This window comes from Struthio camelus, chromosome 5, assembly GCF_040807025.1.
Source record: "Struthio camelus isolate bStrCam1 chromosome 5, bStrCam1.hap1, whole genome shotgun sequence".
In the NCBI taxonomy this organism is placed as follows: Eukaryota; Metazoa; Chordata; class Aves; order Struthioniformes; family Struthionidae; genus Struthio; species Struthio camelus.
In genome coordinates this window covers 473,066-610,173 of record NC_090946.1, presented here as the reverse complement: position 1 = coordinate 610,173, position 137,108 = coordinate 473,066, and positions in this window count along the sequence as shown.

The window sequence follows — 137,108 nt, the reverse complement described above, 5'->3', positions numbered from 1 at the left end:
GCCAGGCATGTGTGTGCTGGTGGTGATTGTGAGCTCAGTTGTTCGTAACATCATCAGAGGCCAGTACCAGGCATGTGTGTGCTGGTGGTGATTGTGAGGTCCTTGTGCCTTAGGGCGTTAGAGGCCAGTGCCAGGCTTTTTTTGCTGGTGGTTATTGTGAGGTCATTGTGTCTGAGGGCCAGAGGCCAGTGCCAGGCATGTGTGTGCTGGTGGTGATTGTGAGCTCAGTTGTTCGCGATGTTGTCACATGCCAGTGCCAGGCACTAGTCTACTGGTGCTGATTGTGAGGTCCTTGTGCCGTAGGGAGTGAAAAGCCAGTGGCAGGCATGTTTCTGCTGGTGGTGATTGTGAGCTCAGTTGTTCATGACGTCTTCAGAGGCCAGTGCTAGGCATGTGTGCGCTGGGGGTAGTGTGAGGTCCTTGAGCATGACGGTATGAGAAGCCAGGGCCAGGCATGTGTGTGCTGGTGGTGATTGTGAGGTCAGTTGTGCGTGGAGGCATGAGAGGGCAGTGCCAGACCCGTGTGTTCTGGTTGTGATTGTGAGGTGCTTGTACCTGAGGGAGTTAAAAGCCAGAGGCAGGCATGTGTGTGCTGGTGGTGATTGTGAGGTCCTGGTGCATGAGGGCGTAAGAAGCCAGTGCCAGGCATGTTTTTGGTGTTGGTGATTGTGAGCTTAGTTGCTCGTGACGTCATCAGAGGCCAGTGCCAGGCATGTGTGTGCTGGGGGTGACTGTGAGGTCCTTGTGCCTGAGGGCATGAGAAGCCAGTACCAGGCATGTGTGTGCTGGTGGTCATTGTGAGGTCGCTGTGAATGATGGCCTGAGAAGCCAGTGGCAGGCCTGTGTCTGCTGGTGGTGATTGTGAGCTCAGTTGCTCGTGACGTCATGAGAGGCCAGTGCCAGGCATGTGTGTGCTGGGGGTGACTGTGAGGTCCTTGTGCCTGAGGGCGTGAGAGGCCAGTGGCAGGCATGTGTGTGCTGGTGGTGATTGTGAGCTCAGTTGTTTGTGACGTCATCAGAGGCCAGTGCCAGGCATGTGTGTGCTGGGGGTGACTGTGAAGTCCTTGTGCGTGACGCGTTGAGAGGCCAGTGGCAGGCATGTGTGTGCTGGTGGTGATTGTGAGCTCAGTTACTCGTGACGTCATCGGAGGCCAGTGCCAGGCATGTGTGTGCTGGGGGTGACTGTGAGGTCCTTGTGCCCGAGGGCATGAGAAGCCAGTGCCAGGCATGTGTGTGCTGCTGGTGATTGTGAGCTCAGTTGTTTGTGACGTCATCAGAGGCCAGTGCCAGGCATGTGTGTACTGGTGGTGATTTTGAGGTCCTTGTCCCTGAGGGAGTGAGAGGCCAGTTGAAGGCACATGTCTGCTGGTGGTGACTGTGAGGTCATTGTGCGTGAGGGCATGAGAGGCCAGTGGCAGGCATGTGTGTGCTGGTGGTGATTGTGAGGTCCTTGTGCCTGAGGGAGTGAGAGGCCATTGGCAGGCATGTGTGTGCTGGGGGTGACTGTGAGGTACTTGTACGTGACGGGTTGAGAGGCCAGTGCCAGTCATGTGTTTGCTGGTGGTGATTGTGAGGTCCTTGTGCCATAGGGAGTTAAAAGCCAGTGCCAGGCATGTGTGTGCTGATGGTGATTGTGAGGTCAGTTGTGCGTGGAGTCATGAGAGGGCAGTGCCAGATCCGTGTGTTCTGGTTGTGATTATGAGGTGCTTGTACCTGAAGGAGTTAAAAGCCAGTGGCAGGCATGTGTGTGCTGGTGGTGATTGTTAGGTCCTGGTACGTGAGGGCGTAAGAAGCCAATGTCAGGCATGTTTTTGGTGGTGGTGATTGTGAGCTTAGTTGCTCGTGACGTCATGAGAGGCCAGTGCCAGGCATGTGTGTGCTGGGGGTGACTGTGAGGTCCTTGTGCCTGAGGGCGTGAGAGGCCAGTGGCAGGCATGTGTGTGCTGGTGGTGATTGTGAGCTCAGTTGTTCGTGACGTCATCAGAGGCCAGTGCCAGGCATGTGAGTGCTGGGGGTGACTGTGAAGTCCTTGTGCGTGACGCGTTGAGATGCCAGTTCCAGGCATGTGTGTGCTGGTGGTGATTGTGAGCTCAGTTACTCGTGACGTCATGAGAGGCCAGTGCCAGGCATGTGTGTGCTGGGGGTGACTGTGAGGTCCTTGTGCCTGAGGGCATGAGAAGCCAGTGCCAGGCATGTGTGTGCTGGTGGTGATTGTGAGGTCGCTGTGAATGATGGCCTGAGAAGCCAGTGGCAGGCCTGTGTCTGCTGGTGGTGATTGTGAGCTCAGTTGCTCGTGACGTCATGAGAGGCCAGTGCCAGGCATGTGTGTGCTGGGGGTGACTGTGAGGTCCTTGTGCCTGAGGGCGTGAGAGGCCAGTGGCAGGCATGTGTGTGCTGGTGGTGATTGTGAGCTCAGTTGTTCGTGACGTCATCAGAGGCCAGTGCCAGGCATGTGTGTGCTGGGGGTGACTGTGAAGTCCTTGTGCGTGACGCGTTGAGATGCCAGTTCCAGGCATGTGTGTGCTGGTGGTGATTGTGAGCTCAGTTACTCGTGACGTCATGAGAGGCCAGTGCCAGGCATGTGTGTGCTGGGGGTGACTGTGAGGTCCTTGTGCCTGAGGGCATGAGAAGCCAGGGCCAGGCATGTGTGTGCTGGTGGTGATTGTGAGCTCAGTTGTTCGTAACATCATCAGAGGCCAGTACCAGGCATGTGTGTGCTGGTGGTGATTGTGAGGTCCTTGTGCCTTAGGGCGTTAGAGGCCAGTGCCAGGCTTTTTTTTCTGGTGGTTATTGTGAGGTCATTGTGTCTGAGGGCGAGAGGCCAGTGGCAGACATGTGTCTGCTGGTGGTGATTGTGAGCTCAGTTGTTCGCGATGTTGTCACATGCCTGTGCCAGGCACTAGTCTACTGGTGTTGATTGTGAGGTCCTTGTGCCGTAGGGAGTGAAAAGCCAGTGGCAGGCATGTTTCTGCTGGTGGTGATTGTGAGCTCAGTTGTTCATGACGTCTTCAGAGGCCAGTGCTAGGCATGTGTGCGCTGGGGGTAGTGTGAGGTCCTTGAGCATGACGGTATGAGAAGCCAGGGCCAGGCATGTGTGTGCTGGTGGTGATTGTGAGGTCAGTTGTGCGTGGAGGCATGAGAGGCCAGTGCCAGACCCGTGTGTTCTGGTTGTGATTGTGAGGTGCTTGTACCTGAGGGAGTTAAAAGCCAGAGGCAGGCATGTGTGTGCTGGTGGTGATTGTGAGGTCCTGGTGCATGAGGGTGTAAGAAGCCAGTGCCAGGCATGTTTTTGGTGTTGGTGATTGTGAGCTTAGTTGCTCGTGACGTCATCAGAGGCCAGTGCCAGGCATGTGTGTGCTGGGGGTGACTGTGAGGTCCTTGTGCCTGAGGGCATGAGAAGCCAGTACCAGGCATGTGTGTGCTGGTGGTCATTGTGAGGTCGCTGTGAATGATGGCCTGAGAAGCCAGTGGCAGGCCTGTGTCTGCTGGTGGTGATTGTGAGCTCAGTTGCTCGTGACGTCATGAGAGGCCAGTGCCAGGCATGTGTGTGCTGGGGGTGACTGTGAGGTCCTTGTGCCTGAGGGCGTGAGAGGCTAGTGGCAGGCATGTGTGTGCTGGTGGTGATTGTGAGCTCAGTTGTTTGTGACGTCATCAGAGGCCAGTGCCAGGCATGTGTGTGCTGGGGGTGACTGTGAAGTCCTTGTGCCTGAGGGCATGAGAAGCCAGTGCCAGGCATGTGTGTGCTGGTGGTGATTGTGAGCTCAGTTGTTTGTGACGTCATCAGAGGCCAGTGCCAGGCATGTGTGTACTGGTGGTGATTTTGAGGTCCTTGTCCCTGAGGGAGTGAGAGGCCAGTTGAAGGCACATGTCTGCTGGTGGTGACTGTGAGGTCATTGTGCGTGAGGGCATGAGAGGCCAGTGGCAGGCATGTGTGTGCTGGTGGTGATTGTGAGGTCCTTGTGCCTGAGGGAGTGAGAGGCCATTGACAGGCATGTGTGTGCTGGGGGTGACTGTGAGGTACTTGTACGTGACGGGTTGAGAGGCCAGTGCCAGTCATGTGTTTGCTGGTGGTGATTGTGAGGTCCTTGTGCCATAGGGAGTTAAAAGCCAGTGCCAGGCATGTGTGTGCTGATGGTGATTGTGAGGTCAGTTGTGCGTGAAGTCATGAGAGGGCAGTGCCAGATCCGTGTGTTCTGGTTGTGATTATGAGGTGCTTGTACCTGAAGGAGTTAAAAGCCAGAGGCAGGCATGTGTGTGCTGGTGGTGATTGTTAGGTCCTGGTACGTGAGGGCGTAAGAAGCCAATGCCAGGCATGTTTTTGGTGGTGGTGATTGTGAGCTTAGTTGCTCGTGACGTCATGAGAGGCCAGTGCCAGGCATGTGTGTGCTGGGGGTGACTGTGAGGTCCTTGTGCCTGAGGGAGTGAGAGGCCAGTGGCAGGCATGTGTGTGCTGGTGGTGATTGTGAGCTCAGTTGTTCGTGACGTCATCAGAGGCCAGTGCCAGGCATGTGAGTGCTGGGGGTGACTGTGAAGTCCTTGTGCGTGACGCGTTGAGATGCCAGTTCCAGGCATGTGTGTGCTGGTGGTGATTGTGAGCTCAGTTACTCGTGACGTCATGAGAGGCCAGTGCCAGGCATGTGTGTGCTGGGGGTGACTGTGAGGTCCTTGTGCCTGAGGGCATGAGAAGCCAGTGCCAGGCATGTGTGTGCTGGTGGTGATTGTGAGGTCGCTGTGAATGATGGCCTGAGAAGGCAGTGGCAGGCCTGTGTCTGCTGGTGGTGATTGTGAGCTCAGTTGCTCGTGACGTCATGAGAGGCCAGTGCCAGGCATGTGTGTGCTGGGGGTGATTGTGAGGTCCTTGTGCCTGAGGGCGTGAGAGGCCAGTGCCAGGCATGTGTGTGCTGGTGGTGATTGTGAGCTCAGTTGTTCGTGACGTCATCAGAGGCCAGTGCCAGGCATGTGTGTGCTGGGGGTGACTGTGAAGTCCTTGTGCGTGACGCGTTGAGATGCCAGTTCCAGGCATGTGTGTGCTGGTGGTGATTGTGAGCTCAGTTGCTCGTGACATCATCAGAGGCCAGTGCCAGGCATGTGTGTGCTGGTGGTGATTGTGAGGTCCTTGTGCCTTAGGGCGTTAGAGGCCAGTGCCAGGCTTTTTTTTCTGGTGGTTATTGTGAGGTAATTGTGTCTGAGGGCGAGAGGCCAGTGGCAGGCATGTGTGTGCTGGTGGTGATTGTGAGGTCCTTGTGCCTGAGGGCGTGAGAGGCCAGTGGCAGGCATGTGTCTGCTGGTGGTAACTGTGAGGTCACTGTGCGTGAGGGCATGAGAGGCCAGTGCCAGGCATATGTGTGCTGGGGGTGACTGTGAGGTCCTTGTGCGTGAGGGCATGAGAGGCCAGTGCTTTGAATGTGTCTGCTGGTGGTGATTGTGAGTTCCTTGTGCCTGAGGGCGTGAGAGGCCAGGGCCAGGTATGTGTCTGCTTGTGGTGATTGTGAGCTCCGTTGTTCGTGATGTCATTAGAGAACAGTGCCAGGCATGTGTGTTCTGGGGGTGACAGTGAGGTCCTTGTACGTGACGGGTTGAGAGGCCAGTGCCAGGCAGGCGTGTGCTGGTAGTGATTGTGAGATCGCAGTGCGTGAGGGCCTGAGAAGCCAGTGGCAGGCCTGTGTCTGCTGGTGGTGATTGTGAGCTCAGTTGTTCGTGACGTCATCAGAGGCCAGTGGCAGGCATGTGTGTGCTGGTGGTAATTGTGAGGTCCTTGTGCCTGAGGGCGTGAGAGGCCAGTGGCAGGCATGTGTCTGCTGGTGGTGACTGTGAGGTCACTGTGCGTGAGGGCATGAGAGGCCAGTGCCAGGCATGTGTGTGTGCTGGGGGTGATTGTGAGGTCCTTGTGCCTGAGGGCGAGAGGCCAGTGGCAGGCATGTGTGTGCTGGGGGTGACTGTGAGGTACTTCTACGTGACGGGTTGAGAGGCCAGTGCCAGGCATGTGTCTGCTGGTGGTGATTGTGAGGTCCTTGTGCCGTAGGGAGTTAAAAGCCAGTGGCAGGCACGTGTCTGCTGGTGGTGATTGTGAGCTCAGTTGTTCATGACGTCTTCAGAGGCCAGTGGCAGGCATGTGTGTGCTGGGGGGGCTGTGAGGTCCTTGTGCATGACGGTATGAGGAGCCAGTGGCAGGCATGTGTGTGCTGGTGGTGATTGTGAGGTCAGTTGTGCGTGGAGGCATGAGAGGCCAGTGTCAGACTCGTGTGTTCTGGTTGTGATTGTGAGGTGCTTGTACCTGAGGGAGTTAAAAGGCAGTGGCAGGCATGTGTGTGCTGGTGGTGATTGTAAGGTCCTGGTGCGTGAAGGAGTAAGAAGCCAGTGGCAGGCATGTTTTTGGTGGTCGTGATAGTGAGCTTAGTTGCTCGTGACGTCATCAGAGGCCAGTGCCAGGCATGTGTGTGCTGGTGGTGATTGTGAGCTCAGTTGCTCGTGACGTCATGAGAGGCCAGTGCCGGGCATGTGTGTGCTGGGGGTGACTATGAGGTCCTTTTGCCTGAGGACATGAGAGGCCACTGGCAGGCATGTGTGTGCTGGTGGTGATTGTGAGGTCCTTGTGCGTGAGGGCATGAGAGGCCAGGAACAGGCAGGTGTCTGCTAGTGGTGATTGTGAGGTCCTTGTGCCTGAGAGCATAAGAGTCCAGTGCCAGGCATGTGTGTGCTGGGGGTGACTGTGAGGTCCTTGTGCGTGAGGGCATGAGAGGCCAGTGCTTTGAATGCGTCTGCTGGTGGTGATTGTGAGTTCCTTGTGCCTGAGGGCGTGAGAGGCCAGGGCCAGGTATGTGTCTGCTTGTGGTGATTGTGAGCTCCGTTGTTCGTGACGTCATTAGAGATCAGTGCCAGGCATGTGTGTTCTGGGGGTGACAGTGAGGTCCTTGTACGTGACGGGTTGAGAGGCCAGTGCCAGGCAAATGTGTGCTGGTAGTGATTGTGAGATCGCAGTGCGTGAGGGCCTGAGTAGCCAGTGGCAGGCCTGTGTCTGCTGGTGGTGATTGTGAGCTCAGTTGCTCGTGACGTCATCAGAGGCCAGTGGCAGGCATGTGTGTGCTGGTGGTAATTGTGAGGTCCTTGTGCCTGAGGGCATGAGAGGCCAGTGGCAGGCATGTGTCTGCTGGTGGTGACTGTGAGGTCACTGTGCGTGAGGGCATGAGAGGCCAGTGGCAGGCATGTGTGTGCTGGGGGTGACTGTGAGGTACTTGTACGTGACGGGTTGAGAGGCCAGTGCCAGTCATGTGTTTGCTGGTGGTGATTGTGAGGTCCTTGTGCCGTAGGGAGTTAAAAACCAGTGGCAGGCATGTTTCTGCTGGTGGTGATTGTGAGCTCAGTTGTTCATGACGTCTTCAGAGGCCAGTGCCAGGCATGTGTGTGCTGGGGGGGACTGTGAGGTCCTTGTGCATGACGGTATGAGGAGCCAGTGCCAGGCATGTGTGTGCTTGTGGTGATTGTGAGGTCCTTGTGCGTGAGGGCGTGAGAGGCCAGGAACAGGCAGGTGTCTGCTGGTGGTGATTGTGAGGTTCTTGTGTCTGAGAGCATAAGAGTCCAGTGCCAGGCATGTGTGTGCTGGGGGTGACTGTGAGGTCCTTGTGCGTGAGGGCATGAGAGGCCAGTGCTTTGAATGTGTCTGCTGGTGGTGATTGTGAGTTCCTTGTGCCTGAGGGCGTGAGAGGCCAGGGCCAGGTATGTGTCTGCTTGTGGTGATTGTGAGCTCCGTTGTTCGTGATGTCATTAGAGATCACTGCCAGGCATGTGTGTTCTGGGGGTGACAGTGAGGTCCTTGTACGTGACGGGTTGAGAGGCCAGTGCCAGGCAGGCGTGTGCTGGTAGTGATTGTGAGATCGCAGTGCGTGAGGGCCTGAGAAGCCAGTGGCAGGCCTGTGTCTGCTGGTGGTGATTGTGAGCTCAGTTGTTCGTGACGTCATCAGAGGCCAGTGGTAGGCATGTGTGTGCTGGTGGTAATTGTGAGGTCCTTGTGCCTGAGGGCGTGAGAGGCCAGTGGCAGGCATGTGTCTGCTGGTGGTGACTGTGAGGTCACTGTGCGTGAGGGCATGAGAGGCCAGTGCCAGGCATGTGTGTGTTGGGGGTGACTGTGAGCTCAGTTGTTCATGACGTCTTCAGAGGCCAGTGGCAGGCATGTGTGTGCTGGGGGTGACTGTGAGGTACTTCTACGTGACGGGTTGAGAGGCCAGTGCCAGGCATGTGTCTGCTGGTGGTGATTGTGAGTTCCTTGTGCCTGAGGGAGTTAAAAGCCAGTGGCAGGCACGTGTCTGCTGGTGGTGATTGTGAGCTCAGTTGTTCATGACGTCTTCAGAGGCCAGTGGCAGGCATGTGTGTGCTGGGGGTGACTGTGAGGTCCTTGTGCCTGAGGACATGAGAGGCCAGTGGCAGGCATGTGTGTGCTGCTGGTGATTGTGAGGTCCTTGTGCATGAGGGCGTGAGAGGCCAGGAACAGGCAGGTGTCTGCTGGTGGTAATTGTGAGGTCCTTGTGCCTGAGGGCGTGAGAGGCCAGTGGCAGGCATGTGTCTGCTGGTGGTGACTGTGAGGTCACTGTGCGTGAGGGCATGAGAGGCCAGTGCCAGGCATGTGTGTGTTGGGAGTGATTGTGAGGTCCTTGTGTCTGAGGGCGAGAGGCCAGTGCCAGGCATGTGTGTGCTGGGGGTGACTGTGAGGTCCTTGTGCGTGAGGGCATGAGAGGCCAGTGCTTTGAATGCGTCTGCCTGTGGTGATTGTGAGTTCCTTGTGCCTGAGGGCGTGAGAGGCCAGGGCCAGGTATGTGTCTGCTTGTGGTGATTGTGAGCTCCGTTGTTCGTGACGTCATTATAGATCAGTGCCAGGCATGTGTGTTCTGGGGGTGACAGTGAGGTCCTTGTACGTGACGGGTTGAGAGGCCAGTGCCAGGCAGGCGTGTGCTGGTAGTGATTGTGAGATCGCAGTGCGTGAAGGCCTGAGTAGCCAGTGGCAGGCCTGTGTCTGCTGGTGGTGATTGTGAGCTCAGTTGTTCGTGACGTCATCAGAGGCCAGTGGCAGGCATGTGTGTGCTGGTGGTAATTGTGAGGTCCTTGTGCCTGAGGGTGTGAGAGGCCAGTGGCAGGCAAGTGTCTGCTGGTGGTGACTGTGAGGTCACTGTGCGTGAGGGCATGAGAGGCCAGTGCCAGGCATGTGTGTGCTGGGGGTGATTGTGAGGTCCTTGTGTCTGAGGGGGAGAGGCCAGTGGCAGGCATGTGTGTGCTGGTGGTGATTGTAAGGTCCTGGTGCGTGAAGTAGTAAGAAGCCAGTGGCAGGCATGTTTTTGGTGGTGGTGATAGTGAGCTTAGTTGCTCGTGACGTCATGAAAGGCCAGTGCCAGGCATGTGTGTGCTGGTGGTGATTGTGAGCTCAGTTGCTCGTGACGTCATGAGAGGCCAGTGCCGGGAATGTGTGTGCTGGGGGTGACTGTGAGGTCCTTGTGCCTGAGGGCATGAGAGGCCAGTGCCAGGCATGTGTGTGCTGGTGGTGATTGTGAGGTCGCTGTGCATGATGGCCTGAGAAGCCAGTGGCAGCCCTGTGTCTGCTGGTGGTGATTGTGAGCTCAGTTGCTCGTGACGTCATGAGAGGCCAGTGGCAGGCATGTGTGTGCTGGTGGTGATTGTGAGGTCCTTGTGCCTGAGAGCGTGAGAGGCCAGTGGCAGGCATGTGTGTGCTGGTGGTGATTGTGAGCTCAGTTGTTCGTGACGTCATCAGAGGCCAGTGCCAGGTATGTGTGTGCTGGGGGTGACTGTGAAGTCCTTGTGCGTGACGGGTTGAGAGGCCAGTGCCAGGCATGTGTGTGCTGGTGGTGATTGTGAGCTCAGTTACTCGTGACGTCATCGGAGGCCAGTGCCAGGCATGTGTGTGCCAGGGGTGACTGTGAGGTCCTTGTGCATGACGGGTAGAGAGGCCAGTGCCAGGCATGTGTGTGCTGGTGGTGATTGTGAGCTCAGTTGTTTGTGACATCATGAGAGGCCAGTGCCAGGCATGTGTGTACTGGTGGTGATTTTGAGGTCCTTGTCCCTGAGGGAGTGAGAGGCCAATTGAAGGCACGTGTCTGCTGGTGGTGACTTTGAGGTCATTGTGCGTGAGGGCATGAGAGGCCAGTGGCAGGCATGTGTGTGCTGGTGGTGATTGTGAGGTCCTTGTGCCTGAGGGAGTGAGAGGCCATTGGCAGGCATGTGTGTTCTGGGGGTGACTGTGAGGTACTTGTACGTGACGGGTTGAGAGGCCAGTGCCAGTCATGTGTTTGCTGGTAGTGATTGTGAGGTCCTTGTGCCATAGGGAGTTAAAAGCCAGTGCCAGGCATGTGTGTGCTGGTGGTGATTGTGAGGTCAGTTGTGCGTGGAGGCATGAGAGGGCAGTGCCAGATCCGTGTGTTCTGGTTGTGATTATGAGGTGCTTGTACCTGAAGGAGTTAAAAGCCAGAGGCAGGCATGTGTGTGCTGGTGGTGATTGTGAGGTCCTGGTGCATGAGGGCGTAAGAAGCCAGTGCCAGGCATGTTTTTGTTGTTGGTGATTGTGAGCTTAGTTGCTCGTGACGTCATCAGAGGCCAGTGCCAGGCATGTGTGTGCTGGTGGTGATTGTGAGCTCAGTTACTCGTGACGTCATGAGAGGCCAGTGGCAGGCATGTGTGTGCTGGGGGTAACTGTGAGGTCACTGTGCGTGAGGGCATGAGAGGCCAGTGGCAGGCATGTGTTTGATGGTGGTGATTGTGAGGTCCTTGTGCCTGAGGGCGTGAGAGGCCAGTGGCAGGCATGTGTCTGCTGGTGGTGATTGTGAGCTCAGTTGCTCGTGACGTCATCAGAGGCCAGTGCCAGGCATGTGTGTGCTGGGGGTGACTGTGAAGTCCTTGTGCGTGACGCGTTGAGAGGCCAGTTCCAGGCATGTGTCTGCTGGTGGTGATTGTGAGCTCAGTTACTCGTGACGTCATCAGAGGGCAGTGCCAGGCATGTGTGTGCTGGGGGTGACTGTGAGGTCCTTGTGCCTGAGGGCATGAGAAGCCAGTGCCAGGCATGTGTGTGCTGCTGGTGATTGTGAGCTCAGTTGTTTGTGACGTCATCAGAGGCCAGTGCCAGGCATGTGTGTACTGGTGGTGATTGTGAGGTCCTTGTGCCTGAGGGAGTGAGAGGCCAGTGGCAGGCATGTGTGTGCTGGGGGTGACTGTGAGGTACTTGTACGTGACGGGTTGAGAGGCCAGTGCCAGTCATGTGTTTGCTGGTGGTGATTGTGAGGTCCTTGTGCCATAGGGAGTTAAAAGCCAGTGGCAGGCATGTGTGTGCTGGTGGTGATTGTGAGCTCAGTTGTTCATGACGTCTTCAGAGGCCAGTGCTAGGTATGTGTGTGCTTGGGGGGACTGTGAGGTCCTTGAGCATGACGGTATGAGGAGCCAGGGCCAGGCATGTGTGTGCTGGTGGTGATTGTGAGGTCAGTTGTGCGTGGAGGCATGAGAGGGCAGTTCCAGATCCGTGTGTTCTGGTTGTGATTATGAGGTGCTTGTACCTGAAGGAGTTAAAAGCCAGAGGCAGGCATGTGTGTGCTGGTGGTGATTGTGAGGTCCTGGTGCATGAGGGCGTAAGAAGCCAGTGCCAGGCACGTGTCTGCTGGTGGTGATTGTGAGCTCAGTTACTAGTGACGTCATGAGAGGCCAGTGCCGGGCATGTGTGTGCTGGGGGTGACTGTGAGGTCCTTTTGCGTGAGGGCATGAGAGGCCAGTGCCAGGCATGTGTGTGGTGGTGGTGATTGTGAGGTCGCTGTGCATGATGGCCTGAGAAGCGAGTGGCAGCCCTGTGTCTGCTGGTGGTGATTGTGAGCTCAGTTGCTCGTGACGTCATGAGAGGCCAGTGGCAGGCATGTGTGTGCTGGGGGTGATTGTGAGCTCAGTTACTCGTGACGTCATCAGAGGCCAGTGCCAGGCATGTGTGTGCTGGGGGTGACTGTGAGATCCTTGTCCCTGAGGGAGTGAGAGGCCAGTGGCAGGCATGAGTGTGCTGGGGGTGACTGTGAGGTACTTCTACGTGACGGGTTGAGAGGCCAGTGCCAGGCATGTGTGTGCTGGTGGTGATTGTGAGGTCGCTGTGCATGATGGCCTGAGAAGCCAGTGGCAGCCCTGTGTCTGCTGGTGGTGATTGTGAGCTCAGTTGCTCGTGACGTCATGAGAGGCCAGTGCCAGGCATGTGTGTGCTGGGGGTGATTGTGAGCTCAGTTACTCGTGACGTCATCAGAGGCCAGTGCCAGGCATGTGTGTGCTGGGGGTGACTGTGAGGTCCTTGTGCATGACGGGTAGAGAGGCCAGTGCCAGGCTTTTTTTGCTGGTGGTGATTGTGAGCTCAGTTACTCGTGACGTCATGAGAGGCCAGTACCAGGCATGTTTGTGCTGCGGGTTATTTTGAGGTCCTTGTCCCTGAGGGAGTGAGAGGCCAGTTGAAGGCACGTGTCTGCTGGTGGTGACTGTGAGGTCATTGTGCGTGAGGGCATGAGAGGCATGAGTTAAAAGCCAGAGGCAGGCATGTGTGTGCTGGTGGTGATTGTTAGGTCCTGGTACGTGAGGGCGTAAGAAGCCAATGCCAGGCATGTTTTTGGTGGTGGTGATTGTGAGCTTAGTTGCTCGTGACGTCATCAGAGGCCAGTGCCAGGCATGTGTGTGCTGGGGGTGACTGTGAGGTCCCTGTTTGTGATGTCATCACAGACCAGGGCCAGCCATGTGTGTGCTGGTGGTGATTGTGAGGTCCTTGTGCCGGAGGGAGTTAAAAGCCAGTGCCTGGAACGTGTGTGCTGGTGGTGATTGTGAGCTCAGTTATTCGTGACGTCATGAGAGGCCAGTGGCAGGCATGTGTGTGCTGGGGGTGATTGTGAGGTCCTTGTGCCTGAGGGAGTGAGAGGCCAGTGGCAGGTATGTGTGTGCTGGTGGTGACTGTGAGGTCACTGTGCGTGAGGGCGTGAGAGGCCAGTGCCAGGCACGTGTCTGCTGGTGGTGATTGTGAGGTCCTTGTGCCTGAGGGCGTAAGAGGCCAGTGGCAGGCCTGTGTGTGCTGGTGGTGATTGTGAGCTCAGTTGTTCATGACGTCGTTAGAGACCAGTGCCAGGCATGTGTGTTCTGGGGGTGAATGTGAGGTCCTTGTGCGTGACGGGTTGAGAGGCCAGTGGCAGGCATGAGTGTGCTGGTGGTGATTGTGAGCTAAGTTGTTCGTGACATCATCAGAGGCCAGTGCCAGGCATGTGTGTGCTGGGGGTGACTGTGAAGTCCTTGTGCGTGACGGGTATAGAGGCCAGTGCTAGGCATGTGTGTGCTGGTGGTGATTGTGAGCTCAGTTACTCGTGACGTCATGAGAGGCCAGTGCCAGGCATGTGTGTGCTGGGGGTGACTGTGAGGTTCTTGTGCCTGAGGGCGTCAGAGGCCAGTGCCAGGCATGTGTGTGCTGGTCGTGATTGTGAGCTCAGTTGTTCGTGACGTCATCAGAGGCCAATGCCAGGCATGTGTGTGCTGGGGGTGATTTTGAGGTCCTTGTCCCTTAGGGAGTGAGAGGCCATTGGCAGGCATGTGTGTGCTGGGGGTGACTGTGAGGTACTTGTACGTGACGGGTTGAGAGGCCAGTGCCAGTCATGTGTTTGCTGGTGGTGATTGTGAGGTCCTTGTGCCATAGGGAGTTAAAAGCCAGTGGCAGGCATGTGTGTGCTGGTGGTGATTGTGAGCTCAGTTGTTCATGACGTCTTCAGAGGCCAGTGCTAGGTATGTGTGTGCTTGGGGGGACTGTGAGGTCCTTGAGCATGACGGTATGAGGAGCCAGGGCCAGGCATGTGTGTGCTGGTGGTGATTGTGAGGTCAGTTGTGCGTGGAGGCATGAGAGGGCAGTTCCAGATCCGTGTGTTCTGGTTGTGATTATGAGGTGCTTGTACCTGAAGGAGTTAAAAGCCAGAGGCAGGCATGTGTGTGCTGGTGGTGATTGTGAGGTCCTGGTGCATGAGGGCGTAAGAAGCCAGTGCCAGGCACGTGTCTGCTGGTGGTGATTGTGAGCTCAGTTACTAGTGACGTCATGAGAGGCCAGTGCCGGGCATGTGTGTGCTGGGGGTGACTGTGAGGTCCTTTTGCGTGAGGGCATGAGAGGCCAGTGCCAGGCATGTGTGTGGTGGTGGTGATTGTGAGGTCGCTGTGCATGATGGCCTGAGAAGCCAGTGGCAGCCCTGTGTCTGCTGGTGGTGATTGTGAGCTCAGTTGCTCGTGACGTCATGAGAGGCCAGTGGCAGGCATGTGTGTGCTGGGGGTGATTGTGAGCTCAGTTACTCGTGACGTCATCAGAGGCCAGTGCCAGGCATGTGTGTGCTGGGGGTGACTGTGAGATCCTTGTCCCTGAGGGAGTGAGAGGCCAGTGGCAGGCATGAGTGTGCTGGGGGTGACTGTGAGGTACTTCTACGTGACGGGTTGAGAGGCCAGTGCCAGGCATGTGTGTGCTGGTGGTGATTGTGAGGTCGCTGTGCATGATGGCCTGAGAAGCCAGTGGCAGCCCTGTGTCTGCTGGTGGTGATTGTGAGCTCAGTTGCTCGTGACGTCATGAGAGGCCAGTGCCAGGCATGTGTGTGCTGGGGGTGATTGTGAGCTCAGTTACTCGTGACGTCATCAGAGGCCAGTGCCAGGCATGTGTGTGCTGGGGGTGACTGTGAGGTCCTTGTGCATGACGGGTAGAGAGGCCAGTGCCAGGCTTTTTTTGCTGGTGGTGATTGTGAGCTCAGTTACTCGTGACGTCATGAGAGGCCAGTACCAGGCATGTTTGTGCTGCGGGTTATTTTGAGGTCCTTGTCCCTGAGGGAGTGAGAGGCCAGTTGAAGGCACGTGTCTGCTGGTGGTGACTGTGAGGTCATTGTGCGTGAGGGCATGAGAGGCATGAGTTAAAAGCCAGAGGCAGGCATGTGTGTGCTGGTGGTGATTGTTAGGTCCTGGTACGTGAGGGCGTAAGAAGCCAATGCCAGGCATGTTTTTGGTGGTGGTGATTGTGAGCTTAGTTGCTCGTGACGTCATCAGAGGCCAGTGCCAGGCATGTGTGTGCTGGGGGTGACTGTGAGGTCCCTGTTTGTGATGTCATCACAGACCAGGGCCAGCCATGTGTGTGCTGGTGGTGATTGTGAGGTCCTTGTGCCGGAGGGAGTTAAAAGCCAGTGCCTGGAACGTGTGTGCTGGTGGTGATTGTGAGCTCAGTTATTCGTGACGTCATGAGAGGCCAGTGGCAGGCATGTGTGTGCTGGGGGTGATTGTGAGGTCCTTGTGCCTGAGGGAGTGAGAGGCCAGTGGCAGGTATGTGTGTGCTGGTGGTGACTGTGAGGTCACTGTGCGTGAGGGCGTGAGAGGCCAGTGCCAGGCACGTGTCTGCTGGTGGTGATTGTGAGGTCCTTGTGCCTGAGGGCGTAAGAGGCCAGTGGCAGGCCTGTGTGTGCTGGTGGTGATTGTGAGCTCAGTTGTTCATGACGTCGTTAGAGACCAGTGCCAGGCATGTGTGTTCTGGGGGTGAATGTGAGGTCCTTGTGCGTGACGGGTTGAGAGGCCAGTGGCAGGCATGAGTGTGCTGGTGGTGATTGTGAGCTAAGTTGTTCGTGACATCATCAGAGGCCAGTGCCAGGCATGTGTGTGCTGGGGGTGACTGTGAAGTCCTTGTGCGTGACGGGTATAGAGGCCAGTGCTAGGCATGTGTGTGCTGGTGGTGATTGTGAGCTCAGTTACTCGTGACGTCATGAGAGGCCAGTGCCAGGCATGTGTGTGCTGGGGGTGACTGTGAGGTTCTTGTGCCTGAGGGCGTCAGAGGCCAGTGCCAGGCATGTGTGTGCTGGTCGTGATTGTGAGCTCAGTTGTTCGTGACGTCATCAGAGGCCAATGCCAGGCATGTGTGTGCTGGGGGTGATTTTGAGGTCCTTGTCCCTTAGGGAGTGAGAGGCCATTGGCAGGCATGTGTGTGCTGGGGGTGACTGTGAGGTACTTGTACGTGACGGGTTGAGAGGCCAGTGCCAGTCATGTGTTTGCTGGTGGTGATTGTGAGGTCCTTGTGCCATAGGGAGTTAAAAGCCAGTGCCAGGCCTGTGTGTGCTGGTGGTGATTGTGAGCTCAGTTGTTCGTGACATCACGAGAGGCCAGTGCCAGGCATGTATCTGCTGGTGGTGATTGTGAGGTCATTGTGTCTGAGGTCGTGAGAGGCCAGTGGCAGGTATGTGTTGCCTGGTGGTGATTTTGAGGTCCTTGTGCCTGAGGGCATGAGAAGCCAGTACCAGGCATGTGTGTGCTGGGGGTGACTGTGAGGTCGCTGTGCATGATGGCCTGAGAAGCCAGTGGCAGCCCTCTGTCTGCTGGTGGTGATTGTGAGCTCAGTTGCTCGTGATGTCATGAGAGGCCAGTGGCAGGCATGTGTGTGCTGGGGGTGATTGTGAGCTCAGTTACTCGTGACGTCATGAGAGGCCAGTGCCAGGCATGTGTGTGCTGGGGGTGACTGTGAGGTCCTTGTGCATGACGGGTAGAGAGGCCAGTGCCAGGCATGTGTGTGCTGGTGGTGATTGTGAGCTCAGTTGTTCTTGACGTCATGAGAGGCCAGTGCCAGGCATGTGTGTGCTGGGGGTGATTTTGAGGTCCTTGTCCCTGAGGGAGTGAGAGGCCAGTTGAAGGCACGTGTCTGCTGGTGGTGACTGTGAGGTCATTGTGCGTGATGGCATGAGAGGCCAGTGGCAGGCATGTGTGCTGGTGGTGACTGTGAGGTACTTGTACGTGACGGGTTGAGAGGCCAGTGCCAGTCATGTGTTTGCTGGTGGTGATTGTGAGGTCCTTGTGCCATAGGGAGTTAAATGCCAGTGCCAGGCATGTGTGTGCTAGTGGTGATTGTGAGGTCAGTTGTGCGTGGAGGCATGAGAGGGCAGTGCCAGATCCGTGTGTTCTGGTTGTGACTATGAGGTGCTTGTACCTGAAGGAGTTAAAAGCCAGAGGCAGGCATGTGTGTGCTGGTGGTGATTGTTAGGTCCTGGTGCGTGAGGGCGTAAGAAGCCAGTGGCAGGCATGTTTTTGTTGTTGGTGATTGTGAGCTTAGTTGCTCGTGACGTCATGAGAGGCCAGTGCCAGGCATGTGTGTGCTGGTGGTGATTGTGAGCTCAGTTACTCGTGACGTCATGAGAGGCCAGTGGCAGGCATGTGTGTGCTGGGGGTAACTGTGAGGTCCTTGTGCCTGAGGGAGTGAGAGGCCAGTGCCAGGCTCTTTTTGCTGGTCGTTATTGTGAGGTCATTGTGTCTGAGGGCGAGAGGCCAGTGGCAGGCATGTGTGTGCTGGTGGTGATTGTGAGCTCAGTTGCTCGTGACGTCATCAGAGGCCAGTGCCAGGCACGTATCTGCTGGCGGTGATTGTGAGCTCTGTTGTTCGTGACGTCATTAGAGACCAGTGCCAGGCATGTGTGTTCTGGGGTTGACTGTGAGGTCCTTGTGCGTGACGGGGTGAGAGGCCAGTGCCAGGCACGCGTGTGCTGGTAGTGATTGTGAGGTCGCTGTGCGTGAGGGCCTGAGCAGCCAGTGGCAGGCCTGTGTCTGCTGGTGGTGATTTTGAGCTCAGTTTCTCGTGACGTCTTCAGAGGCCAGTGCCACGCATGTGTGTGCTGGTTGTGATTGTGAGGGGAGTTGTGTGTGACGGTGTGAGAGGCCAGGGCCAGGCAGCTGTCTGCTGGTGGTGATTGTGAGGTCCTTGTGCGTGAGGGAGTGAGATGCCAGTGGGAGGCAAGTGTCTGCTGGTTGTAACTGTGATGTCTTTGTGCCTGAGGGCATGAGAGGCCAATGCCAGGCATGTTTCTGCAGGTGATTGTGAGCTCAGTTGCTCGTGACGTCATCAGAGGCTAGAGCCAGGCATGTGTGAGTTTTTAGTGATTGTGAAGACATTGTATCTAAGTGCGTGAGAGGCCAGTGCCAGGCATGTGTGTGCTAGTGGTGATTGTGAGCTCAGTTGTTCATGACATCATGAGAGGCCACTGCCAGGCATGTGTGTGCTGGGGGTGACGGTGAGGTCCTTGTTCGTGATGTCATCGCAGGCCAGGGCCAGCCATGTGTGTGCTGGTGGTGATTGTGAGCTCAGTTGTTCGTGACGTCATCAGAGGCCAGTGCCAGGCATGTGTGTGCTGGGGGTGACTGTGAGGTATTGTGCGTGACGGGTTGAGAGGCCAGTGGCAGGCATGTGTGTGCTGGTAGTGATTGTGAGGCCCTTGTCCCTGAGGGCATGAGAGGCCAGGGCCAGGCAGGTGTGTGCTGGTGGTGATTGTGAGCTCAGTTGTTCGTCACGTCATCAGAGGACAGTGCCAGGCATGTGTCTGCTGGTGGTGATTGTGAGCTCAGTTGCTCGTTACGTCATCAGAGGCCAGTGCCAGGCATGTGTGAGTTTTTAGTGATTGTGAAGACATTGTATCTAAATGCGTGAGAGGCCAGTGCCAGGCATGTGTGTGCTAGTGGTATTTGTGAGCTCCGTTGTTCATGACATCATGAGAGGCCAGTGCCAGGCATGTGTGTTCTGGGGGTGACAGTGAGGTCCTTGTACGTGACGGGTTGAGAGGCCAGTGCCAGGCAGGCGTGTGCTGGTAGTGATTGTGAGATCGCAGTGCGTGAGGGCCTGAGAAGCCAGTGGCAGGCCTGTGTCTGCTGGTGGTGATTGTGAGCTCAGTTGTTCGTGACGTCATCAGAGGCCAGTGGTAGGCATGTGTGTGCTGGTGGTAATTGTGAGGTCCTTGTGCCTGAGGGCGTGAGAGGCCAGTGGCAGGCATGTGTCTGCTGGTGGTGACTGTGAGGTCACTGTGCGTGAGGGCATGAGAGGCCAGTGCCAGGCATGTGTGTGTGCTGGGGGTGATTGTGAGGTCCTTGTGCCTGAGGGCGAGAGGCCAGTGGCAGGCATGTGTGTGCTGGGGGTGACTGTGAGGTACTTCTACGTGACGGGTTGAGAGGCCAGTGCCAGGCATGTGTGTCCTGGTGGTGATTGTGAGCTCAGTTGCTCGTGACGTCATGAGAGGCCAGTGCCGGGCATGTGTGTGCTGGGGGTGACTATGAGGTCCTTTTGCCTGAGGACATGAGAGGCCACTGGGAGGCATGTGTGTGCTGGTGGTGATTGTGAGGTCCTTGTGCGTGAGGGCATGAGAGGCCAGGAACAGGCAGGTGTCTGCTGGTGGTGATTGTGAGGTCCTTGTGCCTGAGAGCATAAGAGTCCAGTGCCAGGCATGTGTGTGCTGGGGGTGACTGTGAGGTCCTTGTGCGTGAGGGCATGAGAGGCCAGTGCTTTGAATGCGTCTGCTGGTGGTGATTGTGAGTTCCTTGTGCCTGAGGGCGTGAGAGGCCAGGGCCAGGTATGTGTCTGCTTGTGGTGATTGTGAGCTCCGTTGTTCGTGACGTCATTAGAGATCAGTGCCAGGCATGTGTGTTCTGGGGGTGACAGTGAGGTCCTTGTACGTGACGGGTTGAGAGGCCAGTGCCAGGCAGGTGTGTGCTGGTAGTGATTGTGAGATCGCAGTGCGTGAGGGCCTGAGTAGCCAGTGGCAGGCCTGTGTCTGCTGGTGGTGATTGTGAGCTCAGTTACTCGTGACGACATCAGAGGCCAGTGGCAGGCATGTGTGTGCTGGTGGTAATTGTGAGGTCCTTGTGCCTGAGGGTGTGAGAGGCCAGTGGCAGGCATGTGTCTGCTGGTGGTGACTGTGAGGTCACTGTGCGTGAGGGCATGAGAGGCCAGTGGCAGGCATGTGTGTGCTGGGGGTGACTGTGAGGTACTTCTACGTGACGGGTTGAGAGGCCAGTGCCAGTCATGTGTCTGCTGGTGGTGATTGTGAGGTCCTTGTGCCGTAGGGAGTTAAAAGCCAGTGGCAGGCACGTGTCTGCTGGTGGTGATTGTGAGCTCAGTTGTTCATGACGTCTTCAGAGGCCAGTGGCAGGCATGTGTGTGCTGGGGGGGACTGTGAGGTCCTTGTGCATGACGGTATGAGGAGCCAGTGGCAGGCATGTGTGTGCTGGTGGTGATTGTGAGGTCAGTTGTGCGTGGAGGCATGAGAGGCCAGTGTCAGACTCGTGTGTTCTGGTTGTGATTGTGAGGTGCTTGTACCTGAAGGAGTTAAAAGGCAGTGGCAGGCATGTGTGTGCTGGTGGTGATTGTAAGGTCCTGGTGCGTGAAGGAGTAAGAAGCCAGTGGCAGGCATGTTTTTGGTGGTCGTGATAGTGAGCTTAGTTGCTCGTGACGTCATCAGAGGCCAGTGCCAGGCATGTGTGTGCTGGTGGTGATTGTGAGCTCAGTTGCTCGTGACGTCATGAGAGGCCAGTGCCGGGCATGTGTGTGCTGGGGGTGACTATGAGGTCCTTTTGCCTGAGGACATGAGAGGCCACTGGCAGGCATGTGTGTGCTGGTGGTGATTGTGAGGTCCTTGTGCGTGAGGGCATGAGAGGCCAGGAACAGGCAGGTGTCTGCTGGTGGTGATTGTGAGGTCCTTGTGCCTGAGAGCATAAGAGTCCAGTGCCAGGCATGTGTGTGCTGGGGGTGACTGTGAGGTCCTTGTGCGTGAGGGCATGAGAGGCCAGTGCTTTGAATGCGTCTGCTGGTGGTGATTGTGAGTTCCTTGTGCCTGAGGGCGTGAGAGGCCAGGGCCAGGTATGTGTCTGCTTGTGGTGATTGTGAGCTCCGTTGTTCGTGACGTCATTAGAGATCAGTGCCAGGCATGTGTGTTCTGGGGGTGACAGTGAGGTCCTTGTACGTGACGGGTTGAGAGGCCAGTGCCAGGCAGGTGTGTGCTGGTAGTGATTGTGAGATCGCAGTGCGTGAGGGCCTGAGCAGCCAGTGGCAGGCCTGTGTCTGCTGGTGGTGATTGTGAGCTCAGTTGTTCGTGACGTCATCAGAGGCCAGTGGCAGGCATGTGTGTGCTGGTGGTAATTGTGAGGTCCTTGTGCCTGAGGGCATGAGAGGCCAGTGGCAGGCATGTGTCTGCTGGTGGTGACTGTGAGGTCACTGTGCGTGAGGGCATGAGAGGCCAGTGGCAGGCATGTGTGTGCTGGGGGTGACTGTGAGGTACTTGTACGTGACGGGTTGAGAGGCCAGTGCCAGTCATGTGTTTGCTGGTGGTGATTGTGAGGTCCTTGTGCCGTAGGGAGTTAAAAACCAGTGGCAGGCATGTTTCTGCTGGTGGTGATTGTGAGCTCAGTTGTTCATGACGTCATCAGAGGTCAGTGCTAGGTATGTGTGTGCTGGGGGGGACTGTGAGGTCCTTGTGCCTGAGGACATGAGAGGCCAGTGCCAGGCATGTGTGTGCTGGTGGTGATTGTGAGTTCCTTGTGCATGAGGGCGTGAGAGGCCAGTGGCAGGCATGTGTGTGCTGGTGGTGATTGTGAGCTCAGTTGTTCGTGACGTCATCAGAGGCCAGTGCCAGGCATGTGTGTGCTGGGGGTGACTGTGAAGTCCTTGTGCGTGACGGGTTGAGAGGCCAGTGCCAGGCATGTGTGTACTGGTGGTGATTGTGAGCTCAGTTACTCGTGACGTCATCGGAGGCCAGTGCCAGGCATGTGTGTGCCAGGGGTGACTGTGAGGTCCTTGTGCATGACGGGTAGAGAGGCCAGTGCCAGGCATGTGTGTGCTGGTGGTGATTGTGAGCTCAGTTGTTTGTGACATCATGAGAGGCCAGTGCCAGGCATGTGTGTACTGGTGGTGATTTTGAGGTCCTTGTCCCTGAGGGAGTGAGAGGCCAATTGAAGGCACGTGTCTGCTGGTGGTGACTTTGAGGTCATTGTGCGTGAGGGCATGAGAGGCCAGGGCCAGGCATGTGTGTGCTGGTGGTGATTGTGAGGTCCTTGTGCCTGAGGGAGTGAGAGGCCATTGGCAGGCATGTGTGTGCTGGGGGTGACTGTGAGGTACTTGTACATGACGAGTTGAGAGGCCAGTGCCAGTCATGTGTTTGCTGGTGGTGATTGTGAGGTCCTTGTGCCATAGGGAGTTAAAAGCCAGTGGCAGGCCTGTGTGTGCTGGTGGTGATTGTGAGGTCAGTTGTGCGTGGAGGCATGAGAGGGCAGTGCCAGATCCGTGTGTTCTGGTTGTGATTATGAGGTGCTTGTACCTGAAGGAGTTAAAAGCCAGAGGCAGGCATGTGTGTGCTGGTGGTGATTGTGAGGTCCTGGTGCATGAGGGCGTAAGAAGCCAGTGCCAGGCATGTTTTTGTTGTTGGTGATTGTGAGCTTAGTTGCTCGTGACGTCATCAGAGGCCAGTGCCAGGCATGTGTGTGCTGGTGGTGATTGTGAGCTCAGTTACTCGTGACGTCATGAGAGGCCAGTGGCAGGCATGTGTGTGCTGGGGGTAACTGTGAGGTCACTGTGCGTGAGGGCATGAGAGGCCAGTGCCAGGCATGTGTGTGCTGGGGGTGATTGTGAGATCCTTGTACCTGAGGGAGTGAGAGGCCAGTGGCAGGCATGTGTGTGCTGGGGGTGACTGTGAGGTACTTCTACGTGACGGGTTGAGAGGCCAGTGGCAGGCATGTGTTTGCTGGTGGTGATTGTGAGTTCCTTGTGCCTGAGGGAGTTAAAAGCCAGTGGCAGGTATGTGTCTGCTGGTGGTGATTGTGAGCTCAGTTGCTCGTGACGTCATCAGAGGCCAGTGCCAGGCATGTGTGTGCTGGTGGTGATTGTGAGGTACTTGTACGTGACGGGTTGAGAGGCCAGTGCCAGTCATGTGTTTGCTGGTGGTGATTGTGAGGTCCTTGTGCCATAGGGAGTTAAAAGCCAGTGCCAGGCGTGTGTGTGCTGGTGGTGATTGTGAGGTCAGTTGTGCATGGAGGCATGAGAGGGCAGTGCCAGATCCGTGTGTTCTGGTTGTGATTATGAGGTGCTTGTACCTGAAGGAGTTAAAAGCCAGAGGCAGGCATGTGTGTGCTGGTGGTGATTGTTAGGTCCTGGTGCGTGAGGGCGTAAGAAGCCAGTGCCAGGCATGTTTTTGGTGGTGGTGATTGTGAGCTTAGTTGCTCGTGACGTCATGAGAGGCCAGTGCCAGGCATGTGTGTGCTGGTGGTGATGGTGAGCTCAGTTACTCGTGACGTCATGAGAGGCCAGTGGCAGGCATGTGTGTGCTGGGGGTAACTGTGAGGTCACTGTGCGTGAGGGCATGAGAGGCCAGTGCCAGGCATGTGTGTGCTGGGGGTGATTGTGAGTTCCTTGTGCCTGAGGGCGTGAGAGGCCAGGGCCAGGTATGTGTCTGCTTGTGGTGATTGTGAGCTCCGTTGTTCGTGACGTCATTAGAGATCAGTGCCAGGCATGTGTGTTCTGGGGGTGACAGTGAGGTCCTTGTACGTGACGGGTTGAGAGGCCAGTGCCAGGCAGGTGTGTGCTGGTAGTGATTGTGAGATCGCAGTGCGTGAGGGCCTGAGTAGCCAGTGGCAGGCCTGTGTCTGCTGGTGGTGATTGTGAGCTCGGTTACTCGTGACGTCATCAGAGGCCAGTGGCAGGCATGTGTGTGCTGGTGGTAATTGTGAGGTCCTTGTGCCTGAGGGCATGAGAGGCCAGTGGCAGGCACGTGTCTGCTGGTGGTGACTGTGAGGTCACTGTGCGTGAGGGCATGAGAGGCCAGTGGCAGGCATGTGTGTGCTGGGGGTGACTGTGAGGTACTTGTACGTGACGGGTTGAGTGGCCAGTGCCAGTCATGTGTTTGCTGGTGGTGATTGTGAGGTCCTTGTGCCGTAGGGAGTTAAAAACCAGTGGCAGGCATGTTTCTGCTGGTGGTGATTGTGAGCTCAGTTGTTCATGACGTCTTCAGAGGTCAGTGCTAGGTATGTGTGTGCTGGGGGGGACTGTGAGGTCCTTGTGCATGACGGTATGAGGAGCCAGTGGCAGGCATGTGTGTGCTGGTGGTGATTGTGAGGTCAGTTGTGCGTGGAGGCATGAGAGGGCAGTGCCAGATCCGTGTGTTCTGGTTGTGATTATGAGGTGCTTGTACCTGAAGGAGTTAATAGCCAGAGGCAGGCATGTGTGTGCTGGTGGTGATTGTAAGGTCACTGTGAGTGAGGGCATGAGAGGCCAGTGCCAGGCATGTGTGTGCTGGGGGTGATTGTGAGCTCAGTTGTTCATGCCATCATCAGAGGCCAGTGCTAGGTATGTGTGTGCTGGGGGGGACTGTGAGGTCCTTGAGCATGACGGTATGAGGAGCCAGGGCCAGGCATGTGTGTGCTGGTGGTGATTGTGAGGTCCTGGTGCGTGAAGGCATAAGAAGCCAGTGGCAGGAATGTTTTTGGTGGTCGTGATAGTGAGCTTAGTTGCTCGTGACGTCATCAGAGGCCAGTGCCAGGCATGTGTGTGCTTGTGGTGATTGTGAGGTCCTTGTGCGTGAGGGCGTGAGAGGCCAGGAACAGGCAGGTGTCTGCTGGTGGTGATTGTGAGGTCCTTGTGCCTGAGAGCATAAGAGTCCAGTGCCAGGCATGTGTGTTCTGGGGGTGACTGTGAGGTCCTTGTGCGTGAGGGCATGAGAGGCCAGTGCTTTGAATGTGTCTGCTGGTGGTGATTGTGAGTTCCTTGTGCCTGAGGGCGTGAGAGGCCAGGGCCAGGTATGTGTCTGCTTGTGGTGATTGTGAGCTCCGTTGTTCGTGATGTCATTAGAGGTCACTGCCAGGCATGTGTGTTCTGGGGGTGACAGTGAGGTCCTTGTACGTGACGGGTTGAGAGGCCAGTGCCAGGCAGGTGTGTGCTGGTAGTGATTGTGAGATCGTAGTGCGTGAGGGCCTGAGAAGCCAGTGGCAGGCCTGTGTCTGCTGGTGGTGATTGTGAGCTCAGTTGTTCGTGACGTCATCAGAGGCCAGTGGTAGGCATGTGTGTGCTGGTGGTAATTGTGAGGTCCTTTTGCCTGAGGGCGTGAGAGGCCAGTGGCAGGCATGTGTCTGCTGGTGGTGACTGTGAGGTCACTGTGCGTGAGGGCATGAGAGGCCAGTGCCAGGCATGTGTGTGTTGGGGGTGATTGTGAGGTCCTTGTGTCTGAGGGGGAGAGGCCAGTGGCAGGCATGTGTGTGCTGGGGGTGACTGTGAGGTACTTGTACGTGACGGGTTGAGAGGCCAGTGCCAGGCATGTGTCTGCTGGTGGTGATTGTGAGTTCCTTGTGCCTGAGGGAGTTAAAAGCCAGTGGCAGGCACGTGTCTGCTGGTGGTGATTGTGAGCTCAGTTGTTCATGACGTCTTCAGAGGCCAGTGGCAGGCATGTGTGTGCTGGGGGTGACTGTGAGGTCCTTGTGCCTGAGGACATGAGAGGCCAGTGGCAGGCATGTGTGTGCTGGTGGTGATTGTGAGGTCCTTGTGCATGAGGGCGTGAGAGGCCAGGAACAGGCAGGTGTCTGCTGGTGGTCATTGTGAGGTCCTTGTGCCTGAGAGCATAAGAGTCCAGTGCCAGGCATGTGTGTGCTGGGGGTGACTGTGAGGTCACTGTGCGTGAGGGCATGAGAGGCCAGTGCCAGGCATGTGTGTGCTGGGGGTGATTGTGAGTTCCTTGTGCCTGAGGGCGTGAGAGGCCAGGGCCAGGTATGTGTCTGCTTGTGGTGATTGTGAGCACCGTTGTTCGTGACGTCATTAGAGATCAGTGCCAGGCATGTGTGTTCTGGGGGTGACAGTGAGGTCCTTGTACGTGACGGGTTGAGAGGCCAGTGCCAGGCAGGCGTGTGCTGGTAGTGATTGTGAGATTGCAGTGCGTGAGGGCCTGAGAAGCCAGTGGCAGGCCTGTGTCTGCTGGTGGTGATTGTGAGCTCAGTTGTTCGTGACGTCATCAGAGGCCAGTGGCAGGCATGTGTGTGCTGGTGGTAATTGTGAGGTCCTTGTGCCTGAGGGCGTGAGAGGCCAGTGGCAGGCAAGTGTCTGCTGGTGGTGACTGTGAGGTCACTGTGCGTGAGGGCATGAGAGGCCAGTGCCAGGCATGTGTGTGCTGGGGGTGATTGTGAGGTCCTTGTGTCTGAGGGGGAGAGGCCAGTGGCAGGCATGTGTGTGCTGGTGGTGATTGTAAGGTCCTGGTGCGTGAAGTAGTAAGAAGCCAGTGGCAGGCATGTTTTTGGTGGTGGTGATAGTGAGCTTAGTTGCTCGTGACGTCATGAAAGGCCAGTGCCAGGCATGTGTGTGCTGGTGGTGATTGTGAGCTCAGTTGCTCGTGACGTCATGAGAGGCCAGTGCCGGGAATGTGTGTGCTGGGGGTGACTGTGAGGTCCTTGTGCCTGAGGGCATGAGAGGCCAGTGCCAGGCATGTGTGTGCTGGTGGTGATTGTGAGGTCGCTGTGCATGATGGCCTGAGAAGCCAGTGGCAGCCCTGTGTCTGCTGGTGGTGATTGTGAGCTCAGTTGCTCGTGACGTCATGAGAGGCCAGTGGCAGGCATGTGTGTGCTGGTGGTGATTGTGAGCTCAGTTGTTCGTGACGTCATCAGAGGCCAGTGGCAGGCATGTGTGTGCTGGGGGTGACTGTGAAGTCCTTGTGCGTGACGGGTTGAGAGGCCAGTGCCAGGCATGTGTGTGCTGGTGGTGATTGTGAGCTCAGTTACTCGTGACGTCATCGGAGGCCAGTGCCAGGCATGTGTGTGCCAGGGGTGACTGTGAGGTCCTTGTGCATGACGGGTAGAGAGGCCAGTGCCAGGCATGTGTGTGCTGGTGGTGATTGTGAGCTCAGTTGTTTGTGACATCATGAGAGGCCAGTGCCAGGCATGTGTGTACTGGTGGTGATTTTGAGGTCCTTGTCCCTGAGGGAGTGAGAGGCCAATTGAAGGCACGTGTCTGCTGGTGGTGACTTTGAGGTCATTGTGCGTGAGGGCATGAGAGGCCAGGGCCAGGCATGTGTGTGCTGGTGGTGATTGTGAGGTCCTTGTGCCTGAGGGAGTGAGAGGCCATTGGCAGGCATGTGTGTGCTGGGGGTGACTGTGAGGTACTTGTACATGACGAGCTGAGAGGCCAGTGCCAGTCATGTGTTTGCTGGTGGTGATTGTGAGGTCCTTGTGCCATAGGGAGTTAAAAGCCAGTGCCAGGCCTGTGTGTGCTGGTGGTGATTGTGAGGTCAGTTGTGCGTGGAGGCATGAGAGGGCAGTGCCAGATCCGTGTGTTCTGGTTGTGATTATGAGGTGCTTGTACCTGAAGGAGTTAAAAGCCAGAGGCAGGCATGTGTGTGCTGGTGGTGATTGTGAGGTCCTGGTGCATGAGGGCGTAAGAAGCCAGTGCCAGGCATGTTTTTGGTGGTGGTGATTGTGAGCTTAGTTGCTCGTGACGTCATCAGAGGCCAGTGCCAGGCATGTGTGTGCTGGTGGTGATTGTGAGCTCAGTTACTCGTGACGTCATGAGAGGCCAGTGGCAGGCATGTGTGTGCTGGGGGTAACTGTGAGGTCACTGTGCGTGAGGGCATGAGAGGCCAGTGCCAGGCATGTGTGTGCTGGGGGTGATTGTGAGATCCTTGTACCTGAGGGAGTGAGAGGCCAGTGGCAGGCATGTGTGTGCTGGGGGTGACTGTGAGGTACTTCTACGTGACGGGTTGAGAGGCCAGTGGCAGGTATGTGTTTGCTGGTGGTGATTGTGAGTTCCTTGTGCCTGAGGGAGTTAAAAGCCAGTGGCAGGCATGTGTCTGCTGGTGGTGATTGTGAGCTCAGTTGCTCGTGACGTCATCAGAGGCCAGTGCCAGGCATGTGTGTGCTGGTGGTGATTGTGAGGTCCTTGTGCCTGAGGGCGTGAGAGGCCATTGGCAGGCATGTGTGTGCTGGGGGTGACTGTGAGGTACTTGTACGTGACGGGTTGAGAGGCCAGTGCCAGTCATGTGTTTGCTGGTGGTGATTGTGAGGTCCTTGTGCCATAGGGAGTTAAAAGCCAGTGCCAGGCGTGTGTGTGCTGGTGGTGATTGTGAGGTCAGTTGTGCATGGAGGCATGAGAGGGCAGTGCCAGATCCGTGTGTTCTGGTTGTGATTATGAGGTGCTTGTACCTGAAGGAGTTAAAAGCCAGAGGCAGGCATGTGTGTGCTGGTGGTGATTGTTAGGTCCTGGTGCGTGAGGGCGTAAGAAGCCAGTGCCAGGCATGTTTTTGGTGGTGGTGATTGTGAGCTTAGTTGCTCGTGACGTCATCAGAGGCCAGTGCCAGGCATGTGTGTGCTGGTGGTGATGGTGAGCTCAGTTACTCGTGACGTCATGAGAGGCCAGTGGCAGGCATGTGTGTGCTGGGGGTAACTGTGAGGTCACTGTGCGTGAGGGCATGAGAGGCCAGTGCCAGGCATGTGTGTGCTGGGGGTGATTGTGAGGTCCTTGTGCCTGAGGGAGTGAGAGGCCAGTGGCAGGCATGTGTGTGCTGGGGGTGACTGTGAGGTACTTCTACGTGACGGGTTGAGAGGCCAGTGCCAGTCATGTGTTTGCTGGTGGTGATTGTGAGGTCCTTGTGCCTGAGGGAGTTAAAAGCCAGTGGCAGGCATGTGTCTGCTGGTGGTGATTGTGAGCTCAGTTGTTCATGACGTCTTCAGAGGCCAGTGCTAGGTATGTGTGTGCTGGGGGGGACTGTGAGGTCCTTGAGCATGACGGTATGAGGAGCCAGGGCCAGGCATGTGTGTGCTGGTGGTGATTGTGAGGTCAGTTGTGCGTGGAGGCATGAGAGGGCAGTGCCAGATCCGTGTGTTCTGGTTGTGATTATGAGGTGCTTGTACCTGAAGGAGTTAAAAGCCTGAGGCAGGCATGTGTGTGCTGGTGGTGATTGTGAGGTCCTGGTGCGCGAAGGAGTAAGAAGCCAATGCCAGGCATGTTTTTGGTGGTGGTGATAGTGAGCTTAGTTGCTCGTGACGTTATCAGAGGCCAGTGCCAGGCACGTGTCTGCTGGTGGTGATTGTGAGCTCAGTTACTCGTGACGTCATGAGAGGCCAGCGCCGGGCATGTGTGTGCTGGTGGTGATTGTGAGGTCGCTGTGCATGATGGCCTGAGAAGCCAGTGGCAGCCCTGTGTCTGCTAGTGGTGATTGTGAGCTCAGTTGCTCGTGACGTCATGAGAGGCCAGTGCTAGGCATGTGTGTGCTGGGGGTGATTGTGAGGTCCTTGTGCCTGAGGGCGTGAGAGGCCAGTGCCAGGCCTGTGTGTGCTGGTGGTGATTGTGAGCTCAGTTGTTCGTGACGTCATCAGAGGCCAGTGCCAGGCATGTGTGTGCTGGGGGTGACTGTGAAGTCCTTGTGCGTAACGCGTTGAGAGGCCAGTTCCAGGCATGTGTCTGCTGGTGGTGATTGTGAGCTCAGTTACTCGTGACGTCATCAGAGGCCAGTGCCAGGCATGTGTGTGCTGGGGGTGACTGTGAGGTCCTTGTGCCTGAGGGCATGAGAAGCCAGTGCCAGGCATGTGTGTGCTGCTGGTGATTGTGAGCTCAGTTGTTTGTGACGTCATCAGAGGCCAGTGCCAGGCATGTGTGTACTGGTGGTGATTTTGAGGTCCTTGTCCCTGAGGGAGTGAGAGGCCAGTTGAAGGCACGTGTCTGCTGGTGGTGACTGTGAGGTCATTGTGCGTGAGGGCATGAGAGGCCAGTGGCAGGCATGTGTGTGCTGGTGGTGATTGTGAGGTCCTTGTGCCTGAGGGAGTGAGAGGCCATTGGCAGGTATGTGTGTGCTGGGGGTGACTGTGAGGTACTTGTACGTGACGGGTTGAGAGGCCAGTGCCAGTCATGTGTTTGCTGGTGGTGATTGTGAGGTCCTTGTGCCATAGGGAGTTAAAAGCCAGTGCCAGGCCTGTGTGTGCTGGTGGTGATTGTGAGGTCAGTTGTGCGTGGAGTCATGAGAGGGCAGTGCCAGATCCGTGTGTTCTGGTTGTGATTATGAGGTGCTTGTACCTGAAGGAGTTAAAAGCCAGAGGCAGGCATGTGTGTGCTGGTGGTGATTGTTAGGTCCTGGTGCGTGAGGGCGTAAGAAGCCAGTTCCAGGCATGTTTTTGGTGGTGGTGATAGTGAGCTTAGTTGCTCGTGACGTCATGAGAGGCTAGTGGCAGGCATGTGTGTGCTGGGGGTAATTGTGAGGTCACTGTGCGTGAGGGCTTGAGAGGCCAGTGCCAGGCATGTGTGTGCTGGGGGTGATTGTGAGCTCAGTTACTCGTGACGTCATGAGAGGCCAGTGGCAGGCATGTGTGTGCTGGGGGTAACTGTGAGGTCACTGTGCGTGAGGGCATGAGAGGCCAGTGCCAGGCATGTGTGTGCTGGGGGTGATTGTGAGATCCTTGTGCCTGAGGGAGTGAGAGGCCAGTGGCAGGCATGTGTGTGCTGGGGGTGACTTTGAGGTACTTCTACGTGACGGGTTGAGAGGCCAGTGCCAGGCATGTGTCTGCTGGTGGTGATTGTGAGTTCCTTGTGCCAGAGGGAGTTAAAAGCCAGTGGAAGGCATGTGTCTGCTGGTGGTGATTGTGAGCTCAGTTGTTCATGACGTCATCAGAGGCCAGTGCTAGGTATGTGTGTGCTGGGGGTGACTGTGAGGTCCTTGTGCATGACGGGTAGAGAGGCCAGTGCCAGGCATGTGTGTGCTGGTGGTGATTGTGAGCTCAGTTACTCGTGACGTCATGAGAGGCCAGTGCCAGGCATGTGTGTGCTGGGGGTGACTGTGAGGTCCTTGTGCCTGAGGGCATGAGAAGCCAGTGCCAGGCATGTGTGTGCTGGTGGTGATTGTGAGCTCAGTTGTTTGTGACGTCGTCAGAGGCCAGTACCAGGCATGTGTGTGGTGGGGGTGACTGTGAGGTCCTTGTGCCTGAGGGCATGAGAGGCCAGTGGCAGGCATGTGTGTGCTGGTGGTGATTGTGAGCTCAGTTGTTCGTGACATCATCAGAGGCCAGTGCCAGCCATGTGTGTGCTGGTGGTGATTGTGAGGTCCTTGTGCCTTAGGGCGTTAGAGGCCAGTGCCAGGCTTTTTTTTCTGGTGGTTATTGTGAGGTCATTGTGTCTGAGGGCCAGAGGCCAGTGCCAGGCATGTGTGTGCTGGTGGTGATTGTGAGCTCAGTTGTTCGCGATGTTGTCACATGCCAGTGCCAGGCACTAGTCTACTGGTGGTGATTGTGAGGTCCTTGTGCCGTAGGGAATTAAAAGCCAGTGGCAGGCATGTTTCTGCTGGTGGTGATTGTGAGCTCAGTTGTTCATGACGTCTTCAGAGGCCAGTGCTAGGCATGTGTGCGCTGGGGGTAGTGTGAGGTCCTTGAGCATGACGGTATGAGAAGCCAGGGCCAGGCATGTGTGTGCTGGTGGTGATTTTGAGGTCAGTTGTGCGTGGAGGCATGAGAGGCCAGTGCCAGACCCGTGTGTTCTGGTTGTGATTGTGAGGTGCTTGTACCTGAGGGAGTTAAAAGCCAGAGGCAGGCATGTGTGTGCTGGTGGTGATTGTGAGGTCCTGGTGCATGAGGGCGTAAGAGGCCAGTGGCAGGCCTGTGTCAGCTGGTGGTGATTGTGAGCTCCGTTGTTCATGACGTCGTTAGAAACCAGTGACAGGCATGTGTGTTCTGGGCTTGACTGTGAGGTCCTTGTGCATGACGGGGTGAGAGGCAAGTGCCAGGCAGGCGTGTGCTGGTAGTGATTGTGAGGTCGCAGTGCGTGAGGGCCTGAGAAGCCATTGGCAGGCATGTGTGTGCTGGTGGCGATTGTGAGCTCAGTTGTTCGTGACGTCATCAGAGGCCAGTGCCAGGCATGTGTGCGCTGGGGGTGACTGTGAGGTATTGTGCGTGACGGGTTGAGAGGCCAGTGCCAGGCACTTGTGTACTGGTTGTGATTGTGAGGTCCTTGTGCCGGAGGGAGTTAAAAACCAGTGCCTGGCACGTGTCTACTGGTGTTGATTGTGAGCTCAGTTGCTCGTGACGTCATCAGAGGCCAGTACCAGGCACGTATGTGTCTGCTGGTGGTGATTGTGAGGTCAGTTGTGCATGGAGGCATGAGAGGGCAGTGCCAGACTCGTGTGTTCTGGCTGTGTTTGTGAGGTCCTTGTAGCTGAGGGAGTTAAAGGCACTGCCATGCATGTGTGTGCTGGGGGTGATTGTGAGGGCCCGGTGCCTGAGCACCTGAGAAGGCAGTGCCAGGCATGTTTCTGCTGGTGATGATTGGGAGCTCAGTTGCTCGTGACGTCATCAGAGGCTAGTGCCAGGCATGTGTGTGCTCGTGGTGACTGTGAGGACCTTGTGCATGACGGGGTGAGAGGCCAGTGGCAGGTATGTTTTGGCTGGTGGTGATTGTGAGCTCTGCTGTTCGTGATGTTGTCACAGGCCAGTGCCACGCACGTGCTTGTGGTGATTGCGCGGTCTTTGTGCGTGTGGGCATGAGAGGCCAGTGGCAGGCAATTGTTCTCTGGTGGTGATTGTGAGGTCCCTGTGCGTGAGGGCATGAGAGGCCAGTACCAGGCTCGTGTCTGCTGGTGGTGATTGTGAGGTCAGTTGCTCGTGACGTCATCAGAGGCCAGTGCCAGGCATGTGTGTGCTGGTGGTGATTGAAAGGTCCTTGTGCGTGAGGGCATGAGAGGCCAGTGCCAGACTCGTGTGTTCTGGCTGTGATTATGAGGTCCTTGTAGTTGAGGGAGTTAAAAGGCAGTGGCAGGCATGTGTGTGCTGGTGGTGATTGTGAGAACCTGGTGCATGAGGGCGCAAGAAGCCAGTGGCAGGCATGTGTGTGCTGGTGGTGATTGTGAGCTCAGTTGTTCGTGACGTCTTCAGAGGCCAATGCCAGGCATTTGTGTGCTGGTGGTGATTGTGAGGTCCTTGTCCCTGAGGGAGTGAGAGTCCAGGACCAGGTAAGTATCTGCTGGTTGTGACTGTGATGTCCTTGTGCCTGAGGGCATGAGAGGCCAGTGCCATGCATGTGTGTGCTGGTGGTGATTTTGAGCTCAGTTTTTCGTGACGTCATGAGAGGCAAGTGCCAGGCATGTGTTTGCTGGTGGTGATTGTGAGCTCAGTTGTTCGTGACATCACGAGAGGCCAGTGCCAGGCATGTATCTGCTGGTGCTGATTGTGAGGTCATTGTGTCTGAGGTCGTTAGAGGCCAGTGGCAGGTATGTGTTGCCTGGTGGTGATTTTGAGGTCCTTGTGCCTGAGGGAGTGAGAGGCCAGTGCCAGGCATGTGTGTGCTGGGGGTGACTGTGAGGTCCCTGTTTGTGATGTCATCACAGACAAGGGCCAGCCATGTTTGTGCTGGTGGTGATTGTGAGGTCCTTGTTCCGGAGGGGGTTAAAAACCAGTGCCTGGCACGTGTGTGCTGGTGGTGATTGTGAGCTCAGTTGCTCGTGACCTCATCAGAGGCCAGTGGAAGGCATGTGTGTGCTGGGGGTGACTGTGAAGTCCTTGTGCGTGACGGGTAGAGAGGCCAGTGCCAGGCATGTGTGTGCTGGTGGTGATTGTGAGCTCAGTTACTCGTGATGTCATCAGAGACCAGTGCCAGGCATGTGTGTGCTGGGGGTGACTGTGAGGTCCTTGTGCCTGAGGGCATGAGAAGCCAGGACCAGGCATGTGTGTGCTGGTGGTGATTGTGAGCTCAGTTGTTCGTGACGTCATCAGAGGCCAGTGCCAGGCATGTGTGTGCTGGTGGTGATTGTGAGGTCCTTGTGCCTGAGGGCATGAGAAGCCAGTGCAAGGCATGTGTGTGCTGGTGGTGATTGTGAGCACAGTTGCTCGTGATGTCTTCAGAGGCCAGTGGCAGGCCTGTGTGTACTGGTGGTGATTGTGAGGTCGTTGTCCCTAAGGGATTGAGAGGACAGGGCCAGGCACATGTCTGCTGGTGGTGACTGTGAGGTCATTGTGCGTGAGGGCATGAGAGGCCAGGGCCAGGCATGTGTGTGCTGGTGGTGATTGTGAGGTCCTTGTGCGTGAGGGAGTGAGAGGCCAGTGGGAGGCAAGTGTCTGCTGGTTGTGACTGTGATGTCCTTGTGCGTGAGGGCATGAGAGGCCACTGCCAGGCATGTTTCTGCTGGTGGTGATTGTGAGCTCCGTTGTTCGTGACGTCATCAGAGGCCAGTGCCAGGCGTGTGTGTGCTTGTGGTGATTGTGAGGTCCTTGTGCGTGAGGGCGTGAGAGTCCAGGAACAGGCAGGCCTGTGCTGGTGGTGATTGAGAGGTCCTTGCGCTTTACAGCGTGAGAGCCCAGGGTCCGCCATGTGTCTTCTGGTGGTTATTGTGAGGTAATTGTGCCTGAGGGCATGAGAGTCCAGTGCCAGGCATGTGTGTGCTGGTGGTGATTGTGAGCTCAGTTGTTCGTGACATCATCAGAGGCCAGTGCCAGGCATGTGTGTGCTGGTGGTGATTGTGAGGTCCTTGTGCCTTAGGGCGTTAGAGGCCAGTGCCAGGCTTTTTTTTCTGGTGGTTATTGTGAGGTAATTGTGTCTGAGGGCGAGAGGCCAGTGGCAGGCATGTGTGTGCTGGTGGTGATTGTGAGGTCCTTGTGCCTGAGGGCGTGAGAGGCCAGTGGCAGGCATGTGTCTGCTGGTGGTAACTGTGAGGTCACTGTGCGTGAGGGCATGAGAGGCCAGTGCCAGGCATATGTGTGCTGGGGGTGACTGTGAGGTCCTTGTGCGTGAGGGCATGAGAGGCCAGTGCTTTGAATGTGTCTGCTGGTGGTGATTGTGAGTTCCTTGTGCCTGAGGGCGTGAGAGGCCAGGGCCAGGTATGTGTCTGCTTGTGGTGATTGTGAGCTCCGTTGTTCGTGATGTCATTAGAGAACAGTGCCAGGCATGTGTGTTCTGGGGGTGACAGTGAGGTCCTTGTACGTGACGGGTTGAGAGGCCAGTGCCAGGCAAATGTGTGCTGGTAGTGATTGTGAGATCGCAGTGCGTGAGGGCCTGAGTAGCCAGTGGCAGGCCTGTGTCTGCTGGTGGTGATTGTGAGCTCAGTTGCTCGTGACGTCATCAGAGGCCAGTGGCAGGCATGTGTGTGCTGGTGGTAATTGTGAGGTCCTTGTGCCTGAGGGCATGAGAGGCCAGTGGCAGGCATGTGTCTGCTGGTGGTGACTGTGAGGTCACTGTGCGTGAGGGCATGAGAGGCCAGTGGCAGGCATGTGTGTGCTGGGGGTGACTGTGAGGTACTTGTACGTGACGGGTTGAGAGGCCAGTGCCAGTCATGTGTTTGCTGGTGGTGATTGTGAGGTCCTTGTGCCGTAGGGAGTTAAAAACCAGTGGCAGGCATGTTTCTGCTGGTGGTGATTGTGAGCTCAGTTGTTCATGACGTCTTCAGAGGCCAGTGCCAGGCATGTGTGTGCTGGGGGGGACTGTGAGGTCCTTGTGCATGACGGTATGAGGAGCCAGTGGCAGGCATGTGTGTGCTGGTGGTGATTGTGAGGTCAGTTGTGCGTGGAGGCATGAGAGGGCAGTGCCAGATCCGTGTGTTCTGGTTGTGATTATGAGGTGCTTGTACCTGAAGGAGTTAATAGCCAGAGGCAGGCATGTGTGTGCTGGTGGTGATTGTAAGGTCACTGTGAGTGAGGGCATGAGAGGCCAGTGCCAGGCATGTGTGTGCTGGGGGTGATTGTGAGCTCAGTTGTTCATGCCATCATCAGAGGCCAGTGCTAGGTATGTGTGTGCTGGGGGGGACTGTGAGGTCCTTGAGCATGACGGTATGAGGAGCCAGGGCCAGGCATGTGTGTGCTGGTGGTGATTGTGAGGTCCTGGTGCGTGAAGGCATAAGAAGCCAGTGGCAGGAATGTTTTTGGTGGTCGTGATAGTGAGCTTAGTTGCTCGTGACGTCATCAGAGGCCAGTGCCAGGCATGTGTGTGCTTGTGGTGATTGTGAGGTCCTTGTGCGTGAGGGCGTGAGAGGCCAGGAACAGGCAGGTGTCTGCTGGTGGTGATTGTGAGGTTCTTGTGTCTGAGAGCATAAGAGTCCAGTGCCAGGCATGTGTGTGCTGGGGGTGACTGTGAGGTCCTTGTGCGTGAGGGCATGAGAGGCCAGTGCTTTGAATGTGTCTGCTGGTGGTGATTGTGAGTTCCTTGTGCCTGAGGGCGTGAGAGGCCAGGGCCAGGTATGTGTCTGCTTGTGGTGATTGTGAGCTCCGTTGTTCGTGATGTCATTAGAGATCAGTGCCAGGCATGTGTGTTCTGGGGGTGACAGTGAGGTCCTTGTACGTGACGGGTTGAGAGGCCAGTGCCAGGCAGGCGTGTGCTGGTAGTGATTGTGAGATCGCAGTGCGTGAGGGCCTGAGAAGCCAGTGGCAGGCCTGTGTCTGCTGGTGGTGATTGTGAGCTCAGTTGTTCGTGACGTCATCAGAGGCCAGTGGTAGGCATGTGTGTGCTGGTGGTAATTGTGAGGTCCTTGTGCCTGAGGGCGTGAGAGGCCAGTGGCAGGCATGTGTCTGCTGGTGGTGACTGTGAGGTCACTGTGCGTGAGGGCATGAGAGGCCAGTGCCAGGCATGTGTGTGTTGGGGGTGACTGTGAGCTCAGTTGTTCATGACGTCTTCAGAGGCCAGTGGCAGGCATGTGTGTGCTGGGGGTGACTGTGAGGTACTTCTACGTGACGGGTTGAGAGGCCAGTGCCAGGCATGTGTCTGCTGGTGGTGATTGTGAGTTCCTTGTGCCTGAGGGAGTTAAAAGCCAGTGGCAGGCACGTGTCTGCTGGTGGTGATTGTGAGCTCAGTTGTTCATGACGTCTTCAGAGGCCAGTGGCAGGCATGTGTGTGCTGGGGGTGACTGTGAGGTCCTTGTGCCTGAGGACATGAGAGGCCAGTGGCAGGCATGTGTGTGCTGCTGGTGATTGTGAGGTCCTTGTGCATGAGGGCGTGAGAGGCCAGGAACAGGCAGGTGTCTGCTGGTGGTAATTGTGAGGTCCTTGTGCCTGAGGGCGTGAGAGGCCAGTGGCAGGCATGTGTCTGCTGGTGGTGACTGTGAGGTCACTGTGCGTGAGGGCATGAGAGGCCAGTGCCAGGCATGTGTGTGTTGGGAGTGATTGTGAGGTCCTTGTGTCTGAGGGCGAGAGGCCAGTGCCAGGCATGTGTGTGCTGGGGGTGACTGTGAGGTCCTTGTGCGTGAGGGCATGAGAGGCCAGTGCTTTGAATGCGTCTGCTGGTGGTGATTGTGAGTTCCTTGTGCCTGAGGGCGTGAGAGGCCAGGGCCAGGTATGTGTCTGCTTGTGGTGATTGTGAGCTCCGTTGTTCGTGACGTCATTATAGATCAGTGCCAGGCATGTGTGTTCTGGGGGTGACAGTGAGGTCCTTGTACGTGACGGGTTGAGAGGCCAGTGCCAGGCAGGCGTGTGCTGGTAGTGATTGTGAGATCGCAGTGCGTGAAGGCCTGAGTAGCCAGTGGCAGGCCTGTGTCTGCTGGTGGTGATTGTGAGCTCAGTTGTTCGTGACGTCATCAGAGGCCAGTGGCAGGCATGTGTGTGCTGGTGGTAATTGTGAGGTCCTTGTGCCTGAGGGCGTGAGAGGCCAGTGGCAGGCAAGTGTCTGCTGGTGGTGACTGTGAGGTCACTGTGCGTGAGGGCATGAGAGGCCAGTGCCAGGCATGTGTGTGCTGGGGGTGATTGTGAGGTCCTTGTGTCTGAGGGGGAGAGGCCAGTGGCAGGCATGTGTGTGCTGGTGGTGATTGTAAGGTCCTGGTGCGTGAAGTAGTAAGAAGCCAGTGGCAGGCATGTTTTTGGTGGTGGTGATAGTGAGCTTAGTTGCTCGTGACGTCATGAAAGGCCAGTGCCAGGCATGTGTGTGCTGGTGGTGATTGTGAGCTCAGTTGCTCGTGACGTCATGAGAGGCCAGTGCCAGGCATGTGTGTGCTGGGGGTGACTGTGAGGTCCTTGTGCCTGAGGGCATGAGAGGCCAGTGCCAGGCATGTGTGTGCTGGTGGTGATTGTGAGGTCGCTGTGCATGATGGCCTGAGAAGCCAGTGGCAGCCCTGTGTCTGCTGGTGGTGATTGTGAGCTCAGTTGCTCGTGACGTCATGAGAGGCCAGTGGCAGGCATGTGTGTGCTGGTGGTGATTGTGAGGTCCTTGTGCCTGAGAGCGTGAGAGGCCAGTGGCAGGCATGTGTGTGCTGGTGGTGATTGTGAGCTCAGTTGTTCGTGACGTCATCAGAGGCCAGTGCCAGGCATGTGTGTGCTGGGGGTGACTGTGAAGTCCTTGTGCGTGACGGGTTGAGAGGCCAGTGCCAGGCATGTGTGTGCTGGTGGTGATTGTGAGCTCAGTTACTCGTGACGTCATCGGAGGCCAGTGCCAGGCATGTGTGTGCCAGGGGTGACTGTGAGGTCCTTGTGCATGACGGGTAGAGAGGCCAGTGCCAGGCATGTGTGTGCTGGTGGTGATTGTGAGCTCAGTTGTTTGTGACATCATGAGAGGCCAGTGCCAGGCATGTGTGTACTGGTGGTGATTTTGAGGTCCTTGTCCCTGAGGGAGTGAGAGGCCAATTGAAGGCACGTGTCTGCTGGTGGTGACTTTGAGGTCATTGTGCGTGAGGGCATGAGAGGCCAGTGGCAGGCATGTGTGTGCTGGTGGTGATTGTGAGGTCCTTGTGCCTGAGGGAGTGAGAGGCCATTGGCAGGCATGTGTGTTCTGGGGGTGACTGTGAGGTACTTGTACGTGACGGGTTGAGAGGCCAGTGCCAGTCATGTGTTTGCTGGTAGTGATTGTGAGGTCCTTGTGCCATAGGGAGTTAAAAGCCAGTGCCAGGCATGTGTGTGCTGGTGGTGATTGTGAGGTCAGTTGTGCGTGGAGGCATGAGAGGGCAGTGCCAGATCCGTGTGTTCTGGTTGTGATTATGAGGTGCTTGTACCTGAAGGAGTTAAAAGCCAGAGGCAGGCATGTGTGTGCTGGTGGTGATTGTGAGGTCCTGGTGCATGAGGGCGTAAGAAGCCAGTGCCAGGCATGTTTTTGTTGTTGGTGATTGTGAGCTTACTTGCTCGTGACGTCATCAGAGGCCAGTGCCAGGCATGTGTGTGCTGGTGGTGATTGTGAGCTCAGTTACTCGTGACGTCATGAGAGGCCAGTGGCAGGCATGTGTGTGCTGGGGGTAACTGTGAGGTCACTGTGCGTGAGGGCATGAGAGGCCAGTGGCAGGCATGTGTTTGATGGTGGTGATTGTGAGGTCCTTGTGCCTGAGGGCGTGAGAGGCCAGTGGCAGGCATGTGTCTGCTGGTGGTGATTGTGAGCTCAGTTGCTCGTGACGTCATCAGAGGCCAGTGCCAGGCATGTGTGTGCTGGGGGTGACTGTGAAGTCCTTGTGCGTGACGCGTTGAGAGGCCAGTTCCAGGCATGTGTCTGCTGGTGGTGATTGTGAGCTCAGTTACTCGTGACGTCATCAGAGGGCAGTGCCAGGCATGTGTGTGCTGGGGGTGACTGTGAGGTCCTTGTGCCTGAGGGCATGAGAAGCCAGTGCCAGGCATGTGTGTGCTGCTGGTGATTGTGAGCTCAGTTGTTTGTGACGTCATCAGAGGCCAGTGCCAGGCATGTGTGTACTGGTGGTGATTGTGAGGTCCTTGTGCCTGAGGGAGTGAGAGGCCAGTGGCAGGCATGTGTGTGCTGGGGGTGACTGTGAGGTACTTGTACGTGACGGGTTGAGAGGCCAGTGCCAGTCATGTGTTTGCTGGTGGTGATTGTGAGGTCCTTGTGCCATAGGGAGTTAAAAGCCAGTGGCAGGCATGTGTGTGCTGGTGGTGATTGTGAGCTCAGTTGTTCATGACGTCTTCAGAGGCCAGTGCTAGGTATGTGTGTGCTTGGGGGGACTGTGAGGTCCTTGAGCATGACGGTATGAGGAGCCAGGGCCAGGCATGTGTGTGCTGGTGGTGATTGTGAGGTCAGTTGTGCGTGGAGGCATGAGAGGGCAGTTCCAGATCCGTGTGTTCTGGTTGTGATTATGAGGTGCTTGTACCTGAAGGAGTTAAAAGCCAGAGGCAGGCATGTGTGTGCTGGTGGTGATTGTGAGGTCCTGGTGCATGAGGGCGTAAGAAGCCAGTGCCAGGCACGTGTCTGCTGGTGGTGATTGTGAGCTCAGTTACTAGTGACGTCATGAGAGGCCAGTGCCGGGCATGTGTGTGCTGGGGGTGACTGTGAGGTCCTTTTGCGTGAGGGCATGAGAGGCCAGTGCCAGGCATGTGTGTGGTGGTGGTGATTGTGAGGTCGCTGTGCATGATGGCCTGAGAAGCGAGTGGCAGCCCTGTGTCTGCTGGTGGTGATTGTGAGCTCAGTTGCTCGTGACGTCATGAGAGGCCAGTGGCAGGCATGTGTGTGCTGGGGGTGATTGTGAGCTCAGTTACTCGTGACGTCATCAGAGGCCAGTGCCAGGCATGTGTGTGCTGGGGGTGACTGTGAGATCCTTGTCCCTGAGGGAGTGAGAGGCCAGTGGCAGGCATGAGTGTGCTGGGGGTGACTGTGAGGTACTTCTACGTGACGGGTTGAGAGGCCAGTGCCAGTCATGTGTGTGCTGGTGGTGATTGTGAGGTCGCTGTGCATGATGGCCTGAGAAGCCAGTGGCAGCCCTGTGTCTGCTGGTGGTGATTGTGAGCTCAGTTGCTCGTGACGTCATGAGAGGCCAGTGCCAGGCATGTGTGTGCTGGGGGTGATTGTGAGCTCAGTTACTCGTGACGTCATCAGAGGCCAGTGCCAGGCATGTGTGTGCTGGGGGTGACTGTGAGGTCCTTGTGCATGACGGGTAGAGAGGCCAGTGCCAGGCTTTTTTTGCTGGTGGTGATTGTGAGCTCAGTTACTCGTGACGTCATGAGAGGCCAGTACCAGGCATGTTTGTGCTGCGGGTTATTTTGAGGTCCTTGTCCCTGAGGGAGTGAGAGGCCAGTTGAAGGCACGTGTCTGCTGGTGGTGACTGTGAGGTCATTGTGCGTGAGGGCATGAGAGGCATGAGTTAAAAGCCAGAGGCAGGCATGTGTGTGCTGGTGGTGATTGTTAGGTCCTGGTACGTGAGGGCGTAAGAAGCCAATGCCAGGCATGTTTTTGGTGGTGGTGATTGTGAGCTTAGTTGCTCGTGACGTCATCAGAGGCCAGTGCCAGGCATGTGTGTGCTGGGGGTGACTGTGAGGTCCCTGTTTGTGATGTCATCACAGACCAGGGCCAGCCATGTGTGTGCTGGTGGTGATTGTGAGGTCCTTGTGCCGGAGGGAGTTAAAAGCCAGTGCCTGGAACGTGTGTGCTGGTGGTGATTGTGAGCTCAGTTATTCGTGACGTCATGAGAGGCCAGTGGCAGGCATGTGTGTGCTGGGGGTGATTGTGAGGTCCTTGTGCCTGAGGGAGTGAGAGGCCAGTGGCAGGTATGTGTGTGCTGGTGGTGACTGTGAGGTCACTGTGCGTGAGGGCGTGAGAGGCCAGTGCCAGGCACGTGTCTGCTGGTGGTGATTGTGAGGTCCTTGTGCCTGAGGGCGTAAGAGGCCAGTGGCAGGCCTGTGTGTGCTGGTGGTGATTGTGAGCTCAGTTGTTCATGACGTCGTTAGAGACCAGTGCCAGGCATGTGTGTTCTGGGGGTGAATGTGAGGTCCTTGTGCGTGACGGGTTGAGAGGCCAGTGGCAGGCATGAGTGTGCTGGTGGTGATTGTGAGCTAAGTTGTTCGTGACATCATCAGAGGCCAGTGCCAGGCATGTGTGTGCTGGGGGTGACTGTGAAGTCCTTGTGCGTGACGGGTATAGAGGCCAGTGCTAGGCATGTGTGTGCTGGTGGTGATTGTGAGCTCAGTTACTCGTGACGTCATGAGAGGCCAGTGCCAGGCATGTGTGTGCTGGGGGTGACTGTGAGGTTCTTGTGCCTGAGGGCGTCAGAGGCCAGTGCCAGGCATGTGTGTGCTGGTCGTGATTGTGAGCTCAGTTGTTCGTGACGTCATCAGAGGCCAATGCCAGGCATGTGTGTGCTGGGGGTGATTTTGAGGTCCTTGTCCCTTAGGGAGTGAGAGGCCATTGGCAGGCATGTGTGTGCTGGGGGTGACTGTGAGGTACTTGTACGTGACGGGTTGAGAGGCCAGTGCCAGTCATGTGTTTGCTGGTGGTGATTGTGAGGTCCTTGTGCCATAGGGAGTTAAAAGCCAGTGGCAGGCATGTGTGTGCTGGTGGTGATTGTGAGCTCAGTTGTTCATGACGTCTTCAGAGGCCAGTGCTAGGTATGTGTGTGCTTGGGGGGACTGTGAGGTCCTTGAGCATGACGGTATGAGGAGCCAGGGCCAGGCATGTGTGTGCTGGTGGTGATTGTGAGGTCAGTTGTGCGTGGAGGCATGAGAGGGCAGTTCCAGATCCGTGTGTTCTGGTTGTGATTATGAGGTGCTTGTACCTGAAGGAGTTAAAAGCCAGAGGCAGGCATGTGTGTGCTGGTGGTGATTGTGAGGTCCTGGTGCATGAGGGCGTAAGAAGCCAGTGCCAGGCACGTGTCTGCTGGTGGTGATTGTGAGCTCAGTTACTAGTGACGTCATGAGAGGCCAGTGCCGGGCATGTGTGTGCTGGGGGTGACTGTGAGGTCCTTTTGCGTGAGGGCATGAGAGGCCAGTGCCAGGCATGTGTGTGGTGGTGGTGATTGTGAGGTCGCTGTGCATGATGGCCTGAGAAGCCAGTGGCAGCCCTGTGTCTGCTGGTGGTGATTGTGAGCTCAGTTGCTCGTGACGTCATGAGAGGCCAGTGGCAGGCATGTGTGTGCTGGGGGTGATTGTGAGCTCAGTTACTCGTGACGTCATCAGAGGCCAGTGCCAGGCATGTGTGTGCTGGGGGTGACTGTGAGATCCTTGTCCCTGAGGGAGTGAGAGGCCAGTGGCAGGCATGAGTGTGCTGGGGGTGACTGTGAGGTACTTCTACGTGACGGGTTGAGAGGCCAGTGCCAGGCATGTGTGTGCTGGTGGTGATTGTGAGGTCGCTGTGCATGATGGCCTGAGAAGCCAGTGGCAGCCCTGTGTCTGCTGGTGGTGATTGTGAGCTCAGTTGCTCGTGACGTCATGAGAGGCCAGTGCCAGGCATGTGTGTGCTGGGGGTGATTGTGAGCTCAGTTACTCGTGACGTCATCAGAGGCCAGTGCCAGGCATGTGTGTGCTGGGGGTGACTGTGAGGTCCTTGTGCATGACGGGTAGAGAGGCCAGTGCCAGGCTTTTTTTGCTGGTGGTGATTGTGAGCTCAGTTACTCGTGACGTCATGAGAGGCCAGTACCAGGCATGTTTGTGCTGCGGGTTATTTTGAGGTCCTTGTCCCTGAGGGAGTGAGAGGCCAGTTGAAGGCACGTGTCTGCTGTTGGTGACTGTGAGGTCATTGTGCGTGAGGGCATGAGAGGCATGAGTTAAAAGCCAGAGGCAGGCATGTGTGTGCTGGTGGTGATTGTTAGGTCCTGGTACGTGAGGGCGTAAGAAGCCAATGCCAGGCATGTTTTTGGTGGTGGTGATTGTGAGCTTAGTTGCTCGTGACGTCATCAGAGGCCAGTGCCAGGCATGTGTGTGCTGGGGGTGACTGTGAGGTCCCTGTTTGTGATGTCATCACAGACCAGGGCCAGCCATGTGTGTGCTGGTGGTGATTGTGAGGTCCTTGTGCCGGAGGGAGTTAAAAGCCAGTGCCTGGAACGTGTGTGCTGGTGGTGATTGTGAGCTCAGTTATTCGTGACGTCATGAGAGGCCAGTGGCAGGCATGTGTGTGCTGGGGGTGATTGTGAGGTCCTTGTGCCTGAGGGAGTGAGAGGCCAGTGGCAGGTATGTGTGTGCTGGTGGTGACTGTGAGGTCACTGTGCGTGAGGGCGTGAGAGGCCAGTGCCAGGCACGTGTCTGCTGGTGGTGATTGTGAGGTCCTTGTGCCTGAGGGCGTAAGAGGCCAGTGGCAGGCCTGTGTGTGCTGGTGGTGATTGTGAGCTCAGTTGTTCATGACGTCGTTAGAGACCAGTGCCAGGCATGTGTGTTCTGGGGGTGAATGTGAGGTCCTTGTGCGTGACGGGTTGAGAGGCCAGTGGCAGGCATGAGTGTGCTGGTGGTGATTGTGAGCTAAGTTGTTCGTGACATCATCAGAGGCCAGTGCCAGGCATGTGTGTGCTGGGGGTGACTGTGAAGTCCTTGTGCGTGACGGGTATAGAGGCCAGTGCTAGGCATGTGTGTGCTGGTGGTGATTGTGAGCTCAGTTACTCGTGACGTCATGAGAGGCCAGTGCCAGGCATGTGTGTGCTGGGGGTGACTGTGAGGTTCTTGTGCCTGAGGGCGTCAGAGGCCAGTGCCAGGCATGTGTGTGCTGGTCGTGATTGTGAGCTCAGTTGTTCGTGACGTCATCAGAGGCCAATGCCAGGCATGTGTGTGCTGGGGGTGATTTTGAGGTCCTTGTCCCTTAGGGAGTGAGAGGCCATTGGCAGGCATGTGTGTGCTGGGGGTGACTGTGAGGTACTTGTACGTGACGGGTTGAGAGGCCAGTGCCAGTCATGTGTTTGCTGGTGGTGATTGTGAGGTCCTTGTGCCATAGGGAGTTAAAAGCCAGTGCCAGGCCTGTGTGTGCTGGTGGTGATTGTGAGCTCAGTTGTTCGTGACATCACGAGAGGCCAGTGCCAGGCATGTATCTGCTGGTGGTGATTGTGAGGTCATTGTGTCTGAGGTCGTGAGAGGCCAGTGGCAGGTATGTGTTGCCTGGTGGTGATTTTGAGGTCCTTGTGCCTGAGGGCATGAGAAGCCAGTACCAGGCATGTGTGTGCTGGGGGTGACTGTGAGGTCGCTGTGCATGATGGCCTGAGAAGCCAGTGGCAGCCCTCTGTCTGCTGGTGGTGATTGTGAGCTCAGTTGCTCGTGATGTCATGAGAGGCCAGTGGCAGGCATGTGTGTGCTGGGGGTGATTGTGAGCTCAGTTACTCGTGACGTCATGAGAGGCCAGTGCCAGGCATGTGTGTGCTGGGGGTGACTGTGAGGTCCTTGTGCATGACGGGTAGAGAGGCCAGTGCCAGGCATGTGTGTGCTGGTGGTGATTGTGAGCTCAGTTGTTCTTGACGTCATGAGAGGCCAGTGCCAGGCATGTGTGTGCTGGGGGTGATTTTGAGGTCCTTGTCCCTGAGGGAGTGAGAGGCCAGTTGAAGGCACGTGTCTGCTGGTGGTGACTGTGAGGTCATTGTTCGTGATGGCATGAGAGGCCAGTGGCAGGCATGTGTGCTGGTGGTGACTGTGAGGTACTTGTACGTGACGGGTTGAGAGGCCAGTGCCAGTCATGTGTTTGCTGGTGGTGATTGTGAGGTCCTTGTGCCATAGGGAGTTAAATGCCAGTGCCAGGCATGTGTGTGCTAGTGGTGATTGTGAGGTCAGTTGTGCGTGGAGGCATGAGAGGGCAGTGCCAGATCCGTGTGTTCTGGTTGTGACTATGAGGTGCTTGTACCTGAAGGAGTTAAAAGCCAGAGGCAGGCATGTGTGTGCTGGTGGTGATTGTTAGGTCCTGGTGCGTGAGGGCGTAAGAAGCCAGTGGCAGGCATGTTTTTGTTGTTGGTGATTGTGAGCTTAGTTGCTCGTGACGTCATGAGAGGCCAGTGCCAGGCATGTGTGTGCTGGTGGTGATTGTGAGCTCAGTTACTCGTGACGTCATGAGAGGCCAGTGGCAGGCATGTGTGTGCTGGGGGTAACTGTGAGGTCCTTGTGCCTGAGGGAGTGAGAGGCCAGTGCCAGGCTCTTTTTGCTGGTCGTTATTGTGAGGTCATTGTGTCTGAGGGCGAGAGGCCAGTGGCAGGCATGTGTGTGCTGGTGGTGATTGTGAGCTCAGTTGCTCGTGACGTCATCAGAGGCCAGTGCCAGGCACGTATCTGCTGGCGGTGATTGTGAGCTCTGTTGTTCGTGACGTCATTAGAGACCAGTGCCAGGCATGTGTGTTCTGGGGTTGACTGTGAGGTCCTTGTGCGTGACGGGGTGAGAGGCCAGTGCCAGGCACGCGTGTGCTGGTAGTGATTGTGAGGTCGCTGTGCGTGAGGGCCTGAGCAGCCAGTGGCAGGCCTGTGTCTGCTGGTGGTGATTTTGAGCTCAGTTTCTCGTGACGTCTTCAGAGGCCAGTGCCAGGCATGTGTGTGCTGGTTGTGATTGTGAGGGGAGTTGTGTGTGACGGTGTGAGAGGCCAGGGCCAGGCAGGTGTCTGCTGGTGGTGATTGTGAGGTCCTTGTGCGTGAGGGAGTGAGATGCCAGTGGGAGGCAAGTGTCTGCTGGTTGTAACTGTGATGTCTTTGTGCCTGAGGGCATGAGAGGCCAATGCCAGGCATGTTTCTGCAGGTGATTGTGAGCTCAGTTGCTCGTGACGTCATCAGAGGCTAGAGCCAGGCATGTGTGAGTTTTTAGTGATTGTGAAGACATTGTATCTAAGTGCGTGAGAGGCCAGTGCCAGGCATGTGTGTGCTAGTGGTGATTGTGAGCTCAGTTGTTCATGACATCATGAGAGGCCACTGCCAGGCATGTGTGTGCTGGGGGTGACGGTGAGGTCCTTGTTCGTGATGTCATCGCAGGCCAGGGCCAGCCATGTGTGTGCTGGTGGTGATTGTGAGCTCAGTTGTTCGTGACGTCATCAGAGGCCAGTGCCAGGCATGTGTGTGCTGGGGGTGACTGTGAGGTATTGTGCGTGACGGGTTGAGAGGCCAGTGGCAGGCATGTGTGTGCTGGTAGTGATTGTGAGGCCCTTGTCCCTGAGGGCATGAGAGGCCAGGGCCAGGCAGGTGTGTGCTGGTGGTGATTGTGAGCTCAGTTGTTCGTCACGTCATCAGAGGACAGTGCCAGGCATGTGTCTGCTGGTGGTGATTGTGAGCTCAGTTGCTCGTTACGTCATCAGAGGCCAGTGCCAGGCATGTGTGAGTTTTTAGTGATTGTGAAGACATTGTATCTAAATGCGTGAGAGGCCAGTGCCAGGCATGTGTGTGCTAGTGGTATTTGTGAGCTCCGTTGTTCATGACATCATGAGAGGCCAGTGCCAGGCATGTGTGTTCTGGGGGTGACAGTGAGGTCCTTGTACGTGACGGGTTGAGAGGCCAGTGCCAGGCAGGCGTGTGCTGGTAGTGATTGTGAGATCGCAGTGCGTGAGGGCCTGAGAAGCCAGTGGCAGGCCTGTGTCTGCTGGTGGTGATTGTGAGCTCAGTTGTTCGTGACGTCATCAGAGGCCAGTGGTAGGCATGTGTGTGCTGGTGGTAATTGTGAGGTCCTTGTGCCTGAGGGCGTGAGAGGCCAGTGGCAGGCATGTGTCTGCTGGTGGTGACTGTGAGGTCACTGTGCGTGAGGGCATGAGAGGCCAGTGCCAGGCATGTGTGTGTGCTGGGGGTGATTGTGAGGTCCTTGTGCCTGAGGGCGAGAGGCCAGTGGCAGGCATGTGTGTGCTGGGGGTGACTGTGAGGTACTTCTACGTGACGGGTTGAGAGGCCAGTGCCAGGCATGTGTGTCCTGGTGGTGATTGTGAGCTCAGTTGCTCGTGACGTCATGAGAGGCCAGTGCCGGGCATGTGTGTGCTGGGGGTGACTATGAGGTCCTTTTGCCTGAGGACATGAGAGGCCACTGGGAGGCATGTGTGTGCTGGTGGTGATTGTGAGGTCCTTGTGCGTGAGGGCATGAGAGGCCAGGAACAGGCAGGTGTCTGCTGGTGGTGATTGTGAGGTCCTTGTGCCTGAGAGCATAAGAGTCCAGTGCCAGGCATGTGTGTGCTGGGGGTGACTGTGAGGTCCTTGTGCGTGAGGGCATGAGAGGCCAGTGCTTTGAATGCGTCTGCTGGTGGTGATTGTGAGTTCCTTGTGCCTGAGGGCGTGAGAGGCCAGGGCCAGGTATGTGTCTGCTTGTGGTGATTGTGAGCTCCGTTGTTCGTGACGTCATTAGAGATCAGTGCCAGGCATGTGTGTTCTGGGGGTGACAGTGAGGTCCTTGTACGTGACGGGTTGAGAGGCCAGTGCCAGGCAGGTGTGTGCTGGTAGTGATTGTGAGATCGCAGTGCGTGAGGGCCTGAGTAGCCAGTGGCAGGCCTGTGTCTGCTGGTGGTGATTGTGAGCTCAGTTACTCGTGACGACATCAGAGGCCAGTGGCAGGCATGTGTGTGCTGGTGGTAATTGTGAGGTCCTTGTGCCTGAGGGTGTGAGAGGCCAGTGGCAGGCATGTGTCTGCTGGTGGTGACTGTGAGGTCACTGTGCGTGAGGGCATGAGAGGCCAGTGGCAGGCATGTGTGTGCTGGGGGTGACTGTGAGGTACTTCTACGTGACGGGTTGAGAGGCCAGTGCCAGTCATGTGTCTGCTGGTGGTGATTGTGAGGTCCTTGTGCCGTAGGGAGTTAAAAGCCAGTGGCAGGCACGTGTCTGCTGGTGGTGATTGTGAGCTCAGTTGTTCATGACGTCTTCAGAGGCCAGTGCTAGGTATGTGTGTGCTGGGGGGGACTGTGAGGTCCTTGTGCATGACGGTATGAGGAGCCAGTGGCAGGCATGTGTGTGCTGGTGGTGATTGTGAGGTCAGTTGTGCGTGGAGGCATGAGAGGCCAGTGTCAGACTCGTGTGTTCTGGTTGTGATTGTGAGGTGCTTGTACCTGAAGGAGTTAAAAGGCAGTGGCAGGCATGTGTGTGCTGGTGGTGATTGTAAGGTCCTGGTGCGTGAAGGAGTAAGAAGCCAGTGGCAGGCATGTTTTTGGTGGTCGTGATAGTGAGCTTAGTTGCTCGTGACGTCATCAGAGGCCAGTGCCAGGCATGTGTGTGCTGGTGGTGATTGTGAGCTCAGTTGCTCGTGACGTCATGAGAGGCCAGTGCCGGGCATGTGTGTGCTGGGGGTGACTATGAGGTCCTTTTGCCTGAGGACATGAGAGGCCACTGGCAGGCATGTGTGTGCTGGTGGTGATTGTGAGGTCCTTGTGCGTGAGGGCATGAGAGGCCAGGAACAGGCAGGTGTCTGCTGGTGGTGATTGTGAGGTCCTTGTGCCTGAGAGCATAAGAGTCCAGTGCCAGGCATGTGTGTGCTGGGGGTGACTGTGAGGTCCTTGTGCGTGAGGGCATGAGAGGCCAGTGCTTTGAATGCGTCTGCTGGTGGTGATTGTGAGTTCCTTGTGCCTGAGGGCGTGAGAGGCCAGGGCCAGGTATGTGTCTGCTTGTGGTGATTGTGAGCTCCGTTGTTCGTGACGTCATTAGAGATCAGTGCCAGGCATGTGTGTTCTGGGGGTGACAGTGAGGTCCTTGTACGTGACGGGTTGAGAGGCCAGTGCCAGGCAGGTGTGTGCTGGTAGTGATTGTGAGATCGCAGTGCGTGAGGGCCTGAGCAGCCAGTGGCAGGCCTGTGTCTGCTGGTGGTGATTGTGAGCTCAGTTGTTCGTGACGTCATCAGAGGCCAGTGGCAGGCATGTGTGTGCTGGTGGTAATTGTGAGGTCCTTGTGCCTGAGGGCATGAGAGGCCAGTGGCAGGCATGTGTGTGCTGGGGGTGACTGTGAGGTACTTGTACGTGACGGGTTGAGAGGCCAGTGCCAGTCATGTGTTTGCTGGTGGTGATTGTGAGGTCCTTGTGCCGTAGGGAGTTAAAAACCAGTGGCAGGCATGTTTCTGCTGGTGGTGATTGTGAGCTCAGTTGTTCATGACGTCATCAGAGGTCAGTGCTAGGTATGTGTGTGCTGGGGGGGACTGTGAGGTCCTTGTGCCTGAGGACATGAGAGGCCAGTGCCAGGCATGTGTGTGCTGGTGGTGATTGTGAGTTCCTTGTGCATGAGGGCGTGAGAGGCCAGTGGCAGGCATGTGTGTGCTGGTGGTGATTGTGAGCTCAGTTGTTCGTGACGTCATCAGAGGCCAGTGCCAGGCATGTGTGTGCTGGGGGTGACTGTGAAGTCCTTGTGCGTGACGGGTTGAGAGGCCAGTGCCAGGCATGTGTGTACTGGTGGTGATTGTGAGCTCAGTTACTCGTGACGTCATCGGAGGCCAGTGCCAGGCATGTGTGTGCCAGGGGTGACTGTGAGGTCCTTGTGCATGACGGGTAGAGAGGCCAGTGCCAGGCATGTGTGTGCTGGTGGTGATTGTGAGCTCAGTTGTTTGTGACATCATGAGAGGCCAGTGCCAGGCATGTGTGTACTGGTGGTGATTTTGAGGTCCTTGTCCCTGAGGGAGTGAGAGGCCAATTGAAGGCACGTGTCTGCTGGTGGTGACTTTGAGGTCATTGTGCGTGAGGGCATGAGAGGCCAGGGCCAGGCATGTGTGTGCTGGTGGTGATTGTGAGGTCCTTGTGCCTGAGGGAGTGAGAGGCCATTGGCAGGCATGTGTGTGCTGGGGGTGACTGTGAGGTACTTGTACATGACGAGTTGAGAGGCCAGTGCCAGTCATGTGTTTGCTGGTGGTGATTGTGAGGTCCTTGTGCCATAGGGAGTTAAAAGCCAGTGGCAGGCCTGTGTGTGCTGGTGGTGATTGTGAGGTCAGTTGTGCGTGGAGGCATGAGAGGGCAGTGCCAGATCCGTGTGTTCTGGTTGTGATTATGAGGTGCTTGTACCTGAAGGAGTTAAAAGCCAGAGGCAGGCATGTGTGTGCTGGTGGTGATTGTGAGGTCCTGGTGCATGAGGGCGTAAGAAGCCAGTGCCAGGCATGTTTTTGTTGTTGGTGATTGTGAGCTTAGTTGCTCGTGACGTCATCAGAGGCCAGTGCCAGGCATGTGTGTGCTGGTGGTGATTGTGAGCTCAGTTACTCGTGACGTCATGAGAGGCCAGTGGCAGGCATGTGTGTGCTGGGGGTAACTGTGAGGTCACTGTGCGTGAGGGCATGAGAGGCCAGTGCCAGGCATGTGTGTGCTGGGGGTGATTGTGAGATCCTTGTACCTGAGGGAGTGAGAGGCCAGTGGCAGGCATGTGTGTGCTGGGGGTGACTGTGAGGTACTTCTACGTGACGGGTTGAGAGGCCAGTGGCAGGCATGTGTTTGCTGGTGGTGATTGTGAGTTCCTTGTGCCTGAGGGAGTTAAAAGCCAGTGGCAGGTATGTGTCTGCTGGTGGTGATTGTGAGCTCAGTTGCTCGTGACGTCATCAGAGGCCAGTGCCAGGCATGTGTGTGCTGGTGGTGATTGTGAGGTACTTGTACGTGACGGGTTGAGAGGCCAGTGCCAGTCATGTGTTTGCTGGTGGTGATTGTGAGGTCCTTGTGCCATAGGGAGTTAAAAGCCAGTGCCAGGCGTGTGTGTGCTGGTGGTGATTGTGAGGTCAGTTGTGCATGGAGGCATGAGAGGGCAGTGCCAGATCCGTGTGTTCTGGTTGTGATTATGAGGTGCTTGTACCTGAAGGAGTTAAAAGCCAGAGGCAGGCATGTGTGTGCTGGTGGTGATTGTTAGGTCCTGGTGCGTGAGGGCGTAAGAAGCCAGTGCCAGGCATGTTTTTGTTGTTGGTGATTGTGAGCTTAGTTGCTCGTGACGTCATGAGAGGCCAGTGCCAGGCATGTGTGTGCTGGTGGTGATGGTGAGCTCAGTTACTCGTGACGTCATGAGAGGCCAGTGGCAGGCATGTGTGTGCTGGGGGTAACTGTGAGGTCACTGTGCGTGAGGGCATGAGAGGCCAGTGCCAGGCATGTGTGTGCTGGGGGTGATTGTGAGTTCCTTGTGCCTGAGGGCGTGAGAGGCCAGGGCCAGGTATGTGTCTGCTTGTGGTGATTGTGAGCTCCGTTGTTCGTGACGTCATTAGAGATCAGTGCCAGGCATGTGTGTTCTGGGGGTGACAGTGAGGTCCTTGTACGTGACGGGTTGAGAGGCCAGTGCCAGGCAGGTGTGTGCTGGTAGTGATTGTGAGATCGCAGTGCGTGAGGGCCTGAGTAGCCAGTGGCAGGCCTGTGTCTGCTGGTGGTGATTGTGAGCTCAGTTACTCGTGACGTCATCAGAGGCCAGTGGCAGGCATGTGTGTGCTGGTGGTAATTGTGAGGTCCTTGTGCCTGAGGGCATGAGAGGCCAGTGGCAGGCACGTGTCTGCTGGTGGTGACTGTGAGGTCACTGTGCGTGAGGGCATGAGAGGCCAGTGGCAGGCATGTGTGTGCTGGGGGTGACTGTGAGGTACTTGTACGTGACGGGTTGAGTGGCCAGTGCCAGTCATGTGTTTGCTGGTGGTGATTGTGAGGTCCTTGTGCCGTAGGGAGTTAAAAACCAGTGGCAGGCATGTTTCTGCTGGTGGTGATTGTGAGCTCAGTTGTTCATGACGTCATCAGAGGTCAGTGCTAGGTATGTGTGTGCTGGGGGGGACTGTGAGGTCCTTGTGCATGACGGTATGAGGAGCCAGTGGCAGGCATGTGTGTGCTGGTGGTGATTGTGAGGTCAGTTGTGCGTGGAGGCATGAGAGGGCAGTGCCAGATCCGTGTGTTCTGGTTGTGATTATGAGGTGCTTGTACCTGAAGGAGTTAATAGCCAGAGGCAGGCATGTGTGTGCTGGTGGTGATTGTAAGGTCACTGTGAGTGAGGGCATGAGAGGCCAGTGCCAGGCATGTGTGTGCTGGGGGTGATTGTGAGCTCAGTTGTTCATGCCATCATCAGAGGCCAGTGCTAGGTATGTGTGTGCTGGGGGGGACTGTGAGGTCCTTGAGCATGACGGTATGAGGAGCCAGGGCCAGGCATGTGTGTGCTGGTGGTGATTGTGAGGTCCTGGTGCGTGAAGGCATAAGAAGCCAGTGGCAGGAATGTTTTTGGTGGTCGTGATAGTGAGCTTAGTTGCTCGTGACGTCATCAGAGGCCAGTGCCAGGCATGTGTGTGCTTGTGGTGATTGTGAGGTCCTTGTGCGTGAGGGCGTGAGAGGCCAGGAACAGGCAGGTGTCTGCTGGTGGTGATTGTGAGGTCCTTGTGCCTGAGAGCATAAGAGTCCAGTGCCAGGCATGTGTGTTCTGGGGGTGACTGTGAGGTCCTTGTGCGTGAGGGCATGAGAGGCCAGTGCTTTGAATGTGTCTGCTGGTGGTGATTGTGAGTTCCTTGTGCCTGAGGGCGTGAGAGGCCAGGGCCAGGTATGTGTCTGCTTGTGGTGATTGTGAGCTCCGTTGTTCGTGATGTCATTAGAGGTCACTGCCAGGCATGTGTGTTCTGGGGGTGACAGTGAGGTCCTTGTACGTGACGGGTTGAGAGGCCAGTGCCAGGCAGGTGTGTGCTGGTAGTGATTGTGAGATCGTAGTGCGTGAGGGCCTGAGAAGCCAGTGGCAGGCCTGTGTCTGCTGGTGGTGATTGTGAGCTCAGTTGTTCGTGACGTCATCAGAGGCCAGTGGTAGGCATGTGTGTGCTGGTGGTAATTGTGAGGTCCTTTTGCCTGAGGGCGTGAGAGGCCAGTGGCAGGCATGTGTCTGCTGGTGGTGACTGTGAGGTCACTGTGCGTGAGGGCATGAGAGGCCAGTGCCAGGAATGTGTGTGTTGGGGGTGATTGTGAGGTCCTTGTGTCTGAGGGGGAGAGGCCAGTGGCAGGCATGTGTGTGCTGGGGGTGACTGTGAGGTACTTCTACGTGACGGGTTGAGAGGCCAGTGCCAGGCATGTGTCTGCTGGTGGTGATTGTGAGTTCCTTGTGCCTGAGGGAGTTAAAAGCCAGTGGCAGGCACGTGTCTGCTGGTGGTGATTGTGAGCTCAGTTGTTCATGACGTCTTCAGAGGCCAGTGGCAGGCATGTGTGTGCTGGGGGTGACTGTGAGGTCCTTGTGCCTGAGGACATGAGAGGCCAGTGGCAGGCATGTGTGTGCTGGTGGTGATTGTGAGGTCCTTGTGCATGAGGGCGTGAGAGGCCAGGAACAGGCAGGTGTCTGCTGGTGGTCATTGTGAGGTCCTTGTGCCTGAGAGCATAAGAGTCCAGTGCCAGGCATGTGTGTGCTGGGGGTGACTGTGAGGTCACTGTGCGTGAGGGCATGAGAGGCCAGTGCCAGGCATGTGTGTGCTGGGGGTGATTGTGAGTTCCTTGTGCCTGAGGGCGTGAGAGGCCAGGGCCAGGTATGTGTCTGCTTGTGGTGATTGTGAGCACCGTTGTTCGTGACGTCATTAGAGATCAGTGCCAGGCATGTGTGTTCTGGGGGTGACAGTGAGGTCCTTGTACGTGACGGGTTGAGAGGCCAGTGCCAGGCAGGCGTGTGCTGGTAGTGATTGTGAGATTGCAGTGCGTGAGGGCCTGAGAAGCCAGTGGCAGGCCTGTGTCTGCTGGTGGTGATTGTGAGCTCAGTTGTTCGTGACGTCATCAGAGGCCAGTGGCAGGCATGTGTGTGCTGGTGGTAATTGTGAGGTCCTTGTGCCTGAGGGCGTGAGAGGCCAGTGGCAGGCAAGTGTCTGCTGGTGGTGACTGTGAGGTCACTGTGCGTGAGGGCATGAGAGGCCAGTGCCAGGCATGTGTGTGCTGGGGGTGATTGTGAGGTCCTTGTGTCTGAGGGGGAGAGGCCAGTGGCAGGCATGTGTGTGCTGGTGGTGATTGTAAGGTCCTGGTGCGTGAAGTAGTAAGAAGCCAGTGGCAGGCATTTTTTTGGTGGTGGTGATAGTGAGCTTAGTTGCTCGTGACGTCATGAAAGGCCAGTGCCAGGCATGTGTGTGCTGGTGGTGATTGTGAGCTCAGTTGCTCGTGACGTCATGAGAGGCCAGTGCCGGGAATGTGTGTACTGGGGGTGACTGTGAGGTCCTTGTGCCTGAGGGCATGAGAGGCCAGTGCCAGGCATGTGTGTGCTGGTGGTGATTGTGAGGTCGCTGTGCATGATGGCCTGAGAAGCCAGTGGCAGCCCTGTGTCTGCTGGTGGTGATTGTGAGCTCAGTTGCTCGTGACGTCATGAGAGGCCAGTGGCAGGCATGTGTGTGCTGGTGGTGATTGTGAGCTCAGTTGTTCGTGACGTCATCAGAGGCCAGTGGCAGGCATGTGTGTGCTGGGGGTGACTGTGAAGTCCTTGTGCGTGACGGGTTGAGAGGCCAGTGCCAGGCATGTGTGTGCTGGTGGTGATTGTGAGCTCAGTTACTCGTGACGTCATCGGAGGCCAGTGCCAGGCATGTGTGTGCCAGGGGTGACTGTGAGGTCCTTGTGCATGACGGGTAGAGAGGCCAGTGCCAGGCATGTGTGTGCTGGTGGTGATTGTGAGCTCAGTTGTTTGTGACATCATGAGAGGCCAGTGCCAGGCATGTGTGTACTGGTGCTGATTTTGAGGTCCTTGTCCCTGAGGGAGTGAGAGCCCAATTGAAGGCACGTGTCTGCTGGTGGTGACTTTGAGGTCATTGTGCGTGAGGGCATGAGAGGCCAGGGCCAGGCATGTGTGTGCTGGTGGTGATTGTGAGGTCCTTGTGCCTGAGGGAGTGAGAGGCCATTGGCAGGCATGTGTGTGCTGGGGGTGACTGTGAGGTACTTGTACATGACGAGCTGAGAGGCCAGTGCCAGTCATGTGTTTGCTGGTGGTGATTGTGAGGTCCTTGTGCCATAGGGAGTTAAAAGCCAGTGCCAGGCCTGTGTGTGCTGGTGGTGATTGTGAGGTCAGTTGTGCGTGGAGGCATGAGAGGGCAGTGCCAGATCCGTGTGTTCTGGTTGTGATTATGAGGTGCTTGTACCTGAAGGAGTTAAAAGCCAGAGGCAGGCATGTGTGTGCTGGTGGTGATTGTGAGGTCCTGGTGCATGAGGGCGTAAGAAGCCAGTGCCAGGCATGTTTTTGGTGGTGGTGATTGTGAGCTTAGTTGCTCGTGACGTCATCAGAGGCCAGTGCCAGGCATGTGTGTGCTGGTGGTGATTGTGAGCTCAGTTACTCGTGACGTCATGAGAGGCCAGTGGCAGGCATGTGTGTGCTGGGGGTAACTGTGAGGTCACTGTGCGTGAGGGCATGAGAGGCCAGTGCCAGGCATGTGTGTGCTGGGGGTGATTGTGAGATCCTTGTACCTGAGGGAGTGAGAGGCCAGTGGCAGGCATGTGTGTGCTGGGGGTGACTGTGAGGTACTTCTACGTGACGGGTTGAGAGGCCAGTGGCAGGCATGTGTTTGCTGGTGGTGATTGTGAGTTCCTTGTGCCTGAGGGAGTTAAAAGCCAGTGGCAGGCATGTGTCTGCTGGTGGTGATTGTGAGCTCAGTTGCTCGTGACGTCATCAGAGGCCAGTGCCAGGCATGTGTGTGCTGGTGGTGATTGTGAGGTCCTTGTGCCTGAGGGCGTGAGAGGCCATTGGCAGGCATGTGTGTGCTGGGGGTGACTGTGAGGTACTTGTACGTGACGGGTTGAGAGGCCAGTGCCAGTCATGTGTTTGCTGGTGGTGATTGTGAGGTCCTTGTGCCATAGGGAGTTAAAAGCCAGTGCCAGGCGTGTGTGTGCTGGTGGTGATTGTGAGGTCAGTTGTGCGTGGAGGCATGAGAGGGCAGTGCCAGATCCGTGTGTTCTGGTTGTGATTATGAGGTGCTTGTACCTGAAGGAGTTAAAAGCCAGAGGCAGGCATGTGTGTGCTGGTGGTGATTGTTAGGTCCTGGTGCGTGAGGGCGTAAGAAGCCAGTGCCAGGCATGTTTTTGGTGGTGGTGATTGTGAGCTTAGTTGCTCGTGACGTCATCAGAGGCCAGTGCCAGGCATGTGTGTGCTGGTGGTGATGGTGAGCTCAGTTACTCGTGACGTCATGAGAGGCCAGTGGCAGGCATGTGTGTGCTGGGGGTAACTGTGAGGTCACTGTGCGTGAGGGCATGAGAGGCCAGTGCCAGGCATGTGTGTGCTGGGGGTGATTGTGAGGTCCTTGTGCCTGAGGGAGTGAGAGGCCAGTGGCAGGCATGTGTGTGCTGGGGGTGACTGTGAGGTACTTCTACGTGACGGGTTGAGAGGCCAGTGCCAGTCATGTGTTTGCTGGTGGTGATTGTGAGGTCCTTGTGCCTGAGGGAGTTAAAAGCCAGTGGCAGGCATGTGTCTGCTGGTGGTGATTGTGAGCTCAGTTGTTCATGACGTCTTCAGAGGCCAGTGCTAGGTATGTGTGTGCTGGGGGGGACTGTGAGGTCCTTGAGCATGACGGTATGAGGAGCCAGGGCCAGGCATGTGTGTGCTGGTGGTGATTGTGAGGTCAGTTGTGCGTGGAGGCATGAGAGGGCAGTGCCAGATCCGTGTGTTCTGGTTGTGATTATGAGGTGCTTGTACCTGAAGGAGTTAAAAGCCTGAGGCAGGCATGTGTGTGCTGGTGGTGATTGTGAGGTCCTGGTGCGCGAAGGAGTAAGAAGCCAATGCCAGGCATGTTTTTGGTGGTGGTGATAGTGAGCTTAGTTGCTCGTGACGTTATCAGAGGCCAGTGCCAGGCACGTGTCTGCTGGTGGTGATTGTGAGCTCAGTTACTCGTGACGTCATGAGAGGCCAGCGCCGGGCATGTGTGTGCTGGTGGTGATTGTGAGGTCGCTGTGCATGATGGCCTGAGAAGCCAGTGGCAGCCCTGTGTCTGCTGGTGGTGATTGTGAGCTCAGTTGCTCGTGACGTCATGAGAGGCCAGTGCTAGGCATGTGTGTGCTGGGGGTGATTGTGAGGTCCTTGTGCCTGAGGGCGTGAGAGGCCAGTGCCAGGCCTGTGTGTGCTGGTGGTGATTGTGAGCTCAGTTGTTCGTGACGTCATCAGAGGCCAGTGCCAGGCATGTGTGTGCTGGGGGTGACTGTGAAGTCCTTGTGCGTAACGCGTTGAGAGGCCAGTTCCAGGCATGTGTCTGCTGGTGGTGATTGTGAGCTCAGTTACTCGTGACGTCATCAGAGGCCAGTGCCAGGCATGTGTGTGCTGGGGGTGACTGTGAGGTCCTTGTGCCTGAGGGCATGAGAAGCCAGTGCCAGGCATGTGTGTGCTGCTGGTGATTGTGAGCTCAGTTGTTTGTGACGTCATCAGAGGCCAGTGCCAGGCATGTGTGTACTGGTGGTGATTTTGAGGTCCTTGTCCCTGAGGGAGTGAGAGGCCAGTTGAAGGCACGTGTCTGCTGGTGGTGACTGTGAGGTCATTGTGCGTGAGGGCATGAGAGGCCAGTGGCAGGCATGTGTGTGCTGGTGGTGATTGTGAGGTCCTTGTGCCTGAGGGAGTGAGAGGCCATTGGCAGGTATGTGTGTGCTGGGGGTGACTGTGAGGTACTTGTACGTGACGGGTTGAGAGGCCAGTGCCAGTCATGTGTTTGCTGGTGGTGATTGTGAGGTCCTTGTGCCATAGGGAGTTAAAAGCCAGTGCCAGGCCTGTGTGTGCTGGTGGTGATTGTGAGGTCAGTTGTGCGTGGAGTCATGAGAGGGCAGTGCCAGATCCGTGTGTTCTGGTTGTGATTATGAGGTGCTTGTACCTGAAGGAGTTAAAAGCCAGAGGCAGGCATGTGTGTGCTGGTGGTGATTGTTAGGTCCTGGTGCGTGAGGGCGTAAGAAGCCAGTTCCAGGCATGTTTTTGGTGGTGGTGATAGTGAGCTTAGTTGCTCGTGACGTCATGAGAGGCTAGTGGCAGGCATGTGTGTGCTGGGGGTAATTGTGAGGTCACTGTGCGTGAGGGCTTGAGAGGCCAGTGCCAGGCATGTGTGTGCTGGGGGTGATTGTGAGCTCAGTTACTCGTGACGTCATGAGAGGCCAGTGGCAGGCATGTGTGTGCTGGGGGTAACTGTGAGGTCACTGTGCGTGAGGGCATGAGAGGCCAGTGCCAGGCATGTGTGTGCTGGGGGTGATTGTGAGATCCTTGTGCCTGAGGGAGTGAGAGGCCAGTGGCAGGCATGTGTGTGCTGGGGGTGACTTTGAGGTACTTCTACGTGACGGGTTGAGAGGCCAGTGCCAGGCATGTGTCTGCTGGTGGTGATTGTGAGTTCCTTGTGCCAGAGGGAGTTAAAAGCCAGTGGAAGGCATGTGTGTGCTGGTGGTGATTGTGAGCTCAGTTGTTCATGACGTCATCAGAGGCCAGTGCTAGGTATGTGTGTGCTGGGGGTGACTGTGAGGTCCTTGTGCATGACGGGTAGAGAGGCCAGTGCCAGGCATGTGTGTGCTGGTGGTGATTGTGAGCTCAGTTACTCGTGACGTCATGAGAGGCCAGTGCCAGGCATGTGTGTGCTGGGGGTGACTGTGAGGTCCTTGTGCCTGAGGGCATGAGAAGCCAGTGCCAGGCATGTGTGTGCTGGTGGTGATTGTGAGCTCAGTTGTTTGTGACGTCGTCAGAGGCCAGTACCAGGCATGTGTGTGGTGGGGGTGACTGTGAGGTCCTTGTGCCTGAGGGCATGAGAGGCCAGTGGCAGGCATGTGTGTGCTGGTGGTGATTGTGAGCTCAGTTGTTCGTGACATCATCAGAGGCCAGTGCCAGCCATGTGTGTGCTGGTGGTGATTGTGAGGTCCTTGTGCCTTAGGGCGTTAGAGGCCAGTGCCAGGCTTTTTTTTCTGGTGGTTATTGTGAGGTCATTGTGTCTGAGGGCCAGAGGCCAGTGCCAGGCATGTGTGTGCTGGTGGTGATTGTGAGCTCAGTTGTTCGCGATGTTGTCACATGCCAGTGCCAGGCACTAGTCTACTGGTGGTGATTGTGAGGTCCTTGTGCCGTAGGGAATTAAAAGCCAGTGGCAGGCATGTTTCTGCTGGTGGTGATTGTGAGCTCAGTTGTTCATGACGTCTTCAGAGGCCAGTGCTAGGCATGTGTGCGCTGGGGGTAGTGTGAGGTCCTTGAGCATGACGGTATGAGAAGCCAGGGCCAGGCATGTGTGTGCTGGTGGTGATTTTGTGGTCAGTTGTGCGTGGAGGCATGAGAGGCCAGTGCCAGACCCGTGTGTTCTGGTTGTGATTGTGAGGTGCTTGTACCTGAGGGAGTTAAAAGCCAGAGGCAGGCATGTGTGTGCTGGTGGTGATTGTGAGGTCCTGGTGCATGAGGGCGTAAGAGGCCAGTGGCAGGCCTGTGTCAGCTGGTGGTGATTGTGAGCTCCGTTGTTCATGACGTCGTTAGAAACCAGTGACAGGTATGTGTGTTCTGGGCTTGACTGTGAGGTCCTTGTGCATGACGGGGTGAGAGGCAAGTGCCAGGCAGGCGTGTGCTGGTAGTGATTGTGAGGTCGCAGTGCGTGAGGGCCTGAGAAGCCATTGGCAGGCATGTGTGTGCTGGTGGCGATTGTGAGCTCAGTTGTTCGTGACGTCATCAGAGGCCAGTGCCAGGCATGTGTGCGCTGGGGGTGACTGTGAGGTATTGTGCGTGACGGGTTGAGAGGCCAGTGCCAGGCACTTGTGTACTGGTTGTGATTGTGAGGTCCTTGTGCCGGAGGGAGTTAAAAACCAGTGCCTGGCACGTGTCTACTGGTGTTGATTGTGAGCTCAGTTGCTCGTGACGTCATCAGAGGCCAGTACCAGGCACGTATGTGTCTGCTGGTGGTGATTGTGAGGTCAGTTGTGCATGGAGGCATGAGAGGGCAGTGCCAGACTCGTGTGTTCTGGCTGTGTTTGTGAGGTCCTTGTAGCTGAGGGAGTTAAAGGCACTGCCATGCATGTGTGTGCTGGGGGTGATTGTGAGGGCCCGGTGCCTGAGCACCTGAGAAGGCAGTGCCAGGCATGTTTCTGCTGGTGATGATTGGGAGCTCAGTTGCTCGTGACGTCATCAGAGGCTAGTGCCAGGCATGTGTGTGCTCGTGGTGACTGTGAGGACCTTGTGCATGACGGGGTGAGAGGCCAGTGGCAGGTATGTTTTGGCTGGTGGTGATTGTGAGCTCTGCTGTTCGTGATGTTGTCACAGGCCAGTGCCACGCACGTGCTTGTGGTGATTGCGCGGTCTTTGTGCGTGTGGGCATGAGAGGCCAGTGGCAGGCAATTGTTCTCTGGTGGTGATTGTGAGGTCCCTGTGCGTGAGGGCATGAGAGGCCAGTACCAGGCTCGTGTCTGCTGGTGGTGATTGTGAGGTCAGTTGCTCGTGACGTCATCAGAGGCCAGTGCCAGGCATGTGTGTGCTGGTGGTGATTGAAAGGTCCTTGTGCGTGAGGGCATGAGAGGCCAGTGCCAGACTCGTGTGTTCTGGCTGTGATTATGAGGTCCTTGTAGTTGAGGGAGTTAAAAGGCAGTGGCAGGCATGTGTGTGCTGGTGGTGATTGTGAGAACCTGGTGCATGAGGGCGCAAGAAGCCAGTGGCAGGCATGTGTGTGCTGGTGGTGATTGTGAGCTCAGTTGTTCGTGACGTCTTCAGAGGCCAATGCCAGGCATTTGTGTGCTGGTGGTGATTGTGAGGTCCTTGTCCCTGAGGGAGTGAGAGTCCAGGACCAGGTAAGTATCTGCTGGTTGTGACTGTGATGTCCTTGTGCCTGAGGGCATGAGAGGCCAGTGCCATGCATGTGTGTGCTGGTGGTGATTTTGAGCTCAGTTTTTCGTGACGTCATGAGAGGCAAGTGCCAGGCATGTGTTTGCTGGTGGTGATTGTGAGCTCAGTTGTTCGTGACATCACGAGAGGCCAGTGCCAGGCATGTATCTGCTGGTGCTGATTGTGAGGTCATTGTGTCTGAGGTCGTTAGAGGCCAGTGGCAGGTATGTGTTGCCTGGTGGTGATTTTGAGGTCCTTGTGCCTGAGGGAGTGAGAGGCCAGTGCCAGGCATGTGTGTGCTGGGGGTGACTGTGAGGTCCCTGTTTGTGATGTCATCACAGACAAGGGCCAGCCATGTTTGTGCTGGTGGTGATTGTGAGGTCCTTGTTCCGGAGGGGGTTAAAAACCAGTGCCTGGCACGTGTGTGCTGGTGGTGATTGTGAGCTCAGTTGCTCGTGACCTCATCAGAGGCCAGTGGAAGGCATGTGTGTGCTGGGGGTGACTGTGAAGTCCTTGTGCGTGACGGGTAGAGAGGCCAGTGCCAGGCATGTGTGTGCTGGTGGTGATTGTGAGCTCAGTTACTCGTGATGTCATCAGAGACCAGTGCCAGGCATGTGTGTGCTGGGGGTGACTGTGAGGTCCTTGTGCCTGAGGGCATGAGAAGCCAGGACCAGGCATGTGTGTGCTGGTGGTGATTGTGAGCTCAGTTGTTCGTGACGTCATCAGAGGCCAGTGCCAGGCATGTGTGTGCTGGTGGTGATTGTGAGGTCCTTGTGCCTGAGGGCATGAGAAGCCAGTGCAAGGCATGTGTGTGCTGGTGGTGATTGTGAGCACAGTTGCTCGTGATGTCTTCAGAGGCCAGTGGCAGGCCTGTGTGTACTGGTGGTGATTGTGAGGTCGTTGTCCCTAAGGGATTGAGAGGACAGGGCCAGGCACATGTCTGCTGGTGGTGACTGTGAGGTCATTGTGCGTGAGGGCATGAGAGGCCAGGGCCAGGCATGTGTGTGCTGGTGGTGATTGTGAGGTCCTTGTGCGTGAGGGAGTGAGAGGCCAGTGGGAGGCAAGTGTCTGCTGGTTGTGACTGTGATGTCCTTGTGCGTGAGGGCATGAGAGGCCACTGCCAGGCATGTTTCTGCTGGTGGTGATTGTGAGCTCCGTTGTTCGTGACGTCATCAGAGGCCAGTGCCAGGCGTGTGTGTGCTTGTGGTGATTGTGAGGTCCTTGTGCGTGAGGGCGTGAGAGTCCAGGAACAGGCAGGCCTGTGCTGGTGGTGATTGAGAGGTCCTTGCGCTTTACAGCGTGAGAGCCCAGGGTCCGCCATGTGTCTTCTGGTGGTTATTGTGAGGTAATTGTGCCTGAGGGCATGAGAGTCCAGTGCCAGGCATGTGTGTGCTGGGGGTGACTGTGAGGTCCCTGTTTGTGATGTCATCAGAGGCCAGTGCCAGGCATGTGTGTGCTGGTGGTGATTGTGAGGTCCTTGTGCCGGGGGGAGTTAAAAGCCAGTGCCTGGAACGTGTGTGCTGGTGGTGATTGTGAGCTCAGTTATTCGTGACGTCATGAGAGGCCAGTGGCAGGCATGTGTGTGCTGGGGGTGATTGTGAGGTCCTTGTGCCTGAGGTAGTGAGAGGCCAGTGGCAGGTATGTGTGTGCTGGTGGTGACTGTGAGGTCACTGTGCGTGAGGGCGTGAGAGGCCAGTGCCAGGCACGTGTCTGCTGGTGGTGATTGTGAGGTCCTTGTGCCTGAGGGCGTAAGAGGCCAGTGGCAGGCCTGTGTGTGCTGGTGGTGATTGTGAGCTCAGTTGTTCATGACGTCGTTAGAGACCAGTGCCAGGCATGTGTGTTCTGGGGGTGAATGTGAGGTCCTTGTGCGTGACGGGTTGAGAGGCCAGTGGCAGGCATGTGTGTGCTGGTGGTGATTGTGAGCTCAGTTACTCGTGACGTCATGAGAGGCCAGTGCCAGGCATGTGTGTGCTGGGGGTGACTGTGAGGTTCTTGTGCCTGAGGGCGTCAGAGGCCAGTGCCAGGCATGTGTGTGCTGGTGGTGATTGTGAGCTCAGTTGTTCGTGACGTCATCAGAGGCCAATGCCAGGCATGTGTGTGCTGGGGGTGATTTTGAGGTCCTTGTCCCTGAGGGAGTGAGAGGCCAGTTGAAGGCACGTGTCTGCTGGTGGTGACTGTGAGGTCATTGTGCGTGAGGGTATGAGAGGCCAGTGGCAGGCATGTGTGCTGGTGGTGACTGTGAGGTACTTGTACGTGACGGGTTGAGAGGCCAGTGCCAGTCATGTGTTTGCTGGTGGTGATTGTGAGGTCCTTGTGCCATAGGGAGTTAAAAGCCAGTGCCAGGCCTGTGTGTGCTGGTGGTGATTGTGATCTCAGTTGTTCGTGACATCACGAGAGGCCAGTGCCAGGCATGTATCTGCTGGTGGTGATTGTGAGGTCATTGTGTCTGAGGTCGTGAGAGACCAGTGGCAGGTATGTGTTGCCTGGTGGTGATTTTGAGGTCCTTGTGCCTGAGGGCATGAGAAGCCAGTACCAGGCATGTGTGTGCTGGGGGTGACTGTGAGGTCGCTGTGCATGATGGCCTGAGAAGCCAGTGGCAGCCCTCTGTCTGCTGGTGGTGATTGTGAGCTCAGTTGCTCGTGACGTCATGAGAGGCCAGTGCCAGGCATGTGTGTGCTGGGGGTGATTGTGAGCTCAGTTACTCGTGACGTCATGAGAGGCCAGTGCCAGGCATGTGTGTGCTGGGGGTGACTGTGAGGTCCTTGTGCATGACGGGTAGAGAGGCCAGTGCCAGGCATGTGTGTGCTGGTGGTGATTGTGAGCTCAGTTGTTCTTGACGTCATGAGAGGCCAGTGCCAGGCATGTGTGTGCTGGGGGTGATTTTGAGGTCCTTGTCCCTGAGGGAGTGAGAGGCCAGTTGAAGGCACGTGTCTGCTGGTGGTGACTGTGAGGTCATTGTGCGTGAGGGCATGAGAGGCCAGTGGCAGGCATGTGTGCTGGTGGTGACTGTGAGGTACTTGTACGTGACGGGTTGAGAGGCCAGTGCCAGTCATGTGTTTGCTGGTGGTGATTGTGAGGTCCTTGTGCCATAGGGAGTTAAAAGCCAGTGCCAGGCATGTGTGTGCTGGTGGTGATTGTGAGGTCAGTTGTGCGTGGAGGCATGAGAGGGCAGTGCCAGATCCGTGTGTTCTGGTTGTGACTATGAGGTGCTTGTACCTGAAGGAGTTAAAAGCCAGAGGCAGGCATGTGTGTGCTGGTGGTGATTGTTAGGTCCTGGTGCGTGAGGGCGTAAGAAGCCAGTGGCAGGCATGTTTTTGGTGGTGGTGATTGTGAGCTTAGTTGCTCGTGACGTCATCAGAGGCCAGTGCCAGGCATGTGTGTGCTGGTGGTGATTGTGAGCTCAGTTACTCGTGACGTCATGAGAGGCCAGTGGCAGGCATGTGTGTGCTGGGGGTAACTGTGAGGTCCTTGTGCCTGAGGGAGTGAGAGGCCAGTGCCAGGCTCTTTTTGCTGGTCGTTATTGTGAGGTCATTGTGTCTGAGGGCGAGAGGCCAGTGGCAGGCATGTGTGTGCTGGTGGTGATTGTGAGCTCAGTTGCTCGTGACGTCATCAGAGGCCAGTGCCAGGCACGTATCTGCTGGCGGTGATTGTGAGCTCTGTTGTTCGTGACGTCATTAGAGACCAGTGCCAGGCATGTGTGTTCTGGGGTTGACTGTGAGGTCCTTGTGCGTGACGGGGTGAGAGGCCAGTGCCAGGCACGCGTGTGCTGGTAGTGATTATGAGGTCGCTGTGCGTGAGGGCCTGAGCAGCCAGTGGCAGGCCTGTGTCTGCTGGTGGTGATTTTGAGCTCAGTTTCTCGTGACGTCTTCAGAGGCCAGTGCCACGCATGTGTGTGCTGGTTGTGATTGTGAGGGGAGTTGTGTGTGACGGTGTGAGAGGCCAGGGCCAGGCAGCTGTCTGCTGGTGGTGATTGTGAGGTCCTTGTGCGTGAGGGAGTGAGATGCCAGTGGGAGGCAAGTGTCTGCTGGTTGTAACTGTGATGTCTTTGTGCCTGAGGGCATGAGAGGCCAATGCCAGGCATGTTTCTGCAGGTGATTGTGAGCTCAGTTGCTCGTGACGTCATCAGAGGCTAGAGCCAGGCATGTGTGAGTTTTTAGTGATTGTGAAGACATTGTATCTAAGTGCGTGAGAGGCCAGTGCCAGGCATGTGTGTGCTAGTGGTGATTGTGAGCTCAGTTGTTCATGACATCATGAGAGGCCACTGCCAGGCATGTGTGTGCTGGTGGTGATTGTGAGCTCAATTGTTCCTGATGTCATCAGAGGCCGGTGCCAGGCATGTGTGTGCTGGTGGTGATTGTGAGCTCAGTTGTTCTTGACGTCATGAGAGGCCATTGCCAGGCATGTGTGTGCTGGGGGTGACTGTGAGGTATTGTGCGTGACGGGTTGAGAGGCCAGTGCCAGGCATGTGTGTGCTGGTTGTGATTGTGAGGTCCTTGTGCCGTAGGGAGTTAAAAGCCAGTGCCGGGTACGTGTCTGCTGGTGGTGATTGTGAGCTCAGTTGCTCGTGACGTCATCAGAGGCCAGTGCCAGGCACGTATGTGCTGGGGGTTACGGTGAGGTCCTTGTTCGTGATGTCATCGCAGGCCAGGGCCAGCCATGTGTGTGCTGGTGGTGATTGTGAGCTCAGTTGTTCGTGACGTCATCAGAGGCCAGTGCCAGGCATGTGTGTGCTGGGGGTGATTGTGAGGTCATTGTGTCAGAGGGTATGAGAGGCCAGTGGCAGGCAGGTGTGTGCTGGTGGTGATTATGAGCTCAGTTGTTCATGACGTCATCAGAGGCCAGTGCCAGGCATGTGTGAGTTTTTAGTGATTGTGAAGACATTGTATCTAAATGCGTGAGAGACCAGTGCCAGGCATGTGTGTGCTAGTGGTATTTGTGAGCTCCGTTGTTCATGACATCATGAGAGGCCAGTGCCAGGCATGTGTGTGCTGGGGGTGACGGTGAGGTCCTTGTTCGTGATGTCATCGCAGGCCAGGGCCAGCCATGTGTGTGCTGGTGGTGATTGTGAGCTCAGTTGTTCGTGACGTCATCAGAGGCCAGTGCCAGGCATGTGTGTGCTGGGGGTGACTGTGAGGTATTGTGCGTGATGGGTTGAGAGGCTAGTGCCAGGCACGTGTGTGCTGGTTGTGATTGTGAGGTCCTTGTGCCGTAGGGAGTTAAAAGCCAGTGCCTGGTACATGTCTGCTGGTGGTGATTGTGATCTCAGTTGTTCATGACTTCATCAGAGGCCAGTGCCAGGCATGTGTGTGCTGGGGGGGACTGTGAGGTCATTGTGCGTGAGGGCATGAGAGGCCAGTGCCAGGCATGTGTGTGCTGGTGGTGATTGTGAGCTCCGTTGTTCGTCACGTCATTAGAGACCAGTGCCAGGCATGTGTGTTCTGGGTTTGACTGTGAGGTCCTTGTGCGTGACGGGGTGAGAGGCCAGTGCCAGGCAAGCGTGTGCTGGTACTGATTGTTAGGCCCTTGTCCCTGAGGGCATGAGAGGCCAGGGCCAGGCAGGTGAGTGCTGGTGGTGATTGTGAGCTCAGTTGTTTGTGACCTCATCAGAGGCCAGTGCCAGGCATGTGTCTGCTGGTGGTGATTGTGAGCTCCGTTGTTCATGACGTCATCAGAGGCCAGTGCCAGGCACGTGTGTGCTTGTGGTGATTGTGAGATGTTTGTGAGTGACGGGGTGAGAGGCCAGTGGCAGGCATGTGTGTGCTGGTGGTGATTGTGAGCTCAGTTGCTCGTGACATCTTCAGAGGTCAGTGCCAGGCACTTGTCTACTGGTGGTGTTTTTGAGGTCCTTCTGCGTTAGGGCATGAGATGCCAGTTCCAGGCATGTGTGTGCTGGTGGTGATTGTGAGCTCAGTTGTTCGTGACGTCATCAGAGGCCAGTGCCAGGCATGTGTGTGTGTAGGGGGTGACTGTGAGGTACTTGTGCATGACGGGTTGAGAGGCCAGTGCCAGTCATGTGTGTGCTGGTGGTGATTGTGAGGTCCTTTTGCCGTAGGGAGTGAAAATCCACTGCCTGGCACGTGTCTGCTGGTGGTGATTCTGAGCTTAGTTGTTCATGACGTCTTCAGAGGCCAGTGCCAGGCATGTGTGTGCTGGTGGTGATTGTGAGGTCAGTTGTGCGTGGAGGAATGAGAGGCCAGTGCCAGGCACGTATGTGCTGGTGGTGATTGTGAGTTCCTTGTACCTGAGGGAGTTAAAAGCCAGTGCCAGGCATGTATCTGCTGGTGGTGATTGTGAGGTCATTGTGTCTGAGGTCGTGAGAGGCCAGTGGCAGGTATGTGTCGGCTGGTGGTGATTTTCAGGTCCTTTTGCCTGAGGGCATGAGAGGCCAGTGCCAGGCATGTGTGTGCTGGTGGTGATTGTAAGCTCAGTTGCTCATGACGTCATCAGAGGCCAGTGCCAGGAACGTGTGTGATGGTGGTGATTGTGAGGTCATTGTGTCAGAGGTTGTGAGAGGCCATTGGCAAGTATGTTTTGGCTGGTGGTGATTCTGAGCTCTGTTGTTCGTGATGTTGTCACAGGCCAGTGGCAGGCCCTTGTCTACTGGTGGTGATTTTGAGGTCCTGGTACGTGAGGGCGTAAGAAGCCAGTGCCAGGCATGTGTGTGCTGGTGGTGATTGTGAGCTCAGTTGCTCGTTACGTCATCAGAGGCCAGTGCCAGGCACGTATGTGCTGGTGGTGATTGTGAGGTCCTTGTACCTGAGGGAGTTAAAAGCCAGTGGCAGGCATGTGTGTGCTGGTGGTGATTGTGAGGTCCTGGTACGTGAGGGCGTAAGAAGCCAGTGCCAGACATGTATCTGCTGGTGGTGATTGTGAGGTCCTTGTGCCAGAGGGAGTTAAAAGCGAGTTCCTGACACGTGTCTGCTGGTGGTAATTGTGAGCTCAGTTGCTCGTGACATCATCAGAGGCCCGTGCCAGGCATGTGTGAGTTTTTAGTGATTGCGAAGACATTGTGTCTAAGTGCGTGAGAGGTCAGTGCCAGGCATGTGTCTGCTGGTGGTGATTGTGAGCTCAGTTGCTCGTGACATCATCAGAGGCCAGTGCCAGGCATGTGTGTGCTGGGGGTGACTGTGAAGTCCTTGTGCGTGACGTCTTCAGAGGCCAGTGCCAGGCATGTGTGTGCTGGTGGTGATTGTGAGGTCAGTTGTGCGTGGCGGAATGAGAGGCCAGTGCCAGACTCGTGTGTTCTGGTTGTGATTGTGAGGTGCTTGCACCTGAGGGAGTTAAAAGCCAGTGGCAGGCATGTGTGTGCTGGTGGTGATTGTGAAGTCCTGGTACGTGAGAGCGTAAGAAGCCAGTGCCACTCATGTTTGTGCTGGTGGTGATTGTGAGCTCAGTTGCTCGTGACGTCATCAGAGGCCAGTGCCAGGCACGTATTTGCTGGTGGTGATTGTGAGGTCCTTGTACCTGAGGGAGTTAAAAGCCAGTGCCAGGCATGTATCTGCTGGTGGTGATTGTGAGGTCATTGTTTCAGAGGGTGTGAGGGGCCAGTGGCAGGTATGTGTTGGCTGGTGGTGATTATGAGCTCTGTTGTTCGTGATGTTGTCACAGGCCAGTGGCAGGCACTTGTCTACTGGTGGTGATTTTGAGGTCCTTCTCCCTGAGGGCATTGGAGGCTGGGGCTAGGTAGGTGTGTGCTGGTGGTGATTGTGAGCTCAGTTGTTCGTGACGTCATCAGAGGCCAGTGCCAGGTATGTGTGTGCTGCGGGTGACTGTGAGGTCCTTCTGCCTGAGGACATGAGAGGCCAGTGCCAGGCATGTTTCTGCTGGTGGTGATTGTGAGCTCAGTTGCTCGTGATGTTATCAGAGGCCAGTGCCAGGCACGTGTGTACTGGTGGTGATTTTGAGGTCCTTGTCCCTGAGGGAGTGAGAGGCCAGTGGCAGGCACGTGTGTGCTGGTGGTGATTGTGAGCTCAGTTGCTCGTGACATCTTCAGAGGTCAGTGCCAGGCACGTGTGTGATGGTGGTGATTGTGAGGTCATTGTGTCAGAGGTTGTGAGAAGCCATTGGCAAGTATGTTTTGGCTGGTGGTGATTGTGAGCTCTGTTGTTCGTGATGTTGTCACAGGCCAGTGGCAGGCGCTTGTCTACTGGTGGTGCTTTTGAGGTCCTGGTACGTGAGGGCGTAAGAAGCCAGTGCCATGCATGTGTGTGCTGGTGGTGATTGTGAGCTCAGTTGCTCGTTACGTCATCAGAGGCCAGTGCCAGGCACGTATGTGCTGGTGGTGATTGTGTGGTCCTTGTACCTGAGGGAGTTAAAAGCCAGTGGCAGGCATGTGTGTGCTGGTGGTGATTGTGAGGTCCTGGTACGTGAGGGCGTAAGAAGCCAGTGCCAGGCATGTATCTGCTGGTGGTGATTGTGAGGTCATTGTGTCTGAGGTCGTCGGAGGCCAGTGGCAGGTATGTGTTGGCTGGTGGTGATTGTAAGCTCAGTTGCTCATGACGTCATAAGAGGCCCGTACCAGGCATGTGTGTGCTATGGGTGACTGTGAGGTACTTGTGCGTGACGGGGTGAGAGGCCAGTGCCAGACATGTGTGTGCTGGTGGTGATTGTGAGGTCCTTGTGCCAGAGGGAGTTAAAAGCTTGTGCCTGACACGTGTCTGCTGGTGGTGATTGTGAGCTCAGTTGCTCGTGTCGTCATCAGAGGCCAGTGCCAGGCACGTATGTGCTGGTGGTGATTGTGAGGTCCTGGTACATGACGGTATGAGGAGCCAGTGGCAGGCATGTTTCTGCTGGTGGTGATTGTGAGCTTAGTTGCTCGGGACGTCATCAGAGGCCAGTGCCAGGCATGTGTGTGCTGGTGGTGATTGTGAGGGTAGTTGTGTGTGAGGGCGTGAGAGGCCAGGGCCAGGCATGTGTGTGCTGGTGGTGATTGTGAGGGGAGTTGTGTGTGAGGGCGTGAGAGGCCAGGGCCAGGCATGTTTGTGCTGGTGGTGATTGTGAGGTCCTTGTGCGGGAGGGAGTTAGAGGCCAGTGCCAAGCAAGTGTCTGCTGGTTGTGACTGTGATGTCCTTGTGCCTGAGGGCATGACAGGCCAGTGGCAGGCATGTTTCTGCAGGTGGTGATTGTGAGCTCCGTTGTTTGTGACATCATCAGAGGCCCCTGCCAGGCATGTGTGAGTTTTTAGTGATTGCGAAGACATTGTGTCTAAGAGCGTGAGAGGCCAGTGCCAGGCATGTGTGTGCTGGGGGTGACGGTGAGGTCCTTGTTCGTGATGTCATCACAGGCCAGGGCCAGCCATATGTGTGCTGGTCGTGATTGTGAGCTCAGTTGTTCGTGACGTCTTCAGAGGCCAGTGCCAGGCACGTGTGTGCTAGTGGTGATTGTGAGGTCATTGTGTCAGAGGGTATGAGAGGCCAGTGCCAGGCATGTGTGTGCTGGGGGTGACTGTGAGGTATTGTGCGTGACGGGTTGAGAGGCCAGTGCCAGGCACGTGTGTGCTGGTTGTGATTTTGAGGTCCTTGTGCCGTAGGGAGTTAAAAGCCAGTGCCTGGTACGTGTCTGCTGGTGGTGATTGTGAACTCAGTTGCTCGTTACGTCATAAGAGGCCAGTGCCAGGCATGTGTGTGCTGGGGGGGACTGTGAGGTCATTGTGCGTGAGGGCGTGAGAGACCAGTGCCAGGCAGGTGTCTGCTCTTGGTGATTTTGAGCTCCGTTGTTCGTCACGTCATTAGAGACCAGTGCCAGGCATGTGTGTTCTGGGGTTGACTGTGAGGTCCTTGTGCGTGATGGGGTGAGAGACCAGTGCCAGGCACGCATGTACTGGTAGTGATTGTGAGGCCCTAGTCCCTGAGGGCATGAGAGGCCAGGGCCAGGCACGTATGTGCTGGTGGTGATTGTGAGGTCCTGGTACGTGAGGGCGTAAGAAGCCAGTGCCAGGCATGTACCAGCTGGTGGTGATTATGAGGTCATTGTGTCTGAGGTCGTGAGAGGCCAGTGGCAGGTATGTGTTGGCTGGTGATGATTTTGAGGTCCTTGTGCCTGAGGGCATGAGAGGCCAGTGGCAGGCATGTGTGTGCTGGTGGTGATTGTAAGCTCAGTTGCTCATGACGTCATCAGAGGCCAGTGCCAGGCAGCCCGTGCAGACTGCTCAGGCCCGAGTTTGCCACGTTCTCCCCGAGTGGCACTGCTCGTAAGTAGAGCAGGGAAGTATGTGATTCATGGTAGCTCTAGGCAGAAAAGCTCCACAGGGCTTTGCCTCCCCTCTACAACGATTCATACTGAGCCGTCCAAGCCTGTTCCTTCACCCCACTTCTCCAGTTCTTGCCTGTTTGCACTGCTGTGGCTTGGTTGCCCGTAGGCCATTAGTGCACAGTCTGTGGCGCCTTGGAGCACCGAATACTGCATCGTGGAGGCGGATGAGGAGCCCCAGTCGGAGAGGCAACCCTCCCCGCAAACCGTTGCCTCTTGCTGACCAGAACGGACCAGGAATGCCCGTTTTTCTGAAATCTCTGTTGGACTAAAACTTGGACCTGAGCCTTCCAAATGCTCGGCGGCCCTTTCTCAAGAACACTTTGGCCACAGAGCGGGACCCTGTTCAGCCCTGGAACTCTCGGCAGCCAGGAAAGAGGGCGCAGAGGAGTGACATGGTGTCAGCCAGCAACTTCTCTCCCGCCCAGCTTCTCTCTGGGCCTTGCTGGCCAGAGAACCCCAGCAACCTCTGGGAAATGCGCCTTTCCCTCTGTTCCTGCGTGACAATGTTGCCTTGCCAATCCTTTACCTTGAAGGACTGGAGACTGCTGCTTGAGGCCAGCCACTCCCTGTGAGAAGGAACTGTTGCGAGTTGTGTTTCCTGGTTCCTCTTGTTCCCCCAGGGGAGACGTGTGCTTTGCTGTGGCGGGAAGCTTCCTGCAGCAATGCCACTCGTGTATCTCCGTGTCAGAAGCTGTGCCTCTGTTTCTGCAGCTGTGTCTTGAAGAGGGGTCAGACACGTGGCCACTTTCTTTGCCCCCCCACTGGCACCACTGCTGCTCCCAGCACAGTGGCCTCACAGTCCTCAGCCCCATCCACTTCATGGAGGGAGCTGGAGACCATTTGCGAAGGCCAATGCTGTCCACACTCCAGTGCTCAATAGCACTGCAGCGCGCCGTGCAGCCCTTTCTATTCGGAAAGGCAAATGGATGTTCACCTCTGAAATAGCACTCTCCACCATACACACGTTCCTCCAAAGCTGTCTTGCTAGAGCCATGCTCTCTCTAATAAACTCTGAAAACGTAAAAACCTTAGGATTCTCTTAGGACACTGTCGGGCAAGTACTGTGATTCCTCAGATGCTGACGCCGGCCACTTGGACCGTGTGGCAGTTAAACGGCCTGCCCGAGCTTCCCAGGCCAGCAGAAGTGTACCAAAGGCTCCGGTCCCTACACGCCGAGAGCAGCGCTGTGTCGCGAAGGGAAGTTGTCACTGCAGGCTTGGGAAGGGGTTGTCAGGCGGGAGAGGGGAAAGGCAGCGTGAGCCCTGGGAGAGGCTGCCGCCCACCACGTGGCACCACGGTCCTTGGGTGGGAAGGGCAGGCTGATGTCATCTGGCTTGTCTGGAAGGAGCCTTGGAGCAGGAAGGCTCTTGCCTTGCCAGGAAGCCCAGAGCCCCCCTCCCCCGCTAACAGTGTGTGCAGAAGAGGAGAGGAAGGTGACGTCCCCTCAGCCCAAGACACCACGGGCTCACAGCCACAGGGGCGGCTGTTACTTTGGCGCCTCTGCCTCAGCCAACCCTTCAGCGGTCCCAGAAAGACCCTCTGTCTGCGTAGCGGCGAGCTGCTGCCCCTGTGCTCCTCAGCATCGTGGTGAGAACGAGACAGCAAGGGCATGTGAAGCTGCAGAGGGGATTCGTGGCCCCCAGTCTCTCGGTCGCCACTGCTCCCAGCAGAAAGAGGGAAGAGCCCAAGAGCTGGTGACGCAGAAGCTCTACGGGCTGGAAAAGCTGGTGCTTGCCCTGCACGACCTGACTGATGCAGAAGGCCGAGCAGAAGCAGCCGCAGCCCTGGCTGTCTCTGAGGTTGTCGAGAGGCGCCGCCATGAAGCTCAGCACGCTTCTTGGGCGCCCAGAGTCACAGCCAGAGCAGCCTCCGCCTCCAATTGCAGCTGGGCCACAGAGGCACTTTCGCTCGGAGGAACAACACTTTGTTCAGGCTGGCCAAGAGCTGGGGGCAGCGCTTCCTTCTTCTCTGGCATGGCCTTCATGGAAGCAGGTGGCGTGCGAGGGCGAGGTGCTTCCGCACAGTCGGCCTCGGCAGTCCCTGTGCCTGAATGGGCAACAGCGTTTGGAGGGGCTGGAGGCGCTGGCCCCATGGAGCTGAGGCTGCCGCAGCCCCAGCTCCCAGCTCCCAGCTCCCAGCTCCCAGCTCCCAGCTCCAGGCAGCAGCCAGGCTGAGCAGCTAGAGGCACGCACGCACAAAATGCGCCCACACCTATACGCGGCCCGTCTCCACGGGGCTGGCCCCACAGATAAACACACACTTGGCTCAGGTGCCCTGGTCCGCCCAGGAGCTAACTCGCACACCCTCACTCTCTCCAGTCTCCGGCCCACACGGCCACCTCGAGGCCATCATCAAAGCTTCTTAGCCTACTCGCTGGCCGGGCTGCCTTGAAATTTGCTAGCAATCACCCCCTGGCAAGCTGCCCCTCACGCGCTCCAGGGGCTGCGCCAGAGACGCACGGGCACCCTGGCCCCCGGTGTGACTCCCGTGGCTGGCACGTGCCCCTCCGTCCACACGCAGGCACACACAACAGAGAGTCTCCTCACCCAGGAAACTAGTTAGAAAGAGCGTTTAATGGGAAGACGGGAGCGGGGCCTCTCACAGCTTCCAGGCCGCCAGAGTCTCCTACTTCTTGGGCTCTTTCCACCAATTGCTCCGCTTCCTTTTCTTCCGTCCACACGCCTTCACAGCTGCAGGTTTCCAGGAGTTCTTGTTCTGGTGCCACAGGCTCTTCTTCAGCTAGGCTGCTGTGTGTTTCGCGTTGCTTCGGGCTTCTGTCAGGCAGCACAGTGCTCCCAGGCTCCGTGCTAGCCAGGCCTGCTGATGCCAAGGCAGACAGGTCTGCTCCTTCAAGCTGTGGTGGGGGCGGCAGGCACAGGGCCTGGGCAGTGCCCACTGAGGACGGCCTCTTCCATTTGGCTCCCCTCACTATTGCCCCTGCGGGAGGCTGTTTCGGTGTGCAGGACGGCACCTTGCATTTTGCCGCCTGCGCTCTCCTCCCTCTGCGGAAGCACTGCTGCTGTTGTTCTTTCTAGGCTGTTGGGCTCCAAGATGGGCCCTGCGCCTTTTGCAGTCATCTGCGCACAAGCCCCCTCGCTCACACTCTGCCCAGCCGCTGCAGCTGCTTCTGAGCCGGTTGTTTCTGGCGGGAGGGCAGAGGCTTGGCTCTCCTTCTGCACGGGCAGCTCAGCAGTAGGCACTTCTGGGCTTAGCAATGAAGGGCGCCCAGGCTCGCCGGCCTCTCCCGGGGCAGGCGCCTCACTAGGCACTCCCGGAGCCCACGCTTGCTCGGAGGAGTGCAAGGCAGGAGTTTGCTCTTCTGCCTCAGGTGTGCCAGGGACCGCACCGACAACTGCTCCTGCGCCCTCTGCTCCCTCGGGGAGGGGGTCACTCTCGCCTTCCAGCTGCACAGGCATCTCAGACGCTGCCGTGCCCGCAGGCCCCAAGGCAGAGGCGCCGCCTTCGTCCACGTTTTGCGCCTGGGGAGAACGGGAGCACAAAGTGTGAAGAAGGCACACGCAGCTTGAGAAACGAAGGGCAGCCAAAAAGAAGGGGCAGGCGGCAGCACCCACGCCAAAGACCAAGCCAGGAAGAGATGCTGCTGGCAAGGCAGGCAAGAGGCTAGGAGCACATCAGCGCCGCCCCCCCACCAGCCCCCCCGGCCCCCCATGGCTCCTGCACATTTGAAGCGCAGGGAGTGGAGCCATTTTCTGACCTCCCTTTGCAGAGGTGCCTCAGCCACCACTTCCTCTCTGCCTGCGACTGAAGGTACCATCAGGTATGTGCCCCACAGTAGCGCATCATCTCTCCCGTCGCACTGCTCTGGGCAGGAGCCTGAACGGCAACTGCTGCTGCACCTCCGCAGTCAAAAACACCACCTCCTCCCTCCTTTCCTGCAGGAAGTGTAGCCACCTCACTGTGCACGCGCGCGCCTCAGCGGCAGCTGCTGCCACACATTCGTTGGCATCGGCACAGTCACCCTGGTAGGCCAGCCAGACTTCCTTAGAGTCTTGCCTTTCCGGCCTGGAAAGCATTCCAATGCTTTGCAAGGGCCTTTCGGGCCGGCCTGCGTGCCTCTTCAGGACTCCTACCTTCTCCTCTGGGGCTTGCTTCTCCCCCTCCTCCAGGTGCTGTGGCTCAGCACAGCCTGCACAAGGCAGGTCCCCATCCGCAGCCTCAAGGGGCTGCAGCTTGGCCAGCGCTTCCTCTTCTTCCCGCATGATGGCCACACAAGCTTTCTCCAGCACTTCCTCAATCAAGTCTTCCACCATGGGCTGGAGCTCAGCATCCAAGTGGCACTGGCACAGCTGGGCGGGCGTCAGTGCAACAGGGAGAAAGCACCGGAGAGCACTGTCATTCTTAGCCTCTTAGCAAGGAGAAAGGAGGAGGAGCAAAGCACTTGTGCTGAAGGCAGTGCTGGCCACTGCAGGGGGCGGCCCCCTAGGGCAGCTGTCGCAGGAAGCACAAGCACAGCCGCGGGCTACAGGACGAGTGGGCCGGCGGGAGATGGAGCCTGTCGCATGGGCGCGGCAACTCAACAGACCTCCTCACAGGTCTCCTCCTCCTTGGCAGCCGCCAGGAAGAGGCAGAGCGCTCCCCGGCACCTCCTGCCTGCTCCTCTAGGTCTTGCCAGCCCCGCTCAGCCTGCATGCTAGCGCTAAGGGTCCCAGAGAGCCTGCCCCAGCGCTGTAATCTGGAGCTGAAAGCAGCACGGCCACCGCCATCTGCAGAAGCACCTTGCGCGGTGCTGCCGCTCACCTCGCAGCAGACAGAGGAAACCACGGGCTTTTGCTTTCTCTGAGGAGAAGGTGCCCGACGGTGCTGCTCAGTTTTGCATGAGCAAGTGAGCTGTGCCCACTGTGCAGGGGACAGTGCTTGGGGAGAGGGCTTGCGGCCCGGAGTAGGGCCCGGCCTACCTCTCCTTGTCCTCCTTGTGTGGCCACATCTCTTCCTCGTGCTGTTTTGGCAGAGCGGGGCGAGCGGGGTGGGGCCGCAAGTGCAGCTTCCTGACTGGCCCCGTGCACCACTGCTGCGCACTGCCGAGGCTCTTCTGCGTGCAGCTCTGGGAAGCAAAAGCAGGAGGACTGCTGCAGCCTGGATGCTGTTCAGCTTTCCACCGGAAGGCATGCTTTTTACAGCTACGATTCAGCAGGGCAAACTGTCTCCACGCGGTGGGCAGCAAAAGGACTGCTGCGCAGGAAAGCAACCAGCCCCAACTCCAGAGGCCCACCAGCTTTGGCTGGGGCTCAGCCCTTGCAGCCCCCGCTCTCCACAGTGTCTGGAAGGGAAGTCTACCTCTCGGGCTCGTCCCGCAGAGACAATTGACCGCGCTCAGGAAAGGAGGGCCAGGGCATCCCCCGGCTTATCAGCATTTGTCAGTGGGAAGGGGAAGAGACCAAAACTTCCACAGCAGGCAACCTCCTTGCTGGCCCGCCCTACGGGACTCCCTGGCAAAAAGCCGCTGTGCGCATTGTTGGAAGCAGTGCAGGTGGCTCAGCGGGGCTGCAGCAGAGGGAACGCTCCGAAAGCCAGGACCACATCTGTCTAGCCTGTGCTGCAGCCGTCTGCCCGGTTTGCAAGACAGCCCAGCCGGAAATGATTTCCAGGGCCAAAACCTTCGGCCCTGTGCCCATGGTGAGGCCACTGCCCGCTTTCACACTCTTCCTGCAAAGACATGCTCTCTGCTTTCCTATTCACCAGCAGGTGGGGTTTTTCGGATGCCTCTCTGAAGAGCAGCCTGGGAGAGCCACCTGCTCGCACGCTCCTGCTAAAGCAAGGAGTCCAAGAACGTGTCTTGACACTACCTGGAGGGGGAGAGCCAGGAAAGCCTCCGCCATCCTGAACTCTGGCTGATGCTACCGAGCTCAACATTGACTACGCTGTGCAGGTGCCTCTGGGCGAGCCAGTTTTTGGTTTGGGGATGAAAGTCAAGGCCGTGCAGCCGCCTACCTGTCTGCCCTTTGGCGTGCTTTCTGGCTGCCGCAGGCGCGGGCGTTGGGGGCCGCATCCGCCTCTGCACTCGCACTCCGGCCAGTCGTCGTCCCACTGCTTCTCGCTGGCTCGCAATCTCCCGCCAGCCAGGCTGGGCAGCAGGGAGGGCAAGCATGTCACAAGAGACTTGCTATGCAACTGCCACGGCTTTCTCTCCGGGGCTAAGGAAGACTTGCTGCTTGCCTCCTGCAAACCTGCTCTTTCCTTTGGCTCGTCAGCGCCCTGAGCCTGACGAGGCGGCTCTCGGCTCTGTAGCCCACAGGGCTGGTGCTGTAGGCAGCGCCCCAGGCGCTGCCCGCCAGGCACCCAGCCCAGGGCCCTTTCAGGCTGCTGGGGCAGCCACAAAAGGCACAGCCCCACACAAGGCACCCAAACGTGGCGGAGAGGGGACAGGCCGCCCTCCCGCGCTCTCCTGCGCCACTGGCCAGTTCCTCCCAAACGCCGGCGGGGAGCAAGCGGCCGCTGTCTCGATGGCTTTGGCCCCTGCCAAAAGTGCCCGGGAGCCCTGGGCACAGCCTGGCTGCTGCCAGCCATGCCCGGCCCTTCCTGCCCGCGGCTGCCCACAGTCGCCTGCCAAGGGCTCTGCCCGCTCCCGGGCAATGGCAGGCAGTGGGCAGCCCCGGGCTGCTGCCCCGCTGCTGCCAGCCGGCCCGCTCCTCCACGCTGCACCCCACCGGGCCCGGCGCACCTCCCGGGGAGCCGCCCGCCCTCTGCTGCAGCACCTCCCACCAACACTCAGCAAGGGCCCCGCCCAGAGGGAGCCACCGCTTACCTCCACCAAAACCAACGTCTCCACGCTCTTGGCTGTCAGCGCCACCGACTAGGCAAGAGAACAAAGAGCCAACGTGAGCAACTTGTGGCAGGGGCTGTTTCCGAAGGCCCACTTGCTCTCTGGGTGCAGCGGAAACCCCGGGCACACTTACCAGATTGTAGAAGCCGACCACCTCGACGAGACGCCGAATGGAGGCCAGTCGGGTGACCCTGGGCTCCTGGGCTCCTCGGCTTTGCCTGGCCACAGGGCAGAGGCAAGGCAAGAGCTCTGTCACAGCCAGACCTCTCTCCCTCTCTCCCCTGCAAGCAGCCCACGCTTCCACAGCACCCTGACACAGGAGACCTTCCCGCGCTTCTCGCTGGCAGCACCGCTCTCTAACACCCCCGCGGCCTGCTGACTACGCGCCTCTTCCGCGTGGAAACGGGAAGCGGCAGCTCACAGCTCTCCATCCATGCAAGCCAGGAGCTGTGCTGACAGCGCCGTGGCAGTGGGGTTACTTTGCAAGCGCAAGGCTCAGCAACTCGCACCGTCCGGCCCAGTGCAGGGGGCGCCCCTTTCCCCCAGCGACAGTGCGGGCAGAGCTGCCCCTGGAGATCTCCACCCACCTTCAGCCTTCAGCCTTGTCTCGGCAGGTGGAATTCCCTGGCAAGGCTTACCTGAGGAGCCGGTCGAGCCAGAGCTCCTTCACCTCCTGCGCCCTGCAGAGAGAAGGAGAAAGAGCCTCACACCTCGCTGCTCCTCATCCTGCGGAGTGACGCGGGCCCCACACACATGCCCCCGCGCGCCCTGGCCCTGGGGAGAGTGCCCGGGCCAGGCTCAAGCCTCGTGGGGCAGCACAGGCACTCGCCACAAGTTCTGCCTTCCTCAGGCCTTGCAGAGGAGCTACTACTTGTCTTTCTGGCCCCTTCTCTTCTCGCCTTCCCTCACTTGAGGAGAGCAAAAGCCCTTGGAGCCCTTTGGCAGGGGAAAGAGGAGACAGGTGCCAGGGGCGAGTGCCCTGGCAGGGCGATGCGGCAAGGGGGCTGCAGCGTGAGGTGTTTGCAAGGGACAATCTCTGTGGCGCACAGCGGAGCCGGGGGGCCCGCGAGAGCCTCTGCCTTGCCTACGGACTTGTGGCAAGAGCCTGCCCCTCTGTGGCAGCTCCGGCCCTCCTGCAAAGGAGCTTGCTCCCCTGCCTTCCCAGGAAGGCTCACGGCTCTGCCTCCGCCCGCGGGCAAGCAGCAGCCCCGGCGCGCCTCTCCCCGCCTGCCCAAACTCAGGGGGTCCTGCTCGGAAAGCAAAGCGCGGCCTCTACTCTCACCCGCCCAGCCTGGCCGGAGCCCCAGCAAGCCCGCCGAGGCCTGAAGGCGAGCCCGGTGGCCGGCACCCGCCACCGCCAAACTCCCTGGGCCCAAGACTCACCCAAAAGTCACCATGCACACGTTGGTGGGCCAGGCGAGGAGGAGGGTGTTGCTGCACTTGATGCCCAGCTCCTCCTCCACTTGCTTAGGCCCACCTGCCGCCTCGTCCTCGCCGCACACCACCCACAGCTCGCTGAGAGGCACCCGGTGCTTCAGCCAGAAGGTGGAGCCCCATCTGCAGGGCAGGAGAGCAGCGAGTGAGTTGCAGCTGGCCCTTGTGGTGGGGGCAGCCCCAGCAGTCGTGCAGGCAGAGCCACTTCCCAGGGGCGGAGCCTTGGGGCGGCCCCCCCGAGCCTCCCAGAGAGGCAGACAGGAGCCTCAGTGCCCGGCCTCCCAGAGAGGGCGCTGCCGACAAGGCGCTGCTGCGTCAGGGGCCGCTGCTCAGGAGGCGCCAACCACACGGCTGTCCTTTTCCTCTGACACCTCCCCGAATTAACGGCACACTGGCTCTGCCCCTGCAGCTTAGGGACAGCCCTGCAGGGCACTGCAGGTGGTTTGGACCACGAGTGCTCGTGGGGAGCAAAGGGCATGGCCAGAGCGGACGCTCAGGGAGGGCAGGAGGAGGACGGCCGCCTTGTGGACGACGTGCCTGGGGCTTTTGGATGCTGGAAGCTTTGCCAAGCCGCGTTTGGCAGTGCTGATACTTGCTGCAGGCAGCAGCTGTTCTGGGAGGAGCAAAGGCCAAGAGCTTGGCTCAGAGCCCTTCTGCTGCCCAGCTGTGGCCACCTCCGTTGGCATGCGGGCTGACAAGAAAGCACGCGCCGCCTTGCTGTTGCGGCCCTGCCAGAGTTAAAAGGAAGCAGGCCGTGGCCGCTGCGGGCCGGCGGCTGTGCAGGCAGCCCCTAGGAGGCACTTTCCGCTGCAGCGGGAGCTGCTCAGGGCAGGAGCGGCGCCCTGCGGCTGCTGGCAGAGGCCGCGGCGCGCAGGAAGGGCGGCTCTGCTTGCCGTTCTTACTTGCAGCTGGCAACAGCCATGGCGTCTGGGAAGAGCAGCAGGTGCCTCTGCTTCGTGCGGTGGCGGCGCGTCACGGCCACGCGTTCGCTGAGGAGCAGCTGGGGGCTCCTGCTGGACACGAAGAGGCTCGGCGGCTGCTGGGGCTGGGAGGCTTCGCTCCGCGAGGCGGGCGCGAGGCGGGCGCGAGGAGCCCCCCGGCGAAGGCCCCTGGGCCATGCCTGCGTGCTGGCAGCGCGGCTGGCAGCACCCGTCCTGCTGCAGCAGTTGGCCTGGCCCATGGTGCCGCGAGGGGCCCCTGAAGCAGCGTCCCTGTGCCTGGCAGTGCCGCTGGGCTGGGAGCCTCTGTCTCCCCACGCTGCCCCGCGCTGGCACAGAGCCGCACTGGGGGACGGAGGCTGCTGGCCGTGGCCGAGGTCACTGTGGGTGCCACGGCGGCACGTTGTGATGCGGCGCCTGGGCCACGGGGTACCTCCGGGCGGGGGGGGGGGGCGGGGGCAGGGGGCACGGGCAGGGCTCTTCCCAGCCACCCGCTGCCTCCGACGCCCCACCATTTCCTTTGCTCACAGGCAGCGGTTGAACTGCTTCCAATGGTCCCGCCTTTTCCTTCTTGCCTGTCAAGCTCAGTCCAACCCACTGAAAAGCCTCTGTCAAAGCCACAGCCGAAGAGCGTGGCGCACATGCTTCGTCCAAGGCTTCTGCATCTGCTTACGTACCTGCAGAGCCTCTTCTCCAGCAGCTTCACCATCCTTGCTGCTGCACTCAGAGGGACTTGGCTCCCTCATTAGGGCCCCTTCCTGCAAGCTTGCCCTCCACTGCTCTCTTTCTCCCACTGAACTCGGAACCCTTCCGAGCAGTCCTCTCTCATCCTTCTGCCTCTCCAGAACAACAGGGAGGCTGCTGATCGCACCCGAGATGATGTGCTGGTGGAGCTTTCGTATGCTCCTCAGGGTGCCTGAAACACCCATCATGTCTGTCTTTGCCTTTGCTCTACGGCTGTAGACATCTGTGCTTGCCCCGCAGTTACCTGACACAGGACATTGGGCATCTTGGTCTTCCTAAGCTCTGTTGCAGGCGAGAGGTCTCTAAACCTCCTTTAAAGCCCCAGAGTGCACTGGCTATTGCTTTCCTCCCCCCCCACCCCCACCCCCCCGCTTAGGCAGGCAAGAGTATCTCTAGGAAGGGTTCTGAACCTCTCCCCAAAATCTTTATCAAGTGGTCGCTCTAGGAAAAAAACAAAAACCAAAAACCAAAAACACATCCATCTTTAGGAGAGACTTTGATCATCTGGATTCCCAGGAATCTAACCTTAGGGTTAGGGTTAGGGTTAGGGTTAGGGTTAGGGTTAGGGATAGGGTTGGGTTAGGGTTAGGGTTAGGGTTAGGGTTAGGGTTAGGTTAGGGTTAGGGTTTAGGGTTTAGGGTTAGGGATTAGGGTTAGGGTTAGGGATAGGGTTGGGTTAGGGTTAGGGTTAGGGTTAGGGTTAAGGGTTGGGTTAGGGTTAGGGTTAGGGTTTAGGGTTTAGGGTTAGGGTTGGTTTAGGGTTTAGGGTTAGGGTTAGGGTTTAGGGTTAGGGACAGGGTTGGGTTAGGGTTAGGGTTAAAGGTTAGGGTTAGGGTTAGGGTTAGGGTTAGGGTTAGGGTTAGGGTTAGGGTTAGGGTTAGGGTTAGGGTTAGGGTTAGGGTTAGTGCAGGCAGCCCGTGCAGACTGCTCAGGCCCGAGTTTGCCACGTTCTCCCCGAGTGGCACTGCTCGTAAGTAGAGCAGGGAAGTATGTGATTCATGGTAGCTCTAGGCAGAAAAGCTCCACAGGGCTTTGCCTCCCCTCTACAACGATTCATACTGAGCCGTCCAAGCCTGTTCCTTCACCCCACTTCTCCAGTTCTCGCCTGTTTGCACTGCTGTGGCTTGGTTGCCCGTAGGCCATTAGTGCACAGTCTGTGGCGCCTTGGAGCACCGAATACTGCATCGTGGAGGCAGATGAGGAGCCCCAGTCGGAGAGGCAACCCTCACCGCAAACCATTGCCTCTTGCTGACCAGAACGGACCAGGAATGCCCGTTTTTCTGAAATCTCTGTTGGACTAAAACTTGGACCTGAGCCTTCCAAATGCTCGGCGGCCCTTTCTCAAGAACACTTTGGCCACAGAGCGGGACCCTGTTCAGCCCTGGAACTCTCGGCAGCCAGGAAAGAGGGCGCAGAGGAGTGACATGGTGTCAGCCAGCAACTTCTCTCCCGCCCAGCTTCTCTCTGGGCCTTGCTGGCCAGAGAACCCCAGCAACCTCTGGGAAATGCGCCTTTCCCTCTGTTCCTGCGTGACAATGTTGCCTTGCCAATCCTTTACCTTGAAGGACTGGAGAGTGCTGCTTGAGGCCAGCCACTCCCTGTGAGAAGGAACTGTTGCGAGTTGTGTTTCCTGGTTCCTCTTGTTCCCCCAGGGGAGACGTGTGCTTTGCTGTGGCCGGAAGCTTCCTGCAGCAATGCCACTCGTGTATCTCCGTGTCAGAAGCTGTGCCTCTGTTTCTGCAGCTGTGTCTTGAAGAGGGGTCAGACACATGGCCACTTTCTTTGCCTCCCCACTGGCACCACTGCTGCTCCCAGCACAGTGGCCTCACAGTCCTCAGCCCCATCCACTTCATGGAGGGAGCTGGAGACCATTTGCGAAGGCCAATGCTGTCCACACTCCAGTGCTCAATAGCACTGCAGCGCGCCGTGCAGCCCTTTCTATTCGGAAAGGCAAATGGATGTTCACCTCTGAAATAGCACTCTCCACCATACACACGTTCCTCCAAAGCTGTCTTGCTAGAGCCATGCTCTCTCTAATAAACTCTGAAAACGTAAAAACCTTAGGATTCTCTTAGGACACTGTCGGGCAAGTACTGTGATTCCTCAGATGCTGACGCCGGCCACTTGGACCGTGTGGCAGTTAAACGGCCTGCCCGAGCTTCCCAGGCCAGCAGAAGTGTACCAAAGGCTCCGGTCCCTACACGCCGAGAGCAGCGCTGTGTCGCGAAGGGAAGTTGTCACTGCAGGCTTGGGAAGGGGTTGTCAGGCGGGAGAGGGGAAAGGCAGCGTGAGCCCTGGGAGAGGCTGCCGCCCACCACGTGGCACCACGGTCCTTGGGTGGGAAGGGCAGGCTGATGTCATCTGGCCTTGTCTGGAAGGAGCCTTGGAGCAGGAAGGCTCTTGCCTTGCCAGGAAGCCCAGAGCCCCCCTCCCCCTCCCGCCCGCCCCCCCAGCCCCCCTCCCCCGCTAACAGTGTGTGCAGAAGAGGAGAGGAAGGTGACGTCCCCTCAGCCCAAGACACCACGGGCTCACAGCCACAGGGGCGGCTGTTACTTTGGCGCCTCTGCCTCAGCCAACCCTTCAGCGGTCCCAGAAAGACCCTCTGTCTGCGTAGCGGCGAGCTGCTGCCCCTGTGCTCCTCAGCATCGTGGTGAGAACGAGACAGCAAGGGCATGTGAAGCTGCAGAGGGGATTCGTGGCCCCCCAGTCTCTCGGTCGCCACTGCTCCCAGCAGAAAGAGGGAAGAGCCCAAGAGCTGGTGACGCAGAAGCTCTACGGGCTGGAAAAGCTGGTGCTTGCCCTGCACGACCTGACTGATGCAGAAGGCCGAGCAGAAGCAGCCGCAGCCCTGGCTGTCTCTGAGGTTGTCGAGAGGCGCCGCCATGAAGCTCAGCACGCTTCTTGGGCGCCCAGAGTCACAGCCAGAGCAGCCTCCGCCTCCAATTGCAGCTGGGCCACAGAGGCACTTTCGCTCGGAGGAACAACACTTTGTTCAGGCTGGCCAAGAGCTGGGGGCAGCGCTTCCTTCTTCTCTGGCATGGCCTTCATGGAAGCAGGTGGCGTGCGAGGGCGACGTGCTTCCGCACAGTCGGCCTCGGCAGTCCCTGTGCCTGAATGGGCAACAGCGTTTGGAGGGGCTGGAGGCGCTGGCCCCATGGAGCTGAGGCTGCCGCAGCCCCAGCTCCCAGCTCCCAGCTCCCAGCTCCCAGCTCCAGGCAGCAGCCAGGCTGAGCAGCTAGAGGCACGCACGCACAAAATGCGCCCACACCTATACGCGGCCCGTCTCCACGGGGCTGGCCCCACAGATAAACACACACTTGGCTCAGGTGCCCTGGTCCGCCCAGGAGCTAACTCGCACACCCTCACTCTCTCCAGTCTCCGGCCCACACGGCCACCTCGAGGCCATCATCAAAGCTTCTTAGCCTACTCGCTGGCCGGGCTGCCTTTGAATTTGCTAGCAATCACCCCCTGGCAAGCTGCCCCTCACGCGCTCCAGGGGCTGCGCCAGAGACGCACGGGGACCCTGGCCCCCGGTGTGACTCCCGTGGCTGGCACGTGCCCCTCCGTCCACACGCAGGCACACACAACAGAGAGTCTCCTCACCCAGGAAACTAGTTAGAAAGAGCGTTTAATGGGAAGACGGGAGCGGGGCCTCTCACAGCTTCCAGGCCGCCAGAGTCTCCTACTTCTTGGGCTCTTTCCACCAATTGCTCCGCTTCCTTTTCTTCCGTCCACACGCCTTCACAGCTGCAGGTTTCCAGGAGTTCTTGTTCTGGTGCCACAGGCTCTTCTTCAGCTAGGCTGCTGTGTGTTTCACGTTGCTTCGGGCTTCTGTCAGGCAGCACAGTGCTCCCAGGCTCCGTGCTAGCCAGGCCTGCTGATGCCAAGGCAGACAGGTCTTCTCCTTCAAGCTGTGGTGGGGGCGGCAGGCACAGGGCCTGGGCAGTGCCCACTGAGGACGGCCTCTTCCATTTGGCTCCCCTCACTATTGCCCCTGCGGGAGGCTGTTTCGGTGTGCAGGACGGCACCTTGCATTTTGCCGCCTGCGCTCTCCTCCCTCTGCGGAAGCACTGCTGCTGTTGTTCTTTCTAGGCTGTTGGGCTCCAAGATGGGCCCTGCGCCTTTTGCAGTCATCTGCGCACAAGCCCCCTCGCTCACACTCTGCCCAGCCGCTGCAGCTGCTTCTGAGCCGGTTGTTTCTGGCGGGAGGGCAGAGGCTTGGCTCTCCTTCTGCACGGGCAGCTCAGCAGCAGGCACTTCTGGGCTTAGCAATGAAGGGCGCCCAGGCTCGCCGGCCTCTCCCGGGGCAGGTGCCTCACTAGGCACTCCCGGAGCCCACGCTTGCTCGGAGGAGTGCAAGGCAGGAGTTTGCTCTTCTGCCTCAGGTGTGCCAGGGACCGCACCGACAACTGCTCCTGCGCCCTCTGCTCCCTCGGGGAGGGGGTCACTCTCGCCTTCCAGCTGCACAGGCATCTCAGACGCTGCCGTGCCCGCAGGCCCCAAGGCAGAGGCGCCGCCTTCGTCCACGTTTTGCGCCTGGGGAGAACGGGAGCACAAAGTGTGAAGAAGGCACACGCAGCTGGAGAAACGAAGGGCAGCCAAAAAGAAGGGGCAGGCGGCAGCACCCACGCCAAAGACCAAGCCAGGAAGAGATGCTGCTGGCAAGGCAGGCAAGAGGCTAGGAGCACATCAGCGCCGCCCCCCCACCAGCCCCCCGGCCCCCCATGGCTCCTGCACATTTGAAGCGCAGGGAGTGGAGCCATTTTCTGACCTCCCTTTGCAGAGGTGCCTCAGCCACCACTGCCTCTCTGCCTGCAACGGAAGGTACCATCAGGTATGTGCCCCACAGTAGCGCATCATCTCTCCCGTCGCACTGCTCTGGGCAGGAGCCTGAACGGCAACTGCTGCTGCACCTCCGCAGTCAAAAACACCACCTCCTCCCTCCTTTCCTGCAGGAAGTGTAGCCACCTCACTGTGCACGCGCGCGCCTCAGCGGCAGCTGCTGCCACACATTCGTTGGCATCGGCACAGTCACCCTGGTAGGCCAGCCAGACTTCCTTAGAGTCTTGCCTTTCCGGCCTGGAAAGCATTCCAATGCTTTGCAAGGGCCTTTCGGGCCGGCCTGCGTGCCTCTTCAGGATTCCTACCTTCTCCTCTGGGGCTTGCTTCTCCCCCTCCTCCAGGTGCTGTGGCTCAGCACAGCCTGCACAAGGCAGGTCCCCATCCGCAGCCTCAAGGGGCTGCAGCTTGGCCAGCGCTTCCTCTTCTTCCCGCATGATGGCCACACAAGCTTTCTCCAGCACTTCCTCAATCAAGTCTTCCACCATGGGCTGGAGCTCAGCATCCAAGTCGCACTGGCACAGCTGGGCGGGCGTCAGTGCAACAGGGAGAAAGCACCGGAGAGCACTGTCATTCTTAGCCTCTTAGCAAGGAGAAAGGAGGAGGAGCAAAGCACTTGTGCTGAAGGCAGTGCTGGCCACTGCAGGGGGCGGCCCCCTAGGGCAGCTGTCGCAGGAAGCACAAGCACAGCCGCGGGCTACAGGACGAGTGGGCCGGCGGGAGATGGAGCCTGTCGCATGGGCGCGGCAACTCAACAGACCTCCTCACAGGTCTCCTCCTCCTTGGCAGCCGCCAGGAAGAGGCAGAGCGCTCCCCGGCACCTCCTGCCTGCTCCTCTAGGTCTTGCCAGCCCCGCTCAGCCTGCATGCTAGCGCTAAGGGTCCCAGAGAGCCTGCCCCAGCGCTGTAATCTGGAGCTGAAAGCAGCACGGCCACCGCCATCTGCAGAAGCACCTTGCGCGGTGCTGCCGCTCACCTCGCAGCAGACGGAGGAAACCACGGGCTTTTGCTTTCTCTGAGGAGAAGGTGCCCGACGGTGCTGCTCAGTTTTGCATGAGCAAGTGAGCTGTGCCCACTGTGCAGGGGACAGTGCTTGGGGAGAGGGCTTGCGGCCCGGAGTAGGGCCCGGCCTACCTCTCCTTGTCCTCCTTGTGTGGCCACATCTCTTCCTCGTGCTGTTTTGGCAGAGCGGGGCGAGCGGGGTGGGGCCGCAAGTGCAGCTTCCTGACTGGCCCCGTGCACCACTGCTGCGCACTGCCGAGGCTCTTCTGCGTGCAGCTCTGGGAAGCAAAAGCAGGAGGACTGCTGCAGCCTGGATGCTGTTCAGCTTTCCACCGGAAGGCATGCTTTTTACAGCTACGATTCAGCAGGGCAAACTGTCTCCACGCGGTGGGCAGCAAAAGGACTGCTGCGCAGGAAAGCAACCAGCCCCAACTCCAGAGGCCCACCAGCTTTGGCTGGGGCTCAGCCCTTGCAGCCCCCGCTCTCCACAGTGTCTGGAAGGGAAGTCTACCTCTCGGGCTCGTCCCGCAGAGACAATTGACCGCGCTCAGGAAAGGAGGGCCAGGGCATCCCCCGGCTTATCAGCATTTGTCAGTGGGAAGGGGAAGAGACCAAAACTTCCACAGCAGGCAACCTCCTTGCTTGCCCGCCCTACGGGACTCCCTGGCAAAAAGCCGCTGTGCGCGTTGTTGGAAGCAGTGCAGGTGGCTCAGCGGGGCTGCAGCAGAGGGAACGCTCCGAAAGCCACGACCACATCTGTCTAGCCTGTGCTGCAGCCGTCTGCCCGGTTTGCAAGACAGCCCAGCCGGAAATGATTTCCAGGGCCAAAACCTTCGGCCCTGTGCCCATGGTGAGGCCACTGCCCGCTTTCACACTCTTCCTGCAAAGACATGCTCTCTGCTTTCCTATTCACCAGCAGGTGGGGTTTTTCGGATGCCTCTCTGAAGAGCAGCCTGGGAGAGCCACCTGCTCGCACGCTCCTGCTAAAGCAAGGAGTCCAAGAACGTGTCTTGACACTACCTGGAGGGGGAGAGCCAGGAAAGCCTCCGCCAGCCATCCTGAACTCTGGCTGATGCTACCGAGCTCAACATTGACTACGCTGCGCAGGTGCCTCTGGGCGAGCCAGTTTTTGGTTTGGGGATGAAAGTCAAGGCCGTGCAGCCGCCTACCTGTCTGCCCTTTGGCGTGCTTTCTGGCTGCCGCAGGCGCGGGCGTTGGGGGCCGCATCCGCCTCTGCACTCGCACTCCGGCCAGTCGTCGTCCCACTGCTTCTCGCTGGCTCGCAATCTCCCGCCAGCCAGGCTGGGCAGCAGGGAGGGCAAGCATGTCACAAGAGACTTGCTATGCAACTGCCACGGCTTTCTCTCCGGGGCTAAGGAAGACTTGCTGCTTGCCTCCTGCAAACCTGCTCTTTCCTTTGGCTCGTCAGCGCCCTGACCCTGACGAGGGGGCTCTCGGCTCTGTAGCCCACAGGGCTGGTGCTGTAGGCAGCGCCCCAGGCGCTGCCCGCCAGGCACCCAGCCCAGGGCCCTTTCAGGCTGCTGGGGCAGCCACAAAAGGCACAGCCCCACACAAGGCACCCAAACGTGGCGGAGAGGGGACAGGCCGCCCTCCCGCGCTCTCCTGCGCCACTGGCCAGTTCCTCCCAAACGCCGGCGGGGAGCAAGCGGCCGCTGTCTCGATGGCTTTGGCCCCTGCCAAAAGTGCCCGGGAGCCCTGGGCACAGCCTGGCTGCTGCCAGCCATGCCCGGCCCTTCCTGCCCGCGGCTGCCCACAGTCGCCTGCCAAGGGCTCTGCCCGCTCCCGGGCAATGGCAGGCAGTGGGCAGCCCCGGGCTGCTGCCCCGCTGCTGCCAGCCGGCCCGCTCCTCCACGCTGCACCCCACCGGGCCCGGCGCACCTCCCGGGGAGCCGCCCGCCCTCTGCTGCAACACCTCCCACCAACACTCAGCAAGGGCCCCGCCCAGAGGGAGCCACCGCTTACCTCCACCAAAACCAACGTCTCCACGCTCTTGGCTGTCAGCGCCACCGACTAGGCAAGAGAACAAAGAGCCAACGTGAGCAACTTGTGGCAGGGGCTGTTTCCGAAGGCCCACTTGCTCTCTGGGTGCAGCGGAAACCCCGGGCACACTTACCAGATTGTAGAAGCCGACCACCTCAACGAGACGCCGAATGGAGGCCAGTCGGGTGACCCTGGGCTCCTGGGCTCCTCGGCTTTGCCTGGCCACAGGGCGGAGGCAAGGCAAGAGCTCTGTCACAGCCAGACCTCTCTCCCTCTCTCCCCTGCAAGCAGCCCACGCTTCCACAGCACCCTGACACAGGAGACCTTCCCGCGCTTCTCGCTGGCAGCACCGCTCTCTGACACCCCCGCGGCCTGCTGACTACGCGCCTCTTCCGCGTGGAAACGGGAAGCGGCAGCTCACAGCTCTCCATCCATGCAAGCCAGGAGCTGTGCTGACAGCGCCGTGGCAGTGGGGTTACTTTGCAAGCGCAAGGCTCAGCAACTCGCACCGTCCGGCCCAGTGCAGGGGGCGCCCCTTTCCCCCAGCGACAGTGCGGGCAGAGCTGCCCCTGGAGATCTCCACCCACCTTCAGCCTTCAGCCTTGTCTCAGCAGGTGGAATTCCCTGGCAAGGCTTACCTGAGGAGCCGGTCGAGCCAGAGCTCCTTCACCTCCTGCGCCCTGCAGAGAGAAGGAGAAAGAGCCTCACACCTCGCTGCTCCTCATCCTGCGGAGTGACGCGGGCCCCACACACATGCCCCCGCGCGCCCTGGCCCTGGGGAGAGTGCCCGGGCCAGGCTCGAGCCTCGTGGGGCAGCACAGGCACTCGCCACAAGTTCTGCCTTCCTCAGGCCTTGCAGAGGAGCTACTACTTGTCTTGCTGTCCCCTTCTCTTCTCGCCTTCCCTCACTTGAGGAGAGCAAAAGCCCTTGGAGCCCTTTGGCAGGGGAAAGAGGAGACAGGTGCCAGGGGCGAGTGCCCTGGCAGGGCGATGCGGCAAGGGGGCTGCAGCGTGAGGTGTTTGCAAGGGACAATCTCTGTAGTGCACAGTGGAGCCGGGGGGCCCGCGAGAGCCTCTGCCTTGCCTACGGACTTGTGGCAAGAGCCTGCCCCTCTGTGGCAGCTCCGGCCCTCCTGCAAAGGAGCTTGCTCCCCTGCCTTCCCAGGAAGGCTCACGGCTCTGCCTCCGCCCGCGGGCAAGCAGCAGCCCCGGCGCGCCTCTTCCCGCCTGCCCAAACTCAGGGGGTCCTGCTCGGAAAGCAAAGCGCGGCCTCTACTCTCCCCCGCCCAGCCTGGCCGGAGCCCCAGCAAGCCCGCCGAGGCCTGAAGGCGAGCCCGGTGGCCGGCACCCGCCACCGCCAAACTCCCTGGGCCCACGACTCACCCAAAAGTCACCATGCACACATTGGTGGGCCAGGCGAGGAGGAGGGTGTTGCTGCACTTGATGCCCAGCTCCTCCTCCACTTGCTTAGGCCCACCTGCCGCCTTGTCCTCGCCGCACACCACCCACAGCTCGCTGAGAGGCACCCGGTGCTTCAGCCAGAAGGTGGAGCCCCATCTGCAGGGCAGGAGAGCAGGGAGTGAGTTGCAGCTGGCCCTTGTGGTGGGGGCAGCCCCAGCAGTCGTGCAGGCAGAGCCACTTCCCAGGGGCAGAGCCTTGGGGCGGCCCCCCAAGCCTCCCAGAGAGGCAGAAAGGAGCCTCAGTGCCCGGCCTCCCAGAGAGGACGCTGCCGACAAGGCGCTGCTGCCTCAGGGGCCGCTGCTCAGGAGGCGCCAACCACAAGGCTGTCCTTTTCCTCTGACACCTCCCCGAATTAAAGGCACACTGGCTCTGCCCCTGCAGCTTAGGGACAGTGCCCTGCAGGGCACTGCAGGTGGTTTGGACCACGAGTGCTCGTGGGGAGCAAAGGGCATGGCCAGAGCGGACGCTCAGGGAGGACAGGAGGAGGACGGCCGCCTTGTGGACGACGTGCCTGGGGCTTTTGGATGCTGGAAGCTTTGCCAAGCCGCGTTTGGCAGTGCTGATACTTGCTGCAGGCAGCAGCTGTTCCGGGAGGAGCAAAGGCCAAGAGCTTGGCTCAGAGCCCTTCTGCTGCCCAGCTGTGGCCACCTCCGTTGGCATGCGGGCTGACAAGAAAGCACGCGCCGCCTTGCTGTTGCGGCCCTGCCAGAGTTAAAATGAAGCAGGCCGTGGCCGCTGCGGGCCGGCGGCTGTGCAGGCAGCCCCTAGGAGGCACTTTCCGCTGCAGCGGGAGCTGCTCAGGGCAGGAGCGGCGCCCTGCGGCTGCTGGCAGAGGCCGCGGCGCGCAGGAAGGGCGGCTCTGGTTGCCGTTCTTACTTGCAGCTGGCAACAGCCACGGCGTCTGGGAAGAGCAGCAGGTGCCTCTGCTTCGTGCGGTGGCGGCGCGTCACGGCCACGCGTTCGCTGAGGAGCAGCTGGGGGCTCCTGCTGGACACGAAGAGGCTCGGCGGCTGCTGGGGCTGGGAGGCTTCGCTCCGCGAGGCGGGCGCGAGGAGCCCCCCGGCGAAGGCCCCTGGGCCATGCCTGCGTGCTGGCAGCGCGGCTGGCAGCACCCGTCCTGCTGCAGCAGTTGGCCTGGCCCATGGTGCCACGAGGGGCCCCTGAAGCAGCGTCCCTGTGCCTGGCAGTGCCGCTGGGCTGGGAGCCTCTGTCTCCCCACGCTGCCCCGCGCTGGCACAGAGCTGCACTGGGGGACGGAGGCTGCTGGCCGTGGCCGAGGTCACTGTGGGTGCCACGGCGGCACGTTGTGATGCGGCGCCTGGGCCACGGGGTACCTCCGGGCGGGGGGGGGGCGGGGGCAGGGGGCACGGGCAGGGCTCTTCCCAGCCACCCGCTGCCTCCGACGCCCCACCATTTCCTTTGCTCACAGGCAGCGGTTGAACTGCTTCCAATGGTCCCGCCTTTTCCTTCTTGCCTGTCAAGCTCAGTCCAACCCACTGAAAAGCCTCTGTCAAAGCCACAGCCGAAGAGCGTGGCGCGCATGCTTCGTCCAAGGCTTCTGCATCTGCTTACGTACCTGCAGAGCCTCTTCTCCAGCAGCTTCACCATCCTTGCTGCTGCAGCCAGAGGGACTTGGCTCCCTCATTAGGGCCCCTTCCTGCAAGCTTGCCCTCCACTGCTCTCTTTCTCCCACTGAACTCGGAACCCTTCCGAGCAGTCCTCTCTCATCCTTCTGCCTCTCCAGAACAACAGGGAGGCTGCTGATCGCACCCGAGATGATGTGCTGGTGGAGCTTTCGGATGCTCCTGAGGGTGCCTGAAACACCCATCATGTCTGTCTTTGCCTTTGCTCTACGGCTGTAGACATCTGTGCTTGCCCCGCAGTTACCTGACACAGGACATTGGGCATCTTGGTCTTCCTAAGCTCTGTTGCAGGCGAGAGGTCTCTAAACCTCCTTTAAAGCCCCAGAGTGCACTGGCTATTGCTTTCCTCCCCCCCCACCCCCACCCCCCGCTTAGGCAGGCAAGAGTATCTCTAGGAAGGGTTCTGAACCTCTCCCCAAAATCTTTATCAAGTGGTCGCTCTAGGAAAAAAACAAAAACCAAAAACCAAAAACACATCCATCTTTAGGAGAGACTTTGATCATCTGGATTCCCAGGAATCTAACCTTAAGGTTAGGGTTAGGGTTAGGGTTAGGGTTAGGGTTAGGGTTAGGGTTAGGGTTGGGTTAGGGTTAGGGTTAGGGGTTAGGGTTAGGTTAGGGTTAGTGCAGGCAGCCCGTGCAGACTGCTCAGGCCCGAGTTTGCCACGTTCTCCCCGAGTGGCACTGCTCGTAAGTAGAGCAGGGAAGTATGTGATTCATGGTAGCTCTAGGCAGAAAAGCTCCACAGGGCTTTGCCTCCCCTCTACAACGATTCATACTGAGCCGTCCAAGCCTGTTCCTTCACCCCACTTCTCCAGTTCTCGCCTGTTTGCACTGGCGTGGCTTGGTTGCCCGTAGACCATTAGTGCACAGTCTGTGGCGCCTTGGAGCACCGAATACTGCATCGTGGAGGCAGATGAGGAGCCCCAGTCGGAGAGGCAACCCTCCCCGCAAACCGTTGCCTCTTGCTGACCAGAACGGACCAGGAATGCCCGTTTTTCTGAAATCTCTGTTGGACTAAAACTTGGACCTGAGCCTTCCAAATGCTCGGCGGCCCTTTCTCAAGAACACTTTGGCCACAGAGCGGGACCCTGTTCAGCCCTGGAACTCTCGGCAGCCAGGAAAGAGGGCGCAGAGGAGTGACATGGTGTCAGCCAGCAACTTCTCTCCCGCCCAGCTTCTCTCTGGGCCTTGCTGGCCAGAGAACCCCAGCAACCTCTGGGAAATGCGCCTTTCCCTCTGTTCCTGCGTGACAATGTTGCCTTGCCAGTCCTTTACCTTGAAGGACTGGAGAGTGCTGCTTGAGGCCAGCCACTCCCTGTGAGAAGGAACTGTTGCGAGTTGTGTTTCCTGGTTCCTCTTGTTCCCCCAGGGGAGACATGTGCTTTGCTGTGGCCGGAAGCTTCCTGCAGCAATGCCACTCGTGTATCTCCGTGTCAGAAGCTGTGCCTCTGTTTCTGCAGCTGTGTCTTGAAGAGGGGTCAGACACATGGCCACTTTCTTTGTCCCCCCGCTGCTCCCAGCACAGTGGCCTCACAGTCCTCAGCCCCATCCACTTCATGGAGGGAGCTGGAGACCATTTGCGAAGGCCAATGCTGTCCACACTCCAGTGCTCAATAGCACTGCAGCGCGCCGTGCAGCCCTTTCTATTCGGAAAGGCAAATGGATGTTCACCTCTGAAATAGCACTCTCCACCATACACACGTTCCTCCAAAGCTGTCTTGCTAGAGCCATGCTCTCTCTAATAAACTCTGAAAACGTAAAAACCTTAGGATTCTCTTAGGACACTGTCGGGCAAGTACTGTGATTCCTCAGATGCTGACGCCGGCCACTTGGACCGTGTGGCAGTTAAACGGCCTGCCCGAGCTTCCCAGGCCAGCAGAAGTGTACCAAAGGCTCCGGTCCCTACACGCCGAGAGCAGCGCTGTGTCGCGAAGGGAAGTTGTCACTGCAGGCTTGGGAAGGGGTTGTCAGGCGGGAGAGGGGAAAGGCAGCGTGAGCCCTGGGAGAGGCTGCCGCCCACCACGTGGCACCACGGTCCTTGGGTGGGAAGGGCAGGCTGATGTCATCTGGCCTTGTCTGGAAGGAGCCTTGGAGCAGGAAGGCTCTTGCCTTGCCAGGAAGCCCAGAGCCCCCCTCCCCCTCCCGCCCGCCCCCCCAGCCCCCCTCCCCCGCTAACAGTGTGTGCAGAAGAGGAGAGGAAGGTGACGTCCCCTCAGCCCAAGACACCACGGGCTCACAGCCACAGGGGCGGCTGTTACTTTGGCGCCTCTGCCTCAGCCAACCCTTCAGCGGTCCCAGAAAGACCCTCTGTCTGCGTAGCGGCGAGCTGCTGCCCCTGTGCTCCTCAGCATCGTGGTGAGAACGAGACAGCAAGGGCATGTGAAGCTGCAGAGGGGATTCGTGGCCCCCCAGTCTCTCGGTCGCCACTGCTCCCAGCAGAAAGAGGGAAGAGCCCAAGAGCTGGTGACGCAGAAGCTCTACGGGCTGGAAAAGCTGGTGCTTGCCCTGCACGACCTGCCTGATGCAGAAGGCCGAGCAGAAGCAGCCGCAGCCCTGGCTGTCTCTGAGGTTGTCGAGAGGTGCTGCCATGAAGCTCAGCACGCTTCTTGGGCGCCCAGAGTCACAGCCAGAGCAGCCTCTGCCTCCAATTGCAGCTGGGCCACAGAGGCACTTTCGCTCGGAGGAACAACACTTTGTTCAGGCTGTCCAAGAGCTGGGGGCAGCGCTTCCTTCTTCTCTGGCATGGCCTTCATGGAAGCAGGTGGCGTGCGAGGGCGACGTGCTTCCGCACAGTCGGCCTCGGCAGTCCCTGTGCCTGAATGGGCAACAGCGTTTGGAGGGGCTGGAGGCGCTGGCCCCATGGAGCTGAGGCTGCCGCAGCCCCAGCTCCCAGCTCCCAGCTCCCAGCTCCCAGCTCCCAGCTCCAGGCAGCAGCCAGGCTGAGCAGCTAGAGGCACGCACGCACAAAATGCGCCCACACCTATACGCGGCCCGTCTCCACGGGGCTGGCCCCACACATAAACACACACTTGGCTCAGGTGCCCTGGTCCGCCCAGGAGCTAACTCGCACACCCTCACTCTCTCCAGTCTCCGGCCCACACGGCCACCTCGAGGCCATCATCAAAGCTTCTTAGCCTACTCGCTGGCCGGGCTGCCTTTGAATTTGCTAGCAATCACCCCCTGGCAAGCTGCCCCTCACGCGCTCCAGGGGCTGCGCCAGAGACGCACGGGCACCCTGGCCCCCGGTGTGACTCCCGTGGATGGCACGTGCCCCTCCGTCCACACGCAGGCACACACAACAGAGAGTCTCCTCACCCAGGAAACTAGTTAGAAAGAGCGTTTAATGGGAAGACGGGAGCGGGGCCTCTCACAGCTTCCAGGCCGCCAGAGTCTCCTACTTCTTGGGCTCTTTCCACCAATTGCTCCGCTTCCTTTTCTTCCGTCCACACGGCTTCACAGCTGCAGGTTTCCAGGAGTTCTTGTTCTGGTGCCACAGGCTCTTCTTCAGCTAGGCTGCTGTGTGTTTCGCGTTGCTTCGGGCTTCTGTCAGGCAGCACAGTGCTCCCAGGCTCCGTGCTAGCCAGGCCTGCTGATGCCAAGGCAGACAGGTCTTCTCCTTCAAGCTGTGGTGGGGGCGGCAGGCACAGGGCCTGGGCAGTGCCCACTGAGGACGGCCTCTTCCATTTGGCTCCCCTCACTATTGCCCCTGCAGGAGGCTGTTTCGGTGTGCAGGACGGCACCTTGCATTTTGCCGCCTGCGCTCTCCTCCCTCTGCGGAAGCACTGCTGCTGTTGTTCTTTCTAGGCTGTTGGGCTCCAAGATGGGCCCTGCGCCTTTTGCAGTCATCTGCGCACAAGCCCCCTCGCTCACACTCTGCCCAGCCGCTGCAGCTGCTTCTGAGCCGGTTGTTTCTGGCGGGAGGGCAGAGGCTTGGCTCTCCTTCTGCACGGGCAGCTCAGCAGCAGGCACTTCTGGGCTTAGCAATGAAGGGCGCCCAGGCTCGCCGGCCTCTCCCGGGGCAGGCGCCTCACTAGGCACTCCCGGAGCCCACGCTTGCTCGGAGGAGTGCAAGGCAGGAGTTTGCTCTTCTGCCTCAGGTGTGCCAGGGACCGCACCGACAACTGCTCCTGCGCCCTCTGCTCCCTCGGGGAGGGGGTCACTCTCGCCTTCCGGCTGCACAGGCATCTCAGCCACTGCCGTGCCCGCAGGCCCCAAGGCAGAGGCGCCGCCTTCGTCCACGTTTTGCGCCTGGGGAGAACGGGAGCACAAAGTGTGAAGAAGGCACACGCAGCTGGAGAAACGAAGGGCAGCCAAAAAGAAGGGGCAGGCGGCAGCACCCACGCCAAAGACCAAGCCAGGAAGAGATGCTGCTGGCAAGGCAGGCAAGAGGCTAGGAGCACATCAGCGCCGCCCCCCCACCAGCCCCCCCGGCCCCCCATGGCTCCTGCACATTTGAAGCGGAGGGAGTGGAGCCATTTTCTGACCTCCCTTTGCAGAGGTGCCTCAGCCACCACTGCCTCTCTGCCTGCGACTGAAGGTACCATCAGGTATGTGCCCCACAGTAGCGCATCATCTCTCCCGTCGCACTGCTCTGGGCAGGAGCCTGAACGGCAACTGCTGCTGCACCTCCGCAGTCAAAAACACCACCTCCTCCCTCCTTTCCTGCAGGAAGTGTAGCCACCTCACTGTGCACGCGCGCGCCTCAGCGGCAGCTGCTGCCACACATTCGTTGGCATCGGCACAGTCACCCTGGTAGGCCAGCCAGACTTCCTTAGAGTCTTGCCTTTCCGGCCTGGAAAGCATTCCAATGCTTTGCAAGGGCCTTTCGGGCCGGCCTGCGTGCCTCTTCAGGACTCCTACCTTCTCCTCTGGGGCTTGCTTCTCCCCCTCCTCCAGGTGCTGTGGCTCAGCACAGCCTGCACAAGGCAGGTCCCCATCCGCAGCCTCAAGGGGCTGCAGCTTGGCCAGCGCTTCCTCTTCTTCCCGCATGATGGCCACACAAGCTTTCTCCAGCACTTCCTCAATCAAGTCTTCCACCATGGGCTGGAGCTCAGCATCCAAGTCGCACTGGCACAGCTGGGCGGGCGTCAGTGCAACAGGGAGAAAGCACTGGAGAGCACTGTCATTCTTAGCCTCTTAGCAAGGAGAAAGGAGGAGGAGCAAAGCACTTGTGCTGAAGGCAGTGCTGGCCACTGCAGGGGGCGGCCCCCTAGGGCAGCTGTCGCAGGAAGCACAAGCACAGCCGCGGGCTACAGGACGAGTGGGCCGGCGGGAGATGGAGCCTGTCGCATGGGCGCGGCAACTCAACAGACCTCCTCACAGGTCTCCTCCTCCTTGGCAGCCGCCAGGAAGAGGCAGAGCGCTCCCCGGCACCTCCTGCCTGCTCCTCTAGGTCTTGCCAGCCCCGCTCAGCCTGCATGCTAGCGCTATGGGGGAGAGCCTGCCCCAGCGCTGTAATCTGGAGCTGAAAGCAGCACGGCCACCGCCATCTGCAGAAGCACCTTGCGCGGTGCTGCCGCTCACCTCGCAGCAGACGGAGGAAACCACGGGCTTTTGCTTTCTCTGAGGAGAAGGTGCCCGACGGTGCTGCTCAGTTTTGCATGAGCAAGTGAGCTGTGCCCACTGTGCAGGGGACAGTGCTTGGGGAGAGGGCTTGCGGCCCGGAGTAGGGCCCGGCCTACCTCTCCTTGTCCTCCTTGTGTGGCCACATCTCTTCCTCGTGCTGTTTTGGCAGAGCGGGGCGAGCGGGGTGGGGCCGCAAGTGCAGCTTCCTGACTGGCCCCGTGCACCACTGCTGCGCACTGCCGAGGCTCTTCTGCGTGCAGCTCTGGGAAGCAAAAGCAGGAGGACTGCTGCAGCCTGGATGCTGTTCAGCTTTCCACCGGAAGGCATGCTTTTTACAGCTACGATTCAGCAGGGCAAACTGTCTCCACGCGGTGGGCAGCAAAAGGACTGCTGCGCAGGAAAGCAACCAGCCCCAACTCCAGAGGCCCACCAGCTTTGGCTGGGGCTCAGCCCTTGCAGCCCCCGCTCTCCACAGTGTCTGGAAGGGAAGTCTACCTCTCGGGCTCGTCCCGCAGAGACAATTGACCGCGCTCAGGAAAGGAGGGCCAGGGCATCCCCCGGCTTATCAGCATTTGTCAGTGGGAAGGGGAAGAGACCAAAACTTCCACAGCAGGCAACCTCCTTGCTTGCCCGCCCTACGGGACTCCCTGGCAAAAAGCCGCTGTGCGCGTTGTTGGAAGCAGTGCAGGTGGCTCAGCGGGGCTGCAGCAGAGGGAACGCTCCGAAAGCCACGACCACATCTGTCTAGCCTGTGCTGCAGCCGTCTGCCCGGTTTGCAAGACAGCCCAGCCGGAAATGATTTCCAGGGCCAAAACCTTCGGCCCTGTGCCCATGGTGAGGCCACTGCCCGCTTTCACACTCTTCCTGCAAAGACATGCTCTCTGCTTTCCTATTCACCAGCAGGTGGGGTTTTTCGGATGCCTCTCTGAAGAGCAGCCTGGGAGAGCCACCTGCTCGCACGCTCCTGCTAAAGCAAGGAGTCCAAGAACATGTCTTGACACTACCTGGAGGGGGAGAGCCAGGAAAGCCTCCGCCAGCCATCCTGAACTCTGGCTGATGCTACCGAGCTCAACATTGACTACGCTGCGCAGGTGCCTCTGGGCGAGCCAGTTTTTGGTTTGGCGATGAAAGTCAAGGCCGTGCAGCCGCCTACCTGTCTGCCCTTTGGCGTGCTTTCTGGCTGCCGCAGGCGCGGGCGTTGGGGGCCGCATCCGCCTCTGCACTCGCACTCCGGCCAGTCGTCGTCCCACCGCTTCTCGCTGGCTCGCGTTATTCCGCCAGCCAGGCTGGGCAGCAGGGAGGGCAAGCATGTCACAAGAGACTTGCTATGCAACTGCCACGGCTTTCTCTCCGGGGCTAAGGAAGACTTGCTGCTTGCCTCCTGCAAACCTGCTCTTTCCTTTGGCTCGTCAGCGCCCTGACCCTGACGAGGGGGCTCTCGGCTCTGTAGCCCACAGGGCTGGTGCTGTAGGCAGCGCCCCAGGCGCTGCCCGCCAGGCACCCAGCCCAGGGCCCTTTCAGGCTGCTGGGGCAGCCACAAAAGGCACAGCCCCACACAAGGCACCCAAACGTGGCGGAGAGGGGACAGGCCGCCCTCCCGCGCTCTCCTGCGCCACTGGCCAGTTCCTCCCAAACGCCGGCGGGGAGCAAGCGGCCGCTGTCTCGATGGCTTTGGCCCCTGCCAAAAGTGCCCGGGAGCCCTGGGCACAGCCTGGCTGCTGCCAGCCATGCCCGGCCCTTCCTGCCCGCGGCTGCCCACAGTCGCCTGCCAAGGGCTCTGCCCGCTCCCGGGCAATGGCAGGCAGTGGGCAGCCCCGGGCTGCTGCCCCGCTGCTGCCAGCCGGCCCGCTCCTCCACGCTGCACCCCACCGGGCCCGGCGCACCTCCCGGGGAGCCGCCCGCCCTCTGCTGCAACACCTCCCACCAACACTCAGCAAGGGCCCCGCCCAGAGGGAGCCACCGCTTACCTCCACCAAAACCAACGTCTCCACGCTCTTGGCTGTCAGCGCCACCGACTAGGCAAGAGAACAAAGAGCCAACGTGAGCAACTTGTGGCAGGGGCTGTTTCCGAAGGCCCACTTGCTCTCTGGGTGCAGCGGAAACCCCGGGCACACTTACCAGATTGTAGAAGCCGACCACCTCGACGAGACGCCGAATGGAGGCCAGTCGGGTGACCCTGGGCTCCTGGGCTCCTCGGCTTTGCCTGGCCACAGGGCAGAGGCAAGGCAAGAGCTCTGTCACAGCCAGACCTCTCTCCCTCTCTCCCCTGCAAGCAGCCCACGCTTCCACAGCACCCTGACACAGGAGACCTTCCCGCGCTTCTCGCTGGCAGCACCGCTCTCTGACACCCCCGCGGCCTGCTGACTACGCGCCTCTTCCGCGTGGAAACGGGAAGCGGCAGCTCACAGCTCTCCATCCATGCAAGCCAGGAGCTGTGCTGACAGCGCCGTGGCAGTGGGGTTACTTTGCAAGCGCAAGGCTCAGCAACTCGCACCGTCCGGCCCAGTGCAGGGGGCGCCCCTTTCCCCCAGCGACAGTGCGGGCAGAGCTGCCCCTGGAGATCTCCACCCACCTTCAGCCTTCAGCCTTGTCTCAGCAGGTGGAATTCCCTGGCAAGGCTTACCTGAGGAGCCGGTCGAGCCAGAGCTCCTTCACCTCCTGCACCCTGCAGAGAGAAGGAGAAAGAGCCTCACACCTCGCTGCTCCTCATCCTGCGGAGTGACGCGGGCCCCACACACATGCCCCCGCGCGCCCTGGCCCTGGGGAGAGTGCCCGGGCCAGGCTCGAGCCTCGTGGGGCAGCACAGGCACTCGCCACAAGTTCTGCCTTCCTCAGGCCTTGCAGAGGAGCTACTACTTGTCTTGCTGTCCCCTTCTCTTCTCGCCTTCCCTCACTTGAGGAGAGCAAAAGCCCTTGGAGCCCTTTGGCAGGGGAAAGAGGAGACAGGTGCCAGGGGCGAGTGCCCTGGCAGGGCGATGCGGCAAGGGGGCTGCAGCGTGAGGTGTTTGCAAGGGACAATCTCTGTAGTGCACAGTGGAGCCGGGGGGCCCGCGAGAGCCTCTGCCTTGCCTACGGACTTGTGGCAAGAGCCTGCCCCTCTGTGGCAGCTCCGGCCCTCCTGCAAAGGAGCTTGCTCCCCTGCCTTCCCAGGAAGGCTCACGGCTCTGCCTCCGCCCGCGGGCAAGCAGCAGCCCCGGCGCGCCTCTTCCCGCCTGCCCAAACTCAGGGGGTCCTGCTCGGAAAGCAAAGCGCGGCCTCTACTCTCCCCCGCCCAGCCTGGCCGGAGCCCCAGCAAGCCCGCCGAGGCCTGAAGGCGAGCCCGGTGGCCGGCACCCGCCACCGCCAAACTCCCTGGGCCCACGACTCACCCAAAAGTCACCATGCACACATTGGTGGGCCAGGCGAGGAGGAGGGTGTTGCTGCACTTGATGCCCAGCTCCTCCTCCACTTGCTTAGGCCCATCTGCCGCCTTGTCCTCGCCGCACACCACCCACAGCTCGCTGAGAGGCACCCGGTGCTTCAGCCAGAAGGTGGAGCCCCATCTGCAGGGCAGGAGAGCAGGGAGTGAGTTGCAGCTGGCCCTTGTGGTGGGGGCAGCCCCAGCAGTCGTGCAGGCAGAGCCACTTCCCAGGGGCAGAGCCTTGGGGCGGCCCCCCGAGCCTCCCAGAGAGGCAGAAAGGAGCCTCAGTGCCCGGCCTCCCAGAGAGGACGCTGCCGACAAGGCGCTGCTGCCTCAGGGGCCGCTGCTCAGGAGGCGCCAACCACAAGGCTGTCCTTTTCCTCTGACACCTCCCCGAATTAAAGGCACACTGGCTCTGCCCCTGCAGCTTAGGGACAGTGCCCTGCAGGGCACTGCAGGTGGTTTGGACCACGAGTGCTCGTGGGGAGCAAAGGGCATGGCCAGAGCGGACGCTCAGGGAGGACAGGAGGAGGACGGCCGCCTTGTGGACGACGTGCCTGGGGCTTTTGGATGCTGGAAGCTTTGCCAAGCCGCGTTTGGCAGTGCTGATACTTGCTGCAGGCAGCAGCTGTTCCGGGAGGAGCAAAGGCCAAGAGCTTGCCTCAGAGCCCTTCTGCTGCCCAGCTGTGGCCACCTCCGTTGGCATGCGGGCTGACAAGAAAGCACGCGCCGCCTTGCTGTTGCGGCCCTGCCAGAGTTAAAATGAAGCAGGCCGTGGCCGCTGCGGGCCGGCGGCTGTGCAGGCAGCCCCTAGGAGGCACTTTCCGCTGCAGCGGGAGCTGCTCAGGGCAGGAGCGGCGCCCTGCGGCTGCTGGCAGAGGCCGCGGCGCGCAGGAAGGGCGGCTCTGGTTGCCGTTCTTACTTGCAGCTGGCAACAGCCACGGCGTCTGGGAAGAGCAGCAGGTGCCTCTGCTTCGTGCGGTGGCGGCGCGTCACGGCCACGCGTTCGCTGAGGAGCAGCTGGGGGCTCCTGCTGGACACGAAGAGGCTCGGCGGCTGCTGGGGCTGGGAGGCTTCGCTCCGCGAGGCGGGCACGAGGAGCCCCCCGGCGAAGGCCCCTGGGCCATGCCTGCGTGCTGGCAGCGCGGCTGGCAGCACCCGTCCTGCTGCAGCAGTTGGCCTGGCCCATGGTGCCACGAGGGGCCCCTGAAGCAGCGTCCCTGTGCCTGGCAGTGCCGCTGGGCTGGGAGCCTCTGTCTCCCCACGCTGCCCCGCGCTGGCACAGAGCTGCACTGGGGGACGGAGGCTGCTGGCCGTGGCCGAGGTCACTGTGGGTGCCACGGCGGCACGTTGTGATGCGGCGCCTGGGCCACGGGGTACCTCCGGGCGGGGGGGGGGCGGGGGCAGGGGGCACGGGCAGGGCTCTTCCCAGCCACCCGCTGCCTCCGACACCCCACCATTTCCTTTGCTCACAGGCAGCGGTTGAACTGCTTCCAATGGTCCCGCCTTTTCCTTCTTGCCTGTCAAGCTCAGTCCAACCCACTGAAAAGCCTCTGTCAAAGCCACAGCCGAAGAGCGTGGCGCGCATGCTTCGTCCAAGGCTTCTGCATCTGCTTACGTACCTGCAGAGCCTCTTCTCCAGCAGCTTCACCATCCTTGCTGCTGCAGCCAGAGGGACTTGGCTCCCTCATTAGGGCCCCTTCCTGCAAGCTTGCCCTCCACTGCTCTCTTTCTCCCACTGAACTCGGAACCCTTCCGAGCAGTCCTCTCTCATCCTTCTGCCTCTCCAGAACAACAGGGAGGCTGCTGATCGCACCCGAGATGATGTGCTGGTGGAGCTTTCGGATGCTCCTGAGGGTGCCTGAAACACCCATCATGTCTGTCTTTGCCTTTGCTCTACGGCTGTAGACATCTGTGCTTGCCCCGCAGTTACCTGACACAGGACATTGGGCATCTTGGTCTTCCTAAGCTCTGTTGCAGGCGAGAGGTCTCTAAACCTCCTTTAAAGCCCCAGAGTGCACTGGCTATTGCTTTCCTCCCCCCCCACCCCCACCCCCCGCTTAGGCAGGCAAGAGTATCTCTAGGAAGGGTTCTGAACCTCTCCCCAAAATCTTTATCAAGTGGTCGCTCTAGGAAAAAAACAAAAACCAAAAACCAAAAACACATCCATCTTTAGGAGAGACTTTGATCATCTGGATTCCCAGGAATCTAACCTTAGGGTTAGGGTTAGGGTTAGGGTTAGGGTTAGGGTTAGGGTTAGGGATAGGGTTGGGTTAGGGTTAGGGTTAGGGGTTAGGGTTAGGTTAGGGTTAGTGCAGGCAGCCCGTGCAGACTGCTCAGGCCCGAGTTTGCCACGTTCTCCCCGAGTGGCACTGCTCGTAAGTAGAGCAGGGAAGTATGTGATTCATGGTAGCTCTAGGCAGAAAAGCTCCACAGGGCTTTGCCTCCCCTCTACAGCGATTCATACTGAGCCGTCCAAGCCTGTTCCTTCACCCCACTTCTCCAGTTCTCGCCTGTTTGCACTGGCGTGGCTTGGTTGCCCGTAGACCATTAGTGCACAGTCTGTGGCGCCTTGGAGCACCGAATACTGCATCGTGGAGGCAGATGAGGAGCCCCAGTCGGAGAGGCAACCCTCCCCGCAAACCGTTGCCTCTTGCTGACCAGAACGGACCAGGAATGCCCGTTTTTCTGAAATCTCTGTTGGACTAAAACTTGGACCTGAGCCTTCCAAATGCTCGGCGGCCCTTTCTCAAGAACACTTTGGCCACAGAGCGGGACCCTGTTCAGCCCTGGAACTCTCGGCAGCCAGGAAAGAGGGCGCAGAGGAGTGACATGGTGTCAGCCAGCAACTTCTCTCCCGCCCAGCTTCTCTCTGGGCCTTGCTGGCCAGAGAACCCCAGCAACCTCTGGGAAATGCGCCTTTCCCTCTGTTCCTGCGTGACAATGTTGCCTTGCCAATCCTTTACCTTGAAGGACTGGAGAGTGCTGCTTGAGGCCAGCCACTCCCTGTGAGAAGGAACTGTTGCGAGTTGTGTTTCCTGGTTCCTCTTGTTCCCCCAGGGGAGACGTGTGCTTTGCTGTGGCGGGAAGCTTCCTGCAGCAATGCCACTCGTGTATCTCCGTGTCAGAAGCTGTGCCTCTGTTTCTGCAGCTGTGTCTTGAAGAGGGGTCAGACACATGGCCACTTTCTTTGTCCCCCCGCTGCTCCCAGCACAGTGGCCTCACAGTCCTCAGCCCCATCCACTTCATGGAGGGAGCTGGAGACCATTTGCGAAGGCCAATGCTGTCCACACTCCAGTGCTCAATAGCACTGCAGCGCGCCGTGCAGCCCTTTCTATTCGGAAAGGCAAATGGATGTTCACCTCTGAAATAGCACTCTCCACCATACACACGTTCCTCCAAAGCTGTCTTGCTAGAGCCATGCTCTCTCTAATAAACTCTGAAAACGTAAAAACCTTAGGATTCTCTTAGGACACTGTCGGGCAAGTACTGTGATTCCTCAGATGCTGACGCCGGCCACTTGGACCGTGTGGCAGTTAAACGGCCTGCCCGAGCTTCCCAGGCCAGCAGAAGTGTACCAAAGGCTCCGGTCCCTACACGCCGAGAGCAGCGCTGTGTCGCGAAGGGAAGTTGTCACTGCAGGCTTGGGAAGGGGTTGTCAGGCGGGAGAGGGGAAAGGCAGCGTGAGCCCTGGGAGAGGCTGCCGCCCACCACGTGGCACCACGGTCCTTGGGTGGGAAGGGCAGGCTGATGTCATCTGGCCTTGTCTGGAAGGAGCCTTGGAGCAGGAAGGCTCTTGCCTTGCCAGGAAGCCCAGAGCCCCCCTCCCCCTCCCGCCCGCCCCCCCAGCCCCCCTCCCCCGCTAACAGTGTGTGCAGAAGAGGAGAGGAAGGTGACGTCCCCTCAGCCCAAGACACCACGGGCTCACAGCCACAGGGGCGGCTGTTACTTTGGCGCCTCTGCCTCAGCCAACCCTTCAGCGGTCCCAGAAAGACCCTCTGTCTGCGTAGCGGCGAGCTGCTGCCCCTGTGCTCCTCAGCATCGTGGTGAGAACGAGACAGCAAGGGCATGTGAAGCTGCAGAGGGGATTCGTGGCCCCCCAGTCTCTCGGTCGCCACTGCTCCCAGCAGAAAGAGGGAAGAGCCCAAGAGCTGGTGACGCAGAAGCTCTACGGGCTGGAAAAGCTGGTGCTTGCCCTGCACGACCTGACTGATGCAGAAGGCCGAGCAGAAGCAGCCGCAGCCCTGGCTGTCTCTGAGGTTGTCGAGAGGTGCTGCCATGAAGCTCAGCACGCTTCTTGGGCGCCCAGAGTCACAGCCAGAGCAGCCTCTGCCTCCAATTGCAGCTGGGCCACAGAGGCACTTTCGCTCGGAGGAACAACACTTTGTTCAGGCTGTCCAAGAGCTGGGGGCAGCGCTTCCTTCTTCTCTGGCATGGCCTTCATGGAAGCAGGTGGCGTGCGAGGGCGACGTGCTTCCGCACAGTCGGCCTCGGCAGTCCCTGTGCCTGAATGGGCAACAGCGTTTGGAGGGGCTGGAGGCGCTGGCCCCATGGAGCTGAGGCTGCCGCAGCCCCAGCTCCCAGCTCCCAGCTCCCAGCTCCAGGCAGCAGCCAGGCTGAGCAGCTAGAGGCACGCACGCACAAAATGCGCCCACACCTATACGCGGCCCGTCTCCACGGGGCTGGCCCCACAGATAAACACACACTTGGCTCAGGTGCCCTGGTCCGCCCAGGAGCTAACTCGCACACCCTCACTCTCTCCAGTCTCCGGCCCACACGGCCACCTCGAGGCCATCATCAAAGCTTCTTAGCCTACTCGCTGGCCGGGCTGCCTTTGAATTTGCTAGCAATCACCCCCTGGCAAGCTGCCCCTCACGCGCTCCAGGGGCTGCGCCAGAGACGCACGGGCACCCTGGCCCCTGGTGTGACTCCCGTGGCAGGCACGTGCCCCTCCGTCCACACGCAGGCACACACAACAGAGAGTCTCCTCACCCAGGAAACTAGTTAGAAAGAGCGTTTAATGGGAAGACGGGAGCGGGGCCTCTCACAGCTTCCAGGCCGCCAGAGTCTCCTACTTCTTGGGCTCTTTCCACCAATTGCTCCGCTTCCTTTTCTTCCGTCCACACGCCTTCACAGCTGCAGGTTTCCAGGAGTTCTTGTTCTGGTGCCACAGGCTCTTCTTCAGCTAGGCTGCTGTGTGTTTCGCGTTGCTTCGGGCTTCTGTCAGGCAGCACAGTGCTCCCAGGCTCCGTGCTAGCCAGGCCTGCTGATGCCAAGGCAGACAGGTCTGCTCCTTCAAGCTGTGGTGGGGGCGGCAGGCACAGGGCCTGGGCAGTGCCCACTGAGGACGGCCTCTTCCATTTGGCTCCCCTCACTATTGCCCCTGCAGGAGGCTGTTTCGGTGTGCAGGACGGCACCTTGCATTTTGCCGCCTGCGCTCTCCTCCCTCTGCGGAAGCACTGCTGCTGTTGTTCTTTCTAGGCTGTTGGGCTCCCAGATGGGCCCTGCGCCTTTTGCAGTCATCTGCGCACAAGCCCCCTCGCTCACACTCTGCCCAGCCGCTGCAGCTGCTTCTGAGCCGGTTGTTTCTGGCGGGAGGGCAGAGGCTTGGCTCTCCTTCTGCACGGGCAGCTCAGCAGCAGGCACTTCTGGGCTTAGCAATGAAGGGCGCCCAGGCTCGCCGGCCTCTCCCGGGGCAGGCGCCTCACTAGGCACTCCCGGAGCCCACGCTTGCTCGGAGGAGTGCAAGGCAGGAGTTTGCTCTTCTGCCTCAGGTGTGCCAGGGACCGCACCGACAACTGCTCCTGCGCCCTCTGCTCCCTCGGGGAGGGGGTCACTCTCGCCTTCCGGCTGCACAGGCATCTCAGCCACTGCCATGCCCGCAGGCCCCAAGGCAGAGGCGCCGCCTTCGTCCACCTTTTGCGCCTGGGGAGAACGGGAGCACAAAGTGTGAAGAAGGCACACGCAGCTGGAGAAACGAAGGGCAGCCAAAAAGAAGGGGCAGGCGGCAGCACCCACGCCAAAGACCAAGCCAGGAAGAGATGCTGCTGGCAAGGCAGGCAAGAGGCTAGGAGCACATCAGCGCCGCCCCCCCACCAGCCCCCCCGGCCCCCCATGGCTCCTGCACATTTGAAGCGGAGGGAGTGGAGCCATTTTCTGACCTCCCTTTGCAGAGGTGCCTCAGCCACCACTGCCTCTCTGCCTGCGACTGAAGGTACCATCAGGTATGTGCCCCACAGTAGCGCATCATCTCTCCCGTCGCACTGCTCTGGGCAGGAGCCTGAACGGCAACTGCTGCTGCACCTCCGCAGTCAAAAACACCACCTCCTCCCTCCTTTCCTGCAGGAAGTGTAGCCACCTCACTGTGCACGCGCGCGCCTCAGCGGCAGCTGCTGCCACACATTCGTTGGCATCGGCACAGTCACCCTGGTAGGCCAGCCAGACTTCCTTAGAGTCTTGCCTTTCCGGCCTGGAAAGCATTCCAATGCTTTGCAAGGGCCTTTCGGGCCGGCCTGCGTGCCTCTTCAGGACTCCTACCTTCTCCTCTGGGGCTTGCTTCTCCCCCTCCTCCAGGTGCTGTGGCTCAGCACAGCCTGCACAAGGCAGGTCCCCATCCGCAGCCTCAAGGGGCTGCAGCTTGGCCAGCGCTTCCTCTTCTTCCCGCATGATGGCCACACAAGCTTTCTCCAGCACTTCCTCAATCAAGTCTTCCACCATGGGCTGGAGCTCAGCATCCAAGTCGCACTGGCACAGCTGGGCGGGCGTCAGTGCAACAGGGAGAAAGCACTGGAGAGCACTGTCATTCTTAGCCTCTTAGCAAGGAGAAAGGAGGAGGAGCAAAGCACTTGTGCTGAAGGCAGTGCTGGCCACTGCAGGGGGCGGCCCCCTAGGGCAGCTGTCGCAGGAAGCACAAGCACAGCCGCGGGCTACAGGACGAGTGGGCCGGCGGGAGATGGAGCCTGTCGCATGGGCGCGGCAACTCAACAGACCTCCTCACAGGTCTCCTCCTCCTTGGCAGCCGCCAGGAAGAGGCAGAGCGCTCCCCGGCACCTCCTGCCTGCTCCTCTAGGTCTTGCCAGCCCCGCTCAGCCTGCATGCTAGCGCTAAGGGTCCCAGAGAGCCTGCCCCAGCGCTGTAATCTGGAGCTGAAAGCAGCACGGCCACCGCCATCTGCAGAAGCACCTTGCGCGGTGCTGCCGCTCACCTCGCAGCAGACGGAGGAAACCACGGGCTTTTGCTTTCTCTGAGGAGAAGGTGCCCGACGGTGCTGCTCAGTTTTGCATGAGCAAGTGAGCTGTGCCCACTGTGCAGGGGACAGTGCTTGGGGAGAGGGCTTGCGGCCCGGAGTAGGGCCCGGCCTACCTCTCCTTGTCCTCCTTGTGTGGCCACATCTCTTCCTCGTGCTGTTTTGGCAGAGCGGGGCGAGCGGGGTGGGGCCGCAAGTGCAGCTTCCTGACTGGCCCCGTGCACCACTGCTGCGCACTGCCGAGGCTCTTCTGCGTGCAGCTCTGGGAAGCAAAAGCAGGAGGACTGCTGCAGCCTGGATGCTGTTCAGCTTTCCACCGGAAGGCATGCTTTTTACAGCTACGATTCAGCAGGGCAAACTGTCTCCACGCGGTGGGCAGCAAAAGGACTGCTGCGCAGGAAAGCAACCAGCCCCAACTCCAGAGGCCCACCAGCTTTGGCTGGGGCTCAGCCCTTGCAGCCCCCGCTCTCCACAGTGTCTGGAAGGGAAGTCTACCTCTCGGGCTCGTCCCGCAGAGACAATTGACCGCGCTCAGGAAAGGAGGGCCAGGGCATCCCCCGGCTTATCAGCATTTGTCAGTGGGAAGGGGAAGAGACCAAAACTTCCACAGCAGGCAACCTCCTTGCTTGCCCGCCCTACGGGACTCCCTGGCAAAAAGCCGCTGTGCGCGTTGTTGGAAGCAGTGCAGGTGGCTCAGCGGGGCTGCAGCAGAGGGAACGCTCCGAAAGCCAGGACCACATCTGTCTAGCCTGTGCTGCAGCCGTCTGCCCGGTTTGCAAGACAGCCCAGCCGGAAATGATTTCCAGGGCCAAAACCTTCGGCCCTGTGCCCATGGTGAGGCCACTGCCCGCTTTCACACTCTTCCTGCAAAGACATGCTCTCTGCTTTCCTATTCACCAGCAGGTGGGGTTTTTCGGATGCCTCTCTGAAGAGCAGCCTGGGAGAGCCACCTGCTCGCACGCTCCTGCTAAAGCAAGGAGTCCAAGAACGTGTCTTGACACTACCTGGAGGGGGAGAGCCAGGAAAGCCTCCGCCATCCTGAACTCTGGCTGATGCTACCGAGCTCAACATTGACTACGCTGTGCAGGTGCCTCTGGGCGAGCCAGTTTTTGGTTTGGGGATGAAAGTCAAGGCCGTGCAGCCGCCTACCTGTCTGCCCTTTGGCGTGCTTTCTGGCTGCCGCAGGCGCGGGCGTTGGGGGCCGCATCCGCCTCTGCACTCGCACTCCGGCCAGTCGTCGTCCCACTGCTTCTCGCTGGCTCGCAATCTCCCGCCAGCCAGGCTGGGCAGCAGGGAGGGCAAGCATGTCACAAGAGACTTGCTATGCAACTGCCACGGCTTTCTCTCCGGGGCTAAGGAAGACTTGCTGCTTGCCTCCTGCAAACCTGCTCTTTCCTTTGGCTCGTCAGCGCCCTGAGCCTGACGAGGCGGCTCTCGGCTCTGTAGCCCACAGGGCTGGTGCTGTAGGCAGCGCCCCAGGCGCTGCCCGCCAGGCACCCAGCCCAGGGCCCTTTCAGGCTGCTGGGGCAGCCACAAAAGGCACAGCCCCACACAAGGCACCCAAACGTGGCGGAGAGGGGACAGGCCGCCCTCCCGCGCTCTCCTGCGCCACTGGCCAGTTCCTCCCAAACGCCGGCGGGGAGCAAGCGGCCGCTGTCTCGATGGCTTTGGCCCCTGCCAAAAGTGCCCGGGAGCCCTGGGCACAGCCTGGCTGCTGCCAGCCATGCCCGGCCCTTCCTGCCCGCGGCTGCCCACAGTCGCCTGCCAAGGGCTCTGCCCGCTCCCGGGCAATGGCAGGCAGTGGGCAGCCCCGGGCTGCTGCCCCGCTGCTGCCAGCCGGCCCGCTCCTCCACGCTGCACCCCACCGGGCCCGGCGCACCTCCCGGGGAGCCGCCCGCCCTCTGCTGCAGCACCTCCCACCAACACTCAGCAAGGGCCCCGCCCAGAGGGAGCCACCGCTTACCTCCACCAAAACCAACGTCTCCACGCTCTTGGCTGTCAGCGCCACCGACTAGGCAAGAGAACAAAGAGCCAACGTGAGCAACTTGTGGCAGGGGCTGTTTCCGAAGGCCCACTTGCTCTCTGGGTGCAGCGGAAACCCCGGGCACACTTACCAGATTGTAGAAGCCGACCACCTCGACGAGACGCCGAATGGAGGCCAGTCGGGTGACCCTGGGCTCCTGGGCTCCTCGGCTTTGCCTGGCCACAGGGCAGAGGCAAGGCAAGAGCTCTGTCACAGCCAGACCTCTCTCCCTCTCTCCCCTGCAAGCAGCCCACGCTTCCACAGCACCCTGACACAGGAGACCTTCCCGCGCTTCTCGCTGGCAGCACCGCTCTCTAACACCCCCGCGGCCTGCTGACTACGCGCCTCTTCCGCGTGGAAACGGGAAGCGGCAGCTCACAGCTCTCCATCCATGCAAGCCAGGAGCTGTGCTGACAGCGCCGTGGCAGTGGGGTTACTTTGCAAGCGCAAGGCTCAGCAACTCGCACCGTCCGGCCCAGTGCAGGGGGCGCCCCTTTCCCCCAGCGACAGTGCGGGCAGAGCTGCCCCTGGAGATCTCCACCCACCTTCAGCCTTCAGCCTTGTCTCGGCAGGTGGAATTCCCTGGCAAGGCTTACCTGAGGAGCTGGTCGAGCCAGAGCTCCTTCACCTCCTGCGCCCTGCAGAGAGAAGGAGAAAGAGCCTCACACCTCGCTGCTCCTCATCCTGCGGAGTGACGCGGGCCCCACACACATGCCCGCGCGCGCCCTGGCCCTGGGGAGAGTGCCCGGGCCAGGCTCGAGCCTCGTGGGGCAGCACAGGCACTCGCCACAAGTTCTGCCTTCCTCAGGCCTTGCAGAGGAGCTACTACTTGTCTTTCTGGCCCCTTCTCTTCTCGCCTTCCCTCACTTGAGGAGAGCAAAAGCCCTTGGAGCCCTTTGGCAGGGGAAAGAGGAGACAGGGCGAGTGCCCTGGCAGGGCGATGCGGCAAGGGGGCTGCAGCGTGAGGCGTTCGCAAGGGACAATCTCTGTGGCGCACAGTGGAGCCGGGGGGCCCGCGAGAGCCTCTGCCTTGCCTACGGACTTGTGGCAAGAGCCTGCCCCTCTGTGGCAGCTCCGGCCCTCCTGCAAAGGAGCTTGCTCCCCTGCCTTCCCAGGAAGGCTCACGGCTCTGCCTCCGCCCGCGGGCAAGCAGCAGCCCCGGCGCGCCTCTTCCCGCCTGCCCAAACTCAGGGGGTCCTGCTCGGAAAGCAAAGCGCGGCCTCTACTCTCACCCACCCACCCAGCCTGGCCAGAGCCCCAGCAAACCCGCTGAGGCCTGAAGGCGAGCCCGGTGGCCGGCACCCGCCACCGCCAAACTCCCTGGGCCCACGACTCACCCAAAAGTCACCATACACACGTTGGTGGGCCAGGCGAGGAGGAGGGTGTTGCTGCACTTGATGCCCAGCTCCTCCTCCACTTGCTTAGGCCCACCTGCCGCCTCGTCCTCGCCGCACACCACCCACAGCTCGCTGAGAGGCACCCGGTGCTTCAGCCAGAAGGTGGAGCCCCATCTGCAGGGCAGGAGAGCAGCGAGTGAGTTGCAGCTGGCCCTTGTGGTGGGGGCAGCCCCAGCAGTCGTGCAGGCAGAGCCACTTCCCAGGGGCGGAGCCTTGGGGCGGCCCCCCAAGCCTCCCAGAGAGGCAGAAAGGAGCCTCAGTGCCCGGCCTCCCAGAGAGGACGCTGCCGACAAGGCGCTGCTGCCTCAGGGGCCGCTGCTCAGGAGGCGCCAACCACAAGGCTGTCCTTTTCCTCTGACACCTCCCCGAATTAAAGGCACACTGGCTCTGCCCCTGCAGCTTAGGGACAGTGCCCTGCAGGGCACTGCAGGTGGTTTGGACCACGAGTGCTCGTGGGGAGCAAAGGGCATGGCCAGAGCGGACGCTCAGGGAGGACAGGAGGAGGACGGCCGCCTTGTGGACGACGTGCCTGGGGCTTTTGGATGCTGGAAGCTTTGCCAAGCCGCGTTTGGCAGTGCTGATACTTGCTGCAGGCAGCAGCTGTTCCGGGAGGAGCAAAGGCCAAGAGCTTGGCTCAGAGCCCTTCTGCTGCCCAGCTGTGGCCACCTCCGTTGGCATGCGGGCTGACAGGAAAGCACGCGCCGCCTTGCTGTTGCGGCCCTGCCAGAGTTAAAAGGAAGCAGGCCGTGGCCGCTGCGGGCCGGCGGCTGTGCAGGCAGCCCCTAGGAGGCACTTTCCGCTGCAGCGGGAGCTGCTCAGGGCAGGAGCGGCGCCCTGCGGCTGCTGGCAGAGGCCGCGGCGCGCAGGAAGGGCGGCTCTGCTTGCCGTTCTTACTTGCAGCTGGCAACAGCCACGGCGTCTGGGAAGAGCAGCAGGTGCCTCTGCTTCGTGCGGTGGCGGCGCGTCACGGCCACGTGTTCGCTGAGGAGCAGCTGGGGGCTCCTGCTGGACACGAAGAGGCTCGGCGGCTGCTGGGGCTGGGAGGCTTCGCTCCGCAAGGCGGGCACGAGGAGCCCCCCGGCGAAGGCCCCTGGGCCATGCCTGCGTGCTGGCAGCGCGGCTGGCAGCACCCGTCCTGCTGCAGCAGTTGGCCTGGCCCATGGTGCCACGAGGGGCCCCTGAAGCAGCGTCCCTGTGCCTGGCAGTGCCGCTGGGCTGGGAGCCTCTGTCTCCCCACGCTGCCCCGCGCTGGCACAGAGCTGCACTGGGGGACGGAGGCTGCTGGCCGTGGCCGAGGTCACTGTGGGTGCCACGGCGGCACGTTGTGATGCGGCGCCTGGGCCACGGGGTACCTCCGGGCGGGGGGGGGCGGGGGCAGGGGGCACGGGCAGGGCTCTTCCCAGCCACCCGCTGCCTCCGACACCCCACCATTTCCTTTGCTCACAGGCAGCGGTTGAACTGCTTCCAATGGTCCCGCCTTTTCCTTCTTGCCTGTCAAGCTCAGTCCAACCCACTGAAAAGCCTCTGTCAAAGCCACAGCCGAAGAGCGTGGCGCGCATGCTTCGTCCAAGGCTTCTGCATCTGCTTACGTACCTGCAGAGCCTCTTCTCCAGCAGCTTCACCATCCTTGCTGCTGCACTCAGAGGGACTTGGCTCCCTCATTAGGGCCCCTTCCTGCAAGCTTGCCCTCCACTGCTCTCTTTCTCCCACTGAACTCGGAACCCTTCCGAGCAGTCCTCTCTCATCCTTCTGCCTCTCCAGAACAACAGGGAGGCTGCTGATCGCACCCGAGATGATGTGCTGGTGGAGCTTTCGGATGCTCCTGAGGGTGCCTGAAACACCCATCATGTCTGTCTTTGCCTTTGCTCTACGGCTGTAGACATCTGTGCTTGCCCCGCAGTTACCTGACACAGGACATTGGGCATCTTGGTCTTCCTAAGCTCTGTTGCAGGCGAGAGGTCTCTAAACCTCCTTTAAAGCCCCAGAGTGCACTGGCTATTGCTTTCCTCCCCCCCCACCCCCACCCCCCGCTTAGGCAGGCAAGAGTATCTCTAGGAAGGGTTCTGAACCTCTCCCCAAAATCTTTATCAAGTGGTCGCTCTAGGAAAAAAACAAAAACCAAAAACCAAAAACACATCCATCTTTAGGAGAGACTTTGATCATCTGGATTCCCAGGAATCTAACCTTAGGGTTAGGGTTAGGGTTAGGGTTAGGGTTAGGGTTAGGGTTAGGGATAGGGTTGGGTTAGGGTTAGGGTTAGGGGTTAGGGTTAGGTTAGGGTTAGTGCAGGCAGCCCGTGCAGACTGCTCAGGCCCGAGTTTGCCACGTTCTCCCCGAGTGGCACTGCTCGTAAGTAGAGCAGGGAAGTATGTGATTCATGGTAGCTCTAGGCAGAAAAGCTCCACAGGGCTTTGCCTCCCCTCTACAGCGATTCATACTGAGCCGTCCAAGCCTGTTCCTTCACCCCACTTCTCCAGTTCTCACCTGTTTGCACTGGCGTGGCTTGGTTGCCCGTAGACCATTAGTGCACAGTCTGTGGCGCCTTGGAGCACCGAATACTGCATCGTGGAGGCAGATGAGGAGCCCCAGTCGGAGAGGCAACCCTCCCCGCAAACCGTTGCCTCTTGCTGACCAGAACGGACCAGGAATGCCCGTTTTTCTGAAATCTCTGTTGGACTAAAACTTGGACCTGAGCCTTCCAAATGCTCGGCGGCCCTTTCTCAAGAACACTTTGGCCACAGAGCGGGACCCTGTTCAGCCCTGGAACTCTCGGCAGCCAGGAAAGAGGGCGCAGAGGAGTGACATGGTGTCAGCCAGCAACTTCTCTCCCGCCCAGCTTCTCTCTGGGCCTTGCTGGCCAGAGAACCCCAGCAACCTCTGGGAAATGCGCCTTTCCCTCTGTTCCTGCGTGACAATGTTGCCTTGCCAGTCCTTTACCTTGAAGGACTGGAGAGTGCTGCTTGAGGCCAGCCACTCCCTGTGAGAAGGAACTGTTGCGAGTTGTGTTTCCTGGTTCCTCTTGTTCCCCCAGGGGAGACGTGTGCTTTGCTGTGGCCGGAAGCTTCCTGCAGCAATGCCACTCGTGTATCTCCGTGTCAGAAGCTGTGCCTCTGTTTCTGCAGCTGTGTCTTGAAGAGGGGTCAGACACATGGCCACTTTCTTTGTCCCCCCGCTGCTCCCAGCACAGTGGCCTCACAGTCCTCAGCCCCATCCACTTCATGGAGGGAGCTGGAGACCATTTGCGAAGGCCAATGCTGTCCACACTCCAGTGCTCAATAGCACTGCAGCGCGCCGTGCAGCCCTTTCTATTCGGAAAGGCAAATGGATGTTCACCTCTGAAATAGCACTCTCCACCATACACACGTTCCTCCAAAGCTGTCTTGCTAGAGCCATGCTCTCTCTAATAAACTCTGAAAACGTAAAAACCTTAGGATTCTCTTAGGACACTGTCGGGCAAGTACTGTGATTCCTCAGATGCTGACGCCGGCCACTTGGACCGTGTGGCAGTTAAACGGCCTGCCCGAGCTTCCCAGGCCAGCAGAAGTGTACCAAAGGCTCCGGTCCCTACACGCCGAGAGCAGCGCTGTGTCGCGAAGGGAAGTTGTCACTGCAGGCTTGGGAAGGGGTTGTCAGGCGGGAGAGGGGAAAGGCAGCGTGAGCCCTGGGAGAGGCTGCCGCCCACCACGTGGCACCACGGTCCTTGGGTGGGAAGGGCAGGCTGATGTCATCTGGCCTTGTCTGGAAGGAGCCTTGGAGCAGGAAGGCTCTTGCCTTGCCAGGAAGCCCAGAGCCCCCCTCCCCCTCCCGCCCGCCCCCCCAGCCCCCCTCCCCCGCTAACAGTGTGTGCAGAAGAGGAGAGGAAGGTGACGTCCCCTCAGCCCAAGACACCACGGGCTCACAGCCACAGGGGCGGCTGTTACTTTGGCGCCTCTGCCTCAGCCAACCCTTCAGCGGTCCCAGAAAGACCCTCTGTCTGCGTAGCGGCGAGCTGCTGCCCCTGTGCTCCTCAGCATCGTGGTGAGAACGAGACAGCAAGGGCATGTGAAGCTGCAGAGGGGATTCGTGGCCCCCCAGTCTCTCGGTCGCCACTGCTCCCAGCAGAAAGAGGGAAGAGCCCAAGAGCTGGTGACGCAGAAGCTCTACGGGCTGGAAAAGCTGGTGCTTGCCCTGCACGACCTGCCTGATGCAGAAGGCCGAGCAGAAGCAGCCGCAGCCCTGGCTGTCTCTGAGGTTGTCGAGAGGTGCTGCCATGAAGCTCAGCACGCTTCTTGGGCGCCCAGAGTCACAGCCAGAGCAGCCTCTGCCTCCAATTGCAGCTGGGCCACAGAGGCACTTTCGCTCGGAGGAACAACACTTTGTTCAGGCTGTCCAAGAGCTGGGGGCAGCGCTTCCTTCTTCTCTGGCATGGCCTTCATGGAAGCAGGTGGCGTGCGAGGGCGACGTGCTTCCGCACAGTCGGCCTCGGCAGTCCCTGTGCCTGAATGGGCAACAGCGTTTGGAGGGGCTGGAGGCGCTGGCCCCATGGAGCTGAGGCTGCCGCAGCCCCAGCTCCCAGCTCCCAGCTCCCAGCTCCCAGCTCCAGGCAGCAGCCAGGCTGAGCAGCTAGAGGCACGCACGCACAAAATGCGCCCACACCTATACGCGGCCCGTCTCCACGGGGCTGGCCCCACAGATAAACACACACTTGGCTCAGGTGCCCTGGTCCGCCCAGGAGCTAACTCGCACACCCTCACTCTCTCCAGTCTCCGGCCCACACGGCCACCTCGAGGCCATCATCAAAGCTTCTTAGCCTACTCGCTGGCCGGGCTGCCTTTGAATTTGCTAGCAATCACCCCCTGGCAAGCTGCCCCTCACGCGCTCCAGGGGCTGCGCCAGAGACGCACGGGCACCCTGGCCCCCGGTGTGACTCCCGTGGATGGCACGTGCCCCTCCGTCCACACGCAGGCACACACAACAGAGAGTCTCCTCACCCAGGAAACTAGTTAGAAAGAGCGTTTAATGGGAAGACGGGAGCGGGGCCTCTCACAGCTTCCAGGCCGCCAGAGTCTCCTACTTCTTGGGCTCTTTCCACCAATTGCTCCGCTTCCTTTTCTTCCGTCCACACGCCTTCACAGCTGCAGGTTTCCAGGAGTTCTTGTTCTGGTGCCACAGGCTCTTCTTCAGCTAGGCTGCTGTGTGTTTCGCGTTGCTTCGGGCTTCTGTCAGGCAGCACAGTGCTCCCAGGCTCCGTGCTAGCCAGGCCTGCTGATGCCAAGGCAGACAGGTCTTCTCCTTCAAGCTGTGGTGGGGGCGGCAGGCACAGGGCCTGGGCAGTGCCCACTGAGGACGGCCTCTTCCATTTGGCTCCCCTCACTATTGCCCCTGCGGGAGGCTGTTTCGGTGTGCAGGACGGCACCTTGCATTTTGCCGCCTGCGCTCTCCTCCCTCTGCGGAAGCACTGCTGCTGTTGTTCTTTCTAGGCTGTTGGGCTCCAAGATGGGCCCTGCGCCTTTTGCAGTCATCTGCGCACAAGCCCCCTCGCTCACACTCTGCCCAGCCGCTGCAGCTGCTTCTGAGCCGGTTGTTTCTGGCGGGAGGGCAGAGGCTTGGCTCTCCTTCTGCACGGGCAGCTCAGCAGCAGGCACTTCTGGGCTTAGCAATGAAGGGCGCCCAGGCTCGCCGGCCTCTCCCGGGGCAGGCGCCTCACTAGGCACTCCCGGAGCCCACGCTTGCTCGGAGGAGTGCAAGGCAGGAGTTTGCTCTTCTGCCTCAGGTGTGCCAGGGACCGCACCGACAACTGCTCCTGCGCCCTCTGCTCCCTCGGGGAGGGGGTCACTCTCGCCTTCCGGCTGCACAGGCATCTCAGCCACTGCCGTGCCCGCAGGCCCCAAGGCAGAGGCGCCGCCTTCGTCCACGTTTTGCGCCTGGGGAGAACGGGAGCACAAAGTGTGAAGAAGGCACACGCAGCTGGAGAAACGAAGGGCAGCCAAAAAGAAGGGGCAGGCGGCAGCACCCACGCCAAAGACCAAGCCAGGAAGAGATGCTGCTGGCAAGGCAGGCAAGAGGCTAGGAGCACATCAGCGCCGCCCCCCCACCAGCCCCCCCGGCCCCCCATGGCTCCTGCACATTTGAAGCGCAGGGAGTGGAGCCATTTTCTGACCTCCCTTTGCAGAGGTGCCTCAGCCACCACTGCCTCTCTGCCTGCGACTGAAGGTACCATCAGGTATGTGCCCCACAGTAGCGCATCATCTCTCCCGTCGCACTGCTCTGGGCAGGAGCCTGAACGGCAACTGCTGCTGCACCTCCGCAGTCAAAAACACCACCTCCTCCCTCCTTTCCTGCAGGAAGTGTAGCCACCTCACTGTGCACGCGCGCGCCTCAGCGGCAGCTGCTGCCACACATTCGTTGGCATCGGCACAGTCACCCTGGTAGGCCAGCCAGACTTCCTTAGAGTCTTGCCTTTCCGGCCTGGAAAGCATTCCAATGCTTTGCAAGGGCCTTTCGGGCCGGCCTGCGTGCCTCTTCAGGACTCCTACCTTCTCCTCTGGGGCTTGCTTCTCCCCCTCCTCCAGGTGCTGTGGCTCAGCACAGCCTGCACAAGGCAGGTCCCCATCCGCAGCCTCAAGGGGCTGCAGCTTGGCCAGCGCTTCCTCTTCTTCCCGCATGATGGCCACACAAGCTTTCTCCAGCACTTCCTCAATCAAGTCTTCCACCATGGGCTGGAGCTCAGCATCCAAGTCGCACTGGCACAGCTGGGCGGGCGTCAGTGCAACAGGGAGAAAGCACTGGAGAGCACTGTCATTCTTAGCCTCTTAGCAAGGAGAAAGGAGGAGGAGCAAAGCACTTGTGCTGAAGGCAGTGCTGGCCACTGCAGGGGGCGGCCCCCTAGGGCAGCTGTCGCAGGAAGCACAAGCACAGCCGCGGGCTACAGGACGAGTGGGCCGGCGGGAGATGGAGCCTGTCGCATGGGCGCGGCAACTCAACAGACCTCCTCACAGGTCTCCTCCTCCTTGGCAGCCGCCAGGAAGAGGCAGAGCGCTCCCCGGCACCTCCTGCCTGCTCCTCTAGGTCTTGCCAGCCCCGCTCAGCCTGCATGCTAGCGCTAAGGGTCCCAGAGAGCCTGCCCCAGCGCTGTAATCTGGAGCTGAAAGCAGCACGGCCACCGCCATCTGCAGAAGCACCTTGCGCGGTGCTGCCGCTCACCTCGCAGCAGACGGAGGAAACCACGGGCTTTTGCTTTCTCTGAGGAGAAGGTGCCCGACGGTGCTGCTCAGTTTTGCATGAGCAAGTGAGCTGTGCCCACTGTGCAGGGGACAGTGCTTGGGGAGAGGGCTTGCGGCCCGGAGTAGGGCCCGGCCTACCTCTCCTTGTCCTCCTTGTGTGGCCACATCTCTTCCTCGTGCTGTTTTGGCAGAGCGGGGCGAGCGGGGTGGGGCCGCAAGTGCAGCTTCCTGACTGGCCCCGTGCACCACTGCTGCGCACTGCCGAGGCTCTTCTGCGTGCAGCTCTGGGAAGCAAAAGCAGGAGGACTGCTGCAGCCTGGATGCTGTTCAGCTTTCCACCGGAAGGCATGCTTTTTACAGCTACGATTCAGCAGGGCAAACTGTCTCCACGCGGTGGGCAGCAAAAGGACTGCTGCGCAGGAAAGCAACCAGCCCCAACTCCAGAGGCCCACCAGCTTTGGCTGGGGCTCAGCCCTTGCAGCCCCCGCTCTCCACAGTGTCTGGAAGGGAAGTCTACCTCTCGGGCTCGTCCCGCAGAGACAATTGACCGCGCTCAGGAAAGGAGGGCCAGGGCATCCCCCGGCTTATCAGCATTTGTCAGTGGGAAGGGGAAGAGACCAAAACTTCCACAGCAGGCAACCTCCTTGCTTGCCCGCCCTACGGGACTCCCTGGCAAAAAGCCGCTGTGCGCGTTGTTGGAAGCAGTGCAGGTGGCTCAGCGGGGCTGCAGCAGAGGGAACGCTCCGAAAGCCACGACCACATCTGTCTAGCCTGTGCTGCAGCCGTCTGCCCGGTTTGCAAGACAGCCCAGCCGGAAATGATTTCCAGGGCCAAAACCTTCGGCCCTGTGCCCATGGTGAGGCCACTGCCCGCTTTCACACTCTTCCTGCAAAGACATGCTCTCTGCTTTCCTATTCACCAGCAGGTGGGGTTTTTCGGATGCCTCTCTGAAGAGCAGCCTGGGAGAGCCACCTGCTCGCACGCTCCTGCTAAAGCAAGGAGTCCAAGAACATGTCTTGACACTACCTGGAGGGGGAGAGCCAGGAAAGCCTCCGCCAGCCATCCTGAACTCTGGCTGATGCTACCAAGCTCAACATTGACTACGCTGTGCAGGTGCCTCTGGGCGAGCCAGTTTTTGGTTTGGGGATGAAAGTCAAGGCCGTGCAGCCGCCTACCTGTCTGCCCTTTGGCGTGCTTTCTGGCTGCCGCAGGCGCGGGCGTTGGGGGCCGCATCCGCCTCTGCACTCGCACTCCGGCCAGTCGTCGTCCCACTGCTTCTCGCTGGCTCGCAATCTCCCGCCAGCCAGGCTGGGCAGCAGGGAGGGCAAGCATGTCACAAGAGACTTGCTATGCAACTGCCACGGCTTTCTCTCCGGGGCTAAGGAAGACTTGCTGCTTGCCTCCTGCAAACCTGCTCTTTCCTTTGGCTCGTCAGCGCCCTGAGCCTGACGAGGCGGCTCTCGGCTCTGTAGCCCACAGGGCTGGTGCTGTAGGCAGCGCCCCAGGCGCTGCCCGCCAGGCACCCAGCCCAGGGCCCTTTCAGGCTGCTGGGGCAGCCACAAAAGGCACAGCCCCACACAAGGCACCCAAACGTGGCGGAGAGGGGACAGGCCGCCCTCCCGCGCTCTCCTGCGCCACTGGCCAGTTCCTCCCAAACGCCGGCGGGGAGCAAGCGGCCGCTGTCTCGATGGCTTTGGCCCCTGCCAAAAGTGCCCGGGAGCCCTGGGCACAGCCTGGCTGCTGCCAGCCATGCCCGGCCCTTCCTGCCCGCGGCTGCCCACAGTCGCCTGCCAAGGGCTCTGCCCGCTCCCGGGCAATGGCAGGCAGTGGGCAGCCCCGGGCTGCTGCCCCGCTGCTGCCAGCCGGCCCGCTCCTCCACGCTGCACCCCACCGGGCCCGGCGCACCTCCCGGGGAGCCGCCCGCCCTCTGCTGCAACACCTCCCACCAACACTCAGCAAGGGCCCCGCCCAGAGGGAGCCACCGCTTACCTCCACCAAAACCAACGTCTCCACGCTCTTGGCTGTCAGCGCCACCGACTAGGCAAGAGAACAAAGAGCCAACGTGAGCAACTTGTGGCAGGGGCTGTTTCCGAAGGCCCACTTGCTCTCTGGGTGCAGCGGAAACCCCGGGCACACTTACCAGATTGTAGAAGCCGACCACCTCAACGAGACGCCGAATGGAGGCCAGTCGGGTGACCCTGGGCTCCTGGGCTCCTCGGCTTTGCCTGGCCACAGGGCGGAGGCAAGGCAAGAGCTCTGTCACAGCCAGACCTCTCTCCCTCTCTCCCCTGCAAGCAGCCCACGCTTCCACAGCACCCTGACACAGGAGACCTTCCCGCGCTTCTCGCTGGCAGCACCGCTCTCTAACACCCCCGCGGCCTGCTGACTACGCGCCTCTTCCACGTGGAAACGGGAAGCGGCAGCTCACAGCTCTCCATCCATGCAAGCCAGGAGCTGTGCTGACAGCGCCGTGGCAGTGGGGTTACTTTGCAAGCGCAAGGCTCAGCAACTCGCACCGTCCGGCCCAGTGCAGGGGGCGCCCCTTTCCCCCAGCGACAGTGCGGGCAGAGCTGCCCCTGGAGATCTCCACCCACCTTCAGCCTTCAGCCTTGTCTCGGCAGGTGGAATTCCCTGGCAAGGCTTACCTGAGGAGCCGGTCGAGCCAGAGCTCCTTCACCTCCTGCGCCCTGCAGAGAGAAGGAGAAAGAGCCTCACACCTCGCTGCTCCTCATCCTGCGGAGTGACGCGGGCCCCACACACATGCCCGCGCGCGCCCTGGCCCTGGGGAGAGTGCCCGGGCCAGGCTCGAGCCTCGTGGGGCAGCACAGGCACTCGCCACAAGTTCTGCCTTCCTCAGGCCTTGCAGAGGAGCTACTACTTGTCTTTCTGGCCCCTTCTCTTCTCGCCTTCCCTCACTTGAGGAGAGCAAAAGCCCTTGGAGCCCTTTGGCAGGGGAAAGAGGAGACAGGGCGAGTGCCCTGGCAGGGCGATGCGGCAAGGGGGCTGCAGCGTGAGGCGTTCGCAAGGGACAATCTCTGTGGCGCACAGCGGAGCCGGGGGGCCCGCGAGAGCCTCTGCCTTGCCTACGGACTTGTGGCAAGAGCCTGCCCCTCTGTGGCAGCTCCGGCCCTCCTGCAAAGGAGCTTGCTCCCCTGCCTTCCCAGGAAGGCTCACGGCTCTGCCTCCGCCCGCGGGCAAGCAGCAGCCCCGGCGCGCCTCTTCCCGCCTGCCCAAACTCAGGGGGTCCTGCTCGGAAAGCAAAGCGCGGCCTCTACTCTCACCCACCCACCCAGCCTGGCCAGAGCCCCAGCAAACCCGCTGAGGCCTGAAGGCGAGCCCGGTGGCCGGCACCCGCCACCGCCAAACTCCCTGGGCCCACGACTCACCCAAAAGTCACCATACACACGTTGGTGGGCCAGGCGAGGAGGAGGGTGTTGCTGCACTTGATGCCCAGCTCCTCCTCCACTTGCTTAGGCCCACCTGCCGCCTCGTCCTCGCCGCACACCACCCACAGCTCGCTGAGAGGCACCCGGTGCTTCAGCCAGAAGGTGGAGCCCCATCTGCAGGGCAGGAGAGCAGCGAGTGAGTTGCAGCTGGCCCTTGTGGTGGGGGCAGCCCCAGCAGTCGTGCAGGCAGAGCCACTTCCCAGGGGCAGAGCCTTGGGGCGGCCCCCCGAGCCTCCCAGAGAGGCAGAAAGGAGCCTCAGTGCCCGGCCTCCCAGAGAGGGCGCTGCCGACAAGGCGCTGCTGCCTCAGGGGCCGCTGCTCAGGAGGCGCCAACCACAAGGCTGTCCTTTTCCTCTGACACCTCCCCGAATTAACGGCACACTGGCTCTGCCCCTGCAGCTTAGGGACAGCCCTGCAGGGCACTGCAGGTGGTTTGGACCACGAGTGCTCGTGGGGAGCAAAGGGCATGGCCAGAGCGGACGCTCAGGGAGGACAGGAGGAGGACGGCCGCCTTGTGGACGACGTGCCTGGGGCTTTTGGATGCTGGAAGCTTTGCCAAGCCGCGTTTGGCAGTGCTGATACTTGCTGCAGGCAGCAGCTGTTCTGGGAGGAGCAAAGGCCAAGAGCTTGGCTCAGAGCCCTTCTGCTGCCCAGCTGTGGCCACCTCCGTTGGCATGCGGGCTGACAGGAAAGCACGCGCCGCCTTGCTGTTGCGGCCCTGCCAGAGTTAAAAGGAAGCAGGCCGTGGCCGCTGCGGGCCGGCGGCTGTGCAGGCAGCCCCTAGGAGGCACTCTCCGCTGCCGCGGGAGCTGCTCAGGGCAGGAGCGGTGCCCTGCGGCTGCTGGCAGAGGCCGCGGCGCGCAGGAAGGGCGGCTCTGCTTGCCGTTCTTACTTGCAGCGGGCAACAGCCACGGCGTCTGGGAAGAGCAGCAGGTGCCTCTGCTTCGTGCGGTGGCGGCGCGTCACGGCCACGCGTTCGCTGAGGAGCAGCTGGGGGCTCCTGCTGGACACGAAGAGGCTCGGCGGCTGCTGGGGCTGGGAGGCTTCGCTCCGCGAGGCGGGCGCGAGGCGGGCGCGAGGAGCCCCCCGGCGAAGGCCCCTGGGCCATGCCTGCGTGCTGGCAGCGCGGCTGGCAGCACCCGTCCTGCTGCAGCAGTTGGCCTGGCCCATGGTGCCGCGAGGGGCCCCTGAAGCAGCGTCCCTGTGCCTGGCAGTGCCGCTGGGCTGGGAGCCTCTGTCTCCCCACGCTGCCCCGCGCTGGCACAGAGCCGCACTGGGGGACGGAGGCTGCTGGCCGTGGCCGAGGTCACTGTGGGTGCCACGGCGGCACGTTGTGATGCGGCGCCTGGGCCACGGGGTACCTCCGGGCGGGGGGGGGGGCGGGGGCAGGGGGCACGGGCAGGGCTCTTCCCAGCCACCCGCTGCCTCCGACGCCCCACCATTTCCTTTGCTCACAGGCAGCGGTTGAACTGCTTCCAATGGTCCCGCCTTTTCCTTCTTGCCTGTCAAGCTCAGTCCAACCCACTGAAAAGCCTCTGTCAAAGCCACAGCCGAAGAGCGTGGCGCACATGCTTCGTCCAAGGCTTCTGCATCTGCTTACGTACCTGCAGAGCCTCTTCTCCAGCAGCTTCACCATCCTTGCTGCTGCACTCAGAGGGACTTGGCTCCCTCATTAGGGCCCCTTCCTGCAAGCTTGCCCTCCACTGCTCTCTTTCTCCCACTGAACTCGGAACCCTTCCGAGCAGTCCTCTCTCATCCTTCTGCCTCTCCAGAACAACAGGGAGGCTGCTGATCGCACCCGAGATGATGTGCTGGTGGAGCTTTCGTATGCTCCTCAGGGTGCCTGAAACACCCATCATGGCTGTCTTTGCCTTTGCTCTACGGCTGTAGACATCTGTGCTTGCCCCGCAGTTACCTGACACAGGACATTTGGCATCTTGGTCTTCCTAAGCTCTGTTGCAGGCGAGAGGTCTCTAAACCTCCTTTAAAGCCCCAGAGTGCACTGGCTATTGCTTTCCTCCCCCCCCACCCCCACCCCCCCGCTTAGGCAGGCAAGAGTATCTCTAGGAAGGGTTCTGAACCTCTCCCCAAAATCTTTATCAAGTGGTCGCTCTAGGAAAAAAACAAAAACCAAAAACCAAAAACACATCCATCTTTAGGAGAGACTTTGATCATCTGGATTCCCAGGAATCTAACCTTAGGGTTAGGGTTAGGGGTTAGGGTTAGGTTAGGGTTAGGGTTAGGGTTGGGTTAAGGTTAGGGTTAGGGTTAGGGTTAGGGTTAGGGTTAGGGTTAGGTTAGGGTTAGGGTTTAGGGTTTAGGGTTAGGGATTAGGGTTAGGGTTAGGGATAGGGTTGGGTTAGGGTTAGGGTTAGGGTTAGGGTTAAGGGTTAGGGTTAGGGTTAGGGTTAGGGTTTAGGGTTTAGGGTTAGGGTTGGTTTAGGGTTAGGGGTTAGGGTTAGGGTTAGGGTTAGGGATAGGGTTAGGGTTAAGGTTAGGGTTAGGGTTAGGGTTTAGGGTTAGGGTTAGGGTTAGGGTTAGTGCAGGCAGCCCGTGCAGACTGCTCAGGCCCGAGTTTGCCACGTTCTCCCCGAGTGGCACTGCTCGTAAGTAGAGCAGGGAAGTATGTGATTCATGGTAGCTCTAGGCAGAAAAGCTCCACAGGGCTTTGCCTCCCCTCTACAACGATTCATACTGAGCCGTCCAAGCCTGTTCCTTCACCCCACTTCTCCAGTTCTCGCCTGTTTGCACTGCTGTGGCTTGGTTGCCCGTAGGCCATTAGTGCACAGTCTGTGGCGCCTTGGAGCACCGAATACTGCATCGTGGAGGCAGATGAGGAGCCCCAGTCGGAGAGGCAACCCTCACCGCAAACCGTTGCCTCTTGCTGACCAGAACGGACCAGGAATGCCCGTTTTTCTGAAATCTCTGTTGGACTAAAACTTGGACCTGAGCCTTCCAAATGCTCGGCGGCCCTTTCTCAAGAACACTTTGGCCACAGAGCGGGACCCTGTTCAGCCCTGGAACTCTCGGCAGCCAGGAAAGAGGGCGCAGAGGAGTGACATGGTGTCAGCCAGCAACTTCTCTCCCGCCCAGCTTCTCTCTGGGCCTTGCTGGCCAGAGAACCCCAGCAACCTCTGGGAAATGCGCCTTTCCCTCTGTTCCTGCGTGACAATGTTGCCTTGCCAATCCTTTACCTTGAAGGACTGGAGACTGCTGCTTGAGGCCAGCCACTCCCTGGGAGAAGGAACTGTTGCGAGTTGTGTTTCCTGGTTCCTCTTGTTCCCCCAGGGGAGACGTGTGCTTTGCTGTGGCGGGAAGCTTCTTGCAGCAATGCCACTCGTGTATCTCCGTGTCAGAAGCTGTGCCTCTGTTTCTGCAGCTGTGTCTTGAAGAGGGGTCAGACACGTGGCCACTTTCTTTGCCCCCCCACTGGCACCACTGCTGCTCCCAGCACAGTGGCCTCACAGTCCTCAGCCCCATCCACTTCATGGAGGGAGCTGGAGACCATTTGCGAAGGCCAATGCTGTCCACACTCCAGTGCTCAATAGCACTGCAGCGCGCCGTGCAGCCCTTTCTATTCGGAAAGGCAAATGGATGTTCACCTCTGAAATAGCACTCTCCACCATACACACGTTCCTCCAAAGCTGTCTTGCTAGAGCCATGCTCTCTCTAATAAACTCTGAAAACGTAAAAACCTTAGGATTCTCTTAGGACACTGTCGGGCAAGTACTGTGATTCCTCAGATGCTGACGCCGGCCACTTGGACCGTGTGGCAGTTAAACGGCCTGCCCGAGCTTCCCAGGCCAGCAGAAGTGTACCAAAGGCTCCGGTCCCTACACGCCGAGAGCAGCGCTGTGTCGCGAAGGGAAGTTGTCACTGCAGGCTTGGGAAGGGGTTGTCAGGCGGGAGAGGGGAAAGGCAGCGTGAGCCCTGGGAGAGGCTGCTGCCCACCACGTGGCACCACGGTCCTTGGGTGGGAAGGGCAGGCTGATGTCATCTGGCCTTGTCTGGAAGGAGCCTTGGAGCAGGAAGGCTCTTGCCTTGCCAGGAAGCCCAGAGCCCCCCTCCCCCTCCCACCCACCCCCCCAGCCCCCCTCCCCCGCTAACAGTGTGTGCAGAAGAGGAGAGGAAGGTGACGTCCCCTCAGCCCAAGACACCACGGGCTCACAGCCACAGGGGCGGCTGTTACTTTGGCGCCTCTGCCTCAGCCAACCCTTCAGCGGTCCCAGAAAGACCCTCTGTCTGCGTAGCGGCGAGCTGCTGCCCCTGTGCTCCTCAGCATCGTGGTGAGAACGAGACAGCAAGGGCATGTGAAGCTGCAGAGGGGATTCGTGGCCCCCAGTCTCTCGGTCGCCACTGCTCCCAGCAGAAAGAGGGAAGAGCCCAAGAGCTGGTGACGCAGAAGCTCTACGGGCTGGAAAAGCTGGTGCTTGCCCTGCACGACCTGCCTGATGCAGAAGGCCGAGCAGAAGCAGCCGCAGCCCTGGCTGTCTCTGAGGTTGTCGAGAGGCGCCGCCATGAAGCTCAGCACGCTTCTTGGGCGCCCAGAGTCACAGCCAGAGCAGCCTCCGCCTCCAATTGCAGCTGGGCGACAGAGGCACTTTCGCTCGGAGGAACAACACTTTGTTCAGGCTGGCCAAGAGCTGGGGGCAGCGCTTCCTTCTTCTCTGGCATGGCCTTCATGGAAGCAGGTGGCGTGCGAGGGCGAGGTGCTTCCGCACAGTCGGCCTCGGCAGTCCCTGTGCCTGAATGGGCAACAGCGTTTGGAGGGGCTGGAGGCGCTGGCCCCATGGAGCTGAGGCTGCCGCAGCCCCAGCTCCCAGCTCCCAGCTCCCAGCTCCCAGCTCCCAGCTCCCAGCTCCAGGCAGCAGCCAGGCTGAGCAGCTAGAGGCACGCACGCACAAAATGCGCCCACACCTATACGCGGCCCGTCTCCACGGGGCTGGCCCCACAGATAAACACACACTTGGCTCAGGTGCCCTGGTCCGCCCAGGAGCTAACTTGCACACCCTCACTCTCTCCAGTCTCCGGCCCACACGGCCACCTCGAGGCCATCATCAAAGCTTCTTAGCCTACTCGCTGGCCGGGCTGCCTTGAAATTTGCTAGCAATCACCCCCTGGCAAGCTGCCCCTCACGCGCTCCAGGGGCTGCGCCAGAGACGCACGGGGACCCTGGCCCCTGGTGTGACTCCCGTGGCTGGCACGTGCCCCTCCGTCCACACGCAGGCACACACAACAGAGAGTCTCCTCACCCAGGAAACTAGTTAGAAAGAGCGTTTAATGGGAAGACGGGAGCGGGGCCTCTCACAGCTTCCAGGCCGCCAGAGTCTCCTACTTCTTGGGCTCTTTCCACCAATTGCTCCGCTTCCTTTTCTTCCGTCCACACGCCTTCACAGCTGCAGGTTTCCAGGAGTTCTTGTTCTGGTGCCACAGGCTCTTCTTCAGCTAGGCTGCTGTGTGTTTCGCGTTGCTTCGGGCTTCTGTCAGGCAGCACAGTGCTCCCAGGCTCCGTGCTAGCCAGGCCTGCTGATGCCAAGGCAGACAGGTCTTCTCCTTCAAGCTGTGGTGGGGGCGGCAGGCACAGGGCCTGGGCAGTGCCCACTGAGGACGGCCTCTTCCATTTGGCTCCCCTCACTATTGCCCCTCCGGGAGGCTGTTTCGGTGTGCAGGACGGCACCTTGCATTTTGCCGCCTGCGCTCTCCTCCCTCTGCGGAAGCACTGCTGCTGTTGTTCTTTCTAGGCTGTTGGGCTCCAAGATGGGCCCTGCGCCTTTTGCAGTCATCTGCGCACAAGCCCCCTCGCTCACACTCTGCCCAGCCGCTGCAGCTGCTTCTGAGCCGGTTGTTTCTGGCGGGAGGGCAGAGGCTTGGCTCTCCTTCTGCACGGGCAGCTCAGCAGCAGGCACTTCTGGGCTTAGCAATGAAGGGCGCCCAGGCTCGCCGGCCTCTCCCGGGGCAGGCGCCTCACTAGGCACTCCCGGAGCCCACGCTTGCTCGGAGGAGTGCAAGGCAGCAGTTTGCTCTTCTGCCTCAGGTGTGCCAGGGACCGCACCCACAACTGCTCCTGCGCCCTCTGCTCCCTCGGGGAGGGGGTCACTCTCGCCTTCCAGCTGCACAGGCATCTCAGACGCTGCCGTGCCCGCAGGCCCCAAGGCAGAGGCGCCGCCTTCGTCCACGTTTTGCGCCTGGGGAGAACGGGAGCACAAAGTGTGAAGAAGGCACACGCAGCTGGAGAAACGAAGGGCAGCCAAAAAGAAGGGGCAGGCGGCAGCACCCATGCCAAAGACCAAGCCAGGAAGAGATGCTGCTGGCAAGGCAGGCAAGAGGCTAGGAGCACATCAGCGCCGCCCCCCCACCAGCCCCCCCAGCCCCCCATGGCTCCTGCACATTTGAAGCGGAGGGAATGGAGCCATTTTCTGACCTCCCTTTGCAGAGGTGCCTCAGCCACCACTGCCTCTCTGCCTGCGACTGAAGGTACCATCAGGTATGTGCCCCACAGTAGCGCATCATCTCTCCCGTCGCACTGCTCTGGGCAGGAGCCTGAACGGCAACTGCTGCTGCACCTCCGCAGTCAAAAACACCACCTCCTCCCTCCTTTCCTGCAGGAAGTGTAGCCACCTCACTGTGCACGCGCGCGCCTCAGCGGCAGCTGCTGCCACACATTCGTTGGCATCGGCACAGTCACCCTGGTAGGCCAGCCAGACTTCCTTAGAGTCTTGCCTTTCCGGCCTGGAAAGCATTCCAATGCTTTGCAAGGGCCTTTCGGGCCGGCCTGCGTGCCTCTTCAGGACTCCTACCTTCTCCTCTGGGGCTTGCTTCTCCCTCTCCTCCAGGTGCTGTGGCTCAGCACAGCCTGCACAAGGCAGGTCCCCATCCGCAGCCTCAAGGGGCTGCAGCTTGGCCAGCGCTTCCTCTTCTTCCCGCTCGATGGCCACACAAGCTTTCTCCAGCACTTCCTCAATCAAGTCTTCCACCATGGGCTGGAGCTCAGCATCCAAGTCGCACTGGCACAGCTGGGCGGGCGTCAGTGCAACAGGGAGAAAGCACCGGAGAGCACTGTCATTCTTAGCCTCTTAGCAAGGAGAAAGGAGGAGGAGCAAAGCACTTGTGCTGAAGGCAGTGCTGGCCACTGCAGGGGGCGGCCCCCTAGCAGCTGTCGCAGGAAGCACAAGCACAGCCGCGGGCTACAGGACGAGTGGGCCGGCGGGAGATGGAGCCTGTCGCATGGGCGCGGCAACTCAACAGACCTCCTCACAGGTCTCCTCCTCCTTGGCAGCCGCCAGGAAGAGGCAGAGCGCTCCCCGGCACCTCCTGCCTGCTCCTCTAGGTCTTGCCAGCCCCGCTCAGCCTGCATGCTAGCGCTATGGGGGAGAGCCTGCCCCAGCGCTGTAATCTGGAGCTGAAAGCAGCACGGCCACCGCCATCTGCAGAAGCACCTTGCGCGGTGCTGCCGCTCACCTCGCAGCAGACAGAGGAAACCACGGGCTTTTGCTTTCTCTGAGGAGAAGGTGCCCGACGGTGCTGCTCAGTTTTGCATGAGCAAGTGAGCTGTGCCCACTGTGCAGGGGACAGTGCTTGGGGAGAGGGCTTGCGGCCCGGAGTAGGGCCCGGCCTACCTCTCCTTGTCCTCCTTGTGTGGCCACATCTCTTCCTCGTGCTGTTTTGGCAGAGCGGGGCGAGCGGGGTGGGGCCGCAAGTGCAGCTTCCTGACTGGCCCCGTGCACCACTGCTGCGCACTGCCGAGGCTCTTCTGCGTGCAGCTCTGGGAAGCAAAAGCAGGAGGACTGCTGCAGCCTGGATGCTGTTCAGCTTTCCACCGGAAGGCATGCTTTTTACAGCTACGATTCAGCAGGGCAAACTGTCTCCACGCGGTGGGCAGCAAAAGGACTGCTGCGCAGGAAAGCAACCAGCCCCAACTCCAGAGGCCCACCAGCTTTGGCTGGGGCTCAGCCCTTGCAGCCCCCGCTCTCCACAGTGTCTGGAAGGGAAGTCTACCTCTCGGGCTCGTCCCGCAGAGACAATTGACCGCGCTCAGGAAAGGAGGGCCAGGGCATCCCCCGGCTTATCAGCATTTGTCAGTGGGAAGGGGAAGAGACCAAAACTTCCACAGCAGGCAACCTCCTTGCTGGCCCGCCCTACGGGACTCCCTGGCAAAAAGCCGCTGTGCGCGTTGTTGGAAGCAGTGCAGGTGGCTCAGCGGGGCTGCAGCAGAGGGAACGCTCCGAAAGCCAGGACCACATCTGTCTAGCCTGTGCTGCAGCCGTCTGCCCGGTTTGCAAGACAGCCCAGCCGGAAATGATTTCCAGGGCCAAAACCTTCGGCCCTGTGCCCATGGTGAGGCCACTGCCCGCTTTCACACTCTTCCTGCAAAGACATGCTCTCTGCTTTCCTATTCACCAGCAGGTGGGGTTTTTCGGATGCCTCTCTGAAGAGCAGCCTGGGAGAGCCACCTGCTCGCACGCTCCTGCTAAAGCAAGGAGTCCAAGAACGTGTCTTGACACTACCTGGAGGGGGAGAGCCAGGAAAGCCTCCGCCCGCCATCCTGAACTCTGGCTGATGCTACCAAGCTCAACATTGACTACGCTGTGCAGGTGCCTCTGGGCGAGCCAGTTTTTGGTTTGGGGATGAAAGTCAAGGCCGTGCAGCCGCCTACCTGTCTGCCCTTTGGCGTGCTTTCTGGCTGCCGCAGGCGCGGGCGTTGGGGGCCGCATCCGCCTCTGCACTCGCACTCCGGCCAGTCGTCGTCCCACTGCTTCTCGCTGGCTCGCAATCTCCCGCCAGCCAGGCTGGGCAGCAGGGAGGGCAAGCATGTCACAAGAGACTTGCTATGCAACTGCCACGGCTTTCTCTCCGGGGCTAAGGAAGACTTGCTGCTTGCCTCCTGCAAACCTGCTCTTTCCTTTGGCTCGTCAGCGCCCTGACCCTGACGAGGGGGCTCTCGGCTCTGTAGCCCACAGGGCTGGTGCTGTAGGCAGCGCCCCAGGCGCTGCCCGCCAGGCACCCAGCCCAGGGCCCTTTCAGGCTGCTGGGGCAGCCACAAAAGGCACAGCCCCACACAAGGCACCCAAACGTGGCGGAGAGGGGACAGGCCGCCCTCCCGCGCTCTCCTGCGCCACTGGCCAGTTCCTCCCAAACGCCGGCGGGGAGCAAGCGGCCGCTGTCTCGATGGCTTTGGCCCCTGCCAAAAGTGCCCGGGAGCCCTGGGCACAGCCTGGCTGCTGCCAGCCATGCCCGGCCCTTCCTGCCCGCGGCTGCCCACAGTCGCCTGCCAAGGGCTCTGCCCGCTCCCGGGCAATGGCAGGCAGTGGGCAGCCCCGGGCTGCTGCCCCGCTGCTGCCAGCCGGCCCGCTCCTCCACGCTGCACCCCACCGGGCCCGGCGCACCTCCCGGGGAGCCGCCCGCCCTCTGCTGCAACACCTCCCACCAACACTCAGCAAGGGCCCCGCCCAGAGGGAGCCACCGCTTACCTCCACCAAAACCAACGTCTCCACGCTCTTGGCTGTCAGCGCCACCGACTAGGCAAGAGAACAAAGAGCCAACGTGAGCAACTTGTGGCAGGGGCTGTTTCCGAAGGCCCACTTGCTCTCTGGGTGCAGCGGAAACCCCGGGCACACTTACCAGATTGTAGAAGCCGACCACCTCGACGAGACGCCGAATGGAGGCCAGTCGGGTGACCCTGGGCTCCTGGGCTCCTCGGCTTTGCCTGGCCACAGGGCAGAGGCAGGGCAAGAGCTCTGTCACAGCCAGACCTCTCTCCCTCTCTCCCCTGCAAGCAGCCCACGCTTCCACAGCACCCTGACACAGGAGACCTTCCCGCGCTTCTCGCTGGCAGCACCGCTCTCTAACACCCCCGCGGCCTGCTGACTACGCGCCTCTTCCGCGTGGAAACGGGAAGCGGCAGCTCACAGCTCTCCATCCATGCAAGCCAGGAGCTGTGCTGACAGCGCCGTGGCAGTGGGGTTACTTTGCAAGCGCAAGGCTCAGCAACTCGCACCGTCCGGCCCAGTGCAGGGGGCGCCCCTTTCCCCCAGCGACAGTGCGGGCAGAGCTGCCCCTGGAGATCTCCACCCACCTTCAGCCTTCAGCCTTGTCTCGGCAGGTGGAATTCCCTGGCAAGGCTTACCTGAGGAGCCGGTCGAGCCAGAGCTCCTTCACCTCCTGCGCCCTGCAGAGAGAAGGAGAAAGAGCCTCACACCTCGCTGCTCCTCATCCTGCGGAGTGACGCGGGCCCCACACACATGCCCCCGCGCGCCCTGGCCCTGGGGAGAGTGCCCGGGCCAGGCTCGAGCCTCGTGGGGCAGCACAGGCACTCGCCACAAGTTCTGCCTTCCTCAGGCCTTGCAGAGGAGCTACTACTTGTCTTTCTGGCCCCTTCTCTTCTCGCCTTCCCTCACTTGAGGAGAGCAAAAGCCCTTGGAGCCCTTTGGCAGGGGAAAGAGGAGACAGGGCGAGTGCCCTGGCAGGGCGATGCGGCAAGGGGGCTGCAGCGTGAGGCGTTCGCAAGGGACAATCTCTGTGGCGCACAGCGGAGCCGGGGGGCCCGCGAGAGCCTCTGCCTTGCCTACGGACTTGTGGCAAGAGCCTGCCCCTCTGTGGCAGCTCCGGCCCTCCTGCAAAGGAGCTTGCTCCCCTGCCTTCCCAGGAAGGCTCACGGCTCTGCCTCCGCCCGCGGGCAAGCAGCAGCCCCGGCGCGCCTCTTCCCGCCTGCCCAAACTCAGGGGGTCCTGCTCGGAAAGCAAAGCGCGGCCTCTACTCTCACCCACCCACCCAGCCTGGCCGGAGCCCCAGCAAACCCGCTGAGGCCTGAAGGCGAGCCCGGTGGCCGGCACCCGCCACCGCCAAACTCCCTGGGCCCACGACTCACCCAAAAGTCACCATACACACGTTGGTGGGCCAGGCGAGGAGGAGGGTGTTGCTGCACTTGATGCCCAGCTCCTCCTCCACTTGCTTAGGCCCACCTGCCGCCTCGTCCTCGCCGCACACCACCCACAGCTCGCTGAGAGGCACCCGGTGCTTCAGCCGGAAGGTGGAGCCCCATCTGCAGGGCAGGAGAGCAGGGAGTGAGTTGCAGCTGGCCCTTGTGGTGGGGGCAGCCCCAGCAGTCGTGCAGGCAGAGCCACTTCCCAGGGGCGGAGCCTTGGGGCGGCCCCCCGAGCCTCCCAGAGAGGCAGAAAGGAGCCTCAGTGCCCGGCCTCCCAGAGAGGGCGCTGCCGACAAGGCGCTGCTGCCTCAGGGGCCGCTGCTCAGGAGGCGCCAACCACACGGCTGTCCTTTTCCTCTGACACCTCCCCGAATTAACGGCACACTGGCTCTGCCCCTGCAGCTTAGGGACAGCCCTGCAGGGCACTGCAGGTGGTTTGGACCACGAGTGCTCGTGGGGAGCAAAGGGCATGGCCAGAGCGGACGCTCAGGGAGGACAGGAGGAGGACGGCCGCCTTGTGGACGACGTGCCTGGGGCTTTTGGATGCTGGAAGCTTTGCCAAGCCGCGTTTGGCAGTGCTGATACTTGCTGCAGGCAGCAGCTGTTCCGGGAGGAGCAAAGGCCAAGAGCTTGGCTCAGAGCCCTTCTGCTGCCCAGCTGTGGCCACCTCCGTTGGCATGCGGGCTGACAGGAAAGCACGCGCCGCCTTGCTGTTGCGGCCCTGCCAGAGTTAAAATGAAGCAGGCCGTGGCCGCTGCGGGCCGGCGGCTGTGCAGGCAGCCCCTAGGAGGCACTCTCCGCTGCCGCGGGAGCTGCTCAGGGCAGGAGCGGTGCCCTGCGGCTGCTGGCAGAGGCCGCGGCGCGCAGGAAGGGCGGCTCTGCTTGCCGTTCTTACTTGCAGCGGGCAACAGCCACGGCGTCTGGGAAGAGCAGCAGGTGCCTCTGCTTCGTGCGGTGGCGGCGCGTCACGGCCACGCGTTCGCTGAGGAGCAGCTGGGGGCTCCTGCTGGACACGAAGAGGCTCGGCGGCTGCTGGGGCTGGGAGGCTTCGCTCCGCGAGGCGGGCGCGAGGCGGGCGCGAGGAGCCCCCCGGCGAAGGCCCCTGGGCCATGCCTGCGTGCTGGCAGCGCGGCTGGCAGCACCCGTCCTGCTGCAGCAGTTGGCCTGGCCCATGGTGCCGCGAGGGGCCCCTGAAGCAGCGTCCCTGTGCCTGGCAGTGCCGCTGGGCTGGGAGCCTCTGTCTCCCCACGCTGCCCCGCGCTGGCACAGAGCCGCACTGGGGGACGGAGGCTGCTGGCCGTGGCCGAGGTCACTGTGGGTGCCACGGCGGCACGTTGTGATGCGGCGCCTGGGCCACGGGGTACCTCCGGGCGGGGGGGGGGGGCGGGGGCAGGGGGCACGGGCAGGGCTCTTCCCAGCCACCCGCTGCCTCCGACGCCCCACCATTTCCTTTGCTCACAGGCAGCGGTTGAACTGCTTCCAATGGTCCCGCCTTTTCCTTCTTGCCTGTCAAGCTCAGTCCAACCCACTGAAAAGCCTCTGTCAAAGCCACAGCCGAAGAGCGTGGCGCACATGCTTCGTCCAAGGCTTCTGCATCTGCTTACGTACCTGCAGAGCCTCTTCTCCAGCAGCTTCACCATCCTTGCTGCTGCACTCAGAGGGACTTGGCTCCCTCATTAGGGCCCCTTCCTGCAAGCTTGCCCTCCACTGCTCTCTTTCTCCCACTGAACTCGGAACCCTTCCGAGCAGTCCTCTCTCATCCTTCTGCCTCTCCAGAACAACAGGGAGGCTGCTGATCGCACCCGAGATGATGTGCTGGTGGAGCTTTCGTATGCTCCTCAGGGTGCCTGAAACACCCATCATGGCTGTCTTTGCCTTTGCTCTACGGCTGTAGACATCTGTGCTTGCCCCGCAGTTACCTGACACAGGACATTTGGCATCTTGGTCTTCCTAAGCTCTGTTGCAGGCGAGAGGTCTCTAAACCTCCTTTAAAGCCCCAGAGTGCACTGGCTATTGCTTTCCTCCCCCCCCACCCCCACCCCCCCGCTTAGGCAGGCAAGAGTATCTCTAGGAAGGGTTCTGAACCTCTCCCCAAAATCTTTATCAAGTGGTCGCTCTAGGAAAAAAACAAAAACCAAAAACCAAAAACACATCCATCTTTAGGAGAGACTTTGATCATCTGGATTCCCAGGAATCTAACCTTAGGGTTAGGGTTAGGGGTTAGGGTTAGGTTAGGGTTAGGGTTAGGGTTGGGTTAAGGTTAGGGTTAGGGTTAGGGTTAGGGTTAGGGTTAGGTTAGGGTTAGGGTTTAGGGTTTAGGGTTAGGGATTAGGGTTAGGGTTAGGGATAGGGTTGGGTTAGGGTTAGGGTTAGGGTTAGGGTTAAGGGTTAGGGTTAGGGTTAGGGTTAGGGTTTAGGGTTTAGGGTTAGGGTTGGTTTAGGGTTAGGGGTTAGGGTTAGGGTTAGGGTTAGGGATAGGGTTAGGGTTAAGGTTAGGGTTAGGGTTAGGGTTTAGGGTTAGGGTTAGGGTTAGGGTTAGTGCAGGCAGCCCGTGCAGACTGCTCAGGCCCGAGTTTGCCACGTTCTCCCCGAGTGGCACTGCTCGTAAGTAGAGCAGGGAAGTATGTGATTCATGGTAGCTCTAGGCAGAAAAGCTCCACAGGGCTTTGCCTCCCCTCTACAGCGATTCATACTGAGCCGTCCAAGCCTGTTCCTTCACCCCACTTCTCCAGTTCTCGCCTGTTTGCACTGCTGTGGCTTGGTTGCCCGTAGGCCATTAGTGCACAGTCTGTGGCGCCTTGGAGCACCGAATACTGCATCGTGGAGGCAGATGAGGAGCCCCAGTCGGAGAGGCAACCCTCACCGCAAACCGTTGCCTCTTGCTGACCAGAACGGACCAGGAATGCCCGTTTTTCTGAAATCTCTGTTGGACTAAAACTTGGACCTGAGCCTTCCAAATGCTCGGCGGCCCTTTCTCAAGAACACTTTGGCCACAGAGCGGGACCCTGTTCAGCCCTGGAACTCTCGGCAGCCAGGAAAGAGGGCGCAGAGGAGTGACATGGTGTCAGCCAGCAACTTCTCTCCCGCCCAGCTTCTCTCTGGGCCTTGCTGGCCAGAGAAGCCCAGCAACCTCTGGGAAATGCGCCTTTCCCTCTGTTCCTGCGTGACAATGTTGCCTTGCCAATCCTTTACCTTGAAGGACTGGAGACTGCTGCTTGAGGCCAGCCACTCCCTGGGAGAAGGAACTGTTGCGAGTTGTGTTTCCTGGTTCCTCTTGTTCCCCCAGGGGAGACGTGTGCTTTGCTGTGGCGGGAAGCTTCTTGCAGCAATGCCACTCGTGTATCTCCGTGTCAGAAGCTGTGCCTCTGTTTCTGCAGCTGTGTCTTGAAGAGGGGTCAGACACGTGGCCACTTTCTTTGCCCCCCCACTGGCACCACTGCTGCTCCCAGCACAGTGGCCTCACAGTCCTCAGCCCCATCCACTTCATGGAGGGAGCTGGAGACCATTTGCGAAGGCCAATGCTGTCCACACTCCAGTGCTCAATAGCACTGCAGCGCGCCGTGCAGCCCTTTCTATTCGGAAAGGCAAATGGATGTTCACCTCTGAAATAGCACTCTCCACCATACACACGTTCCTCCAAAGCTGTCTTGCTAGAGCCATGCTCTCTCTAATAAACTCTGAAAACGTAAAAACCTTAGGATTCTCTTAGGACACTGTCGGGCAAGTACTGTGATTCCTCAGATGCTGACGCCGGCCACTTGGACCGTGTGGCAGTTAAACGGCCTGCCCGAGCTTCCCAGGCCAGCAGAAGTGTACCAAAGGCTCCGGTCCCTCCACGCCGAGAGCAGCGCTGTGTC